At 33.0% G+C, this 144,179-nt stretch overlaps 8 protein-coding genes and 1 pseudogene across 9 annotated transcripts; 3 read left to right on the top strand and 6 right to left on the bottom strand.

The window, feature by feature from the left end:
- Window positions 1–54,867: 54,867 nt before the first annotated feature.
- Window positions 54,868–56,762, top strand: LOC125839979 (NAC domain-containing protein 6). Its single transcript, XM_049518941.1, has 3 exons — window positions 54,868–55,093; window positions 55,189–55,457; window positions 56,131–56,762. The coding sequence occupies exons 1-3, from the start codon at window positions 54,946–54,948 to the stop codon at window positions 56,581–56,583; spliced, it is 870 nt and encodes a 289-aa protein (XP_049374898.1). The 5' UTR covers window positions 54,868–54,945; the 3' UTR covers window positions 56,584–56,762.
- A 2,082-nt stretch (window positions 56,763–58,844) lies between these two features.
- Window positions 58,845–64,364, top strand: LOC125839989 (uncharacterized). The gene is made up of 14 exons (XM_049518970.1): window positions 58,845–59,060; window positions 59,149–59,260; window positions 59,333–59,445; window positions 59,517–59,639; window positions 59,747–59,946; window positions 62,390–62,465; window positions 62,565–62,651; window positions 62,897–62,977; window positions 63,064–63,096; window positions 63,214–63,267; window positions 63,362–63,403; window positions 63,502–63,580; window positions 63,894–63,964; window positions 64,208–64,364. The coding sequence occupies exons 1-14, from the start codon at window positions 58,890–58,892 to the stop codon at window positions 64,298–64,300; spliced, it is 1,335 nt and encodes a 444-aa protein (XP_049374927.1). The 5' UTR covers window positions 58,845–58,889; the 3' UTR covers window positions 64,301–64,364.
- Window positions 64,365–64,804: 440 nt separating this feature from the next.
- On the bottom strand, window positions 64,805–66,092 carry LOC125839995 (endochitinase 4-like). Its single transcript, XM_049518976.1, has 3 exons — window positions 65,645–66,092; window positions 65,364–65,517; window positions 64,805–65,285 (listed from the first exon to the last, which is right to left on the bottom strand). Exons 1-3 carry the CDS (start codon window positions 66,090–66,092, stop codon window positions 64,892–64,894), a joined length of 996 nt encoding a protein of 331 aa, XP_049374933.1. The 3' UTR covers window positions 64,805–64,891.
- Window positions 64,805–110,546, bottom strand: LOC125839994 (endochitinase 4). Of its 2 annotated transcripts, XM_049518975.1 has the most exons (5): window positions 110,103–110,546; window positions 109,841–109,994; window positions 109,387–109,715; window positions 75,537–75,647; window positions 64,805–64,845 (listed from the first exon to the last, which is right to left on the bottom strand). In XM_049518975.1, the coding sequence occupies exons 1-4, from the start codon at window positions 110,539–110,541 to the stop codon at window positions 75,583–75,585; spliced, it is 987 nt and encodes a 328-aa protein (XP_049374932.1). In that variant the 5' UTR covers window positions 110,542–110,546; the 3' UTR covers window positions 64,805–64,845; window positions 75,537–75,582. The 2 variants fall into 2 exon arrangements, with proteins under 2 accessions (XP_049374932.1, XP_049374931.1); XM_049518974.1 differs by lacking the exons at window positions 109,387–109,715; window positions 109,841–109,994; window positions 110,103–110,546 and adding exons at window positions 76,085–76,238; window positions 76,318–76,891 and having other exon boundaries at window positions 75,537–75,976.
- Window positions 72,869–74,522, top strand: LOC125839918 (uncharacterized). Its single transcript, XM_049518885.1, has 7 exons — window positions 72,869–72,922; window positions 73,114–73,245; window positions 73,461–73,517; window positions 73,586–73,627; window positions 73,728–73,806; window positions 74,117–74,187; window positions 74,430–74,522. Exons 1-7 carry the CDS (start codon window positions 72,869–72,871, stop codon window positions 74,520–74,522), a joined length of 528 nt encoding a protein of 175 aa, XP_049374842.1.
- On the bottom strand, window positions 79,190–80,564 carry LOC125839998 (endochitinase 1). The gene is made up of 3 exons (XM_049518980.1): window positions 80,113–80,564; window positions 79,867–80,020; window positions 79,190–79,728 (listed from the first exon to the last, which is right to left on the bottom strand). Exons 1-3 carry the CDS (start codon window positions 80,531–80,533, stop codon window positions 79,335–79,337), a joined length of 969 nt encoding a protein of 322 aa, XP_049374937.1. The 5' UTR covers window positions 80,534–80,564; the 3' UTR covers window positions 79,190–79,334.
- On the bottom strand, window positions 84,965–86,261 carry LOC125839996 (endochitinase 3-like). The gene is made up of 3 exons (XM_049518978.1): window positions 85,756–86,261; window positions 85,447–85,600; window positions 84,965–85,358 (listed from the first exon to the last, which is right to left on the bottom strand). The coding sequence occupies exons 1-3, from the start codon at window positions 86,198–86,200 to the stop codon at window positions 84,965–84,967; spliced, it is 993 nt and encodes a 330-aa protein (XP_049374935.1). The 5' UTR covers window positions 86,201–86,261.
- Window positions 89,607–92,097, bottom strand: LOC125839997 (endochitinase 4-like). Its single transcript, XM_049518979.1, has 3 exons — window positions 91,647–92,097; window positions 91,397–91,550; window positions 89,607–90,185 (listed from the first exon to the last, which is right to left on the bottom strand). The coding sequence occupies exons 1-3, from the start codon at window positions 92,095–92,097 to the stop codon at window positions 89,819–89,821; spliced, it is 972 nt and encodes a 323-aa protein (XP_049374936.1). The 3' UTR covers window positions 89,607–89,818.
- Window positions 96,262–97,694, bottom strand: LOC125839999 (endochitinase-like; annotated as a pseudogene).
- Window positions 110,547–144,179: the final 33,633 nt, after the last annotated feature.

Here is a 144,179-nt window from a genome sequence, read left to right as displayed (position 1 = left end):
AATGCTGTCTACAAGGTCATGATGAGCAAAATTGTTGCGCAATTCATGCTGAATTGTATGCTACTAAGAGTGAAAGGGACTTAGAAGGAAGAGGAAGGAAATATATCGAACATTATTGGCACATTGGCAGCCTGAAGGAAAACTCTCACAAGCGGTAAAGTAGTAGAAAACAAACAAAATAGACAAGAATGGATGGTAAGGAGAAGGAACAAATACAAGAGTGATAAATATGGACTTATAGAAAGGAAAATTGACTAGCAAGACAAAAACAATTTTGAAGCACTCAGGGAGGTAGAATAGGTTGATACAGGAGAAAACAAAGAAGACAAAATAGAAAGGGAAAGCACTAAAGATTGGGTGAACAAAAATTTTACCAACAAGGAGCAGAGAGACAATCAGGAAGTTAAGGAGAATGTCAACAAAGGCAATGGAGAGATTGCAGGGGCAGAACAAAGTGTGGATGATACAAGTTAAAGCATTCAAGAAAATCAAGAAGGTAGAATTGGAGATGAAGACATTGGAGCTGATAAAAATGAGGAAGAAGGGAATCATAAGATCAATAAAGGGGCTATAGTAGTGGTAGAAATGAATGATGAAGAACTCCTACCATTGACTATTAAGATGGATATAAGATGATTATTGATAGGGTAGAGAGGGGGTAGAATATAGAGAATGACAATTTATCCTAGAATATCAGTCGGGTGAGGGTGGTGATTTATCGCCAAAGCATACAAGGAACTCAAGGGTATATATACCAATCAAAGGGAACAAAGTGTAGAAGATCTTACAAAGGCTCAAGCATAATCCAGACAGTCATAGAGAACGATTGTCAAAAATTCCAAATATCAATGAAGGATTTGATATGAATTATTAGGTCAGTAAACACCCAAAAAGTGTTTACAAAACTTATTAATCTCCATAAAAGATGTCAATTCTAATTTATTGATTTAATGGAACCATTTGAAGATAATAAAAGACTAGAAGAGTTTAGTAGAAGACTAGGTATGAAACATGCAATAGCTAGTTCCAATGGGAAGCTTTGGCCTTTTATCGATGTTATTTTGGAGTATGGAGTAATAATATAGGCGGATCAGATGCTAACTATCAAAGTGCGGAATCAGAGTTTGGTATAAAAAAATTAATCTCTCTGGTATATGCTAAATGTACTCAAGGCGAAAGATTCCAGTTATAAGAGTCGATGTATGATTTGGCAAATACTAATATGATACCATTGGTAGTAGGAGGAGATTCCAATGTAATAAATAATGGGAAAGAAAAACTGGGGGGGATGACCAGTAACATACTAAGAAGTTAGAGAGTTTAACCATTGTATTAGTATATGTAATTTGGAGGATAAAGAATTCAAAGGAAGCAAATACACGCAGTGGAATGGTAGAAATGATGGAGAGTGCATTTTCAAAAGACTGGATAAAGTATTGTGTAAAGATACTTTACATAATATTTTTCCCGTCTTAGAGATGGAGCATCTTATAAGGAGCGGATCAAATCATACACCATTTTTTATCGCTTTCAAGGAGACCACTGAGAATGTGATCAAACTGTTCAGATTTCTGAACTTTTGGCTACAAGAAGAATCTTGTATGGGGGTAATCAAGAACCACTGGAAAGCGGATTTTTTAAGGGTACCGTTTTAGTGTGTTTCATCATAAACTAAAGTAGGTCAAGGGAGTTTTGACGCAATAGAGTAAAAATATATTTAGCAATATTTTTAGGAAATAGCCATGCTGGAGAAGGTAATTAGAGTTCAAGAGGTAGAATTTGAAGCAAATTCATCCTAATTTAACCGAGAAATGCTACAAAAGGCACAATCAGACTTAAAGAAACAATTGCATAGAGAAGAAGAATTTTGAAAACAAAAAGATGGCATGGAATGGTTTACAGACACATAGAGAAATACAACATTCTTCCACACCATAATGAAGGGGAGAAAAAACAGATTACGAGTTAACAAAATTCAGAATGAAGATGGGGAATGGTTAGAAGATCAAGAAGGAATTGCAGGTGCAACAATCAATTTCTACACCAAACAATTTACTATGCAAATGACCAAAAGAGATTGTTAAATGTTGAATGAGTTACCACAAGTTGTGAGTGTATATAAGAATGAGGAGCTTCAGGAGATGCCAATGAAAGAAGAACTTAGAAGTGCAGTTGAAGGGTTGAATCAACATAAGGCTAGTGGGCAAGATGGAATGACAATGGTGTTTTACCAAAGTGCATGGGAAATTATTGGAGATGACACCCATAAAATGGCTATGACCTTTTTCTGTGGTGCAGAACTCCCTAGATTCATCACACACACGAACTTTGTACTGGTTCTAAAAAAATGGTGGTTGGCACATTTTCATGTTTGAGGCTTATATCTCTAAGAAATTTTGTGAATAATATTTTTTCACGAATTATTCATGAGAGAATTAAAGGTGTGCTACCTCAACTAATCTCACCAGAATAAACAAGATTTGTACAGGAGAAAAGTATGTCTGAGAATGTCCTACTGGTTCAAGAAATAATCTCAAAAATAAGGAAAATAGGGAAACCACCTAACTTAGTCATCGAGGTGGATATGATGAAAGCTTATGATCGAGTGGAGTGGACTTTCCTAATTTTGGAGAGAGAATCATTGACATGATTTTTAGACTAATTAGTAACAATTGGTACTCGATTTTGTTAAATGGACAACCGAAAGGTTTTTTAAAATCCTCAAGAGGTTTAAATATCTTTTTTCACCCAATCTATTTATAATGACAGCTAAAGTGATGTCTAAAGCCTTAAATGCCTTAATGAGAAAGAAATAATTTAAAAGGTTTGGTATGCCGAGAGAAATTATAAAGCTTATTCACTTAGATTTTGTGGATGATATGAGCATATCATGCAAAGTGGAGATTGGTGTTATGAAGATGATCAATGATACGATGTAGAAGTATAAAGAGATTTCAGGACATAAAGTGAATAAGGATAAAAATGCAATCTATTACACCATAGTGTTCATGGTGGATAGTCAGTGGTGGCAGAAATAGCTACAAGAATCTTACGAAAAGATTTTCATTTTATGTAGTTGGGATTTCTTATTTTCTACAAGGATGGAAAGGTAAGTTATTATCTTATTGGGAAAGGCTTTTTTTTATTAAACATGTATTGCAAAGTACCCCTATACATTATTTATCAGCTATGAATCCTCCAAGCGACGTTCTGAATCAACTGCAAAAAATGTTAGCTCAATTCTTTTGAAGTAGTTGTGTAGGAAGTAGGTGCAAACATTGGAGTAAATGGAGTAACTTATGTCTACAAGAGGAGGAAGGGGGCTTAGGATTCAGGCTGATGCAGGATGTTTCGATGGCATTGTTTGGTAAGCTTTGGTGAAATTACATAACAAAGCAAACTCTATCGAGTGAGTACATGAGAAATAAATATTGCAGGACTACATATCAAAATACGGCCATGTGGAAAGTTGGAGGAGATGGATCTCAAGTGTGGAAAAAATATGTTATAGGCAAGAGATTTAGTTGAACACCAAATACTATGGCAAACTATGAATGGTTCAGCTTCTCTATGGCATGATAATTGGATAGGAATCAGAGACCTGTACACAATTACAGGAGATAACTTTGCCTGGGATGATAGATATGAAAACGACTATGGATCTTGCAAACCAACGGGCAACGGGAGTGAGATATGAGTATAATGAATGACATTTTGTTACCTGAACTGGTTGGACATATCATTAATCACATCAAACCTCCTAAAGGGGAAATTGAAGATAAATCGTGTTGGATTCTAGATACTAGAGGATCTTTTTCATACAAAACAACATGGAATTAAATAAGGCATAAACAGTTTCCTAATACAATCCATATATTGATATGAAATAAAGGGGTGCCTTTTAATATGACCTTGATAATGTGGAGGATGTGGAAGTTTAAGATTTCAGTGGATGCTAGTTTGAGAAGATAAATCTGATCAGGAAACACCATCTCATGTTTTTTCTAAAACCAGAAATTGCTAATAGGAACTTGGTCTTATTTTTATTCTTTTGCATGTCTAAATTTTACAGGGCTACAATTACGGGAAGTAATAATGTTGTGGTGGGGGACAAACATTAAAACACCTTTGAGACCTTATTATAGAGAAATCCCTGACTTTATAATTTGGAAATTCTGGAAAAGAAGAAACAAAAAAAGAAGCATGAAGGAAGAAATATTTCATTGCCAAAAATCATCCATTATGTGACCAAATACATAAGCATGTTCATAAAAATAAAGATACATGACATGAGAGGAGGAAGATGTTGGCTGAAAATCAAAGCAATTGGAGGACTATAGACCTAGAGTGAAGGTAATCCAAGTTAAGTGGAATATCCACCAACACGATGGATTAAATATAACATGGATGGAGCAACGAAGGGAAACTCAGGCAATAGTTTGTATGCATATTGTCTCAGGGATGAGAAAGGAGATCTTATAAATGCAAAAGGATCCACGATAAAAAATACAACAAACACAATGGATGAAGTAAGAGTTATTCTATAAGCAAGCAAACATTACAAAAACTCACAATTTAATCAAGTTATCATCCAAATTGATTCTATGTTAATGATTGAAGTGCCAAATGGAAATTGGGTCACCCCATGGGTAATTACAGATACAGTAGAGGAAATAAAATATGTTTGCAAAGCATACACCATACATTTCAACATATTTTGAGGAAGGAAATCAATTGACTATCTAGCAGATATGAATATTTCAATAGCCTTGAACCAGATGACAGAAGAATATTAAACAGTGATAAAATTTAGAGCTCATACTTAAGAATATCACCAACAGGGAGATAATGGGAAGGGAGGCAAAAACATAAAGTTTTTCACATTTACAACATTTATAAAAGTCGCAAAGGCAACAAAAAAGGTGAAATGCTAATTAGCCTACGCTATCTCACCCAATAACAATAACTTGGCAAATTGGAGATATCTTGATTCACGCACTTAAACCTAGAAGAGGCGCTTATCACTAGCTTGGAGTGGCAGATTAGAGCTACCCTTGCACACCAATCGAGCAAGAAAAGATGAAGAAAGTGAATACAGAGAACATGACAAGTGAGAAAGGTTAGAGTTGCAGTCTTACCTAGTGAATAAGTCGTTCACCATCAGATGGGTTCGAGGAGAAAAAGGTCATTATACTAAGGTGTGTATCGGTCGGTATAGTTCGATTTTAAGTATTATCAGTTCGTTTTATCTATTTTTTGGTTTTTAAATATGCTAAACCGATAGCCAAACTAATAAGAAATTTGTTATCAGATTTCAGTTTATCGATTTTTGGTCTTTAACGGTTCGGCTTTTGGTTTAACCACTAAGAAAATGCTTTCAAAATAAATATATGACTTATCTAACTATTTGACGCGAAATAAAAAAGAGAGAAATTAAATTACTCATTGAGTGCGAAAATTCCACTTAATGTAGTAAAAGTATATCAAATACTCACAATTCACAACCCTAGTTGTTGCCTAACCATTGTCGTCGTCGTTGCAAACCCTAACTGTCGTCGTTCTTAGATATATAGGTTTTGACGTTGTGAACCTAAAGACTAAAGTAATACTAAAAACTAAAGGGTAAATGCAGAGAGCAGATTTAAGTAGTGTTAATTGTGTAGGGTCCTTATAGTTATAGTTTAATATAGTGATTATATTAATATATTTTGTTTGATATTTATGGATGACTAAAAATTAAAATAGTAAATTATTATATTCTTAATGGGTTATCTGTTAACCAAATAACTCAATATTAAAGAGCCAATATCAAATCGATAACACAATAACAATAAAACAATAACACTTTTTTCGGATCGATTAATCGATCGGTTTGATTTTTGCACACCCCTACACTGTACCAGCGAACACAACTAAAGAGAAAAAGTTCAGGAACACTTACAATAGGAAGAAGAAAGGATAAGATGGGGAAATACTTACTATTGGTAGCTGATCCAAGCTTGCAAGACGATCCACACCCTCACGTTAATGATCCACTGAAAAAAGAAGGTGGAACTTCTTGTTCAACCACAGACGGAACGTCTCTCGGGTGTGAAGACAAGAAGAGGAGAGGCAGAATTAGGAAAGGAAGGGGATGAGGTGATATAATGGATCCCTAATTTTTAGGGTCAGGTCTTTTATAGAACAGGAGTTCTCGATTGGGCTGGACCCACTATCATTTTTTATCCGTGTATTTTGTGTTGAATTTGATTTGGGCCTTAGGACAAATAAGTTGTATTGTGTTTTCTTTACACTATGCAATAAAGTCATGGCCAAATTTCATTAAGAAAATATTAATATTTTCATTTTTCGTAATTTTACTCTTAAAAGTACTTTTCTAAAAAGTTAGTCAAACACAATCTGCTTATCAAAAACACTTTTCAAATGAATTGACCAAACACAAATTATTATTTTTCAAAGCACTTTCAAAAAAGCTATTTATTTTTAAAAAGAGATTTCTAAAAATAAAAAGTTTTTAGCAGCAATATGAAACCGGCTCATAGAACACATAATCATTCACTTTTATTTTAATTTTCTGAGATTGTTGTATCGAGTAGTTGGATTCTATTTATGGGTACGTAATTTCATCTCATAATTTCAAATTATGAGATGAAATCAACGTCTGGACGTGTGATTTTATCTCATAATTGAAGTTCTAAAATCTCCAGAAAGCTTGATTTGAAAATTTCATATCATGATTTCATATTTTTTGGATATAAAAATTGACCCGTAAGTTTATATTTTGTGAAAGAAACTCGTCATTTTTTGTCAAGACACAACCCACTGGGCCGTGTGGGCACCTATATACTACCACCTAAGTAAGAGAACCCTCATATCTCAATAGTTAAACCATGCGGAAAAGTAAATAAACAGAGATAAATAAAATAATCGGGTTTCATAATTAAGAACTTTTAAAATAATTTTGAGTTAAGGATTGCAAAGTAATGACCACCCCCAAGGATCTAGTCTAAAAAGGTACAAGAGCTACTAACTGGACATAATTAATAAAAGACACAACTTCCACCATGTGGAAGCAAATGTAGAAGCTACTGGAGAATTCTTCATTTTGTTCTAATGAAACATCACCAACCTGAATCCAGATTATGTCAAAAAGACATAGCAGGAGTAGTATCAGTACAAACCAAACGTACTAGTATGCATCATCGGTCAACCTGACGCTCACTATATAACATAAGAAAACAACTAGTAAGATCATGCAATGAAACCCCTCGCTTCTCCACTGTCACCCTCTCTCGAAATACCTTCAAATCATGTTAGTACTCTAACTACTAACCACTTTCTCGTTCAACCTACTTACTAGGTTCTTGATCATAGCCTAACCATTCTAACACATAGAGAAGTCCTTAAATACAACTACATGCATTCCAACTAACCTCTCACGTCACACCCTTACTCGGACATTAACAATTCTTGAACCGTTGACTCCCCACCTACCGTATCACATCCCGGTTTGGATTGCCCCTTCCGGTTCATTCAACATCAAGGTACATATCAAGTTTACTAAACATAGAAGAACAATCAAACATAAGTCTTCATAACCATATAACAATTCTGGGGAAATACAATATCAATTATCCTTACGAACAAGGTACAGTTTCACAATCCTCAAGATATACAATTATGACAAGTCATTGGTCCTCTTATGGAACCCAAACCCAAACTGTTAGCATATAGAAACATGGTACCCGATCGAATGTTTATGCTGGAATGTGGCAATCGATCCCATATTTATGTCGAAACGTGGCAATCGATCCAAGTTAATATGTCGGAACGCAACACCCGATCCATTCAACAAGCCACAATTACAATCACAGATAACATTCTCATAATCATACAATCAAGTCATGATTCATGGCATTCATCATTCATACATCCTCTTTTACAATTAATATGATCAACAATGCGATATTTGCATGCATACACGTATCATAATGAAGCAAGAACAACATATACCACGCAATCATGCAATCACCCCTATCACCACGAAATATTCAACAACATATATCACTTAACCAAAATTCGACCAAATTAGCCCTAGTTCATCATCTAAGGCTTTTTTCTATGAATAAATTATCTTTAGTTTGACGTATAAAGGCCTACACATAACTCATATCATTGAATTACATTATATTACGTAGTAAACACAGATTTATAACTACTCAATTTGTAAAACCTAGCCTACCTGAGCGCCAAGCAACTGCACAGAGGAATTGCAGATAATTTTCTGGTTTTCCTTATGACATGATGATGAATTTGGCCAAGAATCCGTAAGATATTGCCATCCTCACGCTAGAATCTTTTCCTTTTTCTTTCCCATGCTTGGAGCAGCTTTTTGGAGCGTTTCTGGGTGATTTACGTCTAATCTAGGTATTTTAGGAAGAAGGAGAAAAATAGGATTTCGCGTTATTTACATTCTGTCTCGCTTATCCCGCTCTGGTGCTAACTTACCCCGCCGTGGCGCCGCCGCCCTAGTGGCATCTAGCCCGCCCTGGCGGGACAGTAGCCCAGAATTTTCATGAATTTTTGTTTTCCTAAATAAGAATGGCTCAGGTCGTTACAATAGATACAATTTACCCCTCATTCGTCCCCGAACGACTAGCGAATTAGTCATTACACATTTTACTCCAAAGTATCTTCGACTAACAGCTCGGTCAATCACGAAATCACAGATGAAAAGGACTTTTCAAATACTATTCATGAAGGGTTCTATACTTTTAAGGACCGGTTAGGGAAATTGGGACAGGTTGCGTCCCAATAACACAACTTGACCCCACCAGGGCAAAAGCCCTCCCACTAGAGTGGGGCCGTTGTGGCAAGGATACTCCCACTAAAGTAGGAGATCGGAAAGCAGTAAAGGGGGAAATGAGGGATAGTTCCCTCATTTTCACCTTTTCCTCACTCACTTTTCTCAAAATCCTCTCAAACACCTTCATCAAACTCAAGATAAATTTCTTTCTCCTTACTTCATTACTTACTTATATCTGATTGCATACTGTTGAACAATCAATTAGGAATGGTTTTGGGGGGGTTGTTATTTGAAAATGAACATAGGTTGCTAGTGTGATAGAAAAACGTAGCATAGGCACTTCCCTTACGTCCCCAAAGTCTCCACAACGTTTTGGGCATAAGGATTTCATATAAATTCGATTGAATCGATTCCAAAAAGGTTTGGAGAAGTTGAAAAGTCTCTTCACTTAAAACTCAAATTTGATGGGTATTTTGGAGTTATTTTGCTAAAATAATTGCATAGTTAGGTTCTAGGGTAGTTAACACACTCTGATCTGCTGGAATTCTGTCGAAATGGGGAATTTGGGACGAAGAGGCGCCATTATCGTGCCTGGTGTTTGTCCCAGATAAAGGCCACTCTGGCGACCTTCATCCCGTTATGGCGGCCTTCATAATCGCGGGACTGGGGAAACAGTAGCCTGAGTTCCCCCCTCCTCCCTTTCTAGGTTTTTGAAATTTGTGTTCCCTAGCTAGTGTCCAGCCCCATGGAGCTCTAACGTATGGTTTCCAATCCTTGCAGGTTTTTCTAAATGGTAGGGCTAAATAAGGAAAACATATCTTTCGTTCGGTTCCTCGATGCCGCGAGTCTGGAAAGGCATCACGACAATAGAAATATCGGGTTCTGCTGCGAGAGAGGTTTTGTTTTGCTTGAGCTGGAGGAGAAGACACCTACCTCTTATGGTCGCCTGATGGAGTTCGGATGGACTCCACTGACTGAGGCTCCCCTGAATGCACGTTCCACTTGGGTGAGGGGGTTCTCGTCATCCTGCCCACTGTGCGATGGGACGATCCTCACCCCGTCATCCGTATCCGGGGAGTTGACATCCCCTTCAATGCCACAACTATTAATGAGGCGTTAGAGTTGCCCGAGGTTCTGAATGCTTAGTACGAGGCAAAGTTGTGGGAGATAGAGCTGGGTTGGTTGAGGGACACCTTGATTGAGCCTCAACGCCGGGATCATGTTTACTGGGCTACTGCCGTGGGTATTACTAGTTCGGTTTGCTCACCTGATGTTAAAAGGCAACTACACTTGGTGACTGGGAGGATCCGCCCATCGAGCAACCGCATCGATGTGATTTTTCCTTGGGCCTTGGTGGTGGCATGTGCTATACAGGTCATCGAGTTGAATGTGGGGGCACATATCATTTCAGAGTGGAAGATGTTCTATTGGGGTAATAAGAAGGCTTTCTTCCTACCGGGACTTATTATTGCATTATGCAAGTAGGCGGGAGTGCCACTTGTCGACACTGACGAGGTATTACCCATGGATCCCCCTTTCCACCCTCTTTTGACCAGGTCAGGTTCTACTTTCAGGAGCAAAAGGAGGAGAACGGGTAGGGCTAGCAGCAACAATGCGATCGTGGATTCAGACGACGAGGCCCCACTCTCAGGTACACAAATCGAGGAGGATTTGACGACCGTCCGAAAGAGGTTGGGAAGTGCCTTTGCTGACTTCACTCTGGTTCCACCCAACATTGCCCTAGAAGTCGAGATACTCCGCCATGAGCTACGCCAAGAGATGAGGAAGGTCTGGAGAGAGATTGTTTGATGGTCCGGATATGGAAGGCTGTGAGGATCATGTTCACTTGCGTTGCTCCACGACAGGAGGTTCCCCGAGTCGAATAGGGAGATTTCCAGCATTTCACTTTCATGGATGAGGCCGTTAATGGCCTTGTACCCTCGGAGGATCTAGACTTTGATTGGACACCTTCCGGTCCTAGAGTCCTTCATTTGGTTTTTCGCCCGCCTTGGGTTGTAATTTGGACAAAACTAATGTTCTATTTTATTTTTGTAAGCACATGGATGCTAGTTTTTGCTGTCTGATACAACCGATATTTATTTACTAAGGTTATGACTTGTTATTATACTGCTAAGTACTGATTGAATTGCAGGGATTAATCTGGATATGATTCGAGGTCTGAAGATGTACCTGGGGAAAAATAGGGGAGACAGACTGAGGTTTTGTCTCGTCCTATCCCACTCTAGCGGAAGAAATCCCACACTAGCGACCTCGCATTGGCGGGAAAATCCCGCCCCAGCAGCCCTGACAAAAACAGAACTCCTGCCAACTATTTTTCTGTGTTTTTCTCGTTTCTAAATCTCCCTTAGATTCCCCGACTATAACTAGGCATACTGAATAATCCCCATTAGCTAGGATAATTGTTGCCTACCTCGAATCTAACCAACGGTACACACTCCAAAATTCCTTTACGTTACTTCATCACTACAACACACTCGTCCCCAGGATATACCCAGACGTTCACACGATTATTAATTGGTCGCAATGCATATCCAGATTTTGTCCTACGAATCACTCGTAGATTATCTAGACCCTCGCACCAACTTAGTTATGACTTATTTCCCCCAACGGGGTTTTCATGATGCTCAAGTAGTTACCACTTGAAAATTTCAACAATTCAACCAGCATATTACACATATCAGATCCAAACACGCCATAATGTGCACTAAATCATGCCACACACATCAGCCATACTACTTTTCATATCATCAGTAAATTTAGACACCCGAAGAAGATCTTCACATTCACATTTATTTCAAATGACAAGAAGCACGCATTCACAGTTACAATTACGCATCACAACAAATTCACCTTATTAGTTAGTTCGTTCCATAGATGACCATTATGAATCATCTATGCCTTATACATCCCCTAAGGCCAAATACCAATTGTAACCTTCTTAGTTCCAATTATCCTTACTTGTGTCCCTTCAGTCGTAACCATGACATCTAGTTCACTTCGTTGAGATACCAATTGGACTCAACTCATATCACAAGCGCCACTCGCACAAAACAAGAGAAAAGATGTGAAAATTTCCTAGAATGCTTCATAGCTTCCTAAGGATTAGGTGTGGACGTCAACACACCAATCCACATGAGTTTCTTCCATATTTTGTTCTTATACTAGGAGACCAGTAATCTGGGCTCTGATACCAATTGTCTCGACCCAACCCATCGGGCCGTGTGGGGACCTACATACTACCACATAAGTAGGAGAATCCTCATATCTCAATAGTTAAAACATGCGGAAAAGTAAATAAACGGAGATAAATGAAATAACTGGGTTCATAATTAAGAACTTTTAAAACAATTTCGAGTTAAGGCTTGCAAAGTAATGAACACCTCAATGATCTAGTATAAACAGGTACAAGAGCTACTAACTGGACATAATTAATAAAAGACACAACTCCCACCATGCGAAAGAAAAGGTAGAAGCTGCTGGAGAATTCTTCATCTTCTTTTAATGAAACATCACCAACCTGCACCCAGATTATGTCAAAAAGACATAGCAAGAGTAGTATCAGTACAAACCACACGTACTAGTAGGCATCATCGGTCAACCCGACGCCCACTACATAACATAATAAAATAACTAGTAAGATCATGCAATGAAACCCCTCGATTCTCCACCTTTACCCTCTCTCGAAATACCTTAAAATCACACTAGTACTCTAATTACTAACCACTTTCTCAGTCAACCTACTTACTAGGTTCTTGATCATAGCCTAACCATTCTAACACATAGAAAAGTCCCCAAATACAACTTCAAGCATTCCAACTAACCGCTCACATCATACCTTTACTCAGACACTAACAATTATTGAACCGTTGACTCCCCACCTACCGTATCACATCCCGATTTAGGTTGCCCCTTCCGGTTCATTCAACATCAAGGTACATATCAAGTTTAATCAACATAGAAGAACAATCAAACATAAGTCTTCATAACAACATAACAACTCAGGGGAAATACAATATCAATTATCCTTACGAACAAGGTACAATTTCCCAATCCTTAAGACATACAATTATGACAAGTCATTGGTCCTCTTATGGAACCCAAACCCAAACCCAAACTGTTACCATACTGGAACGTGGTACCCGATCCAATGTTTATGACGGAACGTGGCAACCGATCTCATATTTATGCCAGAACGTGGCAACCGATCCAAGTTAGTGTGTCGGAACGCAACACCCGATCCATTCAATAGGCCACAATCACAATCACAAATCACATTCTCATAATCATACAATCAAGTCATGATTCATGGCATTCATCATTCGTATATCCTCTTTTACAATCAATGTGATCAACAATGCGACATTTGCATACATATTTATCATAATGAAGCAAGAACAACATATACCACACAATTGTGCAATCACCCCCATCACCATGAAGTATTCAACAACATATATCTCTTAACCATAATTCGACCAACTTAGCCCTATTTCATCACCTAAGGCTTTTTTCTATGAATAAATTATCTTTGGTTTGACGTATAAAGGCCTACACATAACTCCTACCATTGAATTCCATTATATTACGCAGAGAGTACATATTTATAACTACTCAATTAGTAAACCTAGAGTACCTGGGCGCCAAGCAGCTGCATGGAGGAATTGCAGATAATTTTATGGTTTTTCGGACAGCATGACGGTGAATTTGGCCAAGATTCTGCAAGATATCGCCATCCTCACACTAGAATCTCTTCCTCCTTCTTTCCCATGCTTGGAGCAACTTTTTGGAGGGTTTCTGGGTGATTTACGTCTAATTTAGGTATTTTAGGAAGAAGGAGAAAAATAGTATTTCGCGTTATTTACATTCTGTCTTGCCTATCCCGCTCTAGCGCCAACTTACCCCGCCATGGCGCCGCCACCCTAGAGGCATCTGGCCCGCCCTAGTGGGACAGTGGCCCAAACTTTTCACGAATTTTTGTTTTCCTAAATAACAACGGCTCGAGTTGTTACATTTTATATCTAACAACCATTTATTTCACATGCAAAATAAAATTTATAATTGTTATTCTTACTCTTACCAACCTTTAAATCATTTATATCGAATATAAGAATTACTCTCAGCAACATAAATATTATTTATATACACAAAGTTATCAATTTTGTCACAAGTCTCTTTAATAATTCTTTGTAAAAATATTGTTTTTATTTATAAAATATTATGTTGTTGATGTTGGCCTTCGAAATATGAAAGAATGTTTAGCTTCATACAAAGGATTATACATACCATCATTTGAATGATTATAGATAAAGTGGAAAAGAGCCTCAAGATACTAAAGAATGGTTTAACTTAAGGCATTCATTTATGTGCATGCAATGTAGTCGAATGAACTTTTGCAGCTTGAAAAATCATATTCATAATACTAAAACAAGGCATGAATCATTATGATGTTGACACATACGTGATAATTATCATAGCTTGTGCATTGCTATTGTCACGATCTGAGTCTACACCCTAATCAAAACACGACACTTGAAAACACAAGTGATTCCAAGCTAACCCTTGACATAGCATATCTAAGTATATCATATGAAAACTACAGAAGAAGGTGTAAAATAAAACCATAACTGAAAAAAATCTCAAGAATAAGTCTATTACAACTGAATCATGTCTGAAGCCCTCAGCTATATAAAACGATTTTCTTGGACAAAGGCCCCAGCTAGACATAAAACAAGTTTGGAATATGATAAAAATAACTAAACTATGTTCCCGAATGAAAAAAGACTCACCAACTGCTGCACTATGAATGACTATTCAATCCATGAGTATGATAATGACCACTTGTATCTACATCATATGAAAAATATAGCGGATAAGAGATATGCGATCAGTACAAGAAATGTACGGAATATGTAGGAACATGATCAAATAGCTAAAAATTTATATCTATCATAAGTTGTGAGTGAAATCATAATGAATCTTTAAATTATACGTAAATATCAATTGAGGAAGAATCCAGTGAAAGATCATAAATAAATATTTCTAAAACGAAAATGTATATCTGAGATCATGTTTTTCAAAGTCATATATGAAATGATGCATCTGTGAAATCATGATATCTGACATTATATAAATGACTATTTATGTGATTATATATTTTCAAACGATATATAATGTCTAAGTGAGAGTTTTCTTATAATCGTCATACACATGTGAACTCATGATGTACCAACTTACAATCCTAATTGGGAGGGTTTTCATATACCTTGTCAGAGTACATAACATATCTATCTATTGTAAAATTGCTAACTAAGCCTCAAAGGGCTAAAATAGTTGACCGGCAAAACGACATACTCAAATTTTATGGTAGCACATAGTTATGAGATTTGTATTTTCTAAACCCACATCTTCACAGTGCTAAATAATCTTCTCAGTATGATATACTCATATGATATGCTTATATTTAGATAAACTATCTATTTGTCTGAATAAGTGTGAGACAAAGCTCAAATCGGTAAAGTTCAAATATTTCTTTCTAAAATCACATATTGAAATTTCTTCTAAAACATATTTTTCACATCATGTTCATAGCTTAAATCATGAGAAAATTTCTAGAACATGCATAGTTTGCGATATCTCAAAATATCTTTCATATTAACATAAAAATTCTAAAATCATGCTTTAAAATATAATATTCATGAATCATAAACAATAACATGTCAAGAACTAATAGAAATGAGAATGAAAAATCTTACTAAGTATAAAAAAAGAAGTGCAATAGTCAAGAATTCATAATCATGAATAAATTTTAAAAAAAATCATGCAATTCGGGTCATAAATATGATGAATTTGAAAATTGGTTTAATAGCCGCCTACTATGGCCTACTAAAATTAATATTCTTGCCTACTATATTGCATTGCCTACTACTCTGTATTCGTCTACTAAAATTCAAATTTGGCACATTAAAAATTTGCGTTCTTTCAAACTGTATTGTGTTACCTACTATTTTTTATCTACCTATATAATATATTGCATTTGGCTTACTAAAGTTGCATTGCCTAGCTAAAATTTGCATGTTCCTATTGAAATAATAATTGTCCTACTAAAGTACATTTAAATTGCCTACTTAACTGCATTTTGGCCTACTAAAATTGCATTGCGTATCGAAAATTGTATTGCGTAGCAATTGCATTTGGCCCACTATAATGCATTGCTTAATAAATTACATTTGAACAATTTTAATGCATTGCCTACTAAAATTTGCATTGCCTACTGAAATTATATTTGGCCTACTAAATTGCATTTGAATTGCCTACTATATTGCATTTGACCTATTATATTGTATTGCCTACTGAAATTTGTATTGCCTACTAAATTGTGTTCGGCCTACTATATATATTGCATTGCCTACTAAAAATTATATTTTTATCAATTATAATGTTTTTTCTACTGAAATTGCATTTGGCCTATTCTATTGCATTGCCAACTAAAATTTATATTTGGCCTACTATATTGCATTATCTATTTAAAATTGTATTTTTTGCAATTCTATATTGTCTTTCCTACTGAAAATTTTATTTTTGTCTATTATATTGCACTGTCTACTGAAATTTTTATTGCCTACTAAATTGTATTTGACATATTATATTGTATTACCTACTGTAAATTATTTCCGCTTACTATACTGTCTTTCCTATTGAAATTGTATTCGTTCTGTTAAATTGCATTGCCTATTGAAATTTGTATTCGTTCTATTATATTGTGTTGCTTATTGAAAATTATATTATTGCCGACTATGTCGCATTACCTACTGAAATTCACATTACCTACTAAGTTGCATGGCCTACTAAGTTATGTTGCCAACTATCGAGCCCACTATATCAACCTACTATATTACATTGATCTACTATATTTACCTTTTAAAACGTGTTGTCTGCTATATTGCGTTGAACCTATTATATTTGCGTCCTAGATCGTATTGCCTATTATATTTGCTTACTAAGATTGCCGTACCTATCATATTAACTTTAATTATCATTTAATATTCCAAAGATGTCATAGTTTAAAGGCATCATTTTCATGTCCTACGGACATCATTTCACGGCCTAAAGGCTAACTTTATGCTCATCACACTCCAAAGGTGTCATAGTCTAAAGGAGTCATTTTTCTGGCCTATAGACATAATTTCATGGCCTAAAAATTTACTTTATGTTCATCATGATCCGAAGGCGTCATAGTCTAATGGCGTCTTCTTCATTGCCTGTAGACATCATTTCATGGCCTAAGGATTTACTTATGGTTGCTCCGAAGGTGTCATTTTCATGGCCTAAGGATTTACTTATGGTTGCTCCAAAGGCGTCATAGTCTAAAGGCGTCATTTTTCTGGCCTATAGACATAATTTCATGGCCTAAAAATTTACTTTATGTTCATCATGATCCTAAGGCATCATAGTCTAATGGTGTCTTCTTCATTGCCTGCAGACATCATTTCATTGCCTAAGGATTTACTTATGGCTGCTCTGAAGGTGTCATTTTCATGGTCTAAAGACTTAATATTTGTTTATCATGTCCCTAAGACATCATCACCTAAGACGTCATATGTCACGATTCAGACTGCCGTGAGTGATACTCATACTATCAGCCTAAGACGTCAGCCTCTGGGAGATGTCATGTACTCAATAAGAAAAGAACATGTGTTGTATCAGTACACAATAACAATGCACAGATAGAATCACACGACCAGTTCAAGATATAAATATAAATAGTTCACCATGAGCAGTAACATAAAATAATCTATATACCAACAATTATCAAATCACATAAATTCTCAATCACATATAATGAAACAACAATATCAGGATGTATGTCGCACATGATCACAAATGCAAATGTCTGGTCCTCTCATGAAACCATAATCACATATTTGATCCTCTCATGGAACTCAAACTATTAGTGAACCAGCATGGTACTCTCTATAGCGGAATATGCAAACTTCAGAGACTCTAAAATTCCTGAAAACCTTATTTTCACAACATACCTCCTTTCCTTGACATCTCAAACTATCTCTTTCAAGTTGAATTCGATTTCAGAAGTTACTCACCTTAATTCAATTTCGTGAAGTCCTACGAGTTCCTTTAGATACAAAAAATACAATGAAGCCTAGACATTCCATCCCACCCATTTCCGGATAGACCTAGACCGCGCCTAGCGCAAATTCTATTTGAGGTTGATCTAGCCTAAAAATTTTAAGTCACTACTCGAAATGTTTTCTGGCCCAATTTCTTTCACTATTAGCCTAGTCATAATGACCGGATCATATTGTTACATCATCCTTACCATCTTAAGACCAATATCATGGCCTAAACGAGAATTTGCATCATGCTTAACAATTCACTTCGCCATTTATTGGATATATATGGTCTAATCATTTTATTTAATCACTATAAGCTATAGATTGCAAAGACTCACAAGCTACGAGCAAATCAGTTTTCCGTATATTTTATATGTGCTTGTTAATGTGTCGTTAGTAATGCATGCATGATACATGATTAAGGAAGTTGAAAGGGTATAATGTGAAATGTACGATGTTGTCAATCGTATGCAATAAACGTGCTACATCAAATATATGTGTGATATTGATTCATTGTGATTGTGATTATTTTATGTGTTGATGATGGAGATCGGGTACCTCACTAGTACACTAACATCTAAAATAGGTATCATGTCGGTAAACTAATGTGAAAATAGGTACCACATCGATACACTAACTTGGGATCGAATACCGCGTTGGTACATTAACAGTTTGTATGAGTGGGTTCCATGAAAGAACCATATTGTCTTGATCTATTGTGATAATTTATATTGTTATGCATATAAATTACAGACTATATTATACTTGAATTGTAATTGTGTATTACGTGCTTACTGAGTTGTGGTTGTCTGTCCATATTTTTTTTATTGAAACTAGCCGATGATCCTACAGTATATTTTTGTTGTGTACTGAAATTGCACTTGTTCTCTATTTGTTGAGTACGTCACTTCTTTAGGCGGCTTCTTTGAAACCTCAACTGTGAGACCTTAACAATCTGAATCTAAGGGTAAACCACTTCCATCGGGTTGTTATGAATTCCTCTCTACTTTCTTCGTCCCTTTTTCAGACTCAAACATTCTAGATTTATGATTTCCTTCTTTGTTTTGAGGTTGCATCCTCTATCATAGACTATAAGATGTTTTGGTACGATGACTTTAAAGTTTTAGGGAGTTTATTTCGCATTGGCTTTTTTTGTTGAATTTGGAGTTTATGGGAACCAATCTTTTAATTGTTTTAAGGTTAGTTTCTTAGTATTTTATATCAGTGACTTGATTTTTTAAATGGGTTGATGAATTAAGTTTGAGTTAAAAGTTTGGTTCGCCCATCGAAGGGTTAGTGTGGGTGCCACTCACAACGGATCCAGACCGTCGTAATTGGCACCCCACACTAACCCTCCGGCGGGAGAACCATTACTACACCCCGACTAAACATTTTTAAGAAACTAAAGCATTTAAAGATATGGAAGCAGGATTAAATGACTAAATAAATACGAAGTTCCCATAAACTCTGAAGGTCTAACAAACAACTATCGCGGAAATTCAACCCCTAGAACTGAAAGTCATTGTACCAAAACTCTACCAATCAACAAGTCTGAGAAAGAGAGGGAGCAACCCCGGAAACTAAACATAAGCAAAAGTCTAAACTTGTAGTTCAAGTCCGAAAAGAATGGACTAAACTAACGATGGATCCATAGTAGCCTGAAAGAACTGGTTCGCTCTTGAATTCGATCTCGGTCAAAGATCTCCTAACTGAGGTCTGTCAATAGCCGCTTGAAGATGCCCTGTACTCAACAAAGAAAGAGCAAGTGCAGTATCAGTACACAAAACCACAGTGTACTGATAGGATCACGCGGCTACTTCAGTAGCGTAAAATAAGTAAGTCATTACAATACAATAAACACACATATACAGAATGCACAATTCAATAATCATTTTAGGGGAAACGTACAATTTCCCAATATTAATGACAGGTAGATATGAACGTAATAATCACAAGTGGTCCTCTCATGGAACCCACACCCAAACTGTTAGTGTGTCGAAACGTTACACCCGATTCAATATACGTGTGTCGGAACATGACACCCGGTCCAATATATGTGTCGGAACGTAACACCCGATTCAATATATGTGTCGGAACGTGACACCCGATCCAGTCAGCACAATCACAGTCACAATCACACCCATAATGAACAGTACTCATAGTCATACAATCAAGTAATAGGTTCATGTCATGTAATTATTCACACATAATCATTTCATTAGATTTGATTCACATTCCCTATTCACATACACGCACGCATACAATGAAGCAATTAACCGGCATATATCACACAATAAGAAATCGAATCATCACCTACCTTAAAACCAAGCCTGAATACTCTTAAGACAATTGAGCCTTCCATTTCCAAAGTCTTTTAGCTTGTTCTTAGTCTATAAACAAGTAATTAACGCAAGGATCAATAAACAATGCCTAATTTATTCGGATTATATCAAAATATCAACCCAAGGCCAAACCCATGATCCTGATGTTCAGTTAGGGCTTTTCTCCACCATTAACTTCAGGCCAAAACCCTCCCCTAACGATAATTACCCAAGATTCTAAGTTCTAAGAATCAAAATATGGATTAGGAGAGTAATTAACTTACCTTTAGCGCTAGAATTCGTGGAAATCTAATAAGAAAATGTCATGGGTCGTCCCTTAGCTCTTAAGAATGAAGTTATGCAGAAAATAATGATTTTGGGGTTTTTCCCCGATTTAAGTCACGACTCTCCCATCACAGCGGGACCCATCCCGCCATGGCGGCCCCACCCTAGCAGGAATAACCCCGCTCCAGCGGCTTGCACGGAGACATAAACTCAGAATTTGAGTTCCAAGCTCCCATTTCACAACACACCTTCAAACATGGACGTTCTAAAACTATCATTTCACGCCAAGATCAGTTTCAAGAGTTCTACTTGCTCGAATTCGATTCCGTAAAGCAGTACGGGCTCCTTAACGTCTTGGCTATCTACTCATGTGATCAAACTCGTAATTAAATCCCTCATTCATTACCAAATTGCCCTAGACCTCACCTGACTCAGATTTCGTCCAAGTCTGGCCTAGGCTAGAAATTTCCAAAGTTACTACTCAGAAGTTTTCTGGCCCAAATTCCTTCCCCATTGGCTTTTCCATAACGACGGGAACAAGTTGTTACAATAACAAACATATTCAAATATTATATAATAGTATTAAATATTGAAATGTCTATGATAATCATCCTCATGCACATTGTAAATCTTAAGTATAAATATCTAAAAAAAAAGGTATAATTAAATGGTTTCCATCATATTTGCTAATAACTTCTCAAGAAACAATAATTACCTTTTTCTAATATTCATATTCTTTCTAATTTTGCATATTTTTATTCATAATAATTAGATACAATCTATATGATTAATATTAGTAATATACATATATAATAATACCTCATTCTAGCATTTATGAAAATCTGAGACAAAGCACACATGTTTGACGGAAAGCACTTCGACTTGGACTTATATATAAGGAGCAAAATAAAGAGTAAATTTTAGGTTTAGCAAATATAAAAATCATATTTGTATGTTATAGCTATAGTTTACATAATTGCGCTCCATAACAAATTTTATGTATGCTATGGAGCATCAGATTTTGTATAAATCGCTGGCAGGCCTGTCGTTGTTTTAAAAGCGCAGCGATTGTATATGTATATCGGTTAGATAATTGTATATATGTAACTACTATGTATATGTATCAATGATTGTGTTTGTATATCTACATAAAATTTGAATTTGTATACAATTGAATCGAAATAAAACATTTGTCTATCAAATCTCTCTCTCGCTATAATTTATGTTTGTATAAAGTGAGAAAGAGATGTATTTGTATAATTATAAGTGTATAGGACGAAAATATATATTTTTGTATTTGCATAATTATAAGTTTATAGGACGAAAATATATGTATTTGTATTTGTATATACAGTTTTCTCTCGTTTTATACAAACAAAAACACAATTTATACATTTGTGTTTGTATAAAGTGAGAGAGGCGAGGGAGAGTGGCGAGCGAGATCTGGGAAAGTAGCGAGCGAGATTCTCTGGGGAGAGAGGCGAATGGCAAGTGTTTGCGACAAATTATAATTAAATGAAAGTGTGGTTATAACATTTAATTTGAATTTATAATTTGCTATTTTATATAATTTTTCCAAAAATAAATATTAAATACGTAGTCTTATAATGATCATGTTTGAATAATTACAAAAATACGAAAGCTCTCTTTAGTGGAATGTTGTCCGTTCTTATTCATATGGTATTACTGTTCATTATTAAAAAACAATACAAAAAAATATTAACTAGTTATATAGTGGCAAAGTTTGAATAATTACAAAAACACAAAAGCTTTCTCTAGTAGAATGTTGTCCGTTCTTATTTATATAATATAAATATATGTATTACTTTATATTATTAAAATAAAGACTAAACAAAAAATATTAAATAGTCTCATAGTGGCCAAGTTTGAATGATTACAAAAACATAAAACCTCTCTTTAGCAGAATATTGTCCGTTATTATTCATATGTTACCTATCATAATTAAAAAAAAATACAAAGATTGAAAAATATCGACATAAATAATACCAGTAAGAATACAAATATGCTTGCGTATATTAAACATAGACATACTTTCTTATGTATGAATCCTCATATTCTTAAAGGAGATTATTTGTATTAACGCTATTAATTAATATTTTTATTGCTTAATTTACTTATCCAACTATGCAACTTTTTTTTCGAAAAAAAGTTTAATTAATTTGATATCTCGGTAACATTTTTCTAAAGATATAGGGTTCTTTTGTGGGTTGGTGAATTAGTTTGGGGAATTAATTGGATTTGCGTCACCGTTGGCTAGGTAGTGGATTATATAGTCATAAATGGCATATAGAAAATAGCATTAATATAAAAAATTATTTCCTATAATCTATATTAATTGAATTATTGGGGTATGAGTTATGACATACCATTTAAGAAAATATTCAAGGATAAAAATTTAAGGCGACTTTGCTACTATTATCCTATTAATTATTCCTAAACTATTTCATCGAAAATATAAAATAGTTAAGAACCTAATTATTAAAAGAAAGGGTAAATATGAAGAAAAAAAGTTCCAACAATCTTTTTGAATTTGAAAAAAATCACTTATAACCATGGAAAAATTTCAACAATTCATCACTTAATATAGACCGGAGAGAGTAGCATCTAATAACCATTTTCATGTTTTAGACTATTGATTCTTGTATTGCATAATTGGTAAAGTGTTCATTAAAAATAAACGAGTTAGTGTCAAAAACCACATCTAAATTGTCATTTTATTTTTTTTGAGTTTCATGCCTAAAGTATGAGAAACACATCTAAATCATCACTCATTAGTTCAAGAAAAACACATCAATATTGATTGAATCAAATGTGTATATACAGACACTTAGGCGCTTCTAGCTTGAATTTTCGTTCACGTACTTTTTTGCTGACACGTTTTCAAAGAGTGAAGTGTCAAAAACACATTTTAAACTTTTTTTTTTTTTTGAATTTTACACCTAAACTATTGAGAGTGAAAAACACATGTAACCTATCATTTATAAATTTAAAAGATACACCTCAAATAATATATAATAATATGTATATTACACTTTTTTTTTTAAAAAAAAATATCATATGGGAAAAAATGCCATATGGTGAGTACTTATTTGACTTACAAAAAAAAATCTACACTTTCCCCTAAATTTTCACTTTATGAATTTTCAATTTCCCATCTTTGAAAAGGGATAAAAAAAGGAAAAAAAAATCCCATGTCCTCTCCAACTAACACGATACGACAGATTCTCAAATTCCTTCTTTATCTCAACGCCTTCTTGAAAATGAACAACAACCCACTACCCCTATCCCACCATATGACATACTGTTTGAGTGTGTGTGAAACTCAGAAAAAAAGATAGTTTAAGTGTATTTTTGATATTTCGCTCTTTTACTTAGAACTTTTTGCCGTGGTGATATTTTTTTCCATGTGGCAATCATTTTTTTTTTTAAAAAAAAACAATGTAAAATACACACCATCACATATTAATTAGTATAAATTTTAGGAATCACATAGTTTTACTATGAAATTACAATTTATTCCTATTTAGTTTGTAATTATATTAATCCCTGAAAAAGTAAAACAAACCGGATACATAATATGTAGCTCGGATACATTAAACTAGCTCGGATACATTATAAAATAAACCGGATATATAATATGTAGCTCGGATACATTAAAAACTAGTTCGAATACATTAAAAACTAGCTTGGATACATTATAAAATAATTTAGAATTAGGAGAGAAATAAGGGATTTTAGAGGTTTTTAGAAATAGAATGGAATATTAGAAATAAGGGAAACATAAGACGTGTATGTCAATAATTTTTCCTAAATATTTTAGATTTGATAGCCCTTTTATGTATTTTTTCCTATTTTTTTAGCCAAGAATTAAATTTAACACTTGAAGTCCAAAAAGATTGACATCATAACAAATCTCATATATAACAGTCGATTTATTAGAAAGGTAAATATTGTCTTCTATATTTTACACTCCATAAGATATATCCATTCATAACATTGCTAAGATACACATAATACATAGTATTCTTCTTCAAGATGATAGCCGACAATGATTTTGCTTCTTTTCTTTCATTGAAAAAACTCAAAATGGCTTTGCAGTATATGTATACTATGTTGTATATCATGTATACTAGGGGTGTACATGATCGGGTTGGTTCGGATTTTTCAAATATCAAACCAAATCATTTGTGTCGGATTTTTAAATCTATAAACCAAACCAAACCAAACCAATAAAACTCGGGTTTTTCAACCTCGGTTTTTTTTCGGGTTTTAGGGTTTTTTCGGATTTTTCCGCTAAAGTATTCATACAAACATATAATTTACTTGTAATTCAAATATTTCTTCAGTCCTACCAAAATACAACTATCTAAGGCGTTTCTTAAGAAAATAACACAAACAATGATATGATTAATGACACTAAAATATCTAAATAAATAAATAAATAAATAATGAAATAGCGTAAAACAATATTGCAAATTAACAAGTCATAATGAAAATGATCATAATTTAAAAGTACTAAATCATGCTAAAATAATTTTAATAAGTATTAGTTACATGACTAAATATTAAAGGAAATTAAAATTAGATTATGTACTTTAATTGTCTAAACCAATGTAAAATCAAAGAACAAATATTCAATATTATTGTCATTCTTAGTGTTAAATTGATTTTCTTTTTGCATTAGTATTAATTTGATTTTGATTTAAGTTTTATTATAATTACCAAGATCTATGGACTATAATCTTTATGGAACCATTCAAAATTCTAAGTTTCAAACTTGAAATAATATATTAAAAGATAAAAAACTATGAAAAAGTATAAGAAATATTTAAAAATTATATCAAAGTAAATATTTTTATGTATAAAATAAAATTTTAAAATTATATATATAATGTCGGGTTGGTTTGGTCTCGGGTTGGTTTTTTTTAGATAAAATCAAACCAACCCAAATATAGTCGGGTTTTTTTTTTCAACACCAAACCAAATCAAACCAACCACTAGTCGGGGTTATTTTTTAGGTTTGACTCGGTTTGCTGTTTGATTCGGTTTTCGGTTCGGTTTTGTACACCCCTAATGTATACTGTATATCACACACTGATTTTCATGAACTTCAATGTCATATGTATGTATATCATGTTGTATATTATGTATATTCGTATATATCATACACAAATTTTCTTGAATTTACATAGATATACACGATATACAAGAAATAAATGGGAATTTACATAGATATACATGATATACAAGAAAATGGATATACTATGTGATATGAAGTATGAACTGATATACATAAGATACAGTATACTCAAATCAAATTGTCTTCAACCTCATGTTTCAATATGAAATTCGGTTTAAATTCATCTCAAATCATCACTAAACACCTCCAAAATTGATATTGATGCCAACAAAATTCAATATCATCCAATTGAAACAAATCACAAATACGCAAATGGAAACAATTGAAATCAAAGTTTCATGCTTTTTAATTGTGTTTTCAAGTCCTTGTCTTAAATATTGATGGTGAGGATTATAGGTGCTCAAAATCAAATAATCGAAAAATCTCATTTTAGTAATTGCTCATTTTTCAAATTATTTTTGAGTGATACCAAATTAGTATGGCATATACTACTATAATATCATTTAGTAATTGCTCATTTTCTCCAGATTATTTCTTAATGATACCACAACAGTATGCCATATATTATTATGTCATCATTGAGTAATTGCTCCTTTTTTTCTTAATTATTTCTGAATCATACCAGATTAGTATGACATATACTACTATGGTAGCATTTAGGAATTGTTCATTTTTTGTTGATTATTTCTAAATGATACCAGAACAATATGCCATATACTACTATGGTATCATTTAGTAATTGGTTATTTCCTCCAGATTATGTTTGAATGATACCAAAATAGTATGTCATATACTATTATGACATCATTCAATAATTTCTCATTTTTCTTGATTAATTCTGAATGATACCAAAACAGTGTCATATACTATCATGGTATTATTCAGTAATTGCTCATTTTCTCCAGATTATTTCTGAATGATACCAGAACAGTATGTCATTTACTATTAAGCATCATTCAGTAATTGCTCATTTTTTCTTGATTATTTCTTAATGATACCAAAACAGTATGCTATATACTAATATGCTATCATTTAGTAATTGCTCATTTTCTCAACATTATTTCTGAATGATACTATAACAGTATGACATATACTACTATGGTATCTTTTGGTAATTGCTCATATTTTTCAGATTATTTTTGAATAATTTTCGAACTATACGGCCATATACTACTATGCCATTCAATAATTGGTCATTTTCTCCAGATTATTTCTGAATGATACCAGAACAGTATGCCATATACTATTACGATATCATTCAGTAATTGCTCCTCTTTTTTTGATTATTTCTGAATGATACTAGAACAATATGTCATAAACTACTCTCATATCATTTAGTAATTGCTCATTTTCTCCAAATTATTTCTGAATGATACCAAAACAACATGTCATATACTACTATCGTATCATTCAGTATTTCTGCAATTTTTCTTAATTGTTTCATCAATCTACAAAAAAACAGCATGTCATATACAAGATTATGTATAGGCATTATTCCTGTTTTTGCAAGATCTTGGAGTTCTACATTGAAAACCTTCATGAACTGAATGTCGTTTTACAGCTTGAGCTAGAGTGATTTTGTTTTGGTAGATTTGATAAACTTGAATTGGTTGTTTCGAGATGTCTACGATTATCTCTATGGAAATCATTTCCTTAGTAATATTATTAGCAGGAAGATCAATTTCATTACATGTATTTTTTTCATAAATCAGTAGTTCTATATTTTTTTGAGATATTTCTAGAGAATTGATCATTTTTTCCATTGTTTTGCAGTTGTAGGCAATGATTAACGGATAAGAAGCAATATCATGATTCTTCTTCTTCAAGTCAAGGTAAACTTTGATGGCCATAATCACTAGATACTTTCAATTGGGGAAATCCTTCCGCAATTGAATAGCTTATGTCAATACTTCCATTGATTTTGAGATGATCTGCTATTTATTTTACAAAATCTTCAAAATTTGTAATATTTTCTACGAGCAGTACATTAACTTTATTCTACGAATTCCGAACTCCATCATGCTGTAAAAGAATGGGTATTTTTTGAGTGTTGATTTGCTGGAAGAAGGAGAATCGTCGATGAAGAAAGAAGGAGTAATGAGGGAAGAATGAGAATTTCGGATAAAGATGGAAGGAGAATTGGGGTAGAACAGAGAATTGATAATATTGGGTTTTCTGATTAGTTGAAGTGACGGAAATTGTTGTTTTGAAAGTTTATTGTTAGGGCTTTTTAGTTTGTTATAGACAATTGTTTGAGGGGGTATAGAATGCAATTATTTAGGGGCTATGAAAGTAATGGGCTATAAGCTTGTAATTATTTTCATTCTAAGGGATATTTTGCTTAGTATTCCCAAAAAAAATTTCATTAATTGGATGATATTGAATTTTGTTGGCATCAATATCAATTTTGGAGGTGTTTAGCTATGATTTGAGATTTAAGCCAAATTTCATATTGAATGAGGTTGAAGACAACTTTATTTGGGTATCCTGCATTGCATCTTTTCTCTCTCTATATATACACATAATATACAACATGTGTGATACATATATGTCGCATTGAAGTTCATGAAATTTCTGTGTGATAAATACATTATACACAATATACAACATCATATACACATATCACATAGCCATTTTCTAGGAGTTTTTACTTGAAACAATTCCAAATCACTTCTAGACTTCCTCAAATTTTGTGTATAGCCTCATTTAGGTGATTCTAACAAATTTTAAGAATAACACATATTCAATCAAACTGTGAAGAAAAAGTCGGAGGAAGAAATTTATGTGATCTCGAATTGGGATTCAATCTACTGAAATGTGATTTATGTGATTCTAGAACTTGATTTCAATCCTTTAAATCGCATGATAAACTTTATTTTGAGATTTTACAATGAAAAAAAGAAGAAGCAAAATCATTATCCACAATTATCATGATTCATGAAGAAGAATAATACTATGTATCTTAGCAATGTTATGAATGAATATATACTATATAGTGTAAAATAAGGAAGATAATATTTACCTCCCTAATATAAATGGACTGCTATAAATGAAATTTGCTATAATATCAATCTTTTTGGACTTCAATTGTTAAACTTAATCTTAGTTAAAAAATATGAAAAGTTAAATAAATACACAACTAAAGATATCATAATCTCTAAAATTTCCTACCATTTAAAAAATTACAAAAATCCCCTCCTGGATACATTCCTATCCCCTCTCGAATACATGATCGATACATCCATCCTCTCTCAGATGCATCCCTGCCATTGAATACATCCATCATCTCTCATGCATCCCTCCCATTAAGTAATGTATCATTTGCAATGTATCGGACAATCAAGAAATATATCCGAGACAAATTAAAAATCCAGAATTTTTGTAAGAGAAAACTTCTGGGATAGGATGTAATTAGCTTCAGTTTTCCTTCTGGGATACGAAGTAATTCAGCTACCTGAACTTCCACCTTATTGGTGAGGATTCAATCAAATATATATTCATTTAGCTGTAGCTCCGATCCAACACTAAAAACCTTTGGAAAGAATTTGGTATATCCTTCGATAACAACATTGATATACATTAGTTAGATTACATTGATATACCAGCATTAATTAAAAACAATTTACTCTAACTTTTTGTAACGACCTGATTCCGTCGTTACGGAAAAGCCAACGGAGAAAGATTTTGGGCTGAAATTTTTTTTGGTAGTAACTTGGGATTTCCTAGCCTAGTCCAAATTTGAACGGAATCAAAATCATATGAGTCTAGGGAAATCTGGTAACAATTGGGTGATTTAATCAGGAATTTGATTGCATAAGTAGATAGCTAAGACGTTAAGGAGTTTGTACGACTTTACAGAATAGAATTCGGGCGAGTAGAACTCCCAAAACTGATCTTAGCGTGAACGAGTAGTTTCTGAGTGTCATGGGATGAAGGTGTGTTGTGAAATGAGGGTTTGGAACTCTTAATTCGACTCACTACTTCCGTGCAAGCCGTCAGGGTGGTATTATTCCCGCCAGGGTAGGGCCGCTATGGTGGGTTTGGGGCCGCCGTAGCGAGCCAGTCGCGGCTTAAGTCGGAAATAAACCCTAAAACGTCATTATTCTGCATGTTTCGACTTTCAGAGCTAAGGAACGACCCCAGGTGTTTACTTGACAGTTTTTTACCAAGGTTTTCACTCCCCGAATCATTTTTCGATCCATAAAACTTAGTTTCTTGGGTAATTAATGATGGGGGGAGGGTTTTGATCTGGAATTTATGATGGAAAAAGCCCTAATCTGGGAATAGGGATCAAGGGTTTGACCTAGGGTTGATGTCATTGATTATAATTCAGGTAATTAGGTCTTATTTATTGATCCTCACATTATTATGATTGTTTGTAGACCAAGAACAAACATAAAGAATCCGGAAAGGGAAGAATCAAGTTTCTTAGGGGACTTAAGCTTTGTTTGAGGTAGCTGATGATTGTGATTTCATATTTGTGTGATATATGTTTGTAATTTCTTCATTGTATTGCATGTATGTATACGAATGTTGCATCATTGATCACACCCTATGTAATTGAGTATGACGAATGCTTGTATGACATGAATCAACACTTGCTTGTATGATTATGAGAATGCACATTGTGATTGTGATTGTGGCTTATTGAATGAATCAGGTGTTACGTTCCAACACACTAACTAGGGTCGAATGTCACGTACTAACATACATATTGGATTGGGTGCCACGTTCTGGCGCATATATGGGATCGGGTGTCACGTCTGACACACTAACTTGGATCGGGTACCACGTACTGGTACACTAACAGTTTAGGTATGGGTTCTATGAGAGGACCATTGAATTGGGTTCCGTGAGAGGACATTGAATTGTGTTGTGTGTTTACTTGTGATGATTACGTTCATATCTAATGGTGATTGAGGTTGAAAGTCTATTTGTTGCTCTAAAATGATGACCAATGTGTATTATTGAGAACGTGAAATGCTACATTGATTCGAAAAGATGACTAATATTGTATATGTTCGGTATATGCCTGTTTTATAATGTTGTGGTTACTTCCATGTGTTTCACTTATTAGGATAGCCGTGTGATCCTACCAGTACATGTACTGTGGTTGTGTACTGATACTTCACTTGCTTGTTCTTTGTTGAGTACATGGCATCTTCAGACGGCTATTGATAGACCTCAGCTAGGTGATATTAAGCGTGTCCGGATTCAAGGGTGAGCCAGTTCTTTTAGGTTGTCAAGGATCTCCCTTATTTAAGTCCACTCTTTTCAGACTCAGACTATTTGTTTAAGGTATTGTTTAGTTTCGGGGTTGTACCCCTTGTTCTTAGACTTGTAGTTAGTAGAGTTTTGGTACAATGACTTTCAGGTTCTAGTGGTTAAGACTTCCGCATTAGTTTGGTTAAGTTAATTGTTTAAACTTTGGAGTTTATGTGAACTCTATATAATTTCTGCATTTAAACCTGCTTTCGTATCTTTAAATGCTTTAGTTTTTGATTTAGTGTTGTAGTTCTTGGTTAGCTAATTAGTATTAATGGTTCTCCCACCGGAGGGTTAGTGTGGGTGCCAATCACAACGGTCTGGGTCGTGACAAAAGTTGGTATCAGAGTCCTAGGTTCGTTGATCTCATTGTATCAAAACGAGTCTAGTAGAGTCTTGTGGAACGATACAAAGACGACTGTACTTTTCTTCGAGAGGCTATAAGATTTTAAGAAAAACTCACTTCTTTCTACTCATTCGTGCTATGACTTGAATCCAATTGGTATATGGGTTATACAAATTGGTATATTTCCTCCTTCACTCTATGGTCTGAACTAGAGCAACAAAAGTGGTAACACCATCACTAGCAAGAAATGATGTGTATAGACTATCGACAATTGAATAGGGTCACCATTCGGAACAAGTATCCACTGCCTCAGATAGATATCTTTTGACCAGTTACAGGGTGCATCAACTTTCTCTAAGATTAATCTAAGGTATGGCTATCATCAGTTAAAGAATAGGCCGAAAGATATACCAAAAATGACATTTAGGACCCGTTATGGGCACTATGAGTTTCTAGTTATGTCGTTTGGGTTGACAATATGCCTGCAGCTTTTGTGAGTTTGATGAATGGTGTGTTCAAACCATTTCTTGATTCGTTTGTTATAGTATTTATTGATGACAGTTTAGGTTTATTCAAAAAGCGAGGAAGAGCATGTCGACCATCTTCGTATTATTCTGGGTGTTCTTGGGAAACAAAAGTTGTATGCAAAATTTTCTAAGTGTGAATTTTGGTTGAGTTCAGTTGCTTTTTTTGGGCATGCAATTTTAAGGTAAGAAGTAATGGTAGATCCCAAAAAGATTGAAGCAGTTAGGAATTGGGTCCGACCTAGTTCTGTGATTGAAATTAAGAATTTTATGGGGCACGCTAGCTACTATCATCGCTTGTGAAGGGATTAAGGTCAAATTTGCAGATTCAAGTTGACAACATTCAAGAAGTTTTGGTAAGGGACAACTAGATAATGAACACCATTACTTTGGAAAATGCATTTAGTATTGTTGTCATAACATGTATGGGCTGTTTAGCTATTGATGAAATTAAGTTATGCCAATTGAGGTTAGAAGTTATCCTACGATTTCTTGGATTGAATGTATATCAAAGAGAGTCATGATACGACTACTACAATAGCAACAATATTTACTTGGTTAAGTTATTAAGTGTGTTACAATTGTGGAGAACCTAGGCATGTGAGGAGGGAATCAGCGAGGCCGTGGAGGTCGGGAAAATGGTAATGCATGTAGGAAAGCAGTGCCGCCAGGCAAGAAGGTTGCCCGTTAAGATGACAGGGATCAGTTTTATGCCTTTCCGGGCAAGACGGAGGTTTAGGGTCTGATGCAGTGATCACAAGTACTATTATTGTATGTGACTGGATGACTACTATTTGTTTGAATCCGAGTTCTACTTGTTCATATGTGTCAGTTCAGTTTGCTTTGGGATTTGATGCGGTTTGTGATGTACTTGATGCCCCATCCATGTTTCCACCCCAGTTGGAGAGTCTATCATAGTCACCCATGTGTATCGTGTTTGTCATGTGTGTTTATGGATTTTCAGACTTGGGTTGATTTGGTTATGCTGGATATGACTGACATTATATAATCTTAGACATGACTTGGTTGTACCCCTATTATACCGGGCTTAATTGTAATACTAATTCGGTAACTCTAGAGATCCCGGGTAGTGAAAGGTTAGAGCGGGAATGGGTGTACAAGCCTAAGCCAGCTAAGATCATATCTTTCGTGCAGGCTTGGAAACTGGTAGGGCAGGTTGTTTTGCTTATTTAGCTCATATTCGAGATATTGAGGTTGAGTCTCCCTCTATTGAGTCTATTCATGTGGTGTCAGAATTTAGAGAAGTGTTTATACTGATTTGCCTAGTATGCCTCCGGATAGAGAGATACATTTCTGCATTGATTTAGAAACTGGCACTCACCCCATCTCCATTCCTCTTTATTGCATGGCTCTAGCAGAATTGAGAGAGCTTAAAGCTCAAATCCAAGAGCTTCTTGATAAAGGTTTCATCTGTCCTAGTGCTTCCATGTGGGGTGCTCTTGTCTTATTTGTTAAGAAGAAGGAGAGTAGTACGAGGACCAGTGATTTTATCTTAGGCTATAAATGAGTGGATCGATACCGAAATGATAAGCTTATGGATAAAGAAAATCCCATTAAGTATACTTGGATGAAGGAAATTGAAGATTTTAGTAAGAAAGGGAGTATAAGAATTGGGTTAGTCCTTTGAATTTGATGAGTATACCTGAGATTGAGGTGGCATGTTGATGAAAATGTTGACTTCGTAGTGATAGTCAGGGTTGACTGAGCGTAATGGTAATAAGAGTTTGTGATGGATTGTGACGGGATGCAACTATATACTAAGATCGTTGGTTAAGCAAATTTTGTATAGTAATTACGACTTGTGAGTATCTAAGGTCGTGGTTTTCTAATATTTGGTGAGAAACGTGGTTGTAAGGGAAGTTTTAAGAGATGGTGGGACCCCACTCGAATAGAATTTTGATGAGCTAAAGTCATAATGAAGAAAAATAGTGGGATGTAGTACAACCTTTAGAGAGAGGCAAGAGCAAGAATATTCTATTTGATTGCAAAGCTAAAGAGATATCTTCAGAAGGGTAGATAATTGGGTTCAAAGACGCGTGATTTCATTCATTTTGTTATGGCTATGGTAATAGTGTCACAAGTCGTCAGATTGGTTAAAAACTATTGGAAAAGACTTGAGAAATGAGTGTACAGACATTAGCTCGAGTGTGATGATAAGTGCTTTAGTTTTGTTTTTGAGTTTAGTAATGAGTACTATGGAATTTTTAGCGAAGGATATTGTAAGATCGATGGAGATGCGAACAATGATAAGCGAAGATCTATGCTTATCATTGATCGCATCTCCATCGATCTTACAATATCCTTCAAGGTACAAGCTAATGTTGATAGATAAGGGGATTGTGTTATACAGTTGAATTTACAATTCAGATTTTTCATTGTATGTCTTCATTCGTGGTGATATATTTTGTTAAGATATGAATTGGCAATTTGGGAAACGATCAATTGTACCCAGTATTGAGCATTTAAAAGGACTTACACCTGGGTTGAGTCGTAAAGTTTATTACTATTGATTGTTAAGTACCTAAGAAAGGTTTCATTTAAAAAGTGGTGGTTTATAATAAGGTAAATGGTCGGAGTGTTATGATGGTTGTTAGTATTATGAGTATGATTCACTAGCTATGCTCTCGTGTGTTTTCACTTTTGTGGGTGGATCCCCAGTGGTGGATCAGGGGTACCGAATCCTGCGATGTTCTCTTGGTTAAGTGGGAAGATTGGAAAGATTTGGTTATTTTGAATGACATAATTGGTATTGTCTTGGAGTTGTTAAAGTATTTTAGTAGTTCTACATGTACCACCTTGCTTATGAGAATTTATAGAAGAGCTACCATGCGTATTTATGGTTGTCCGACAATCTAATATTTCATCTTATCGTTGATGTCATGTATCGATTATGTGTGGATGAATATGGGGATCATTGGTGTTTAATTGGTTGGTTTGAGGTTGAAGATGTGAAACCTTTGGGAGTTGATTTGGTGAAAGATGTTCAGGATAAGGTGATAAGTATCCAATCTAAGCTTCTAGCAGCCCAGAGTCGACAGAAAAAGTATGTGGGACAAGTATCCCCAATTATTTGACGATTCAAATTCTACTCTACTCTTTTTTAGCCATTTTCTCCTAGTTGTCACTCGGGGACGAGTGATTGATAAATTGGTATCTATTGTAACAACCCGATTTCGTCGTTACGAAAAAGTCAACGGGGAAAAATTTTGGTACGAAAAACTTTTTGGTATTAACTTGGAATTTTCTAGCCTAGTCTAGATTTGAATGAAATCGGAATCATTTGAGTCTAGGGAAATCTGGTAACGATTGGGTGATCTAATAAGGAATTTGATTGCATGAGTAGATAGCTAAGACGTTAAGGAATCCGTACGACTTTACGGAATCGAATTCGGGCAAGTAGAACTCCCAAAACTGATCTTTGCGTGAACGGGTAGTTTCTGAGTGTCATGGGATGAAGGTGTGTTGTGAAATGAGGGTTTGGAACTCTTAATTCGACTCACTGTTTTCGTTCAAGCCACCAGGGTGGGGTCGATGTGGCAGGTTGGGGGCCATCATAGCGGGCCAGTCGCGGCTTAAGTTAGAAATAAACCCCAAAACATCATTATTCTACAAGTTTTGACTTTGACAGCTAACGAACAACCCCAGGTGTTTTTTTTACAGTGTCCACCATTCTTGAGGATAAAGGTAAGGTTTTCACTCCCCGAATCCATTTTTCGATCCGTAGAACTTAGTTTCTTGGGTAATTATCAATGAGGGGAGGGTTTTGATCTAGAATTTATGGTGGAAAAAATCCTAATCTGAGTATGGGGATCAATGGTTTGACCTAGGGTTGATGTTATTGATTATAATTCGGGTAATTAGGTCTTGTTTATTGATCCTCACATTATTATGATTGTTTGTAGACCAAGAACAAGCGAAAAGAATTCGGAAAGGGAAGAATCAAGTTTTTTAGGGGATTCAAGTTTTGTTCGAGGTAGCTGATGGTTGTGATTTCATGTTTGTGTGATATATGTTTGTAATTTCTTCATTGTATTGCATGTATGTATACGAATGTTGCATTATTGATCACACCCTATGTAATTATGTATGAACGAATGATTGTATGTCATGAATCAACACTTGTTTGTATAATTATGAGAATGTACATTGTAATTGTGATTGTGGCTTGTTTAATGGATCAGGTGTTACGTTCCAACATACTAACTAGGATCGGATGTCACATATCGACATACATATTGGATCGAGTGCCATGTTCCGGCGCATATATGGGATCGGGTGTCACGTCCGACACACTAACTTGGATCGGGTACCACGTACTGGTACACTAACAGTTTGGGTATGGGTTCCATGAGAGGACCATTGAATTAGGTTCCGTGAGAGGACCATTGAATTGTGTTGTGTGTCTACTTGTGATGATTACGTTCATATCTAATGGTGATTGAGGTTGAAAAATTGTTTGTTGCTCTAAAATGATAACCAATGTGTATTATTGAGAACGTGAAATGTTACATTGATCTGAAAAGATGACTAATATTGTATATGTTCGGTATAAGTCTTGTTTTATAATGTTGTGGTTACTTGCATGTGTTTCACTTATTGGGATAACCGTGTGATCCTACATGTACACTGTGATTGTGTACTGATACTGCACTTGCTTGTTCTTTGTTGAGTACATGGCATCTTCAGGCGGCTATTGATAGACCTCAGCTAGGTGACTATTGAGCGTGATCGGATTCAAGGGTGAGCCAGTTCTTTCAGGCTGTCATGGATCTCTCTTGTTTAAGTTCACTCTTTTTGGACTCAGACTATTTATTTAAGGTGTTGTTTAGTTTCGAGATTGTACCCCTTGTTCTTAGACTTTTCGTTAGTAGAGTTTTGATACAATGACTTTCAGGTTCTAGGGGTTAAGACTTCCGCATTAGTTTGGTTAAGTTAATTGTTTAAACCTTGGAGTTTATGGGAACTCTATATAATTTTTGCATTTAAACTTGCTTCCGTATCTTTAAATGCCTTAGCTTTTATTTAGTTGTGTAGTTCTTGGTTAGCTAATTAGTATTAATGGTTCTTCCACCGGAGGGTTTGTGTGGGTGCCAATCACGACGGTCTAGGTCGTGACACTTTTAAATTCTCCTTTTGTCTTAATGAAATAAATTACAACCTCATAAGTATTTAAAATTTGTTTTAGACCACAAGTTTCAAAAGTCTTTTTTTTTTTTTCTTAAACAACATAATAAGTAAAAGAGTGGCACATAAAATAAGACGGAAGTAATAATATAATTATCCTCGGCTCTAAAAAAAACCGAAGGAAATCACTTTTTTCAACTTCTAATGTCATTTATTGTTTAATATTTAGTTACATAATTATTCTTGAAATTCAACATCCAGAACATGAAATCAGATGTGTAAAATAGTTGTAGTCAAATAGGAAAACTAATTAGGAATTTACAACTGAATGGACTTTGAATTGAAATCTAAATCATATGTTTGGACTCATTAGATATTTGATCTAAAAATTTGACCTAAAGACTTTGATTTTGACCAAGGTTTAAGTTAATTATGAAAGTAATAATTAAGTCCAATTGATTGGTTTGACACTGGGAGATTGTTCTGGAGTGTTAAGCTAATCTTTGATGTACTGTAAGACATTGAGGGGGGTGGGGGCTGACTGCAGGGCCGGAGCTTTGTATTAAGAAATTTAATAAATTTGTATAAATTATTTAGTCTAGAATCCAATATTGAACCTACAAATTTTAAATTCTAACTCCGTCTCTGAATGACTGATCAAGAGCATGCACACGGGAATTGAAATGTACTACTTGGTTGTATCGAGGATATGATTATGTGCATGATGTAATATACACTTTATTGGTTTAATGTACATATGGTATATATGCTAGTATAATGTTATATGTGTTTTGTATATGTTGGTGTAACATTATGAATTATATGTAAGTATGTCATGTGGACTCTTTATCAAGAATTTTGTCATATTCAAGACTTGACACCCGATATTTCTGATCAATGGAGGAGTAGCCTCATTCGCACCACATTCTTTGATGGTCACTTGATTATTAGATTTGTAAATATTTGTTTCAGTTTTGCACAAGTCTCATTATAACCCTTTGGTGAAACTTATTGAGGACGTTCGTGCTCATCTTTTCCTCTTCTCCTTTCAAGTAATTTTATAGATTCAGCTTCGAATTAATATCAGTAGAAAATTTCAATAGCTCAATTGGTTGATTGAATTTCAATTCTCACCTTGCGATTCTCTTCCCATTTCCCCTACATTTCTTTTTTTTTTAAAAAGGTTCAAATAGCAGTGGACTACATAGTTGATTGTGATCCCCCTACTTTATTGTTAGTTTTACTATTCGTGGAATTGAATTGTTGGATTTTCTAAAAGAATTCGATCAATAAGAAAATTTGAGGTCATTTGCACTTTTGAGTTTTGACCCTATTCTGTGCTAGTCTTCAGTTTTTACTTCTCAAGAAAAATAACTTTTTCTCGGGTACAAGTTTATATTTTCACATCATAATATTGCCACAAGTTGTGCCTTGGCCCCCGCGTCTTAAGAAACTTATATTTCATTAGGTATACGTTCGATTTATAAGGACAAAAATAAAAACCAGGCCATTTGAAGGATGTACAAACTAGGGGTGTTAAATGGGCAGGTTGAGTTGAAATTGGAGATATTAAAATGGGTTGAAACAGAAAATGGGTTGGAACCTGATTTTGCTCAAATTTACTTTGGGCTCAAATGAGCTAAAAACATGGGTTAAGTCTTGGCCCAATTAAAAACTAGGTCATTTGAAGGATGTACAAACTAGGGGTGTCAAATGGGTGGGTTGAGTTGAAATTGGAGATATTAAAATGGATTGGATCATGACCCGCCCAAATTTACTTTGAGCTTAAATGGGTTTAAACACGGGTTGGGCCTTGACACGCCTAATTTGACCCGTTTAATCTCAGTTATTTTAATATATTGTTATTTAAGTTTTATAACCACAATTTGAATTTCAACTCAAAAAAAATTACAAAGAGAAGTTTAAAATGGATATAGATAAATTCTAAAAGATATAAAATAGATAGTAATTCAGATCTTCAATATTGGAACATACATAACATCAATGCAAATAAAGAGTCTTAAAACGGTTGAAATTGAAGATTAAATTGGGCTCAATTGAGGATTCTCTTAAAATGGGTTAAGGCTTGAATGTGTTAAAATTGAACTCAATTCAAATAATCTCCGGTCAACCCTTAAAATTCTGAATAGATTGAGCGAATTATCTATAGTTAGGCTAGTTTTTTGACACCCCTAGTACAAACCATGCAATTAAATGAAATATTTTTGGATGTATGTTGATTATGAACATGAAAAACTTTGAATCTTGACAAGAAAAATGGAGATTTCTTAGCAGACAATTTGAATATTGAAAGTAGACATTGGACAATTTAAAACAATTGAAAGGACATACTATTTGCTTGTCAAGGCATTAACACCTCACCCTACCAACCTACAATGGACTTAAACCACATTCCATGAAGATGCCAAGAAGTTTCCAACCATGCTACTTCACAACATATTTTGTGTTATTTTTTTCCTTCAAGGGCTAAAAGAAAATTGGCCACTTCATTTAGGTGTGTGAGACATTAATACTGTTTGGTAAAATTGTCATACACATTAAGACTAAATGAACATTTCATAAAATTAATTTGTAAAATAGAAAAAAGTTTTTTTTTAGAATAGAACTTTGCTTTAAGAAAATAGAATAAGATCATAGTTTGTTTTTATCTAAATTTTAGTGCTCAATGATGGTTCGTAGCCCATATTGGAGCCTCGACTAAATTCAGATCGCATATTGCAGGGCCAATTCAGGAGTGACACTTCCAATAAGATTTTCTCCATATCCAGGCTCAAACATGAAACTTTTGATTAAGAGTGAAAAAGTCACATCACTGCACCATAACTCGTTGGTGAATAAATACTCCATATGTTCCTCTTTAGTTGTAATGTTGCATTTTTCGAGAGTCCATTTGACTAATTATCAAAGCTAAATTAGATTACATTTATTCGATATTTTAAAATAAAATTTTAGATATTCAAAAACTATACTTAAAGTACTATAAATTACTCTTTTTTTATATGATGAAAAAATATATCTTAAATGTTAGTCAAATTTTGTATCGTTTGACTCTTAAAGAGAAAATTATGACAATTAAAAAGAAACGAAGGAAGTATTTCAGAATGTACAATAGCAAGAAAATGAATGGAAATGGGAAGGAGAATATTAATGGGGAAAGTGTGGTTGCATCATAATGACAATAATCAATAGATTGTGGGCTCTCCAATTTTGTTAACTAAATTAAGGTAGTAATATAAGGGTAGACTTCCAAGTCAAGTATTTTCTAATAAAACATGGTGAAAATTTTTCTATATCAATATTCCTCTGCCATCTTCAACCCTTAGTAATTTAACGCGTTTGTACTTTTAAATTTACCAACATTGGAATGGGAAAACATTCATATTGTTTGTTCCAATTTCCTTCTATTGCTTAAATTGGAATATCATTTCTTTTTGTAAAATTTGTAGGAATTTTATAGTGTAAGGAGCAAATTATATTTTATTTCTATCCTATTTTAATTTACAAAAATCCTTTTAAATTTGTGTCATCCAGATATATAACAGTTGATACATTAGACAACTTGTCTGTTGATGAGAATTAACCGTAAAATTAAATGTCAGTTTCCCAAATCACGCAAATCAAATTGATGTCAATCTCTCCCAAATCGTAAAAACTTCAACAATTCAAATTTTTAATTTTCTTCTCTCAAATCTCTCTCAAATCGTAACAGATTCAAAAAAGTCGAAAACAATAGCTAATACATGATGAATATATCTATTTGGTTGAGACATTCAGGCATCTGGGAAAACGAGGTAAAGTATGAACGATACAAAAGTGATAGAATAGTTGTTGGACAAACAATTTCTTTTGTTCATCTCAAATTTGCCATTGCAACTAATTGGAGATCGATGAGATGAAGAAAAACATGAAAATCCGATATATATATAGTAGAAGGAAATCACGGGAAAACATTATTGGCAATGAGATTCAATCCTTGGCAAATTGTAATGATCTGATACAACATAAACATGTCGATCTTGTCGAACATTTTGGAATCTGGGAAAGTAGGGTGAGATATGAACGATACAAAAGTGATGAAATTATTATTGGTATAAATATTAATTTTGTGAATCTCAAATCAGCCATTGCAACTGAATTAGAGATCGATGAGTTGAGAAATTTTTTGGAGATCTGATACATCATTGAGGTGAAGAAACAAGAGCCAGAATTTTCAATGTATTTGCTATGCATTGATACAATAGACAAAACGGTTGAAGAGATATGTAGCTTTGATCGATGATCCATACCTTTTATAATGTTGTTGAAAATCGTTTTTTGAATTGTGTTTTTGAGATGGATAGATTTAACAGTTCATTACTATTTATGTATCTTGTTTAAATTGATAAATATTGTATTTCTACTAGATACAGTACATAAGTAATTATTGTCCATAAGATGTTAGGTTTGAGATCAATACATTATTGTGTGATAGTTGTTATGTATCAGATACATTTAGTATAAATTCAAATTTATGTATCATGTATAAAAAGTTAGTGCATGATACACTACTATTTATGTATCTTATTTTGTTTGAGAAATACTATATTTTATAAAAGATACATTATACATATAATTGTTTTATAGCATTTTTTGTGTGAAACATAACTCAGTAGTGAATTGATATGTATACAATACATGTAATAAAGTTTGAAAACTGTTGAATTTGATATATATTATGTATCATGTATATATCAATTAATGCTTTAACTATAGAACATTATGATTTATGTATCAAGTGTATTTATTAGGTAATATGTATAGACACATAACCTTCTAATTTGAATAAGTCTGAACAAAAATTAAAGATTGCAGATACACAATAAACAATTGATACATGATAGATTATACAATTTATAATAATTATGTATCAAATAAATAATTAAAGGCATGAGACACACAAGTTTAGATATTTCAATGGACCTGAACCATCAGAAAAAGATTAACAATCAAAAATAAAAAAAAAATCAACCAATTGTTCTATCATTGTTAATTCATAAACATAACTATGAATATGATACAAACTGATAATGTTGTAAAAACATTACTGTTTATGCTTCAATAATAATGTATAGATATACATAATCTTCTAGTTGAGTAAGTTCGGGTGTATGTAAGTGATAGTAAAAGATAACGAAATTTGTAATAGTTATATACCAAATACATAACTATGAATGTGCTACATATTAATGGGTGTTTCAATGTAACAAACCGAACCGTTGTTATTTAATAAAAGTAAAAATTTGGAAAATTACTGAGCCACTGTCCCACCTGGGGGGCCAGATGCCGCTAGGGCGGCGGCGGCGCCACATCGGGGTAAGCTGGCACCATAGCGGGATAAGCAAGACAGAATGTAAATAATGCGAAATCTTATTTTATACTTCTTCAGCTTGGGAAGGAAGGAGAAGGAGATTGCTAGCGTAAGGAGCGCGGGGGATAGAGGATTTTCGATCAAGATCACCGTCACAAAGTCAGAAAAACAAGAATCGAAGCCAAAACTCTGTGCAGTTGCTTGGCGCCCAAGTAGGCTAGGTTTTATTAATTGAGTAGTTATAATTATGTACCCATTGCGTAGTATAATGATAATCAATAGTAGGATTCATGCGTAGGCCTTCGTGCACCGAACAAAGGATGATTAAATCATAGGAAAAAGCCTTAGATGATGAACTAGGGTTGCGTATGGTCGAGTTATTATTAGGTGATATATGTCAATGAATACTTCTAGGTGATGGTTGTGATTTCATATTATGTGAGGTATGTTCGTTCTTGCTTCATTATAATACGTGTGTATGCGAATGTTGCACTATTGATCACACTACTTGTAAAACGAGGATAGATGAATGATAAATGTCATGAATCATGACTTGATTGTAGGATTTGAGAATATACTTGTACATTGTGATTGTGGCTTGTTGATTAGATCAGGTGTTGTGTTTCGATACACTAACATTAGATTGGTTGCCACGTTTCGGCATAACTAACTAAGATCGGTTGCCACGTTACGACATAAATATAGGAACGATTGCCACGTTCCGGCATAAACATTAGATCGAGTACCACGTTTTGGTATGCTAACAGTTTAGGTTTGGGTTCCATGAGAGGACTAATGACTTGACATAATTGTATCTTGAAATTATAAAGTTGTACATAGTTCATAATGGTATTGACAGTGCATTGTTCCTGAAGAGTAAATGATTATGATGACCTATTTATGTTTGTTCTATTATGTTGATTTAACCCGTTATGTATCTCATTGTTGAATGAAACGGGAAGGGCCAAGGGTTCAAGAGTTGTTAAGGTATGAGAGACAAAGGTTGTCCGTGTGTTGCAAGGGTGAGAAGAGGAGGTAGTGTACGTAATGTAAATACTTAGGTGAATTTCACCTTGGAGGTAGTGTACGTGATATAATGTACCATGTGGCAAAGACTGGGTAATATAAAAAAAAAAGTAAGGGTATGTCATTTGTGGTTAGTCGGAATGTTTGCAGTTGTATCCGTGGACTCTTCTATGCATTAGAATGGTTATGCTATGATAAAAACCCTAGTAAGTAGGTTGAATGGGAAGGTGGTTAGTACTAAGGGCACTAATGTAATTCTGAGGTATTCAAAAGAGGGTAAAGGTGGAGGAGCGAGTGGTTTATTGCATGTTCGTGCTAGTTGATTTCTTATGTTATGCGGTAGGCGTCGATTGACCGATGATGCCTCCCAGTACGTGTGGTTTGTACTGATACTACTCAGTCTGGATGCAGGTTGGTGATGTTTCATTAGATGAAAACGCAGAATTCTCCAGCAGCTTCTACTTTTCCTTCCGCATGGTGCTGTGTTTGTTCATTATTATGTCCCGTTGTACTCTTAGTAGCTCTTGTACCTGTTAGACTAGATCCTTGGGGGTGTTAATTACTTTGCAAGTCTTAACCCGAAATTGTTTAAGAAAGTTTCATTTATAAAACACTATGATTTCACTTATCTCCGATTTTTTTCGTTAATTTCCGCATGTTTTAACTATTGGGATATGAGGGTTCTCCTACGTGGGCGTTAGAGTGGGTGCCCGCACGACCTGGTGGGTTGGGTCGTGACATTCAATAAATTCAAGTTATGTATCAAAACTAATATATGAACACGATACATTGTGCTTGATGAAATTGTAATGTATCATAATGTTGAAAGGAAGACATTATACATTAATTTAAGGAAAAAAACAACAACTAGATACATTAAAAATCTGAACCCATATGTATCAACAAAAGATGAACAATAAAATATTTTTTTTAAAATTCAACAATCTGATCTGCTAAAATAAAAATAATGATGAAAAAAAATCTTTCTACACTTTCTATTTTGCTCTATATCAACTCCCGCAAAAAAAAAAATTCACTTTCAACAATGACGTCATCCATAAATCTCGACTCAAAGTCCTTACCGGAACCACCAACAACTCGATCTTTTCCCCTTTTTTTGGGCATTTTTCCACAGTTGATTTTGAAGTCAAAGATGCATCCTTCTTCGACTAAATGGGTAATCAATATCATGTTAGGTTAACTGGGTAATCTCAATACTAAAAGAAGGAGCATCAGCCATGTGTATCAGAACTTTGAAGATGAAAAATAAAATAAACAATTAGAACAAAAAATGATGAATTGTAAGTTGGAGAAGAAGAAAAGCTACATATTGAGAAAGTTGAAATCGATTGACTGGAGAGAGTGAAAAAATTGAAATTCAAAATTGTAATAAATGATGTAACTGCTCAGATTGAGGGAGTGAAAATAGAAAGAGAGAAACGTGTATTTGAGAGTTGAGAAGTTATGTATCCGAATGAGTGGAGTTTTGGAGAGAAAAAAAATGAATTTATGTAATATTTTAAAATTGTAGAGAATAATTAAAAATATGGTAAATAAAAATGTGTAGATAGATAATTTGTCCTTTCTAGTTTACCAATGTGGTCAAAGTATAGATTATATATATACTTTGGTTGTGTATATCTTCGAAGCTAAACATCTTAATAGTAAATTTTGATTTTTTCTGTTTGAATTAACATCACTTATTTTAGTTTATATTCAAACCAAAGTAAACCAAATGACTTATGAGTCGTGACCCTAATTATTAATAATTTGGTTGAAAGATCGCTTGCCCTTTTGAGTAATTTTACCAAAGCTTCAATCAACTAATTATTGGATATCCAACTGTGTTGCAAACTTGCAATTGATATCAATGAAAATAAATTGCTTTTGTGAATCTGCTTAATTTGATTAAAAGTTTTGTGTAAAAGCTGCATATGTTGTTCAATTATTCCCAAGTTATGATAGATGGACAAGATTTGATATTATTTATTCTATTTATCGTGTTAAATATGTCATAAGTTCTTTTGTGTTGGTAATAAAAATACTTGTATTAATCAATCACGCACAATTTTTTCTACCATTTTATAAAGAGTCGTCTTATAATCTACAAAATAGTATTTTAAACCTTTTAAACTAATAATACTATCTTGTTAAGTAATTATTGAAAAAATACAATTGAATTTTATCATCTTCATAAACAAAAATTAACTCATGCACACATTATAACACAATATAAGTTTTGCCTAGCAGATTTTTCAAAGTTGAGATCATTATTTTAAAAAATTGTTAACCCCTTCAAAAAAAATTAAGATCACTTCTTAGAGGTCATTTTATTGAAAATTGGAATATCTCAGAATTATAGAATTATAAGCTGGATAACTTATTCTCACATTATATATGAATATGTTATTCAGACTATAATCTTAATTTAGATACCTAATTGGACTAATAACTCAATTAAATTTAAAGCAAGATTTTCCACTCAATTTCTTGATCAGCCACACGACTTCTTATAATATATTCTATTTATGAAATATTTACGTAAAAAGAAGCTCCATATATATGACTTATGTCAGTTGCACGAGATACAAAATAAAAAAAATACAAAAATAGATACATGACAAGTTAGTAATGGAGGTGTACGTGGACGATTTGGTTCCATTTTTTAAAAAAAAAATCAAAATCAAACGACCAACCAAGTATATCCACTTGATCGGTTCAGTTTTTCCGATTTTTTCATCACATGAATATGATTTCAATATTATTTTCTTGGAGTTTTAAAAAGGTTTTAATAAATCAATAGATGTTTACTAGGAATTGACAAATATATGTACTACTAATATTAAACACACTATAGTTATTTTTGTTAGTCTAACAATAATTTTCCACTGATGTACTCGTTCAAACTTAACCAACTCTTAATAATTAACCTCAAAAATCAATATAAAATCTAAAAACATCACACTTTGTTTAATTTAAAAATTACCGGTAATACAACATCTCAAATTTAAAGAAAATAAGTTTTAATGGGATAATTTCGAAGACCTCCCTTTAAGTTTCACTATATGACACTCATCTCCCCTATAGTTTAGGATACTATACGTACCTCCCTTATTTTAATTTCTTATAATCATTCTTTAAACCTATTAAAATAAATATAAATTAATTATGATTCAATAAATTTGCCCTTCTTTATATTAATTTCTTCAAAATAAATATATTTTGAAATATGAACATGAAAGAATCAACTAATTGACCGTTTCAATAACACTTGGTATAGGATTATTTGAAGTATATAAAAATGGATGCAATATATGTTGGGTTTTAAAGGTGTGAACAGGAAATGAAGGGTTGTGACTCTCCTGAAGAGTTGTGACTACGCCGAAGGGTTGTGACCTTTATGAAAGGTTGTGTCCTTTCTAAAGGGCTGTGACCATTTGAAAGGTTGTGCCTTTTCCAAAGTGTTGTGACCTTTCTGAAAGATTGTCTTCTTTCTGAAAGGTTGTTTTCTTTCCAAAAGGATTGTGACCTTTACCCTTTGTTGGCTACAGTGGCGTAGCTAGGAATTTAATGAAGGGTGTCCAAACTTTTAATAGTAATTTTTTTTTTAAAATGATTTAAATTACCAAAACAAATAATCAAGTTAAGCAATATTTAATTAAATATAGGAATAATTTTAATAGAATTACAAGTGTATAATTCAAAACTAACATAAAGAAAATAAACTACTATTGAAAACATAATTTAAATATAGTATTACAATTGTACTCGACGAGGTTTCATATCCTGAAACGTTTTTATAATAGACTCATTAGAAATAGTACGAAATACTTTCTTTTCTACATAAGACACTATACAACCGTCTAAAAACTCATCATCCATTCGATTTCGCAAGTCATTTTTAGAGTATTTAAATCAATGCTTTGTTTTTGAGAAGAATGTGACAACATCTCTAATTGATCTACCGTTATTTCTTTATTTGGTTAACTTAGAGAAGTCGAACTTTTTTTTGATACTCTATTATAATAATTCCTCGTGTCTATTGAACTTGAAACTAAAATATTAAGTTGGTTATTTTTGTTATAAAATAAGAGAACGAGAAGAAAAAACATAGAGAGAATTATTGAGATTCTATTCTTAATAATATTGTGATATAATTTGGGTAAATGAGTCTCCTATTTATAGAGAAAGAAAACCTTATTCCATAAGGGAAAAGTATTAAAATTTAGGAAATCTTATTCCATAAGGAAAAGGTATTAAAATTTAAGGAAATAATTCAATTTTAATTGAAAGAAATCCACAAGAAAAAGTATTAAATTTAAGAAAATCTTATTCTACAATTAAAATTTGAGGAAATAATTCAATTTTAATTAAAAAAAAAATAGTTAGTAGAGGAGGGATTTGAACTTGGGTCTTGGAACCTTCATGATACTATTAACCACCAAGCTACTGAACTTTTATGTTAAAATTACGCATGTTTATTTACTTAATGGAATTCAAGAAGTCAAAATAATTACAGAAAAAGAAAACAACCCTACGGGGAATCGAACCGGGACAAAGAGTAGGATTGCACAGGCTATTGCCAACTCCACTATACATCACTTTGTTATTTCAGGGGGTCCAAATTCTATATATACCAATATAAAGTCAAAATTTTACGTGTATACATAGTATAATTTTTCGACGAAGGGTGTCCAATTGGACACCCTTGGAGCCTACGTGGCTCCGCCCTTGGTTGGCTATAAATAGAGAGATTTTCTCTCATTTTTCTGCATCGAATTCTTCCCTTCTCTTGCATACATTTCTTACAAAACAAAATCGATCGATCGTGTCCGTGTGTGATTCGTTGTTGTCATTTTGAGTTCGTTGAAATTATTGAAGTTTGAGGTACCACTACTTCTTTAATGTTTAATCCGTTTTATCTTGGGAGGAATTAATCTACAACCTCAGGTACTTGAGGGGATTAAATTTCTTAAGGACACATAGTGGGTTATGTGGACTCAGATAGTTCTTTTTTTTTTCTTTTCATCTTTTATTATTTCTTGTTTGTTAACCTGAATACAAGAGATAACAAGCTTAAGAAATTTAATGTTGGTATTTTCTGTAGTAAGAAAATTACTTCTATTTTCTGTGTTCTTTTTATTGAGGAAAGAAAAAGAAGACAAAGAGAATTATTTTATCATATGATAAAAGAGATTTGGGATGAATTAGTACTACTTTAATATGTTCGAGTATATTTTTTGTAGTAAGCTTTCCTTGGATGGGTAAGATTATTTTTATTTTCTTTCCAAGTGCATTCAAGCACTGCACCCCTTCAGTTTTCTTTTCAATGAGAAAAGCTGTTTTTTGCATTAAGGCTAAGATGAGCACTTTAATTTTTTTCCCTATATTCTTGGTTTTATATAACTATGAGAAGAAGTAAATGAACAAATGTTGTCTCCTAACAATATTTGAACATGAGTTTAGTTTCTTGTTGAAATTAAATGTCTTTTTGAGGAAAATAGGAATATGATGGAAACTGAGAAAAGGAAAAAAAAATAGCAAGAAAAGTGACTTGCATGGAATTATTGTTGACAGATAGCATATGATTCAATGAGAGTAAAAATCAGGTTCTATCTTTATTTCCCTTGATTATTATTTTCTTTTTCTATCCTTTATAAGTTATGAAATTTATTTCATAAATGTTAGGATAGAGTCATTATGTGATGATCTCAGAATATGTCTTTATTATTATTAATATGTATTCTGTTTAGAGGAGAAAAAAAATCTTTTGTAGTTTTCTACTCTATGTGAAATTTGATTGTGTTTGACTTTTGGAGATTTTTTTTTTACTCCTTTGGTTTGAAGAATATAAGAACTTCACGAACAAATCAGATTGTGCATTGGTTTGAAGAATATAGCAACTTCACCAATTTTTTAAATTCTTTGTTTGAATGAATATTCTGACTTGAAGAGTACAAAATCTTCGTCAGTAATATTAAGGCTAAATGATTGAAAAAGATAAAATCTTCATCGTTAGCTCGAAACAGTGTTGTATTTGAGGTTTCTGGAGATTAAAACCTTTTTGGTTTACAACTCTGTCTAAATGTGAAACCGATTCGAAGAATATTAAAACTTCATCAGAATTCAAGGTTCATTCGGTTAACGATTAGAAGAATATAAAAACTTCATCGTTAAACTAGAAACAAGTTGTATAAAGATTGAATCTTTATTGTTAGTATTCTAAATACTAAGTGGTTTGTCTAGTTGTGACAAAAAAGGGAAAAAAAACACTAGTGACATAAAATTAGTGGTTTTTGTGTCTGCAATGGGTGTTTATATGGATTAAATCTCCAAAAGAAGGCTTCGTGTTGCAAATGTGTAAGCATGGGAAAAAATATGTGAAAAATAATTTCAAATGCTTGAAAAATATTTTTGAGAACATATTTAAAATGTGGGGGGTTCTTTACTTGTGATAAAGACAAAATTAGACTTACTATCTAATTTAAATTTGAAAGTACAAGATATGAAATTAAATGGTAATCTTGTATTATGTTAGACCCACAAAATTCTTGGAGTATATTTGATATTGGTCGTTGAGTCTCTCTTTACTAGTATATGATATGGCTAGTATGAAACCACAAAATTATATTACTCATTGAAAATAATTGTATTCTTTGATGAAAAAGTTTCAATTTAAATATTGTGATTTTTCATGAAAAGATATGTCTATTAAAATAAAAAAAAATTCTATAGACATGAACATTGGTGAAAAATGATCTGTTATGTTTGTGTTGTAAAACAAACATTTGGGTCATATTGCGCTTATTGGACCGATGAGACTATGGTCATAGGTAATTCTATAACAAATTGATTGTTATGGAAATGTCCTTCTGAAAAGGACATATGGCAAGGTGTTGACTCTAAAACAATGTCTGTATTTGAGAAAGTTATAAAAAGTAAATAACAAAATATTTGTGGGAAAAAGTTACCTCACAGAAGGTCTTTTCAAACGTAGTATTTCTGTTTGTTCTTACTTGCTTGAATCAAATTGTTTGTGACATAAATGCTTGGGACATGTCGATTACAAAACCTTGCAAAAGCTGATCAACTTAGAAGTTTTGCTTAACTTCTAGTGCAATAAATCAAAATGTCAAGTATGTGTTATTGAAAGGAATTTTAATAACTTAGAATTGATATACACTGACATTTGTGATATGAAGTCAACACCATCTCGTGGTGGGAAAAAGTGTTTCATAAATTTTATTGACAATTGCACTAGATATTGTTATGTTTATTTGCTGAATGGTAACGATGAAGCAATAGAAACATATAGGCAATATAAAACTGAAGTTGAAAATCAGTTGGATAAAAAAAAAATTGTCATGATTAGAAGTGATAGTTGTGGAGAATATGAATCTTCTTTTGTAGAAATATATTTGGAAAATGGAATCATCCATCCAATTACTGCACATTCTCACCTCAATCTAATGAAATTGTTGACAGGAAAAAATCGAACTTTGAAGGAAATGTTGAATGTCCTATTTATAAGTTTAGGTTTACCACAAAATTTGTGGGGGTGCTATCATTATAACAAAAGAGAACAACAAAAAGTTTGTATGTTCAGAAAGAGAGAAACAAAAAGTTTTGTTTGTTAGTAAAGGGAGTAACAAATTTAAAAAAAACTTTTGTTTGTTAAGAAAGGGAGCAACAAAAAGTTGTGTTTGTTCAGGCTTTGTTGTATCCAATAGAGAATTGCTTGTCCTCCCTTAAAGTATATACAAGCAATAACTCTTGAAAGATAGTGATCTAACAATTTTCAATACAGTTTATTCCATATGAGAAATGGAAATGAGGGAACTATTCCCAAAAGGGTCAAAATAGGACCTAAGACTGTGGATTAAATATTATTGGATATGCTACAAATAGTAAAGCATGTCGATTTATGGTTCATAAGTCCGAACTATCGGATAGTCAAGTGAAGGGTCTAAATGACCTTGGAAAGAACCAAAGGAGAATGTACTTAATAAAGAGATTCAGAGGCGTAGTAAATGTCAATGGACAAATTACTTCCTACGAGTTTAATTTTGTAACATTTCTTCTTGAAAATGAGTCTCATATATTCTAAAAGTTATGTCCTTTGTGGACTCATTCTCTTTGAGAAAAGGCTGTCAATAGTAAGATAGATTCAATCTTGAGCAACCATACTTGAGAGTTGGTTGATCTTCCTCCAGGAAATAAATTTTTGGGTTCAAAGTGGATCTACAAAAGGAAAAGAAAGTTGATGAAACTATTGACAAATACAAAGACAGACTTGTTGTCATAAGCTTTAGACAATAAGAAAGCCTTGTTTGACAGATAATAACACTAACTAGGATTACATCATTTCAGATGTTAATTGCGCCAGTTGCGAAATATGGCCTTCAAATTCGTCAAAATGGATATGAAAACATTTTTTTTGAATGGAAAATTGGAAGAAGAAATTTACATGGAACAACCCAAGGGCTTTGTGGTTCTGGTAAAGAAAAGAAAGTCTGTAAACTTGTTACGTCACTCTGTGGACTAAAAACAAGCGCCCAAATAATGACATGTGAAGTTTGACCAAACTATGTTGGCAAATGAATTCAAGATTAAAGAATGTGATAAATGTTTTTACATTAAAGACACTCCAAATCACAAGGTCATTGTTTGTTTTTATGTTGATGACATGTTGATCATCAAAAGAGATATTTCTGACATAAATGCTACTAAGCATATGCTAGAAAGTAACTTCGATATGAAAGACATTGAAGTTACTGATGTGATTGAAAATGTACTTGACAAATTCAAGCATTTGGATTTCAATATTGTCAAGACTCCAATAAATGTGAGATTTGTACTTCAAAAGAATGAAGGCAAAAGTGACTCACAATTGAATTGTGCTAGAGTATTGAGAAGTATGATATATATATCATGAAGTGTATGCGATCAGATATAGCATGTGCTATTAATAAACTAAGTTGGTTCACAAGTAATCTCAATCAAACTCATTGGATGATAATGAAAAGAGCTTTGGAGTATTATTTAAAACATACTTAAAAACTATTGCTTTGCATTATAACTAATATTCAACAGTATTGGAAGAATATAGTGATGCAAATTGAATCACCTGGATATGTATTTACTCTTGGTGGAGGAGCAGTCTCTTGAAAATCTTCCAAACAGAGATGTATCGCTCACTCTACTATGAAATCTAAGTTTATCACTCTAGATAAGGCCCGTAAAGAAGTTGAATGACTCCAAAATTTCTTGAAAGATTTTTGGCCCAAACCTTTTAGCTCCAGTATGCGTACACTGTGAGAGTTAATTTGCAATAGGTAGGGCATGGAGCATGATGTATAACGGAAAGTCCCGTCATAAATGACCTAGACATAATATCGTTAGAGAACTACTCTCTAGTGAAATTATCATAATTGACTATGTAAAGTCAAAGGATAATGTGTTGGATCCACTTATAAAAGGCCTAACTAGAGAGGGAGTTGATAGATTATCAAAGGGAATGGGACTATGGCCGAGAACAAGTCATTGTGGCGGCAACTCTACCTAGAAGACTGGAGATTCCAAGATCTAGGTTCAAGGAGATCAAACAAAGTCATTGATGACGGTTCAATATTGTCAAAATATTTTTATGGTCCATTCTCATGATAAGACAATGTTCAGTAACAAGGATAAAGGCATTAGGACTTTTTAATGATTTCTAAGTTTGATACAGGGTATATCAAATGGTGTATCTACGGGATAACACATTTAGAAATCACTTATGTAAGTGTGAAGTGTAAGCCGCTTCAAGGAGAATCCGGTAAGGCCAGTTCTTTACGCACTTATAAACCAAGACGTGTTCATGGCTGAAACAAACAAAACAATGAGAACCAAAAACAGTTCAAGGGTTGATTGTGTGACTTATGTTGTCTAGGTATACACCAAAGCTCGACGATTCAAAGATATCAAATCTACCGATTGATCGAGTATATCCGATATATGTTCACTATGGAAAGTTCAAAGGGAAACCCACTTATCCAGAGGTAATCAATCCTTAATTACGAATCACACGATTTTTCATGCATATGTTTTAACAATAGTCATTCCCTATTCATGTGGGGGATTGTTGGGTTTTAAAGGAGTGAACAGGAAATGAAGGGTTGTGACTCTTCTGAAGAGTTGTGACTATGCCAAAGGGTTGTGACCTTTATGAAAAGTTGTGTCTTTTCTAAAGGGTTGTGACCGTTTGAAAGGTTGTGCCTTTTCCAAAGTATTGTGACCTTTCTGAAAGATTGTCTTCTTTCTGAAAGGTTGTTTTCTTTCCAAAAGGGTTGTGACCTTTACCCTTTGTTGGCTATAAATAGAGAGGCTTCCTCTCATTTTTCTGCATCGTCTCTTGCATACATTTCTTACTGTCATTTTGAGTTCGTTGAAATTATTGAAGTTTGAGGTACCACTATTTCTTTAATGGTTAATCCGTTTTATCTTGGGAGGAATTAATCTACAACCTCGGAGGTACTTGAGGGGATTAAATTTCTTAAGGACACATAGTGGGTTCTGTGGACTCGGATAGTTCTTTTGTTTTTTTTTCTTTTCATCTTTTATTATTTCTTGTTTGTTAATCTGAATACAGAAGATAACCATATATACTTCTATTCAACATCCAATGAGAGAATCACAAATAATTCGCCACATATATTTTTAACGCAAATCTTATGTAAAGTCTTAAAAAATTATATATTTTATTTGTGGATTTGGTTCGATTTTTTCTTAGTACAAAATTAATTCAAAGCGATGCTTTAATAGATTTGATTTTTCAATTTGATGTAATTTTTAGATTTAATTTGTCCTCAAGTTAGTAGTATGACCGATTCAACCTAAAGAAGTATAGGGTCACAGCTGATTGAAAATCTTGACCTTGACGGCTGCTAATGAAGGATCAAAGATTCTTATTTTCATATATAAATTAGTTACAGCGCCACGGAGTAACAATAAAATTATTTTTGTGTAATTTATACGTCATAGATTCAAATCGTAGAAACAATCATTGATATTTGTATTAGGATAAACAGTCTATATAATACAATATTCATACTCACAGAGTATAATTCTTTTTCGTACCTTGTGTAAATATGAGATAATTTGTACACCTGACGACCCGTGGTAGAAACACAACAACAGGTTTTCTCCATATCCAAGGTTCGAACCCAAAATTTCTTATTAAGGGTGAAACACTCCCACATGTGCACCAAAAGCCACGTTGGTATCCTTAGGATAATTAAACCAAAATATGTCAGTGTTGTGAATATGCCCCACAGGCATGACAGCACTACCCATAAACGCGTCATTCTAAGTCTAGGGAAAAGACTCGAAGACTTGTAAACTTTTACTCATAAGTCTTTTTAATAACAAAATTTAGTACCATTCTTTATGTTATAAATATATATCCCTTCGTGTTGTTATATGTTATCAATATACTTTACTATACTCATCACCAAACTTTGACATAAACAAAATATTTTATAACGAAAGGTGATCGATACATTCGAATAATGGAAGATCTACCAGGCTTCCGATTTCACCCAACGGAAGAAGAACTTCTTGAATTTTACCTAAAAAATAAGGTCCTTGGCAAAAAATCGCGATGCGATGTAATTGGTCTACTCAACATTTATCGTCATGATCCTTGGGACCTGCCAGGTATATTTCGATAACATTTATATATAATATAGTGGTACGTCTAATTTTTCGTTGTAGTGAATGTAATATAACTCTGTTTTATGTGAATTGAGCAGGGCTGGCAACAATTGGAGAAAGAGAATGGTATTTTTTTGTGCCAAGAGATAGAAAACATGGAAGTGGAGGGAGGCCTAATAGGACTACACAAAAGGGATTTTGGAAGGCAACTGGTTCTGATAAAAAAATTATTGGTTTATCAAATCCTAAAAATATAATTGGTCTTAAGAAGACTTTGGTTTTCTATACTGGAAGAGCACCTCGAGGCTCCAAGACAGATTGGGTCATGAATGAATTTCGATTACCGGATACCGTCTCTTCGCCTCAGGTATTTCATACTTCAGTATACTCCGTTCATTTCATTTTATATGATACTCTTGTTAAAAGATAATCTTTGACATGTATCAATTTGAACTCAGTAGCTTTGGGATTAGAGTTAGATAATATGTGTTTAAAAATCACTAAATAAGTACAAACGGTAGATTTTGAACTTAGTTAATTGGATGGGATATGGTAGAATTTTTGAGTTCGAACCCAAAAAAATCAAATTTTATATCCACCTTTGGTTAATTTTTCTCTTGAAACTTGTAATTTTGAACATTACATAACATTAGTATGGTTTATAAAAACATGTTATTGATAATAAAGTGAAAAGTTTGAAGTAAAGAGTTTTTAGATATATAAAAAGATGTTATTCTGTTTTGATCCGACTAAAGAAAGGAACATCGTATACAAGGGTGGAGCTAGGGTACCGGAAGGAGTTCATATGAACCCCTCGTCAAAAAATTAGTAGCACTATTTTTTTTAATGTACTATAGTTGATATGAGCCTCCTTGGCTTCTTCGTATGTTTACTTCTTTATATTTTGAATCTCTTAGTGAAAATCCTGATTCTATCATCGATAGCATAAGATGGAATATAGAGTTAACAACTATTCCAGTACTCATAAATTGTCCAAGTTACCCTATCAAAGATACTGAATTCAAAATTGTAAAATGCAGGACATAGTGTTGTGCAAAATATACAGAAAAGCGACATCATTGAAAGTGTTAGAACAGAGGGCTGCAATTGAAGAAGAAATGAACGGTACAAAGCACGTTCACAGCTCTCCTTGTTCGACAACCCTGCAGCCAATGGACACCATGCCATTTTGTAACGAACATCATGAACCAACTGATCAGAGCCCCAATTTCTTTATGTCAGTCAACAAGGATGAAGTAGAAGACGATATCTTATCAATTACTGAGAACAATCCGTTCGAAATTTCAGCAGAAACCAAAGACAAGAGTAATTGCTTTAAGCCAAAATTACTGAATGGACAAGATAACCTGGCTGAACTACAAGTACCCAAATTCAGCATGGACTTTAGTCAGGACCCTGTCTGGATGCAATTGCGTAGCCCTTGGCTTGATAATTTTATCTTGACACCTTCCGCGTTTGTGCATAACTTTTAGGCTATAAATTCAAATCGTTAAACCATCCATCCCAATTTCCTTGGATTTTTTTCAAGAATAATAGTAGTGATATGTTCACTGCTACAACCTAACCTGCTGACCACTTGGGGTGTTTGTTCATAGTATCCTTAATGGATCCATAAGTAATATATTGCAACTGCCTTAGTGTTTTCCTTTTAGTGGTTTGATGTCTTGGTTGATAAATTATGTGCATCGACTAATGTTGGACATAAGTCTGGATTTGTAACAGAAACATGGAGCATTAATGTAAATTTTCAAATGGTAAACTCTTATTTAATTGGAATAAATTAGTAATTTTGCCCAAGTATTATTGCAAAGAAATGGGAAGAAGAAGAAGTGTACGTATTTTAATAGAGGCAGAGCCATAATTTCAATTTTATAAGTTTTGAATTTTAAAATAGCTACTTCAAGTGTTAATTAACTTGGTTTATAAACTTAATATTTATACATATTTAATAAATTCCGTAACATAAATATAATAATTAAACAAATGCTACTGAGTTCAGTTGAAGTACTGAACATGATATAGCTCCGCCCTTGTATTTATCATTGACAACAAAATTTGTGGTCTCTAGATGGATCACCAGAATTTGTGGTCTCTTGACGGATCACCTAAATTATGACTGTGAGTTCTAATTTAGAATTGACCAAAAAATCCTGACGAGTCACTTTAACATGTTTATAGAAATATCTCCAACACTTGCTTTGCTTCAAACTTTGTCTAAATAAACTTCAAATTTGATATACAACCTTCTGATACTAATTTTAATAATTTTCAATGGTTAGATAAACTAGGGTAATCATGGTATGGTATGATACGATATTGAACTTCAATTTGATAATTTTGATTTTTCAAAATACTCTATAATTAATTCGTCTAACCAAATACACCCTTAGTGCGACTATAGTGGCAATGTGACATCAGAGCAATATCGTTCCGTTTAAAGAAAAGAACAATAAAACAAAACAATTTCTCCAAAAGAGAGTCTTTTTAGTTTAACCTCATTACAAGCGGGGTTCATTCCTTAATTAAGAAAACAATATCAAGACTATTAATTGCACACATTCTTCTTAAATTTTTGTAGTTTTACCTTAATTATTATACTTTGTAAAGATGTTATTGCTATGTTTTAGAAAGGATAAACTACATTATAAAAGAGATTTTAATCCTCAAATTGTCTACTTGTATCTTTTTTACTCAATTTTAATTTATATTATATATTTTTTTCTTTCTATTATATAACAATATCTTGAGCCACGTGGATGGGTGGGCCAAAATTTTCCTTGGGACAACGTGGGCTCCCCTACGAATGCATGATACACTAGCACCAGAAATACAGTAGAAAAAAGCAATAAAAATTGTCTACTAATATACAAGTATGAGAATATTTGTAGCAAGAAAATAATTATTAAAAAAAAAAGATGGAATGATTTAATTAGAAATTTTAGATTTGAGTCCGAAAACGAAGAAACCTTTTATAGGCAGAGGCGGACTGGACCATATGGAGTTGCAGGTGGACACGTTAATTTTGAAAAAAAAAAACATATGTATATATGTATATCTATTTTGAGAAAGAAATAAAAATATAATTAACAATGCACCTATAAGGAGCATAGGAATATACTTGTGTCGTTGGTACAAGCAAGAAGAATCACTTGTGAGACTACGGATCTAATTCAGTTAGAAACATATTTTATTATTTGTTTTTTAAGCTTGGAAATAATTTGTGTATCCAAAATATTCAAATCGAGAGTTTGCCTTAGCTTATGGGGCGTTCTTTCATCGTTAAAGTACTATATAAAAAAAAGACCAAGTCCTACACTTATCATTTATAAAATGAAGAATTATTCTATTCATGCGTCAGGACATAATTTTCTACTTTCAAAATCATGTTTAATAAAAATTCAGAAATAATATAAAATAATTAGACGTTTACTTACCATTTTTATCACGTGAGTGCTAGTGGAATCAAAATTTAAAGTTTATGGATTTTATATTTTAATTTTTTAAATTACTAAATTCTATAACAACAATCCCTTAAGTTTTATAGATTCTTAATACAAATAGAGAGTTTTGCTCAAAAACTATTTAGTTTAGCCGAACAAGTAAGCACACTCACCCTTCGTCCCTGTGGGGCTGCGGCCGGTCTGATTTTTGAAATACAACTGATTTTGAAACAAGAATTATTGTCTGCTTTCTTTGGAAATCATTGCCCAGCGTAAATTCAAAATACTGATTGATTTTGAAACCATTGTATTTGGTTTTTCAAAGGAAAGCAGGAACAATGAAGATGGATAAATTGAGCGACTTGAAGCACCTATTTGTTACTGTATTTCTTGCAAATTTTGCGTTGAATGTGATTCCTCCTGCCATAACTGATATCACAGTTGGCGCACTCTGCCCTTCTCAAGACGAATGCTCACTTGCCATTTATCTCTCTGGTTTCCAGCAAGCTGTGTGTAATCCAGATCTAACTTGTGAATCATTTTGACAAACAGTAGATATGCATTATCTGATTTCCAGTTTGCGTCTGCTAATTTCAGATCTTAGGGCTGGGATCAATGATGATGTTGCCATTGCTTGGACATCTATCTGATATATACGGAAGAAAAGCTTTGCTTACAGTTCCGATAGCTGCCTCCATTATTCCGTCAGGTAAAAATTGTTTTCCAGTCACTAAATCGAAAAACGCCCAAATCGGACCGCAAGTAACAAAAAGTTTTGCAGTAATATTGGCAATCGGCAGATCAACAAACTATTTCTACGTGTATTATGCTGTAAAAACCTTCACTGGTATGGTCAGTGACAGTGGAATTGAGTGCCTCTCCATTGCTTATGCGGTAACTATTGAGCCTAATTCAAATTCATAATACAATTTCCTTTTTGGTTTTTCTAATGCATACTTTTCTAGGCAGCTAATATATCAGAAGAAAAACGTGTTTCTGCAATTGGATTTGTTGCCGGCATAGGCTCTGCTGCATCTCTTTTGGGTACCATGGCTGCTCGTTTCCTCTCCACTGCACAGATCTTTCTGGTTCCCTTTTTCTCTCTAATTTTTTACTTCCTCGCAATCATTTTCATTTTTACTTGTTACAATTCATTTTGCTTAGCTGTGTTCGTTGTTTTCATTGTGTAATGAAGATAGCTGCCATTTCTTCAATGGTTGCAACAATTTACATGAGAATATTTGTAAAGGAGACGAGCGGCAGTATTGACAGTGAACCACTAAATCAACCTATATTGATCGATAATGGTGAAGAATGTTCTCAATCAAAAAGTGTGTCACAGAGCTTTAAGGAAGTGTTACCACTCAAGGATATTTTCTGCTTGCTGAAGAGTAGGTAAGATTTCAATTTCTCATAAAAGATTGTTGATTGACAATAATTATTGCTAACGATTGATTACTATTTTCCATTTTCTTATGGGACCAGTATGTCCGTTGAAATTATATGAAAAAGTATCCCATCCATAACATCAAATTTTAGCTAAAATATAGTTAATATTATTTTAATGTAAAGTGTAAACCAACTCCAATTCACTACACCAAATTTTATATTAAAAGAATATTCTCTTTACATTATTCTTTTTTTAATATTATATTATTATTATTATTTTCATTTATATTATCTTATTTCATAGAACAAATTCTTTTTTTTTTCCACATATTCACCTTATAATTCATATTCTTTTCCAATGTAATCATAAAATTATTTTAAACCGCAACTTTTTGAATAATATAAATTGCTAGCAAATATTATACATAATAATGAATAATACAAATAAAAGTGAAATCAAAGAAATACAATTAAATAAACATTACATAATTGTAACGTTTGTTTTAATTTCTATATAAATATTCAACGTTCAAGATTAGTATGTTGCTTCCAAAAATACTCTATTAATACATTACGAAGTTAAAAAAAATGAGCATATTTGTCCTTATATTTGTATTTTTAAAAAAATTTGTGTAGGTTATAATTGTATTTTATACACTTATTTAACTAGAATTTTATATTTAAAATGTATTATAAAAATATTACACAAAAAATAATTAAGTATATCAAGAATTTAATTAAAACATGCAATTAAACCATCATGAGGTCACATCTCATGAGTCTATCGTGCCAAAACTACTAATGCTAAGAATGCTTCGCCCTGACTAGCTAGTCTGGGAAGGTAGGTAAGTAAGAGGCGGATCTAGGGCTTCTTCGACTTCTTATTCATAGTTGAGATACTCCCAACCTCCACCAACAAGCAGCACCAGAGTTAATCGTAACGCTTCGATCTGGGGGTCAGGAGCAGAGGTTGTAGTATCGTAGCCAATGCTCTTTGATCACCGTCATGAGATTTGACTATAGCTAACCAATCTCCTGCTTTCATGGAGTTTGGAATCTTAATGATATACTTAGAGCAGATCTAGAAATCCCCAGGTAGTGGTAGTTGGCTTGGTGAAATCCGATAATCGATTGGCTTTAGAAAGTTTATAAAATGTTAAATTAAAAATTTATATAGTGAAAATAATAATAACATATTAAAAATTTATATAGCGAAAATAATAATAACATATTAAAATACCCCTGAACTATGCGAAATAGACCACTTATACCCTCTATTATATTTTGGGATAAAAAATACCCTCGCCGTTACCTAAGAGACCATAAAATACCCTCAAGAGTTAACTACCCAAATTTTTAGTGACGTGGCAAGCCACATGGGACTAATCCCTTCACTTAAGCATTGCCAACTTGATTCACTACAAAAGAACTAAACCTTTAGCGGCGATACAAGTCACCACAAAATCCCAAAATACTGCCACTAAAAGTTATGAGTGATTTTTAGTGACATCTAAGGCTGCAACAACCATTCCCTAGTATAACATATTTTTTCAACAAAAAAATATGATAATTAATTTTCAGTAGCAACCTAATTTTCTAAAATAAATAACATGCACTATCAATATTAAAAACATCCAATATTATTACGAAAATCATCAAAATTACTTCTCGATTCAAATCGCCTACTATATAATGAATCATTGTACATTTTATTCATTTACATATGACATAAAAATAAAACATATAGTGTCTTCAAACTCCTCCTTGATCGATATCATTTGTGATTTTTTAAAAACAATGAAGAAAAAAACACAAAATTAGAATTTAATGTTAAAATTTAAAAATCAGTTAAAACCTTTAGTGACGATATTCTGGGCTTTTGTGGCGACTTGTGTCGCTGCTAAAGGTCTAGTTCTTTTGTAGTGAATCCTAGTTGGCAACACTTAGGTGGAAGGATTGTTGACCATATCAGATGTGATTCCAAACCATATCAAATGTGATATGGTTTGGAATCACATATGATATGGTCAACCGGGATTAGTCCTACTTGGATTGCCTCGTCACTAAAAATTTGGGGTGCTAACTCTTGAGGGTACTTGTGGTCTCTTGGAATAACGGTGGGGGCATTTTTTATCCCAAAATGTAATGAAGGGTATAAGTAATCTATTTCGCATAGTTCAGGAGCAATTTTGACCTTTTTCCGTTAAAAAAATGATTTATTGTTGATGAATAGTACCACACCAAATCTATTCAAACACTAAAATGGTGTTGGTTTGGTGTACACTGTTCACACACTAAAATAGTGTTGGGTTGAAGCTCCAAAACATCAAGTTCACGATCAAAATTAAACTGTTTGACTTTCGAAATTCAAACTATGTCTTTAAATTAGAACATACTAAAGTACAAGTTCCAATCATATCGTCCTTTTTTTTTTCTTTTTTTGGTGCAGCGTGACGCTTTCGCTAGCAACAGTGGTTGCTATCTTGAATGGTCTAGGAGAAGGTGGACAACAAACTCCATATTTGGTACACAATTCTATAGCTCCCTTCAAGTGTCAATTGCAAGTATAAGTCATGATTATCTCATAGCTTCTAAATTTTATTGTTTCACTATATATTTTGTAGTACTTCTTAAAAGCTCGACTTCAATACAACAAAGATAACTTTGCTGTTTTAATGCTTATTGGCTACACTGGAGCAGCAATTGGCCAGGTTTGTTTTCAAGTCTAACTTCTCTTTACAGAGTATAGCTGGATTAAGTGGGCACATTCTCAGTCTGTTATATCTCAGATTCGATCTCAGCTCATAATTATTATGTAGTCTGTTTTTACTCTGGTTGTCAAACATGGTTTCGAATACATTTGGGTCAATCGGAAACAACCTCTCTATCTGCACTGGGTATGTTGTTATCGTTTAGTACTGTTCCAAGTGATACCTCTTGTTAAATTTTGGTGCAGTTATTCTTGATGCCTCGGTTGGCTCCTATTACAGGAGAGGAGGCAATTCTCTCCTTATCCTGCATCGCTGGATTTATAAGTGTATTTGCTTCTTCAAACTTCTCTATTTTTCTATTTTATGTATGCACTTATAATAACTTATTGAGAAAGTTCTTATTATTCTACAGATGCTAATTGTTAGCATTGCATGGGCAGTATGGGTAAGTTTAATCTTTCAAACAGCTAAACACATTGTCTGTTTTTTCAATAGTATATTTCAAATTTCAAGATATTTGATGTTTTTATTTCCCAAATACATTTCATGTCCGTCGTCTCAGGTTCCTTATGTTGCTAATTTGTTGCCTATCATTGCCTTCCTTACAAGACCTGCTGTGAGTTTTCTTTGTTATATACTTCTAGGAAGATTAAACACTTTTTTTTTTGGTTCTGTTGATTATTTGAGCTGATAGTGTTTATAAAATGTAGTTACAAAGCATTGTTTCAAAACAAGTTGGACCAAATGAGCAGGTGAACAATTTAGATGTTGCTGGTTTCTACCTTAATTTTGATGTACTATGTGTTGGATCAGTATTTTCTATTACATTAATTCTCTGTTAATGTGATAGGGAATTGCTCAAGGGTGCATTGCAGGCATAAGCTCATTTGGCAATATTCTTTCTCCATTAATATATACTCCTCTAACAGGTAAGTTGAACCTTCAAATATTTTTCATGGTCAAAGTTGTGTGGCTTAGCAAAAATAATTACATGGTATATGTATATTTTAAAAAAACATTCTGGTATATATAGATTTTAAACATCTTGAACATAAGATTAGATGTTGGCTTAGCGGTTGACGGGATTCAAAATTTACTTTGAGGTTCCAAATTCAAATCTCAAATACTACATTTTTTTTTTTCGAACCCTCTTAGTGAAAATCCTGGATGTGTCGGCAATAGCACACTGGCTTTGTAGGATCTGAATGTCAAATTAAATATATTTTATTTCCTTGTATGCAGATCTATTTTTATCTGAGAAGGCTCCATTCAATTATCCTGGATTCAACTTGTTCTGCGTCGGCCTTGCTTGGGTAAGCACTATACTAAAGATTTTTTATAGGTAGACAAATAAAGAGTTACCTTATTTCTATCAATGCCAAAATGCATATTAATTAACTATATTTCCCATTGCTGAAATAGTTTCTTAGGATGTCTAGTATGACTCAAATAATACCCAAATTCCGTGTTTTCTTATGATTCACAAGATGTACTTTAGTATATGATGATGCACTTGCACCACCTTAACAGTGATTTTCCATGTATATCTTATGCAGTTGATAGCTTTAATCCCTAGTATGATGATACAGTTTGGTACCAAAAATTCAAGACTCAAAATCAGAGACGGTGGCCGTACCTTGGATGCCTAATTTTTGAGGTTCAAAGTTCTTCTTTCTTTCAACTAATTTTAAAAAGTATGTATCATCTAGGAAGGTTTTCATTCACTTAAATCTCATAAAAGTTAGAAGAGAAGTTGTCTCATCAAATGACTGAGATTAACGAGTAATACGTGCAATTACAAGCTGTAGGAGGTTTGTTAAAGACAAAACATGTCATAATGCATTTTTCTTTCAAGACGAATTTGGATTAGTCGGGCCTTGGGCATGTTTGTTTTGGTATTCAACCAAATTGCCCGATTTGTATGTGATGAACTTCATCAATGATAGCAAATCTTGATTATTTGTAATTAAATGCCGAGTGGGTAGGTGAACCCATAATAACTTAAATCCTTTTCTAAATAATGAGATGGCTGGATTGACTAGTCAATATTTATCTGGTTTCGAATTGAACCAACTACCTGTCACAAGTGACAACTGTAGAAGTACAACTATCCACTGTCGTGGACAAAGTCTTTGTTTATTAAAATGAAAAACGATTACAACACAATTACATAAGTAAATTTATTCATAGCTGGGTCCTGCGTTGTTGCAAGAGACTACAACAAACAGATGATAAAGTTGTTACATAGAATCGACTAAGAGTCCATTTCCAAAAGACCTTTGGTTGCCACAATCAAGATTGTAGCCTGGGCTAACTCCAAGAATTTTGCAATATCTCCTGTAGAACCCAATTCGATTCTGGACCCTGCTGTCACTGCCACGACCACATTCTAGGCCACCATTGATGATGTTTGTGATGACACCGAATCCAGGGAGGCGATTGGCTGCTCTGTCAGCACCAGATGGTTGCCATCTTCCGGTGATGACATTGTGGCAAGAAGGCTTTGGTGATTGAGGGGTCATCCAGAACCAGATAGCTGATTTGAATGAGATAACTGGATCTGTGGCTACTAAATCAGGATTGTTTAAAAGGTCCACTCCAATGGCTCTTCCACATTGCCCATAGTTGTAGTTGCTGTGTTAATTAATGTCAAAATTCATGTAAGTAGACCCAACAAAATTCATAACAAATAATTAAATTATGGTAACTTACTATGAAATTTGGATGGGGCCTCGTCCGAAATATTTCCTTCCACGAGCACAAGGCCATTGACCACTTGGTGTACAGTAGTAACCCGGGTTACCTAGTTCTCTAAGGAAACAGTAACCCCATGCATATGGTCCATCTGGTGCTGACGGCCATCCTCCTATCAATTGGTACATAATCAATTATTAGTACTAAAATTTCAACAAATATTATTTTTAGATTCATAATTATGAAATTATAATTCTTCAATCTTAAATGTTGAATCCATCAACTTCAAATCGATGTACCAGTAGTTTCATGGGAGGTTTGGGCAAAGAAAGCAGCAATTTCCCTTTTTCGGGTAGTGGTATAACCAGTAGTGCCAAAGCCACGAAAAGACCTAGCAGCATTAATAAAGGCATTATAACTATAGAAATTATTCTTTCCTTGACAAGAATTTTCGTTGCGATGCTTAAGCATCTGATCAAACATGGAATGTGAGATGACGGCACCTATGTCTCCAACAGGAGGACTGGGGCCAGGTGTAGGTAGTTTCGGAGAAGGACACTGGCTCTGGCAATTGCTGGGAGTACAATGGGCATCAGTGTAACCACACCAGCCAAAATTGCTGCAACAGAGTCCCGCAGCACAACGCGCACCTCCACCTCCTGCCTGCCTACCACATTGTTCAGCCGAGACAGTTAACCATAAGAGAGAAAACAGTAAAGAAATAGCTGTGAATTCAGATAGTCTCATTTTAATAGTAGTAATAAGTGATGGGAAGAGAGTGGTGAAGTAGAAGGTATTTATAGGTAAGGAGGGTGACAAAGCAGATGTTGACTAAACAAGACACAATTCTCAATTTCTCATTAATAGTATCTGTTTTATTGGGGCCACCTCTGCTAACCGGCGGCTGTTATCTAAATTAAAGAAATATCCAATCTGTTCACTTTTACTTGTTATATTTGAATTTGATACATCTATCATGAAAATAGTTTATTTCTATTAATTGGTGTTTACTAGTATAAAATAACATGAAGAATTTTTATTTTTTTTTTTGTCTTTTGTTAAAGATTAAAAGTGAAAATCTATTTTTAAAATAGTTGGATCTCAGCTCATTTCTTATTCTGCTGCATTTGGACTTTTGAGTCCCCAAAATTCACTCTCTGCCCTTTAGCTTCCCTTGCATTTATGGGCTTCAGCCAATTTTTACCTGCCAACAGAGTTTAGGCCTTAAATTCTGTTGTTTGCACATCAAAATGCAAAGAGGGCATAGATTATTCATACTTATGACGATTAGCAAGAATAATACTTGGTGTAAAACAGAAAAAATTTGACATGGCTAAAGAAACTTCCAGCAGACATGAAAGGGACATAGAACATATATTCACAAATAAAAATGTTGACCAGTTAAAGGTATATGAACATGAATGGGGTATCAAATCATTCAACATAATCAAAAAATATAAGAAAATGAAAAGAGGTGTTGAGAGCTTTTCTCCAAGTCTGATCAGTTTTAAAGGTAGTTCCAACCAGGATTTTACATCTATGATAGAAAGAAAACAAACTGGTTATGAACTAGTACTATCAAACCATAAGCAAATGCAAAGTAAGCTAAACCATGATATTTTAATCCAATGAATGAGCTACTGTTGTATCATCCAAATACATAAATATCAATACCAAATAATAGTCTAACTTATATATATATCAAGTGATCGATTATTGACAAATGGTGTTGTTGAGCAGAAACCATATCTTGTTGATGATTATCATGTAGTCTGTTTTTACTGTCAAACACGGTTATGAATACATTTTTTCTTCAGCTGAGGGTCTATTGGAAACAACCTCTCTATCTCACACAAGATAGTGATAACCTCTACATACACCCTTCCTTTCCCTTACCTTAGTACTTGTGAATTCACACTGGGTATGTTGTTATCATTTAGTACTGCTCCAAGTGATACCTCTTGTCAAATTTTGGTGCAGTTATTCTTGATGCCTCGATTGGCTCCTATTACAGGAGAGGAGGCAATTCTCTCCTTATCCTGCATCGCTGGATTTATAAGTGTATGTGCTTCTTCAAACTTCTCTATTTTTCTATTTTCTGTATGCACTTGTAATAACTTACTGAGTAAGTTCTTATTATTCTATAGATGCTGATTGTTAGCATTGCATGGGCAGTATGGGTAAGTTTAATCTTTCAAACACTTGAACACAATGTCTGATTTTTCATTAGTATATTTCAAATTTAAAGATATTTGATGTTTTTATTTCCCAAATACATTTCACGTTCGTGTCTCAGGCTCCTTATGTTGCTAATTTGTTGCCTATTGTAACTTATATTATATGGAGAATGACTTGTTTCTCTTTATTCATCAAGACAAGATACTTATACAAATACATATGCTTCTATGAAAGGAAACTAATCAAAATCAAGGATATCAACTAAGAATCTGCTCCTATAATTAAGTTAGCTATATATGGGAGATATAATATTTACACCTATTATATTCTATAACACTCCCCCTCAAGCTGGAGCATAGATGTTGATTATGCCCAGCTTGTCACAAAGATAATTGACCCAAGCTCCATTTAATGTCTTTGTTAACAAATCAGCTAGTTGCTCTCCTGTCTTTACATAACCGGTGGAAATCAAGTTATCTTGGATCTTCTCACGAATTAAGTGACAATCTGCCTTGATATGCTTTGTTCTTTCGTGATACACATGATTTGAGGCAATATGAAGAGCAGCTTGATTATCACACCCGAGTTTTGCTGGTGTAAAATGTCTTATTCCAATTTATGTCACTATGTGATGTATCCACATGATCTCACATGTGGACTACGCCATAGCTCTATACTCATAGTTTGCACTGGATCGGGATTCAACACCTTGTTTCTTACTTCTCCATGACACCAAATTACCACCAACAAACACACAATAACCAGTAGTATATTGTCTATTGGTTTTACATCCAGCCCAATCAGCATCAGCAAAGCACTCAACGTAAGTATGTCAGTGGTTACCATATAAAATGCCAAGTCCAGGGGATCTTTTCAAGTAGCATAAGATCTGTTCCAAGACTTCCCAATGTTTGATTGTAGGTGCAGACATGAATTGGCTAACAACACTCACTGCAAAAGCAATATCTAGATGAGTTACAGTGAGATAGTTTAATTTCCCTACTAACCTCTTATATCTCTCTGGATCATCAAAGAGGTTGTCATCATCTCGGGTTAGATGCATATTAGGGACCATTGGAGTACTACAAGGTTTGGCTGGTTTCCACAAGTAGGTCAAGGATATACTTTCTCTGAGATAGAAAGATTCCCTTCTTGCTTCTAGTTACTTTTATTCCCAAAAAATATTTTAGCTGTCCCAAATCTTTTGTGTGGAATTTAGTATGCAAGAATGACTTAAGTGAAAAGATCCCCGAATAATCACTTCCTGTAACAATAATGTCATCAACATATACCACAAGAAGAATAATGTCAATTGTTGATTGTTTATAAAAGATGAAGTGATCACACATGCTCTTTTTCAGCCCAAATTCCTGAACTACTTCACTGAATTTGCCAAACCAAGCACGAAGGCTTTGTTTCAAACCATACAAGGATTTCTTTAGGTGACAAACTTTCCCATACTCCCTCTGAGCAATAAACCCAGGTGGTTGCTCCATATACACTTCTTCTTGGATATCACCATGAAAAAATGCATTCTTGATATCTAGCTGGTGCAACGACCAATTCTTAGATGCAGCTAAGGAAATAAATAAGCGAACAAAAGTGAGTTTAGCCACTGGAGAAAATGTGTTTGAATAATCCACCCCATAAAGTATAAGTATATCCTTTAGCCACTACTCGAGCCTTAAGTCTAGCCACAGAGCCTTCTGGATTAACTTTGACCGCAAAGACCCATTTGCATCCCACTGCCTTCTTTTCTTTTGGTAAATCCACCAAGTCCCAAGTGTGATTCTCATCTGGTGAATGTATCTCCTCAAGCATTGCATTATACCGTCCAGTGTGACTCAAGGCTTCCTTAACTGTCTTAGGAACAACGATAGAGTCTAGAGAAACAATCAAAGATCTAGACATAGAGGATAAATGACCATAGGAAACAAAATTAGCAATGTATTATGCAGATTTGCAACTATGTGTACCTTTGCGAATAGTAATAGGGAGATCAAGATTTTCTGGAAGATCAAACGAATGAGGATATGATGACAAAGGGACTGGTGTGGGACATGTATCATTGGCCTCTCGCCTCCTCGAGTAAACTTGTACAACCGGAGGTCTTACAATCGTAGATGGTGCAAGAGTTAACGGTACAGTACTCGATTGATCCTCAATAGATGATCTGAGAGATGGAGGGACGATATTTGATTCTTCTGTCAAAACACGGGTGACCTCATAGACTAACTACTCATCTTCCTCCCTTGACTTGTAGAAATGGGAGGTGCATAAAAGAAAGGTATAGTCTCTGAAAATACCACATCAGTTGATACCAAATATTTGCCAAGTTCAGCAGAATAACATTGATACCCCTTCTGAAGACGAGAATAGCCCCAAAAAACGTACTTCGATGCCTTTGGATCCAACTTAGTGACAGATGGTCGACCATCTCGAACATAACAAGTGCTTCCAAACACCTTAAGTTCTACTGGAAATAGTGACTTGTTTGGAAACAGAACACTATAAGGCACATTACCAGCAAGAACATTGGATGGCATACGATTAATCAGAAAATAAGTTGTAGAGACTGCATCTACCCAAAACTGTTTAGGAACCCTCATTTGGAACAAAAGTGCCCGAGTTATCTCAAGTAGATGCATATTCTTCCTCTAAGAAACTCCATTTTAAGAGGGTGTATCAACATATGAAGACTGGTGGAGAATGCCATGTTGTCTCACGTATGATTGAAATGATTCTGACATATATTCTTTAGCATTGTCACTCCTTAGAATACATACCAAAGCATTGAATTATGTTTTAAGTTCAACATAGAAGGCACAAAAGTCAGTAAACACTGCTGAGCGACTTTTCATAAAATAAATCCAAGTCATACGTGAAAAATCATCCACAAAAGTAATAAAATACTTATGCCCGGTTTTGGAAATGACAAGGCATGGTCCCCAAACATCATAATGAACCAACTCAAAAGCTGACTCAGCCCACTTATTAAACCTTGGATTTAATGAGTTGCGATGATGTTTTGCAAATCGACATGACTTACATTCTAATGAAGAAATATTCTAGAATTGCGGACAAAGCTTCTTTAGCAAGGGTAGAGAAGGATGCCTCAATCGACAATGTGCTTCAAATGGAGACACAACACTAGAGCAGGCAACAAACTGAGGCCCCCATTCATCCAAAATATAGAGATCGTCAGATACATGTCCTTTACCAATAATCTGATTCGTCTTAAGATCACGAAACAAACAATGATCCGAAAAGAACGAAATATAACAATTAAGTCTCTGGTAACTTTGCTAACAAAAATCAAATTGAAGGCAAACTTTGGTTGACTTAATATAATGACAAGGTAATAGTGGAGGTTGGTTTAACGGTCTTATATCCAACATTGTTACAAGTTCATCCATCGGCTACAATAACCGGAGAGGGAGATTTGTGTGACTGAAAACTAGTAAAAATGTTAGGATTACCGGTCATGTGATTTGAGGCACCTGAATCAATCACCCATTTATTTGAAGAGGTGATAAGACATGTTTTATCTAATTCAGTAAAGGCATTAACTGAAGTGGATTCCTTGAATAATTTCTGATATCGAGAGAATTCAGCAAACTCCTTTGCCAAAATCAAAATCATTTTATAAGGTTCCCTGATTTCAGTCAGTCATATTCCCAACAAAATGCTTTCGGTACCAAACTGAATTGGTGGAGAAACCAACAAGTCCCAAACAGACTATAATCATATATTACTATAAGTGGGAACAAAAAAAGTTGAAAGTTGAAATACCAAAATATCCCTATAAAATTGAGTTACTACAATAATGCCATTTAAAAAAGCTACTCTAAATTAAAATGTTATAAAATATTTATTTAATTATATTTAGATAGTAATTATATAATATTATAGTATACAACACTAGAAAACCCAAAAGTTGTAGTAATACTATTCATACAATTAATAAATCAGTTAATAGTAAGAGACTATATACATTTAACCGTATGTCATTAGTATATGAATAACTTGAATGTTTAGGCTTCTCCTTATAGTTCGTGAAACGTGTATATTGAATTTCCATAGACTTAATAATGTGTATTTACTATTTCTTGAACTTTGTATCACTTTTTTAGTACTTAATTATGTTTATTTAATGTCAATTTTGAATTGCTTCATCTTCCGATCTTTATTGCAATATTAACTTTTGAAATATCAATGTACATGTAATCAATCAAGGATTTATTTTCCTAATAAAATATACTCAACCTCTTCATTCATTTCTCCATACACGAAGAGTTTAGAAGTTATAATCATGATTTAGCATAATTGAGTTTTTGATGATTTAGTAGTGAACCGGCATGGAGATGTAATCATGGTTGCCTAATATATGCTGCTTCTTGAAAAGGTATTTGTTGTATGAAATGAAGTTTTTTGTTATTTTTTTGTTGCATATTTTAACCAAAATAAAATTACATACTTTTGAATAAACCTAAAGATTATGTATCACATTCTAAAGATATTGAAGTTACTGGACATGTATACTTGGGAATAACATGGTTGCCTCGAATGTGGTGCATCCTATGTGCCTTTTTTAGTTGGTAAAAAGTAAGTTAGTCCTATTTAGGTGTTTTAATCATTTTTTTAATATTATAAGTATCAACGCTAATTCTATGTCAGTAACTCCGATAATGTTAGATGTTATGCCATCTTAGTTAGTTTTACATAGTTCAACATTTCCTATTTCGTGAACTACTCCCTCCATTCTTTTGTAGCTGTTACTATTTTCTCTTTAATAGTCAAACGATATAAATTTTAACTAACATTTTCATATATATTTTTTAATCATATATATTGATATGAAAAAATTGCAATTTATAGTACTTTTTGTATAGTTTTTGAATATCTAAATTCTTATTTCAAAATATCAAATTAGTGTAATCTAAATTAACTTTAAAAATTAGTCAAATTGACTCTCAAAAAGCGCAATATGACAACTAAAAAAAAGAAATTGTGAGAGTAATAACTAAAATTGTGTTAAAATTAGATGATATTTTCGTGTTTGCAAAACACATACTTAGTAGAATAATACATTAAATTTGGCATGTTACAAATTTTATAAAAATAAAAGTCTTTGGAAACGTGAGTTTGAAGATATAAAATTAGGCATGTACAAAATTTATAGAAATAATAGGGGATAAACGTGCATCCCACGTTCCAAAAACTAGTCCTTCAAAAAAAAGACAATACAAACACCAAAATAAAATGACTAACCAGATCTGACCACTCCAAGACCACTCTGGCCGAAAAAATAGAAACGAAGGGGATGTTGACCGGAAAAGGCAGTAATGTCTGAGAAGCCAACATATTTTCTGGACAGCAACCCAAAAAATAGAAGGATGGTGATAGGTCGTCTTCTTTGATACTGCGTTTCAAGGTTTCGAGTTCCGACAAAATAACCTTATCGAAACAGCCAGATCTCCAACAAATATTCTTAGCACCCTTCTTGAATTTCTAGAATTTTGAAGCACCAGCTTCACTCGAGAAAGGCAGATAATTAGCATCAGATTTCAGAGTTTCAATCCGAACCCAGGTGCTACAAAATGGATTCAGTACACCTAGACAATCAATTTCTCTAACACAGAAATGGTGTCCAGATTCAAAGGTGAAAGATAGAGCTCTCAACTACTTCCCCGAAGCCACAATAGCTTCCAGCGAAGTCACAGTGACTTCTAGCAAAGCCAAAATCCCAGCTTAGACAGCTGCTCTAATACCATGTAACTTATATTATATGGAGAATGACTTGTTTCTCTTTTTTCATCAAGACAAGATACTTATACAAATACATATGCTTCTATGAAAGGAAACTAATCAAAGTAAATCAAGGATATCAACTAAGAATCTGCTCCTATAATTAAGTTAGCCATATGGAAGATATAGTATTTACACCTATTATATTCTATAACACCTATCATTGCCTTCCTTACAAGACCTGCTGTGGAAGATTAAACACTTTTTTTTGGTTCTGTTGATTATTTGATCTGATCATGTGTTGTAAAATGTAGTTACAAAGCATTGTTTCAAAACAAGTTGGGCCAAATGAACAGGTGAACAATTTAGATGTTGCTGATCTTCTACCTTAATTTTAATTTACTTATGTGTTGGATCAGTATTTTCTATTACATTAATTCTCTGTTAATGTGATAGGGAATTGCTCAAGGGTGCATTGCAGGCATAAGCTCATTTGGCAATATTCTTTCTCCATTAATATATACTCCTCTAACAGGTAAGTTGAACCTTCAAATATTTTTCATGGTCAAAGTTTTGTGTGGCTCAGCAAAAAAGATTACACGGTATATAAGGTATATATATATATATATATAGATTTCAAACATCTTGAACATAAGAGTAGATGTCATCTTAGTGGTTGATGGGATTCAAAATTTACCTTGAGCTTCCAAATTCAAATCTCAAATACTACATTTTATTTTATTTTCGGACCCCCTTAGTGAAAATCCTGGATTTGCTGGCAATAGCACACTGGCTTTGTAGGATCTGAATGTCAAATTAACTGTATTTTCTTTCCTGGTATGTAGATCTATTTTTATCTGAGAAGGCTCCATTCAATTATCCTGGATTCAACTTGTTCTGCGTCGGCCTTGCTTGGGTAAGCACTATACTAAAGAATTTTTGATAGGTAGACAAATAAAGAGCTACCTTATTTCTATCAATGCCAAAATGCACATTAATTAACTATATTTCACGTTGCTGAAATAGTTTCTTAGGATGTCTAGTATGACTCAAGCATTACTTGTAAATAATAGCAAATTCTGTGTCTTCTTATGATTCACAAGATGTATAAGCAATTGCACCACCTTAACAGTGATTTTCCATGTATATCTTTTGCAGTTGATAGCTTTAATCCCTAGTATGATGATACAGTTTGGTCCCAAAAATGCAATACTCAAAATCAGAGACGGTGGCTGTACCTTGGATGCCTAATTTTTGAGGTTCAAAGTTCTTTCTTTCCACTCATTTAAAAAATGAGGAACTTTCGCAAATAGTTACTCTAATAAATTTAATTATGTTCTATAGCTATAGTATGGGTTGTAGCTACAGTTTAAGCTGTCTCGTTTGTATGATTTGCGGATTCATATAATTCGCAAGTTTGTATAATTCGCGGGTACATTTGTATAATTTAGTTAATTTTATATAAACTCAAAATAACGAATTTATATAATTACAAACATCAGAAGTGTAAACAGTTATACAAATTATATTATACAAATTCCGAATTATACAAAAGTTATACAAATTATATTATACAAATTCTGAATTATATAAAAGTTATACAAATTCCGAATTATACAAAACTAAAAAGTTGAGCCGCGTAATTATAACTAAAAGTAGGTTGTGAATTGTAATTAAGACAAACTATAGTTATGTTAAGTAATTAACTTGTATATATTTGCTTTGTACGCGTAATTTTCCTTTTAAAAGAATATGTATCATCTAGAAAGGTTTTCATTCACTTAAATCTCATAAAACTTAGAAGAGAAGTTGTCTCATCAAATGACTGAGATTAACATGTAATACGTGCAATTAAAAGCTGTAGGAGGTCTGTTAAGGTCAAAATGTGTCGTAATCCATTTTTCTTTCAATACGAATTTGGATTAGTCAGACATGTTTGTTTGGTATTCAACCAATTTGCCCTATTTGTATGTGATGAACTTTGTCAATGATAGAAAATCTTGATTATTTGTAATTAAAAGTCGAGTGGGTAGGTGAGCCCATAGTAACTTAAATCCTTTTTCTAAATAATGAGATTGCTCGATTGACTAGTCAGTATTTATCTGGATTTGAATTGAACCAACTACCTGTCATAAGTCACAACTGTAGAAGTAGAACCATCCACTATCGTGGACAAAGTCTCTGTTTATTAAAATGAAAAACGATTATAAGTCGTGGTTCCATCATATTACAACACAATTACATAAGTAAATCTATTCATTCTAGGCCCTGCATTGTAACAAGAGAATACAACAAACAGATGATGAAGTCATTACATAGTATCGACTAAGAGTCCGTTTCCAAAAGACCTTTGGTTGCCACAATCAAGATTGTCACCTGGACTAACTCCAAGAATTCCGCAATACCTCCTGTAGAACCCAATTCGATCCTGGACCCTGCTGTCACTGCCACGACCACATTCTAGGCCACCATTGATGATGTTTGTGATGACACCAAATCCAGGGAGGCGATTGGCTGCTCTGTCAGCGCCAGATGGTTGCCATCTTCCAGTGATGACATCGTGGCAAGAAGGCTTTGGTGATTGAGGGGTCATCCAGAACCAGATAGCTGATTTGAATGAGATGACTGGATCTGTGGCTACTAAATCAGGATTGTTTAAAAGGTCCACTCCGATGGCTCTTCCACATGGCCCATAGTTGTAGTTGCTGTGTTAATTAATGTCAAAATTCACATAATTAGACCCAACAAAATTCATAACAAATAATTCCCCTTAAATTCTTTAACATGACTCTGCTAAAATTATTGTAACTTACTGTGAAATTTGGATGGGGCCTCGTCCGAAATATTTCCTTCCAGGAGCACAAGGCCATTGACCACTTGGTGTACAGTAATCGCCCGGGCTACCTTGTTCTCTAAGGAAGCAGTAACCCCATGCGTATGGTCCATCTGGTGCTGAAGGCCATCCTCCTATATATCAATAAGTACATAATCAATTATATTAGATCTCAATTGAAAAGTTGAATCCATCAAATTCAAATCGACATACCAGTAGTTTCATGGGAGGTTTGGGCAAAGAAAGCAGCAATTTCCCTTTTTCGGGCAGTGGTATCACCAGTAGTGCCAAAGCCACCGAAAGACCTGGCAGCATTAATAAAGGCATTGTAACTATAGAAATTGTTCTTTCCTTGACAAGCATTATCATTGCGATGCTTAAGCATCTGATCAAACATGGAATTTGAGATGACGCCGCCTATGTCTCCACCAGAAGGACCGGGGCCAGGGGTAGGTGGTTTGGGAGAAGGACCAGAAGGACACTGGCTTTGACACTTGCCAGGACCACAATAGTCATTAGTGTTACCACACCAACCGAAATTGCTGCAACAGAGTCCCGCGGCGCAACGGGCACCTCCTGCCTGCCTACCACATTGCTCTGCCGAGGCAGTTAGTAATAAGAGAGTAAACAGCAAAGAAAAAGCTGTGAATTCAGAAAGTCTCATTTTAATGGAAGTAGTAAAAAGTGATAGGAAGAAAGTGGTGAAGTAGAAGGTATTTATAGGTAAGGAAGGTGACAAAGCAGTTGTTGACTAAACAAGACACAATTCTCAATTTCTCATTGTTCTCTGTTTTATCCGTGTCATCACGTATACTAAGCGGCGGCTATTATCCGGATCAAAGAAATATCCGCTCAGTTTACTTTTATTTGTCATATTTAAACTCGATACATTCATCATTATAATATAACGATTGATATGATTATTTTAATATTTTGTTTTTATTAATTGATTTTTACTAGTAAAATAACATAAAGATTTTTTTAAATCTTTTCTTAATAAATTAAAAAAAAAAAAAAAGAGAAAATTTATTTTTAAGATAGTTTGATAAATAAAAATGAATAAATAAATAAGTGGCGGCTATTAGCTTCTTATTTTATTTTTATTAACTATTAATGTTTCAGTTTTTTGACAGTATATAATTTCCAGGGGAAAGCCAGAAAGGAAATTAAAAAATAGTGGCGGCTTTTGACTTTCCAGATTTTTCAAATGCTTTTATTTTGTAATAAATTTTACACGGCATGAGCAGATCTAATCGAGAAAATTAATAAATTTCATATGTTTTTAGTTTAATCCAATATTAAAAAGTTTTTAAGTAGCTTGTCTCTAGAGAAAGCAACACCAACATCATATGTTATTTATTTAATCCAATATTAAAAAGGCACTCTTTCATTCGCATCAAATTATAAAGAAGGATTATTGCGTGAGTTAATTAGTTAATTTTAAAATTACATTCAATTATATTAATTTAATATTTTAAGATTAAAACTTATTTGTTTAAAAAATTATATAAAAAATATTATAAGTTACAATTATTTTTATGTTAGTATGACAAAAAAAATATTTCAATATATTAATCAAAATTTACGTTATTTGATTCTCCAAAAAAACAAAAAAAATGTCATAAACATGGAACAGAGACTATTATATAGAGTTTATGACTTTCCTAAGATGCTTAAATAATTGGTTTGATCAATTCTCTCTCTCTATATATATATATTATAATTTGATCAATTCTATAGAAGTCCTTCACGTCTCTGTATTAAAATAATTGGCTAATGTTATTATTATAAGCTAGTTTAAATAGTGTATAAATACTTTTTGATTTATTTACGTGTTTGGTAATATTTAAAGTGCATAAACCAAAATCAGCCATAACCATCTTTGTGACTCATTTTAATTGAAAAAGTGTTTTATCATAATTCTTTTATCAAAACAAATCTAGTTCCTTTTAGTTTTAATATTTTTATCTAAACACATAACTTTTTATAAAATTAACCTCAACGTCTAAAAGTGCTTTTTCACTATTTATCAATTCCTTTGGCGTCATTTGAACCAACAAGAGTCTAATGATTATTGGTTTTCATAGTTACACATTAACTCAACTTCTAACCTCAAAACTCTTTCAATGAAATGATTTCCTTGATTGCCAAACCACATGAACTTAATAATATTCTTTGGACCCAAAAATATTGAGGTTCCAATAATTATTATTATTAGTAACAGGAGTTGCTCGGATAATAATAAACATTCTTTACGTTTTGTAGAAAATTCCCCACTACTGTCTCCCATAGGAGTCTTGGTCGTATCCCAGTCCCACTGTAGCTGGGTTCAAGTTATCAATAGAACAAAAGGCGCAGGTACTACTGAGAAAACAAACTATTTTGTCACAGCTACTTAGATATTGTGGAGATGATGATTCAAGGAATTAAAACACAAAATCATTTGCACAAATTTTATGTTACCAAATGTGTTGTAACCACATGCACACTGATTTGACTTTCAAAGTTGTAACTTCTTAAGGGAAAAAGTAATGCTTGTGGAAAAATTTGAGGTTGATTGATGGACTTCATTGAGATACATTGTATCTGTGTTGATTAAATGACTCAAGTGTAAAAGGAAAAATGGAAAGGCACTTAAGTAAATGAAAACCAGCATATGGACTAGCCCCTTCATATATGAGCTCACTTGATTAGGCATAATTCTTGGGTTATCTTTTACTCACTAATTGACTTGTCACATCTAAATCCATCCAATATATAGCATCAACACACCACCAATATTCAGCTCAATAGTTCTTTACTTAACAATTTACAAACATTATTAGAAAACTAAAGAGGAGCTAGGTTGTGGTGTGAATTAAAGATGTATAAAATATTTATACAATCAGATTACTATTTAACAGATAATGCCAGATAACTCTATTCAATGTTAAAATACTGATTGATAATCTTTTAGAAAATAATGTTAACTGACCTATTATAATAAGGTTAGATTATAACTTAAGTGCTTTCCTAAATAATGTAATGAAATGGCTCGATTGTTAACCTGTTTCCATAATGCTAATTAGCATGACCCGTCACAACATTAGAAGAAGAACAATAGTCTTTGTTTATTATAAAAACAAACAATTATAAGTCGTGGTCCCATCATATTACAATCACAATTCATACAATTTCGTACATACATAAATTTATTTATAGTTGGGGCCTTATATGATAGAAGTCGATCATTACATAGTATCGACTAAGAGTCCGTTTCCAAAAGACCTCTGATTGCCACAATCAAGATTGTCACCTGGGCTAACTCCAAGAATTCCGCAATACCTCCTGTAAAATCCAATTCGGTCCTGGACCCTGCTGTCACTGCCATGACCACATTCTAAGCCACCATTGATGATGTTTGTGATTACACCGAATCCAGGGACGCGATTAGCTGCTTGGTCAACACCAGATGGTTGCCATCTTCCGGTGATGACATCATGGCAAGAAGGCTTTGGCGATTGAGGGGTCATCCAGAACCAAATAGCTGATTTGAATGAGATGACTGAGTCTGTGGCTACTAAATCAGGATTGTTTAAAAGGTCCACTCCGATGGCTCTTCCACATGGCCCATAGTTGTAGTTGCTGATTGTATATGTCAAAATACACGTAATTAGACCTCATCACATTAATATATTTTAACTTGTTGTAACGGAAAAAAAGAGTTTTTTGTCTAGCTCTATAGTCAATGAAAATGATTGAGTATTATATATATAAGCTTACTGTGAAATTTGGATTGGGCCTCGTCCGAAATATTTCCTTCCAGGAGCACAAGGCCATTGACTACTTGGTGTACAGTAATCACCCGGGCTACCTTGTTCTCTAAGGAAACAGTAACCCCATGCGTATGGTCCATCTGGTGCCGTAGGCCATCCTCCTATATATATATAAACAGGTACATAATTAATCACAAGGATATTATAATTGTTCGATCTAAATATTGAATTTATCAAATTCAAATCGATGTACCAGTAGTTTCATGGGAAGTTTGGGCAAAGAAAGCAGCAATTTCCCTTTTACGGGCAGTGATATCACCGGTAGTACCAAATCCAGGAAAAGACCCAGCAGCACTGATGAAGGAATTGTAACTATAGAAATTACCCTTTCCTTGGCAAGCATTATCATTGCGATGATTAAGCATCTGATCAAACATGGAATTTGAGATGACACCGCCAAGGTCCCCTGAAGGACCGGGGCCGCCAGGACACTGACTCTGACAATTACCAGGACCACAATAATCATTAGTGTCACCACACCAGCCGAATTTGCTGCAACAGAGTCCCGAGGCACAAAGTGCGCCTCCAGCCTGTGAACCACATTGCTCTGCCGAGGCAGACAGCAAAAGCACAGAAAATAGTAAGAAAAGAGTAGTGAATTCAGAAAGCCTCATTTTGATGTAGTAATAACTAGTAAAATTAGTTGATGGGAAACAATTTGTAAAATGGAAGCTATTTATAGGTAAGAAGAAGGAAGATGCCGTGATGGAGACCTAAGGTGAATTGTCTATTAGTAGCTGTGACTTTTTTTTGTTTTCTAATTTAATATTCAGAGTTCACATTAGACTTTCGACTAAATTTGAATTACGCTTTGCAGGGTCCATTCAAAAATAATGCTCCCAACAAAAAAAATTTCATATTCAAAACTTAATCTAAAATCTCTAATTAAGAATGAAACACGTTTAATATTGATAGCTGTGACTTTGATTTGTGAAAAAAATGTAAGGTGTTGAATAAAGTAGGCACAAATCTCATAGTCCTCTGTCTTATCCAGAATTAAATTCAGTGGAGTACGCTGACAGGTAACATGTAAATATACTGGCGGCTTTTAGCTTCTTATTTTACTCCCTCAATCCCCGTTCGTTTTTAATTGTGCTTATATTTTTGAAAATTAATTTGACTATTATTTAAAGTAAAGTTAGATCATATTTATTTGATATTTTAAAAATAAAATTTTATATATTCAAAATATATATAAAAGTACAATAAATTGTACTAATTCTTTTCATTTTAATATTTTTAAAAAAATATTAATCAAAATTCATATTGTTTGATTCTCAAAATTATGACAACTAAAAAAAAGGGAGAAAATATTTTATTTTCATTAATTACTCTCTTCCCTCTGATGTATGCAATTATTGAGTATGAAATTTAAGAATAAAGATTATAAAATATATGATCTAAATTAAAATAGATATCTACGTCATTATAAATCATCTAATTGAATATAAAATAATAAAAATTAAATATAAAAAATATTACGTTAATTAATATAGAAGGATCATCTCAATTTGTCTTACTTTTTCTCTAGTATGTTGAAAAATGAATACCACTTTTTGAAAGTAATTCTTTCAATTAAATATTCTAAATAATATATCTATTTTAGTTTAAATTTTATTTAAAATCTTTTTAAAACTTTGTGCGTAATTAAATTGAAATACATAAATTAAAATTAAGAAAATATAATATTTTAAGGGGGTCAAATAAAAAAAAAAGTGGCGGCTCTTATAATTATTCCAGATTTTTTCTTGACGTTATTTCACTAGTATATAATATGATATATTTAAGACCTAGTTGCTGGTTTTTTTAGACAAAGTAATGTTAACGGCAGGTGTTTTTAAAATTATCTTACTCCCCATGTTAAGGTATCAATTGTCATTTTTAAATTGTTCAGATATTTTTGACAAATGACAATATACCTCGTTTGTTTTTATTTATTTATTTGTGTTTAATCTGATATAATATTTAATAAAGTAAAAAAAGATCCTTTAAATATTACTAACTTCAAATAAAAATTATATAAATATATTAAAATATGTTCTAGTTTTATGATTTTAAATATCCTATGCTATGTAAAAGTTGAAACAAAATAATTATTAAAAATAAAATTATTTTTTATAAACGAACTAAAAATAAAATCAAAATAGAGAAATATAAAGACTATGGACGGTGTGATATTGTATTCCCTCAGATGTAACGTGTCCTGTTGTCCTTTAACGACGGCGGAATTTGGACTGACTTTTCAAATAAATTTTTCTTATATTTTATACTCTCTCTCCCCTAATTTATTCGATTCATTTTTATTTTAATCATACATAAAAAAAATAAAAAAATAAAAAAAATAAAAAAAATAAAATAAAATATATATATATATATATATATATATATATATATATATATATATATATTATATTTACCTATTTAATAATAATTTATTAATATTAAAAACTCGTTTTATCATTTATAATATTATTCATAGTCAACATTTATCTCTTATTTAGACCATTTATTACCAAAAAAAAAAAAAATCCTTAAATTGTGTGTCAAATAAAATTATATGATATAAAATCGAATGGAGAGAGTATCAAGTTCTTTTAAATAGGGAAGCTTAAATTTAATGTCAAAATAAAATAAAATTAGAGTACAATAAGGGGTCGTTTGATTACGGTATAAGAGGACATATTATTCATGTATAAAACATTGTATTAGTTTTACAATGTTTGGTAAAAGTTTTTTATTAGGTTGAAAAGTCAACATGATTTGTACTATATTTGGTTGATAACTTCTAAATATTGTATAAAAGTTATTTATGTATTAATTTTATATGATGTTTGGTTGGGTTTTTTGTAATCCTACATAATTAATACCTACATAACTTATGAGGGAATCTAAGTATAAGTTATGCAGGATAGAAAGTGGAATAAGTTATGTAGGTATTAGTTATACATGTTTTAAAAAGATAAATTACACATTTATCCCTATTAATTTATTTTTAAATCTTTTTTTATTAAAAACTTTACATAACTATTCTATTTTCCCAACTATTTTTGTTTCATATTTCTTTTCTTTTCGTATACAAATGGCTTTTTATTTGTTTTCATTTAAAATATAAATATAAATATTTATTGATATTATGAATAGGAATGTATAATTTTGATAGCGCATATGCTTATTATATATTCGCATTATATATTACTAAATATATCCACATATTTAATTATCATGTATTAATTTTTTATTTAAAGTGTGAATTTATATATAATTTATATATTTGGTATACTAAAAATGTACAAACAACGCATGCATCATATTGATAGACATTTACATTATATAAAATAGGATAGTATAATGTACTATTTGAAATATATTAATAATATTTTATTTTTATTAGCTTTAAACATTAAAAAAACAAAGAAAGAAAAAACACAAAATTCCTAGTTAAGTATAGAGAAAATTCCTTTATTTTTTTTTTAAGGGAGAGTTTATACTATTTGCTTACTTATTTTATTTGTAAATAATATATATTAATTTATATTAAAATCAATATTCAATAGTTAATAATTCATGTAATGTAATCTCTACATAACTAAATAATACTCGCATAACTAATACTTACATAACTAAACATTGCATAACTAATACATGCATAACTAAACCATGCATAATTAAACCCTGCATAACTAACACTTACATAGTTAAACCCTGCATAACTAATACCTACATAGTTAAACCCTGCATAACTAATACCTACATAATTAAACCCTGCATAACTAATACTTACATAATTAACCCTGCATAACTAATACCTACATAATTAAACCCAGCATAACTAATACCTACATAATTAAACCCTGCATAACTCTAACCAGTAACCAAACGGCCCCTAAGAATATATTTGACTTCTTCCGTTCAATTGAGAGGAAAATTTGCAAATAGCCACTAAAATAAATTTAATTATGCTCTTTATATATAGTTTGGTAATTACAATTCGTAGCAATATATTAGAGAGAGAAGAGAGGCGAGTGAGACTGAGAGAGGGAGGAGAGAGGTGATCAAGAGAGGACAGAGAGTGGAGAGAGACGAATTGTATTTGTATATGTATCAGATAATTGTAAATATATGGTTAACGATTAATCACGAATTATAATCAATACAAACTATAATTATATTAAGTAATTAATTAGTATATACTTAACTATCCACGTAATTTTCCTTTTAATTAATCCGATAATAGAAACGTACTCTTCCTTTTAAAGAAAAGGATCATTAAGCCAAACTTCCACTTCTGACCAACTTTTATTATTTTGCAGAGTTTACACTTTCCAAAGATGCTTAAATAATTGATATGAGTAGTTGAAAAGAAAGTGTTTCACGTCTCTGTATTTGGAAAAATCAAGTCAAACATTTTTTAAAATTTTGTTTGTTAGTCAAACTTATTGATTTTTTGTTTTATCTAAGAAAAGTTTTAAGTATGTGAAAAACAATTTTGTTAGTGAGAGTAAAAGAATAAGTTTCACTACGTTGATCGTCTCCTCTCACTCTTTAAATGAATTTTACTTGGAATACGTATAAATATCTTTGAAATAATAAATTTTGCTTATATACCAAACACATAAAATAAGTAAGACACATTTGAAAGATAGAAAGGTTATTTTTGATAAATAATTGACTCAATCAAAATAAATAAATAAATAAATTAAAAAAGCAAGAGCGCGCGAGCTAAAAGCAGGCGTGCCTCTCTTATACATTTGTTGAACTACGACACCACTTTCGTTGAACAACATCTCCTTTGTTTTTTTTAAGTAGTTTGCATTCTTCAATTTGTTCTTATTTCATCATTTAACTCTATTTATAAATTTAACTGTTATTACAAAACAACGATTCCTACAATAAACAATTATTAAATGAGTTGTAAGCATATACACATTGATTTGATTTCGAAGATTGAACTTTTGGAGGTAAGTGTCTTTGTTTATTATTACAAGCAATTATAGCTGAGACATTATATGTTGCAAGAGAATACAACAAAACAGGCGATGAAGTTGTTACATAGTATCGACTAAGAGTCCGTTTCCAAAGGACCGCTGGTTGCCACAATCGAGATTGTTACCAGGACTAACTCCAAGAATTTCGCAATATCTCCTGTAAAATCCAATTCGATCTTGGACCCTATTATTATTCCCATGACCACATTCCATGCCACCATTGATGATGTTAGTGATGACACCGAATCCAGGGAGGCGATTAGCTGCTTGGTCAGCATTGGATGGTTGCCATTTTCCAGTGATGACATCATGACAAGAAGGCTTTGGTGATTGAGGGGTCATCCAGAACCAAATGGCTGATTTGAATGAGATGACTGAGTCCGTGGCTACTAAATCAGGATTGTTTAAAAGATCCACTCCAATGGCTCTTCCACATGGCCCATAGTTGTAGTTGCTATGATTATTAATGTCAAAATACACATAATTAGACATTACAAGTTCATCAAATTTTACCACAGGACAAATAGATTAATCTAGCTTACTGTGAAATTTGAATTGGGCCTCGTCCAAAATATTTCCTTCCAGGAGCACAAGGCCATTGACTACTTGGTGTACAGTAGTCGCCCGGGCTACCTTGTTCTCTAAGAAAGCAGTAACCCCATGCATATGGTCCATCTGGTGCCGTAGGCCACCCTCCTATATATATATATATATATATATATATATATATATATATATATATATATATAAACGGGTAAATAATCAATTATTATTACTGAAAAGTTTGACTCACAATAAAATTATAATTATTCGATTTAAATATTGAATTTATCAAATTCAAATTGACGTACCAGTAGTTTCATGGGAGGTTTGGGCAAAGAAAGCAGCAATTTCCCTTTTACGGGCAATAGTATCACCAGTGGTGCCAAAGCCAGGAAAAGACTTCGCAGCAGTGATAAAGGCATTGTAACTATAGAAATTATTCTTTCCTTGACAAGCATTATCGTTGCGATGATTAAGCATCTGATCAAACATGGAATTTGAGATGACACCGCCAAGGTCCCCAATAGGACCGGGGCTGTCACGACACTGGCTCTGACAATAGCCGGGAGCACAATGGGCATCAGTGTAACCACACCAGCCAAATTTGCTGCAACAGAGTCCCGCGGCACAAAGCGCACCTCCTGCCTGCACACCACATTGCTCTGCCGAGGCAGTCAGCAAAAGTAGAGAAAATAGTAAAGAAAAAATTATGAATTCAAAATGCCTCATTTTAGTGTTGTAGGAAAAGGTCATGATGGGGAACAAGTGGTAAAGTTAAAGGTATTTATAGCCAGAATATCTCAGATCGTCATTTCAACTTTTTTTTTCTCAAAAAATCACTCAATTTTAACGGAGCAGACATGACTGAATCGTTAGTGGTTGTGACGTATGACGACTTTAATTTGTGACAAAAATCAAATGTTGAGCACCATGACCGGAAACGTATAATTTGGTGGCGGCTCTTATCTTCTTTAAGTTTATTTTATTTATTTTCATTAATTATTATCTCAATTCTCAACTGGTGATGATATTTTATTAGTATGAAATTTTAGAATATTTTTTTTAAAAATAAAATATATTATCTAAAATAAGTTATAAAATTTATGTAGTTAAGAGCCTATTTAGATTGGTTTTTGATTTATGAGTCATAAGTTATTAATTTATGACTTTTGACTTATTTTTATAATTTTAATTTAAAATCAATTGTTTTCAACACTTAAAATAAACTAATCGAAACAGGCTCTGAAAATAGAATAAAAAATTTATAAACTAAAATTACTAGTAGGAGTATTAAATAAGTATATTTTTCTAAGGATGATTTTAATATATTTGTCTTACTTTTATATATACTCCTTCAGAAAAACAGATCACTTTTTATTTGATAAATTCCTTAAACACAGTATCGTAAATGATATTTTTAAGATGACACAATTTTAAAAACATTTTGTTTTAAAATCACAAATTATTTTTGAAAGATTTTCTTAAATCTCATGTTGAACAAAATTAAGACGCATAAATTAAAACGTAGAGCATAATATTTTCAAAAGGGGGTGGGGTTTGGGGTGGGGGTGGAGGGTGGGGCAGGTCTGGAATTATTTTTTTATAAAATAAGAGGCGGCTCTTAACGTCAAACATTACTTAAATTTTAAATATATATTTTAGACGTTTTGTGTTTGTTTGGTTATCCGCTAACATCACTACTTTGACAAGCCTTGAGGATAACATAAAATTTGGACTTTGATTTTTCAAATAAACTTTTACCTATTGAAAAGGGGAGAAATTACCTAATTAAATATATTTCACCATCATATATACTATTATTAAAACATTATGTATCTTACCACTGATTAAAAATTTTCTATCATATATTGAGGAAGATATACCCAAATACATGTATTTTTGCTACCAAATACAATAAAATAGGGAGAGAGGCAAGCGAGATGGAAACGAGGCGAACAAAATTTGTTATGTATCCCAGATACATGCAACAGACATGTATATAGTGTGATTCACATGTATCTAATGTTGAAGTGTGTGATCGTCTCATCTAATAGACACCGTGTATATAGTGTGATTTCCATGCATATGGTGTTGAAGTGTGTAACCATCTCAACTGTTAGAGAGAATATTAATTAATTATTTTCTCAACATATGGGATACTAGAGATATAGGAGAGTGACAAACGAGATGAGAGGGAAGCGAACGAGCTTTGTTATGTATCTAGATACATGTGAATCCACTTGGATATAATATATCTAAGTCTGGAGCCTAAAGGGCAAAAAAAATTGCCAAAAATTCCAAAGGGGTACGTACATCAATTTTTTTTAACCAAAAGGGCAAAAACGCTCCTCACGTAGTGATTTTCTTCTGACGCCGTTACTCCGTTAGAATCAAAACCACTGACCTACCAGCGATTTTGTCCAAAAAAATTTTCCTTTTTTTTAAGAACATCACTGCCAAAGCAGCGTTTTTCGCAATTTTTTTTTTTTTAAAAATAAAGTCGATGCTATAGTAGCGTTGTTATAAAAAAATATTTTTAATATTAAAATTAGCAACGATTTTCTATCAAAAATTAAAATAAAATAATTAGATATCGCTTCACCTTTAGCAATTTTAGTTAAAAAAAAAAATTAATAATCGCTGCCTGGCAGCGATTTCAGTAAAAAAAAAATTAATGTATGAATGACATATTTAAGTTTGCTAATGTATATAGTTTTTAGTATTATTCTTAGTTTTTAGTATTATTCTTTCATTCATATATTTATATTTTATTTTTGGTTCAATGATTTTGTGATATCCCTATGCGTTATGGACTTTAGGAAAAATTGCAGATATCCCACCTTTTAGTTTACTTACGACCATTATCTCCCATAAGTTTTACAAATCTTTAAAATTCCTTATTTTCGCACATCAATTAGTGTATCTCGCGCATCAAATTAGTGTATCTCGCGCATCAGATTAGTGTATCTCGCGCATCAGATAGTGTATCATGCATAAAATGAACAACAAATTAGTGTATCTCGCGCATCAGATAGTGTATCATGTATAAAATGTATATCAGATTAGTGTATCATGTATAAAATGTAATGTATCTTACTTAACGATTAATGTATCTCGTGAATCAGATTAATGTATCAACGCTTATATTATTGTATCCGTTTTGAGGAATTTCTGTAATTATAAACTTTTAAGGGATAAATTATAATTTTGCCTTAAAAGTATGCGATTTCTGTAATTTGCCCATTTTAGAATGACTATTAAAAAACTTTTTTTTAATAATCATGGCCTTGGCAGCGAAATTCCCTTCCAATTTCTTTTTAATTGTTCAAACATTCACATGATTTTTTAATTATTTTTTTTACTAAATCGCTGCCTTTATTAAAAAAAAAAATTAAAAACTAAAATCGCTACATGTGAAGCGATTTTCAATTTTATTTTTTTTAGTTTCTGATAGAAAATCGCTGCGAATTTTAATATTAATTTTTTTTTTTATAACAATCCTGCCATAGCAGCGACTTAATTTTTTTTAAAAAAAATTCGCGAAAAATGCTGCTCAGGCAGCGATATTCTTAAAAAAAAGGAAATTTTTTTTTGGACAAAATCGCTGACCTAACGGAGTAACGGTGTCAGAAGAAAATCGCTACGTTAGGAGCGCTTTTTCCCTTTTAGTTAAAAAAAAATTGATGTATCTTTTTGAAATTTTTGACAATTTTTTTTGCCCTTTAGGCTCCAGTCTCCTATCTATCTAGAACAAATTACACATAATTTTTATCTCATGTATCTAGATGTATCGAAACGTATATCTAGATGCACCTAAATGTGATAAGATTCGTAATATTGTAAATTAGAGTGTACCTAAAGCCTCATTTGCTTGCACTTAATGGATGTTTGGGTCATATGATCCAGACATTACTCATTAGGCAATTAAAGGGTTTTTTTTTTTAATTTAAGAATCTCTTAACGAATCTGAAAAGATCTGAATGAACCAAATTTGTGATAGTCTTATTCTCATTCAGACTCTTTTCAAAACACTTTTATTTTAAGAAAAAAAATTATTTCAAAAAATATTCAAGCCTGTCTCATTCTCCAATTTTATTAGTTATCAAATTATTTCCATCACACTTTTAATTTTTTTTTCTTGCTATTTGTTCATCAATAATTGATAAATTTATTGCAAAATTTTATTTGATTAAAGTGCCAAAATCACTTTTCATACATAATACTTGTGGAAATATCCGAGGTCGATATATGAAGGAGACTTCATTACGATATACGTATCCAAGACAAAAATCCTTATTTACTATTAAACGAGGTCTTAATTAATCAGACAACAAAACAGATGAGGTATGGTTACATAGAATCGGCTAAGAGTCAGAAATGCATCTGGTTGCCGCAATCAAGATTGTCACTTGGGCTAACTCCAAGCATTCCACAATACCTCATGTAAAACCCAATTCGATCCTGGACCTTATCATCATTACCATGACCACATTCCACACCACCATTGATGATGTTCGTGATGACACCGAATCCAGGGATGCGATTGGCTGCTTGGTCAGCGCTAGATGGTTGCCAACTTCCGATGATGACATTGTGGCAAGAAGGCTTTGGGTATTGAGGGGTCATCCAGAACCAGATAGCTGATTTGAATGAGATCACTGGGTCCGTGGCCACTAAATATGGATTGTTCAACAGGTCCTCATTGATGGCACGTCCAAATGGTCCATAGTTGAGGTTGCTGTGTTTGTTAATGTCAAAATACACATAATTAGACACTATGGGTGTGTTTGGTATGAAGGAAAACATTTTTCGAAAAATGTTTTTTCAATTTTCTCATGTTTAGTTGGGTTAAATGTTTTCCAAATCAACTCATTTTCTTCAAATTTAAGGGAAATGACTTCCCTTCAAAACTTAAAGAAAACATTTTCCAAATCTCTCATCCAACTTCAAATTACAATTTATTTATTTTTTTTGAAAAAATCAATTTATTTTGTCCCTACTCTCAAACCACCCCTCTCCAAAAAAATTTAAAGCTTGTTTTTAAAAAATATTTTTAACTTAAATTTTTTTACCCCACCCTCACCCCTACCCCAGCCACCTACCACCACCCAAAAAAATATTAAAAATTATTTTAAAAAGATTTTCTAATTTTTTTTTTAATTTTTTTTATCCCCCACCCCTACCCTCCCCCCCCCCCAAACAGCCCCCTACCAGCCGCCACTCCCTTCAAAAAATAAAATAAAATTAAGTTTGTTTTTAAAAAATATTTTCTATTTCAATTTTTTATATTTTCACCCCTACCCTCGACCCTCCCCCCGCCAGCCCCCCCACCCCACCTTAAAAAAAAATTAAGTTTATTTTAAAAAAAATATTTTCAACTTCAAAATTTCATTTTTTTCACCCGGATCCTCAACCCCCCCACCCTTCCCCTCCTACCAGCCCCCCACCCCCCAAAAAAACTTGAGTTTATTTTTACAAAATATTTTCAACTTCAAAATTTTATTTTTTCACCCCTACCCTCGACCCCACCTCCAAAAAGAAATTTTAAGTTTGTTTTTAAAAATTATTTTCAATTTCAAAATTTCATTTTTTCATCCCTATCCTCGACCCCCACCCACCCACCCCTAAAAAAAATTTAAGTTTGTTTTTAAAAAATATTTTCTACTCTAGTAAAAATAAAAGGTATTTCTCAAACATATTTTTATTCATAAATCAAACACTAAAAATCTTTTCTGAAAAATATTTGCTACTCACCAATCAAACATGATAAAATAAGTAAAAAATCTATTTGTTTTCCAGGAAAACATTTTCTAGGAAAACATTTTTCTTTGTACCAAATACACCCTACATATTAAAACATACGAATTATAATTCTCTTTTTGTTTGATTAGTTAAAAATTAGGATACCTCCGTATGATTAATCGTTAACCGATAAAACCAGAAGATTACCTTGTAAGTTGGATGGGGCCTCGTCCGAAATATTTCTTGCCAGGAGCACAAGGCCATTCACTACTTTGTATACAGTAATCGCCCCGGCTACCTTGTTCTCTAAGGAAGCAGTAACCCCATGCGTATGGTCCATCTGGTGCCATAGGCCATCCTCCTATCCATCAACGGGTACATAATCAATTGTATCTTTTTAGATTCACATAACTAAAAGTTGAATTCATCAAATTTAAATTTAAATTGATGTACATACCAGTAGTTTCATGGGAAGTTTGGGCAAAGAAAGCAGCAATTTCCCTTTTACGGGTAGTGATATCACCTGTGGTGCCAAAGCCAGGATAAGACCTGGCGGCAGTGATAAAGGCATTGTAACTGTAGAAATTATTCTTTCCTTTGCAGATATTATCGTTGCGATGCTTAAGCATCTGATCAAACATGGAATTTGAGATGATACTGCCGAGCTGGTCCCCAAGAGGACCAGGATCAGTGGTAGGTAGTTTCGGAGAGGGGCCAGAAGGACACTGGCTCTGGCAATTGCCAGGACCACAATAGGTATCAGTGTTACCACACCAGCCAAATTTGCTGCAACAGAGTCCTGAGGCACAAATTGCGCCTCCGGCCTGTGAACCACATTGCTCCGCCGAGGCAATCAGCAAAAGGAGAGAAAATAGTAAAGAAAGAGTAGTGAATATAGGAGTTCTCATTTTAATGTAGTAAAATGTGATAGGAAAGAAAGTGGCAAAGTTAAAGGAATTTATAGGCAAGAAGTGAGATGGCTGAATTCTCTATGAGTGGTTCTGAGGGATCAGTGACTTATAGTGACAAAAACGATGGTCCTCTGTCTTGTCCATAATTTAAGCCCGTAGAGCACGCTGAAAGGTAAATCAATATTTAGTGGCGGCTTTTATGTTTTTAATATTTTCACAGCCATAAATCATTTTATTAAAAATATAGAGAACTTTCAAAAATGACTATAGTTTAGACTTAATTCGAGATCTATAACTATAGTTTGCTTAATTATAAATTATAGCTACATGTTTGGGGAGGAGAGAGGTGAGCGAGACTAGGCGAGAGAGGTTGAATACTTGTTGTATTCGTTGTATCATGAATACAATTGATACAACTGATTTGTATCAAGATGATTAATATAATTGTATAAAAAATTATTGTATTTAGCTACATATTAGGAGGAGAGAGGTGAGAGAGAGAGAGAGGAGAGAGGATGAATACATGTTGTATTCATTATATCACGAATACAATTGATACAATATATATATATATATTGTGAAATTGTGAGTTGTTCCAGTTGGAGCTATAACTTTGAGCTTCAAATTCCTTTGAGTTTGTCCTCTATCACTAACTCCTTTCCTTTCCCCACAAACATAAGCTGTGAGACAGAGAAGAAAACGTCCTTCGATTTTCTTCAAAATAATTAATATGAAAAAAGTTTCAAACATCCTTCTTGAACTTTGAACAATTCAATTATTTTGAACTATGAAAAATGTAAGTAAAAATTAGGCAAATGACATAGTATAAGAAAGAAATTACTTCATTTCCCTACTCTTTCATTAATTACCAAAAATCCCTTTTTTTAGTATTTTTCAGATACATAATATAGCAGTGTGGATACTTAATATAGCAGCGCGGATACTTTAATTAATAACGGGCGGATACTTAAATTATTAAGTTATTAGCAACACGGATACTTAATTAACGGGCGGATGCATAATATAGCAGCGCGGATACTTTAATTAATAATGGGAGGATACTTAAATTATTAAGTTGTTAGCAACATGAATACTTAATTAACAGGCGGATGCATAATATAGCAGCGCATATACTTTAATTAATAACGGGCGGATACTTTAACTAATAAAGTATCCGGTTAAGTTGAATTGGGGAAAAATAAGGGATTTTTGTATTTTAGTAAAAGAGTAGGGAAATATTGAGAATAGGTAAAGAAGTGTTGTGTATTTAAGTAATTTTTCCAAAATGTGATGACCCAGAAGGTCATTTTTGAAAATTTTGAATATTCGTATAACCATAGTTAATTTATTGACGGTTATTTATTAAATAACTAATTTTAGTTAATGCTTAATGGGTCAAGTTTATAATTTAATTAATATCATATACCACTTGACCCATATATGAAAATAAATTATTAGGGTTGAGAATTTTTGGGTCATAATTTAAGAAAAGAAAAGGAGTCAGAAACTAACCTAAGCAGACGTACATGAGAGGAAAGGAAAAGTCGACGGAAATATTTGGAGCAGCGTCCAACGACCGCCAATAGGTACAAAGCTTTCCTATCAAATATAATAAATTATAAATGTTAGAAGATTAGGGGGAATACATTGATATCATTAATGCTAGATAGAGCAGAAAGAAATTGGGTTGAACAATTTTTGCTGATTCAACGTGAGTTTTTTTTAAATAATTGTTATGAATTTTCTTAATGACCAATGATTCCAATTTTAAGGCAATAGCAACTTTAAATCTTTAGAGAAATTATTGTTCTTGTGTTTGGCAGATGTTGATCAAGCTTGCTAGTGGGTTGTCGTTGCCCAATTAGGATAGTCATTAGATAATTGCATGCAGCCAATCATTGGAGTATAATTAGGATTAACCATTGACCAAAACAAGTAAGAAAATTGATGGTAATTGGAAATCGAAGCACTGTGGGGTGGAATTTTGTTGTGTTGTCACTCTCGGTTTCTCTGTTCTTTCCATGTGAAAGTTACAGATAGGGTATTGATTCTAATTAGGGATTTTTCTTAATATGATTATCAATATTAGGTGTATTATATACCTATGAACACCATTAAATTATGATATTGGAGGAAATTAAGATTGAATCCTAGGCTGGAAGTTTAGGAAATTGACTGTAAACTTGGGCGAGTTTTTGGGTCTAGACTAGACACAATAGTAATATGAGTGTTGTTATTTTGAAATCTTATTGTGATTATTTATTTGGAATAGATTATATTGATTTGGAAGTTCAACAAAAGGAAAGACTCAAGTCTGGGAGTGATTGTTCGACCATTTGAGGCAAGTGGATTTCTAAACCCTTGTTAAGTGTATGGAATTCGTGTATTTCTTTGTGATATGTGTTTGGGGGTAACGAGACTTGGTGATGGGTTGCCTTGTCTACATTGATTAATTTTAATGATGAAAAAGGGGTAATAAAGGGCAATGTGATTAATTGTTTGTGTGTGATGTGTTGAGAATGGTTTGAAAGGCTTATTGAATCATTGTTGATGTTGTATCATGATTGTGTTGTTGTGAATTGTGCAATGTTATGAAAATGGTCATCTCTTAATTATTTGTGTGAACATGTCATTTGCATTGTTCTGAGACATGGCTGTGACAAGTGTTATGTGAATTGAGAAAAAAATAAGAAATTAAAGAGGATGCACCATTTTGAGGGACGTATCGCGCGTTGCGATGGATACTATATTTCGAAGGACATATCGCGCGCCGCGATGGTTACCATTATCGAGGGTCGTATCGCTCGCCGCGATGGATGCATGGACAGATATGTCCCCATGGGTCCTGGACTGAGAGACAGCGGGTGTGTATCATTAGGTCAGACATGCATCACTATACTTGACATTGCATTTCATTGTATTGCACATTTTTATCATTGATGAACTTGATCTTGTGTGTTGCTGATATTGTGAGTGCCTTTTTGTGGAAGTTGAGATTGATGAATAATAAGCTTGTTGTTGAGGAAATGTAATTGTTAGAGTGTTGTTGTTGAGTTGTGTGCTTTGTAAATTGTGAATTGTAGGTTGAGCTGATTTTTATGCAGGTTGTAGTTGTGGAGGTTCGGTTGGGGTGTAAGGAGTACCCGTATTATATCCCCTTAGCTTGTGTTTAGAGGTTTACTTGTTGAGTACCGTGTGGTTTGGTACTCACCCCTTGCTTCTACAATTTTTGTAGGTTACTAGCCCGAACCTTTGTGATATTTTCTCTTCTTCTTGTCTGAGGCTTCTTGTGGAGGTTTGTGAGGTAGCTGCTTATCATTTCGGCGGACTTTCTTATTCCTATTTATGATCTTGTTCTATTATAGAAACAAGGTCATTTGAGACTTATGTTTTTCTTTTGAATCAATTGTAATACTTTAGAGGCTTGTACACGTGACAACCAGATTTTGGGGTATTTTTGAGTTGATTATAAAGTTTCTGCATTTTATTGTAATAGTTGAGGTTTAGGCTGACTTGTCTTGGTGGGATAAGACGAGTGCCATCACATCCATTTTTGAGTCGTGACAAAAAAAGTCTCAAAAATTCAGTTAATCTAGAATAGAGGGAGTATTAGAGTGTAGTAATAATATTCAGGCCTACCACAAAAAGCTAATTCTCCACATTAGACTTTTAATGAGGCAAGGACATATTCATGTTAATCACTGCTATAGAGAAGCTAGCTTTGTCACTGATAAACTAGCTAACATTAAAGAGGAGCTTTCTTGGAGGCTAAGGTTTATATCATCTTTTCTGCTATGATGTAGTATACATGAAGGGGTCGTGCAAAACCCCCACCATCACAAGTTAGTATAGCTAGCATTGATTTGGTTTTTGAAGTTGTACAAGTAATTATAAGACCGTTACCATATGAATTATAACTACGTGCACATTGATTTGAATTTTGAAGGGAAAGAGTAATGCTTGTGGAAAAATCCGAGGTTGATGGCGACTTCATTGAGATATATGCATCTTGGATAAAAGTCTTTATTTATTATTGAACGCGACTATATATAGTCGTGGTACTAATCAGACTACAATCATATTATTAAAACTTTATTTTATAGTTGATCCTTGCATTGTGCGAGAATACAACAAAACATATAATGAAGTTGTTACATAGAATCAGCTGCCAAAAGGCCTCTGGTTGCTGCAATCAAGATTGTCACCAGGACTAATTCCAAGAATTTCGCAATACCTCCTGTAAAACCCAATTCGATCTTGTACCGTGTTGTCATTACCACGACCACATTCTAAGCCACCATTGATGATGTTTGCGATGACACCAAATCCAGGAAGACGATTGGCTGCTCGGTCACCGGCCGATGGGTTCCACCTTCCAATGATGACATCGTGGCAAGAAGGTTTTGGTGATTGAGTGGTCATCCAGAATAAGAGAGATGTCTTGAATGAGATGACTGGGTCTGTGGCTACTAAATCTGGATTGTTTAAAAGGTCCGCTCCGATGGCTCTTGAACATGGCCCAACACTGTGTTTATTAATGTCAAAATACACGTAATTAGACACTACAAGTTCATCAAATTTAATCGTAGCATAAATAAATTTATCTAGCTCCATGACAATATCATGAAAATAATTGTTACTCCCTCTATCCCAATTTATGTGACACATTTCAAATTTCGAGATTCAAACAAGTTTATCTTTGACAGTAAATTCTTCATATATCTTCTAAATATTTTGAATTATCAATTATTGAGACTTAGAGTACTTTTTATGTAGTTTACAAATATATAAATTTCATTTTAAAAAAATTGAAGATTCCATGAGCAAATTCTTGGTCAAACTTAAATTATTTGACTCTCAAAAAGCGAAATGTGTCACATAAATTGAAATGGAGGGAGTAATATATAGGAGCTTACTGTGTAATTGGGAATGGGCATCGTCCGGAATATTTCTTTCCAGGTGGACATCAAGGCCATTGACCACTTGCTGAATAGTAGTCACCCGGGTTACCTTGTTTTCTAAGGAAACAGTAACCCCATGCGAATGGTCCATCAGATCCTCCTATATATAAAAAAACGGGTACATAATCAATTATTATTACTAAAATTTTGACTCACAATGAAATTATAATTGTTCGATCTAAATATTAACATACCAGTAGTGTTTTGGGAGGTTTGGGCAAAGAAAGCCGCAATATCCCTTTTACGGGTATTGGAATCACCAGTTGTACCAAAGCCAGGAAAAGACCTAGCAGCAGTGATAAAGGCATTGTAACTGTAGACATTATTCTTTCCTTGACAAGAATTTTCGTTGCGAAGCTTAAGCATCTCATCAAACATGGAATTTGAGATGACGCTTCCAAGGTCCCCACCAGTAACAGGACCAGGACCAGGGCCGCCACCAGGACACTGGCTTTGACAATTGCCAGAACCACAATGGTCATTAGTGTTACCACACCAGCCGAATTTGCTGCAACAGAGTCCCGAGGCACAAAGTGTGCCTCCGGCCTGTGAACCACAATTCTGCGCCGAGGCAGCAGTCAGCAAAAGGAGAGAAAATAGTAAAGAAAAAGTAGTGAATTTAGAAGGCCTCATTATGAATGTAGTAGTAAAATGTGATGGGAAACAAAGTGGTAAAGTGAAACGTATTTATAGGCAAGGAGGAAGATGACTGAATTCTCTATTTGTGGTTATGAGGCATCACTGACTTTGTTGTGTTATAAAATATATTTCATTTTTTTAGAAAAATATGATTTATATCCATAAATTTTAAAAATTATGAAAACTAACCATAAATTTGTATTACAAGTCAATTGGATCTTCGTTGCAACAAATAACAAGTAGTGTCCATGACAATAGAGCAATGTGATAGTTTGGAGTGAGTGCAACAAGCATCATTCCATACATCGTGAAGTAGACAAAACACATGACTTTGTTACCATGACCCGATTGTTCATCATTTTCATCAATAACCATATCATCACTGTCATATTCACTGAATATTTTATCACTACTTTGGTGTTCACGTAAAAAAATATGTAATACAACGTAAACATTACTATGGAGGGTGTTTTTGTAAAAGATAAAAGTTTGGTGTAAAATTTCAATTTTCAAAAGATCCCAATCAATGAGATTTGGCCCAAATACTAGAAAAAACTAGTATTTGGAAATTTGGAATATTTGCCAAATAATGACAATTTGTATGGACAAACACTATTTACCAAATTTTTTCCCAAATATTATTTGGGAAATCTATGGCCAAACAGGCCCTAAAAGAGCCAGGGCGGCTTTGGACGTTATTCCAGACTTTTGTCTACATAATTTAGACTGGAGACTTTCATTAGCAAAAAATACATATAATACAGAAAAGATAGCGGAATTTGAGTATGATAAATTGATGATCATAAAAACTGGATTTTGATTTTTTAAATATTAAACTTGCCTATTCAATAAAAACTGTACTACAAATTGTAATTTTCATAGTTAGAGTAAATTAAATTTGTAGTGGAAAACTATGTAACTCGTTGAATAGCAATATAAAAGGGAAAAAAAAGAACGTGAACAAAATTCTTGTGATTAAAAATAAATCTGTAAGCATATTTGAACGAAAGCATTTTAATATGCATTTTCTTGGTTGTCAGAATTCCAAATACTACCAAAATTTGTGACGAAATGAATAAAATTTGTGGTGGACGTAAAATTTACAGATAATGCGTTTTACTGATTTAGTATAAATTTCATATTTAACATAAAAACCAAATATTACCAAATTTTATATCCTTTCAAATTGATTGATCTTTAATTTTTATCCTTTAAATGGGTTGATATTTAATTTTTGCCCTTAAACAGTTAAATTTATGCCTAGTAGAACATAATTTTTTTAGAAATTAAAGTCATGTCGGCCATATCTTATGTTCTTTATCGACACTCGATGGTCTATGGGGTGTCGAATTGGGGGACTGATTGAAACTGGACATGCCAAAATAAGCTGTGTTAATAAATAAGCAGATTATTGATCAAATTAAAAGTTACTTGGCCTGAAACTGATTGGGATGCAATGACTTAAAAGATCGAGTCATAAGCCAATCCATCCAATTCTTACTAAGTTTTAAATTTGTTGTAGGTTTTTCTTATATGTTTTTTTTGAGTACCTAATAATTTTTTAATATATATTTTGATTATATAATCTATCAAATATAAAAAAATAAAAAATATGTAGACAAAGTTTCTCATGAGTTAATAAGAGTTGTATATCAATAGTTTGAGCCTAATTAGTAAATACAATTATGATAGTTTAGATATTACTATACGTAACAACAGTTTCTAAAATTCGCTTTATACTAGTAACAATTTTCGAAACTCGCTTTGTATTATGGAATCAACAATTCATTTTGTATCAGTGATACATCAACATATATATACAAGTAAATTATTGTATCACATATACATGATAAATTTAAGAATTCTGAATTACTATGTATTTTTTTTTGAATTCTCATTAAATTTGATAAATATAATGTATAAAATTAACTGATTAATAGTTATTCCTAAAATAAATAAATTATTAACTCATTCAAATTTTAATGAATTTAAAATATCATTATTTTATAGACTAATTTTATCATGTCTATCGAATGTCATTCTTTAATAAATGTCCAACTTCAAGAAGAAAATATCTATGTGAAAATTTCTAATATGACATAAATTATACTAATATTTTCGAGTTATAGCAGTAGATTTAGACTTTCAAGTTATAACATTAAAAATTTCAGGTTGTAACATATTATTAAAAAAAATACTAATTTTTAGTAATTAAAAACATTTGATTTAAAAAGAATAAAAAGACAAAAAGAAATTAAAATAAAACGTTTTTGAAGGAAAAAATGAAAAAAACAGAAATAGGGATTATCTTAAATTTGAATTAATTTAAGATAATTATTAATTAGCATGAATTAAGGAATTTCAAACTAATTAAGAATATTTAGTTTCCTTAATTCACTCCAATTTGTTAAAATTAATTTAAAAATCAGATTTTATCCATTTTTCTTTCACGTTTCTCTCTCTTCGTTTTTCTTCCAGAAATTGTCACTGGCGACAAATTGAATTTTTTTTTTGTTGAAAAAACGTGTTTTTTTTGTGATGGACAACTACGTATCAATATTAATTAAACATGGCGGAAGATGGGTTGCTTCAAGTGAGTATTTTTAATTGTTTACTATTTTTATTTGGATTTCAATGAAATAGAAAAAAAAAATGAAACTGTAAATCGCCACTATATTGAATGTGATATTTTTTTTTGTATAAACAATACGTTTTGTTCATAATACTTATTAGTTGTTGTGAAATTGTAATATTAGTGATTTTCTTGGTAAGTTTCTGTTTTTTGGTAGTGGTTTAGTGTCACCATATTATTGATAACTGGTTTTTTTCTTGGTAAGTTTCTGTAATATTATTGATTACTGGTTTTTTTCGTGAAAAAATGAATTAAAATGTATAGTTTTGAATGAATTTGTTAGTGTAATTGTAATTAATTTGGTACGAAAGTGTATTGAAGAATTGTATGACAATTGTTTTAAGTTGGTATGAAAGTGTGTTAACTAGTTAGTAAAAAAAGTTATTTTGAAGTTTGAATAAGTGTATTAAAAATGTTTTAAGTTGGTATGAAATGTGAAATGTTATTGTTTATATAAGTTTTGTCAATTATATATAAATTTGTGTGAAAGGAATGAACTATTTGGTATGAGAAATGTATAAATTTGGTATAAATGATGATTGTATGTATGAAATTTGTATTAAGTGGGTATGAAATCTGAAATTTTATTTTTTAATGATATATGTTTGTAGTTTACTGTTTGAATGATTTTTGTATGAAAAAATAATGACAAGTGTGTATAATTTTGTTTTTTTTTGTATTATGTAAGACTAATTGTTATTTTTTTTTGGGAAAAGGGACAAATATACCCCCGAACTTTGATAAATGGTACGTCTATACCCTCCATTATACTTTTCGTCCGTCTCAATCCTTGCCGTCCAATAATCGGTGCACATTTGCCCCTCCCACCAACGGCACCCTCTTTGTGTACACGTGGCGAAATCCTAAGCCACTACCCGGTTGACCAACTTTTTTAACCAAAATTCTAAGAACCCGCCCCATAACCCAATAAACCCACCCAATTTGTGGGTAAAATATACCTTCTAAAATTTAAAATTTGGGTCTTTTCTTTAGATGTTAAACTCAATAATTAGTAAAATTTACACTCAATAATTAGGAAAATTAAACTCAATAATTAGTAAAATTTGCCGAAAAAGACTCCAATTCATTAACATCTTCCCTAACAAAAGCAACAAAAACAGGCATCAACTTTCGCATCTGGGCGCCACAAGCAGCAACAGCAGACATCCAACTTTAGCTTATGAATCCTCTAACCCTTTGACTGCATTTAAGGACGAGGCTGGACAAAATGATACATTGATGTGTGTTTCTAAGAATTCGCCGGCATTTGAGGCAACAATTGCACCGATGAACTCTCTAAAATCTGATGAACTAGGTTAGGGTTTGTGAGATGAACGAAAATGATTTAGGATTTGAGTCTTTTCTTTAGATTTTAGAGAGTATATTTTACCCACAAATCGGGTGATTTATTGGGTTATGGGGTAGGTTCTTCAGATTTGGATTAAAAGAATTGGTCAATCGGGTAGTGGCTTAGGTTTTCGCCACGTGTACACAAAGAGGGTGCCGTTAGTGGGAGGGGCAAATGTGCACCGATCATTGGACGGCAAGGGTTGAGACGGACGAAAAGTATAACGGAGGGTATAGACGTACCATTTATAAAAGTTCGGGGGTATATTTGTCCTTTTTCCTTTTTTTTTAATGAAACAGGGAAATATGTTGATTTTCAGATGGGGGGGATTATATATGAGTATTCTAGTCTTTATAGTGGTCTAGTAAGTGCGATAACATCGCAACTAATGATAGATGTTAATATTCACAATATAGAGATGAAATATATAGTTAGTGATAGATGTCCCCCTGTTAGTATCCACAATGATGTTGGTGTGCGGGTTTTTTTAGATCAAAAGAAAGCTAATGTAGATTTCTTTACGATTTCATATACTTGGAAATAAAATTTATTCCAAATTAATATATAAGATAGTGTAACTATTTGTACAGGTTTCCGATTTCAGATTTCATATACATGATTCATTAATTATTCATACAGATTTCATATACTAGAAAATAAAATTTATTTCAGATTAATATATAAGATAGTGTAAATATTTGTACAAATTTCAGATTTTAGATTCCAGATTTCATATACGCGATTCATAAATTATTTATACAGATTTAATATACTTGGAAATAAAATTTATTCCAAATTAATATATAAGATAGTGTAAATATAGTGTAATATATAACAAACTTTATACCAATCTTATTCAAGTTTCATTTCAACACGAACTTCAGTTTATATCACACATATTATACTAACAATAAATCAATTTCATATAATCACACAATGTATATCATTTGTATAACAATATTATATCACAATTAATACAATATCCAACCATCAAACGTTAAATTCAGTGTCATACACATATTAATCAAATTTCACACACGTTTCATCCATTAATTGTACAATTTGAATTCACACTGATATTTTAAAATAGTGAATCCAAATGGTATAAAGTCTGTATATTACTAGTATCCTGAAATTATAATAGCCAAACAGTAAGTCATATGTAGATGGTATCTGATTGGAAGAAAACATATGATATTATATATCATCAAATACTTAAATACAAAAAAGTTGTTCAAAAGTAAAAAAAAAACATGTAATTCTAAAAAAGTAGAAGGTGCAATCAACTATTTCAAATTTCTTGTACGTGGTCTTGGTGTAGGATAATTGGTGGTATCCGGAACATGTTCTTTTGCTATGCGAGGTCCACCAAATTTGCTAGCAATCGTACCAATAACTTCACTCTCACTGATCGCGCCATTCTCACTCTTTGTATATACAGTTAATAGACAATCACACTACTGTTAAAACACAATTCATACCATTTGTATACCACTATTGTATCACAAATCATATAATATCCAACAATCAACTGTTTAATCAGAATCATACACATATTAATCAGATTTCATACACGTTTCATTCAAACAACTATTTCGAAAATAATAGAAGAATAATGTGATATTTTTAGGAAAAAACCAGTAGTTTTAATAATGTGAAAATAAATTGAATATAATATTTACCCTAACAATTTTTTTTTGTCTTTTTTAGGTGTTGGGACTTCTGTCCTTTTTTTTTTTTTTGGATCTTCTTGTAGATGGTTTTGACGACTGAACAACTTCAACATTCATTATTTTTTTTCTTTTTTTCTTTTTTGATTCAGTAACAAAATCAGAATCAGAATCGGAATCAAAAGGGCTTTCAACATTTTTCCCCTTTCATTTGAGTCATTTTTTGCTGTTTTTGATCTTTCAATAGAGATGAATCACCCCTAGCCGGAGTTTCAACAATGTTTGGCAGCGGTGTTTGAGTCAAAATGTTGAAAGATGGAGCATGAACTTCATCCGTAGAAGTTCCTTCGACTAATCGAGGGATCTTTCGAGGAGTTACAACCGTTTTCTTCGACATGGTTTTGTTGAAAAAACTAAATTGAATGGAGGATTGTAAAGTTAGTGTAGTTTGGTGGTGAGAAAGATGTGATAGATGAAGGTAAAATTGGGCTAGTGTGTTAATGGCATGTAGAATTGGATGAGCGTGGGGGGAGGGGGGAGGGATTGACGTATGGGCGGTTTGGAGGGGGTGGGATTGACGTATGGGAGGTGGTAACGGTAAAGAAGGAAACTTGTTGTAGGTGAATCCCTATATCTATGTAATTGATAATTTCAGATTTAAAAAAGGAACAAAAATCAATTTAATTACATATTATTAATTAATAATAAAAAACCATAAATAGATTAATCATTTATTAAATAAATGGAAATTAATTTTTAAATAAAATTAACTTTAAATGATATGTCATAACTCGTAAATAAACTGTTATAAGTAAGAATTTTTTAAAAGTATGTTTAAAACCCATAAAATTGATTCTTAAATGTGTATAGGGCGTGATTTTTCTAATATCTATACACATGTGTACTTTTACCAAGTGACCAAGTGTCACGCCACCCGCACTAACATACAGAGATCTGCCTCTATGTATATTTAGGGCTGCTAATTCTGCTTCCCACTTTGACTCCGTACTGAATTAGGGTGCATTTATTATGAACTTTTAGATTTTCTCATGTTTGATCTTAAAATATCTTTGTGGAAAATAAATTACGAGAAAAATAATTCATAATGAAATGAGGATAAATAAGTATTAAAAGTTACATTTCAATTTCATTCTTTTATAGGTAATGAGTTCAATTATTTCACTTGATTGATATTAATGAATAAAAAAGGGATTAATCAAAAGACAACATTTTGATCACAATACTTTGTGAATTTACCTTATTGTGAACCATAATGTGATGATTGATGAAATGCTTTGATGACATTAATTGTAATTGATTTGCTTGAGTTATTATATGTTCCTTGTGGTATGAAATTGCTTATTTGCATTGATTTTCTGAGCACCGTGAAAAACATGTGATGGTTATCGATGTGGAGGTAGTTTCCGACAGTAACATTGATGCCGAAGTCATTCCGACAAGTGATATTGATGTCGAGGTCATTTCCAGCGAGTGTTATGGATGCTGAGGTCATTACCGGCGATTGATATTGATGCTGAGGTCATTATCGGGTAGTTCATGAATTATGGGTGGGAATTCCCATGAGTTCTGATTGATATTGTCCATGATAAATCTTGAAATTTTATATTCAGTGTACTTGATTAATGTGCTTTGATGAACTTGATAGTTGTGATTGATCTAGTTGACATCTGTGATTGTCATACTTGATACATGTTGGTTGTTGAACCGTGACTGTTAAGCCTTGTGAGCTGTGTATTGTGAAAAAGTTAGGTTGGACTGGTTTTTATATTGGTTGTAGTTAGTTCGGTTGGGTTGGAAGGAGTACTCGTTTTCTAGCTAGTTTTGCTTTGTTTCTTTAGTTGCTTGTTGAGTACCGTATTGTCTGGTACTCACTCCTTGCTTCTACACTTGCGTAGGTTTCGAGTCCGAGTCTGGTTCCGTGTGATTGCTCTTCTTCTTCTATACCCGAGGCTTGTTGAAGGACTTTGAGAGGTAGCTGCTTGTCGTCCCGACAGATCCTCTTTTTTCTTTATATTTATGCTTTGTTCTATTTGAGAAACAAAGACATCGAGACTTGTAATTATCTTTTATTTTCGCACTTTATGTAACAGTGACTTGTACACGTGACAACCAAGTTTTGGAGTTATAATAGAATGAATATGTTTTCCGCTCTCATATTATTATTCTTGCTTTACTTTCCGTATTTCTTTCGTTTCATTGGATTAAGACTGACTTGTATTGGTGAAAATAAACTAGTGTCATCACGTCCATTTTTGTATTGTGACACCTATCAAATGGAAGTTTTGACCAAAATAAGCTATTTTAAAAATCAATTCACCAAACTAATACGATTTTTAATTTTTTTACAAAAGTAGTATAAACGTACTTCATGGTAACGTTTTAGGTTATTTTTATTTTAAAAAATTCAACGGACAAAAACTGACGGAGCTGACGACGTTAAATGAATAAACGTTATTGTGAGTAACGTTTTAGGTGTAAAACGTTACTCACAATAACGTTTATTGAGAATCCAAGCACGTCAATCCTGCAAATGCAGAATCAAATCCTGCAAATTTAAAACGTTACTCAGAGTAACGTTTTACACCTAAAACGTTACTCACAGTAACGTTGTGAGTAACGTTTTAGGAGTAAAACGTTACTATTTTACTAAGAATCCAATCACGGGTCTTCGACTCTTGCAAATTTAGCTATAAAACGTTACTATGAGTAACGTTTTACCTCAAAAATGTGACTGTCAGTTACAACACTCTGTTAAAGTCATATTCCTCCATTTTTTAAACTGACCACATGTGATTATAAAATAAATGTTGTTGTAAGGAATGTTTTGCATATTCCAACAATATTCAACAAAACTTTTACTTGTGTTGCCCATTGTTAAAATAATATTCACAAAACTTCATCAGGTATGAATTAAATAAGTCAAGTTTATCATATTATTAAGAGATTTTTTAAAATAATATTAATAAATTAGAAAAATAATTTTAAAGCCATAGAACTTAACATAATATGAATAACATTTTATAGCTAAATTTGCAGGAGTCGAAGACCCGTGATTGGATTCTTAGTAAAATAGTAACGTTTTACACCTAAAATGTTACTGTGAGTAACGTTTTACACTTAAAACGTTACTGTGAGTAATGTTTTAAATTTGCAGGATTTGATTCAGGATTGACGTGATTGGATTCTCAATAAACGTTATTGTGAGTAATGTTTTACACCTAAAACGTTACTCATAGTAACGTTTATTCATTTAACGTCGTCAGCTCCGTCAGTTTTTATCCATTGAATTTTTAAAATAAAAATAACCTAAAACGTTACCATGAAGTACGTTTATACTACTTTTGTAAAATATTTAAAAAGCGTATTAATTTGGTGAATTGGTTTTTAAAATAGCTTATTTTGGTCAATGCTTCTATCAAATGTCATTCTTTTATATATGTCTAACTTAAGAAGAAAATACCTATAAATATATGTACTTTCTACCAAGTGTCCGAGTGTCACACCACCCACACTAATATACATAGATCTGACCCTGTGAACATATTCAAAGATAAATACTTTGAATAAATACTTTGAATAATATTGATGACGTTTTCAAATTAAAGTAATTATCTAAGGTAGTAGGGCTAGAAGAAATAGGGCCGGCTGGGTCAAAGTTACATAATTTGAAAATGTCTATACTTAGGGCTGCTAATTCTACTCTTCCCCTTTAACTCCGTACTTAATTTGATAAGGTTTCCTTACAACAAAGCTAGGCAAGAAGGCGAAGATCAAATATCGCAACTCAAGTTATTACGCGTTGATAGTATGGTGTCAAAGTTAGTTCATGTAATAGGAGTATTTACTGAGTTGTAATAGCTTCTATTCATTACTGAGATTGTAGTTGATGATGTTCTAGAGTTATTACTGAGTTGTAATAATTTCTAGATTGAAGAAAGTAGTTGTATGGGTGAGGTTTGTAACAAGAAGCGAGTTTGACTTTTTGGAGAGCGTAATTAGAACAGTTTGAGTGAACGATTGAGTTGAAGTACTAGAGTTAGTCTTTTAGATCACTGACTTGTAAAAACGTTGCTCATGAGAAGTTATTGGAGATTGGTGGTCGAAAGCTTATACGCTATAGGCCGTGATTTTTTACTCAATTGAGCAAAGAGTTTTCCACGATAAATTTATGTCTTACAAATTCCGCTGTTTATTGCGTTTTTGGGTAAAGTAGTTCTTTCACATTTGAAAATGTGAATGCTGTATATCAACTTTCTCATAAAGCCATTGAACACTTTTTTATGAGGGTGATATGAGAGAACATTAGAACTATTTTGCTTACTATCTCAGTATATATGCAGGTTTATTCAGTCAGAGACATACTTATAAAATGGTGAATGACCATACCTAATCGGCAGGGTTGAAATTGGAGATATTAAAATGAATTGAAATAAAAATCAGGTTGAGTCATGACCCGTGCAAGTTTACTTTGAGCTCAAATAAGTAGGGCTCAAATGGGCTAAAAATGGGTTGGGTCATGACCTGCCTAATTTGATCTACGAGTTAATAACTTTGATGGTTACTCAACTATCAATTCTTTTCATAGAAAGTCACTCAACTTTCATTTTCAACTTAAAAGTCACTCAACTATGACTTCTTTGCACAGAAAATCACTCAACCTATTTAATTATTTTTTTCATTAAAATTTGTTGACATGAAATTTTTATTTTAACCAAATTTTAAGAACCAAATATATATTCATTTAAACCATTTAATGACCCGCCCCATTCAACCCGACCCGCTAAAAATATAATATTAAATTTTTTATTTTACCATTAATTCCCTAAATTATTATTATTATCTTTTTTTAAAAGAAAAAAGTTAATCAATCAATACAACTGGAACAATCTTACCTAACAGGCAACACATTACATTATTTTAAATTTGTGCAACTTAATTTAATGTCACAAACTCATGTATCAGTAGTAAATTAACAACTATAGAGTAATGCTTGATATTTATTTTTTTTGGTTCGATAGTTAATGGTAAAATAAAAAGTTTGATATTATATTTTTAGCAGGTCGAATTGAATGGGGTGGGTCATTAAATGATTTAAATGGATATATATTTGGTTCTTAAAATTTTGACTAAAATAAAAATTTCATGTCAGCAAATTTTAGTGAAAAAAAATATTTAAATAGGTTGAATGACTTTATGTGCAAAGAAGTCATAGTTGAATGACTTTTAAGTTGAAAATGAAAGCTAAGTGACTTTGTGTGAAAATAGTGATAGTTGAGTGACCATCAAAGTTATTAACTCTTTGATCTACTTAATCTCAATAAACAGTCTTAACAGATTAAAATTGGAGATTGAATTGGGCTCAATTGAAGATCCTTTTAAAATAGGTTAAGACTAGAACAAATTGAGATTGAACCCAATTCAACTTATTTTGAGCTCAACCCCTAACTCCTTTTATTAATTATATGTTTGGAAATTTAGAAGAAAAGATGTAACAAAAGATTTGAGCATTTCAATATTTCCATACACAACATTATCTATTTAATTTTGTCAATGTAGATCTACGTTTGATTCTAATTGGTTGGTTACCTCCACATTTAACATTAGAGAGGAGCCTTCTTGGAGGCTAAAGTTTCTTTTGGGTTATGATATATCCATGTAGTGTCGTGCCAACCCCCACCATCACAGGTTAGTACAAGTTATGCTACCAAATGCGTTATAATTATGCGCACATTGGTTTGGTTTTTGAAGATAAAGAGTAATGCATGCTGAACAATCCGAGCGTGATGGCGACTTTTTCATTGAGATATATATATGTATCTTCGACAAAAGTCTTTATTTATTATTGAACACGATTGTAGTCGTGGTCCTAATAATACTACAATCATATTATTAAAACTTCATTTCTTAGTTGATCCTTGCGTTACCAGAGAATACAACAAAATATATGATGAAGTTGTTACTCGACTAAGAATCAGCTGCCAAAAGGCCTCTGGTTGCCGCAATCAAGATTGTCACCAGGACTAACTCCAAGAATTCCGCAATACCTCCTGTAAAACCCAATTCGATCTTGTACCCTATTGTCATTACCACGACCACATTCTAAGCCACCATTGATGATGTTTGTGATCACACCAAATCCAGGAAGACGATTGGCTGCTCGGTCACCGGCAGATGGGTTCCATCTTCCAATGATGACATCGTGGCAAGAAGGCTTTGGTAATTGAGTGGTCATCCAGAACCAGATAGCTGTCTTGAATGAGATGACTGGATCTGTGGCTACTAAATCGGGATTATTTAAAAGGTCCGCTCCGATGGCTCTTCCACATGGCCCGTAGTTGTAGTTGCTGTGTTTATTAATGTCAAAATACACATAATTAGACTCTACAAGTTCATCAAGTTAATTGTAGGATAAATCTAGTTCTATGACAATATAATAAATTAAAATGATTGTTAGTATATAGGAGCTTACTGTGAAATTTGGATTGGGCCTCGTCCGAAATATTTCCTTCCAGGTGCACAAGGCCATTGACTACTTGGTGAACAGTAGTCACCCGGGTTACCTTGTTCTCTAAGGAAACAGTAACCCCATGCGAATGGTCCATCAGGTGCCGAAGGCCATCCTCCTATATACATAAAAAACATGTACATAATCAATTATTATTACTTAAATTTTGATTCACAATGAAATTATAATTGTTCGATCTAAATATTGAATTTATCAATCGACATACCAGTAGTTTCATGGGAGGTTTGGGCAAAGAAAGCAGCAATTTCCCTTTTACGGGCATTGATATCACCAGTTGTACCAAAGCCAGGAAAAGACCTAGCAGCAGTGATAAAGGCATTGTAACTGTAGAAATTATTCTTTCCTTGACAAGAATTTTCGTTGCGATGCTTAAGCATCTCATCAAACATGGAATTTGAGATGACGCTTCCAAGGTCCCCACCAGTAACAGGACCAGGACCAGGGCCGCCACCAGGACACTGACTTTGACAATTGCCAGAACCACAATGATCATTAGTGTTACCACACCAGCCGAATTTGCTGCAACAGAGACCCGAGGTACAAAGTGCGCCTCCGCCCTGTGAACCACAATTCTGCGCTGAGGCAGCGCTCAGCAAAAGGAGAGAAAATAGTAAAGAAAAAGTAGTGAATTTAGAAGGCCTCATTTTGAATGTAGTAGTAGTAAAATGTGATGTGAAACAAATGGTGAAGTGGAAGGTATTTATAGGCACTGAATTCTCTATTAGTGGTTGTGAGGGATCACTGACTTTGTTGTGTTACAAAAACAAAAAATACAGTTCTCTGTCTTATCCAGAATTTAATTCAGTAGAGTACGTTGAACGGTAAACGGCAGCTCTTACTTTGGTTATAAATTTATTTTATTAAAAATAATATTTAAAAAATTAAAATTGAATTGTTACTCTTTTCCTCCTAAATTAACTTCTCTCTTCGTTTTAATTTATATGACACATTTTAGATTTCGTGGTTCAAACAAATCTTCTTTGACCGTAAATTTTTCATATATTTTTTAAATATTTTGGATTGTCAATTATTGTGACTTATAGAACATTTTACGTAGTTTACAAATATATAAATTTTATTTCAAAAAACATTGAACATTTCATGCGTAAATATTCAATTAAGCTTAAATTATTTGACTCTCGAAAAATGAAACGTGTCACATAAATTGGGACAGATAGAGTATTGATCTCTTAAGCTTATTAAAGTCATCTTAAAATAATTTAGTTGATAATTATTTTCCACCATATCCTTAGTGGCACGATATAAAAGGGAAAAAAAGGAAAATAAATATACTTTTATTAAATTGAGTTTAACTTAATAAACTCTATTTTAAATTATTATATATTATATTTCTTAATAGTCATGAAAATATTAAAATGACAATGAAATAGAACAGAGGCGATATTGGTCATAAAAGATATTGTTATTTGTACCCTTCGAGTGGGCCAGTGGTTTGGACTTTGAATTTTCACGTTCAAGGTTTCAAGTTTGAAATCTCTTATCAGCGAAAGCAAGAAGTTTGTCTTTTGGGTCGAGCTCGTCGCACCGGGCTTGTCTAGTGTGGATTACCTCTCCTATATCGTTTGCGAGCTATTACATAGGAGCGGGGGTTTTACCCTGCGCGTACCCAAAGAATTTCCCTTCTTATAAAAAAAGAAGAAGATAGTGTTATTTGTAGAACACATTGAAAATAAATTTTCTCTTACGGTATAAGAGAGAATTGAGCAATTGGGTATTTTTGTAAAAGAATATTAGTTTTTTATTTTAATTTAGTTAGTGTATAAATTTTTTTAAAAAAATTATGGGACTCATTTAAGCTATACTCCCCCTCGCCGTCTACTTTTAATTGTCATGGTTTATCTATTTAGAGTCAAATTATAAGAACTTTGACTAACATTTTACGATATATTTTTCATTATATTGATATGGAAAATATTGCAATTTATAGTACTTTTCTTATAGTTTTTGAATATCTAAATTTTTTATTTAAAATATCAAATTAATGTAATCTAATTTAACTTTAAAAATTAATTAAATTAACTTTAAAAAGCATAACTTGACGGATTGGGTCATTACAATTTATATAACTTATTATAAAATATAAGTTTTAAATTATCAGATATTCGTATTATTCTTAATGAGGTGATTTACTATCACATTATTTATTTTAAATAAAAACTTTAAACTTATTTAATTAACATCTCTCTCTCTATATATTAACAAATATTAAACTCATACGTAACATGAATTTTTCCTCACTAGTCCTTGCATAGATGTGGCAGCTTTGAACGTTATTCTAGACTTTTCTCGACATTGTATTTACTTAATAATTTAGACCAGAGACTATAGACTATAGTTTCTGGGTGTTTTTCTCTTATTATCTATCTCCAATTCTCCATGAAACCATGAAATGGTATCAATTAGCAACGATACACTTAATTTAGATAACTTTTACTACATAGGATATGCTATAGACTTGTAGATATGATATAGTTTTTATTTCCTCATGATATGTAACATTTTCTAGAATGCAGCATAAAAAATATCACTTTTTAAAATTAAAATACATAAAAAGCCACTTATTTTTTCATTTAATCAAAATGGATATATCGTTTCGCTTTCAACAACTTGTCCTTAATATTATTGGGTGGTCAAATAATTGTTTATCCATTTTTTAACTTCTTTTTTTTTTTGTAAAGTAAGTCGCTGAAAGCCAAATCATTTACCCATTGTGGCACCACAAGTTCACAATGGGGTCATTTGATAGAGTGTATCAATAAAAATAATGCATCTATTAACTCTGTATATTAATTATATTTTATTTAATACATTTTTTTTATGTTATCTATAATCAATGCAAGTATTAATTATATATTTTATCTTGTATTAAGGTGTATATTACTAATATCATTCTAGTTATTAAGGTGTAAGGAATTTTAATGTATGCATTAGCATGGTCAAACGCCCAATTGCCCATTAAATTCTCTTTTACATAACTTCAGTATTATAATTGTGAAGGGTTTGTAATAATGATTTTGATCCAATACATACTATTTTTAATACTCCAAATCAAATGTATAAGAAATAATCTATTTATTATTAATGCAAGCATTACTAATACATTCTATATAACATTATTCTTACATACTCTACTATACGATCCGTAAAAGTACTCAAAGTCGATGCAAAAGTACCCACAAAACAAGTCAATCAACAACTGAGATAGCTAAACTTTGTTAACCATGACTATACATAAGATATCAAATAAAAAAATCTCTTTTAAAAATATTTACACAATTTCTCATGAATCAATATGAGTTGCATATTAGGTAAATGAGTTGAATTAAGCGAGTTAAAAAGGATGAATTTAATAAAATAAAGAAAACTTTTCAAAAATATTGATCATTTGAGCCTAATTAGGAAATACAATGATAGTTTGAATAATTACCAAATATAACAATATATTATAAATTCGCTATGTACTAGCGATACAACAATTTTTGAAATTTGTTTTGTATTACAGATTAATCAATTCACTCAATATCAGTAATACATCAACAGTTACAAAGCAAGTTGTTATATCAGAGCGAATTGTTATATTACTAATAGATCATAGATACATGATGAATTTCAGAAACTCTCACTATACTTAGTAATTTTTTTTAAACTCTCGCTATATTTGATAAATATAATGTAAAAACCTACATGATTAGACAATCATTTATAATATAAATAGATCATTAACTAAGCCAATTTTAAACGATTCAAACATATCATTATTTTATAGGCTGATTTTGTCACCCTTATCAAATGTCTTTTTTTTTTTATCTATGTCTAGTGTACTTTTAACCAAGTGTCCGAGTGTCACACCACGTACCCACACTAATATACATGGATCTGCCTCTATATACATATTCAAAGATGAGGACTTGATGGTTTAGATATTTTCAAATTAAAGTTATTATCTAAGGTAGTAGTCTAGAAGAAATAGGGTTGGCTGGGTTAATTATTCCATGTCAAAGATATATAATTTGAAAATGTCTATACTTAGGGCTGCTAATTCTACTCTTCCCCTTTAACTCCATACTAAATTTAGGGTGCCTTTATTATGAATTTTTCAATTTTTTCATGTTTGATTGATCAAATATTTTGTAAATTATCTTTATAGAAAATAAGTTTGGAGGAAAATAACTTTCATGATAAAATTAGAATAAACAAGTATTATAAGTGCTTTTAAACATTCCACAACCGCCACTCCCAAATTCCCCCACACTCCACCCCATCCCAGCCATACATAATTTTGCTCAATTATATATAAATACTGTTACAATAATGTTTTGTTTTACTTATTTATCACACTGAAAATAACTAAGAAATCAACTTGTTATAGTGAAACACATTTTCCTTCATACCAAACGCACCTACTTTACCCTCGCTTGCTCATCTCCTTTAACATTTTCCTTATTTTTGTTGTCATAATAAGTTGTTTTTCTGATGCACTTGTAAGTAAGAGAAAAAATCTGATTAGTATCAACTTGTTATAACTATATAATGTTTGAAGTTACATATGTGAGACCCCTTTACGACTAATTAATAAGTCTCAATTATTGCTTAATAGTATTTCACTTTATTGTTGCAATAAGCTTAGAATACAATGCTTTAGTTTCATTATTGCAATTAACTTTAAACATGACTTGTAAGGAATTTTAATGTATGCATTAGCATGGTCAAACACTTCATTTCCCATTAAATTCTCTTTTACATATTTTTCACTATAATTGTGAAGGTTTGTAAATAAAGATTTTTATCCAATACATACTATTTTTAATACTCTAAACCAAATATATAAAAAATAATCTATGTATTATTAATGAAAGCATTACTAATACATTCTATATAGCATTATTCTTATATACTCTACCATACGATCCGTAAAAGTACTTAAAGTCGATTCAAAAGTACCCACACAACAAGTCAATCAACAACATTATTGCTTAATAGTAATTCACTTTATTGTTGCAATAAGCTTAGAATACAATGCTTTAGTTTCATTATTGCAATTAACTTTAAACATGACTTGTAAGGAATTTTAATGTATGCATTAGCATGGTCAAACACCCCATTTTTCATTAAATTCTCTTTTACTTATTTTTCACTATAATTGTGAAAGGTTTGTAAATAAAGATTTTTATTCAATACATACTATTTTTAATACTCCAAACCAAATGTATAAAAAATAATCTATGTATTATTAATGCAAGCATTACTAATACATTCTATATAGCATTATTCTTATATACTCTACTATACGATCCGTAAAAGTACTTAAAGTCGATTCAAAAGTACCCACACAACAAGTCAATCAACAACTGACACTAGCTTAAGTTTGTTAGCTATGACTATATATAAGATATCAAATTAAAAAAAAAATCTCTTTTTAAAAATATTTACACAATTTCTCATGGGTCAATGTGAGCTACATATCATGTCAATTGTTAAATGAATTGAATTAAGCGAGTTAAAAAGGAATGAATTTTAATAAAATAAAGGAAACTTTTCAAAAATATCGATAATTTGAGGACTAATTAGGAAATACAGTGATAGTTTGAATAATTACCAAATATAATAATATATTCTGAATTCGCTATGTACTAGTGATACAATAATTTTTTAAATTCGCTTTGTATTGTGAATTCACCAATTCACTCTATATCAATATTACATCAACAGATACAAAGCAAGTTGTTATATCAAAACAAATTGTACGTGAATAATTTTAGAAACTCCTGACTATACTTAGTATTTTTTTTTTGAACTCTCACTATATTTGATAAATATAATATAAAACTATCTGATTAGACAATCATTTTTAATATAAATGGATCATTAACTCAGTCAATTTTAAACGATTCAAATATATCATTATTTTATAGGCTAATTTTTTCACTCTTATCAAATGTCATTCTTTTATCTATGTCTAGTGTACTTTTAACCAAGTGTCCGAGTGTCACACCCCGTACCCACACTAATATACATGGATCTGCCTCTATATACATATTCAAAGATGAGGACTTGATGATTTAGCAGCCTAGTTATAGATATTTTCAAATTAAAGTTATTATCTAAGGTAGTAGGCTAGAAGAAATAGGGTTGGCTGGGTTAATTATTCCATGTCAAAGTTATATAATTTGAAAATGTCTATATTTAGGGCTGCTAATTTTACTCTTCCCCTTTAACTCCATACTAAATTTAGGGTGCCTTTAATATGAATTTTTCAATTTTTTCATGTTTGATTGATCAAATATTTTGTAAATTATCTTTATAGAAAATAAGTTTGAAGGAAAATAACTTTCATGATAAAATTAGAATAAACAAGTATTATAAGTGCTTTTAAACATTCCACCACTGCCACTCCCAAATTCCCCCACACTCCACCCCATCCCAGCCATACATAATTTTGCTCAATTATATATAAATATTGTTACAATAATATTTTGTTTTACTTATTTATCACACTGAAAATAACTAAGAAATTAACTTGTTATAGTGAAACACATTTTCCTTCGTACCAAACGCACCTACTTTACCCTCGCTTGCTCATCTCCTTTAACATTTTCCTTATTTTTGTTGTCATAATAAGTTGTTTTTCTGATGCACTTGTAAGTAAGAGAAAAAATCTGATTAGTATCAACTTGTTATAACTATATAATGTTTGAAGTTACATATGTGAGACCCCTTTACGACTAATTAATAAGTCTCAATTATTGCTTAATAGTAATTCACTTTATTGTTGCAATAAGCTTAGAATACAGTGCTTTAGTTTCATTATTGCAATTAACTTTAAACATGACTTGAAACATTCTAACTGAAATAAATATGGTATTAAGTATTAACAAGCAGTAACATACATGGTCAACAATAACAATAACATATTCAGTGTAGTCTTACAAAGAAATTAGATTTGGAACAAATAGGATATATGCATACCTTGGAGAAAATTTAGGAATTTGATTGAATGAGGGAGTTGGAGAATTTTCCAAGGGTATAGGGTAGTTATAGGGCTTAGAATTTGGGTCAAAACGATGTAGTATATGTATTAAATGTATAGGAAAAGATCCAAATACCCTTTAAAAATAACTGCCGCAGGGGTCCTACTGTCCGTATAAATTTGTATGGACCGTACTGGTCATCCGTAGAACTGGCTACTGGGGATCAAATTTCTGAATCGATTTCCACGAGGGAACTTTATGGTTCGTCTAACATGCTACAGACCATAGACGCAACCGTAGAACCCATGAACCAAAAATCCTTTCCAAGTCTGAGACCATTTCCACGGACCACTATACGACCTGTCAACATTTTCATAGCCCGTCAAAACCTCTTTAGACCCAAAAGTCAAAATTTCCAATTAAGTCTGGAACCTCTTCTACGGTCACATCCAACGGACCGTCCTAGTGGTTCATAGGAAAACTTCAGAGACCCAAAAATCAAGAAATCCTTAAGGCCAATTTCTAAGACTCCCTTCTATGGACTATATAACCTTTTACAATCCGTAAATAAGATACGTAGACTTGGACCTGTAGTCAACTATGCAATCTCCCTTTTTTTGAGGTGTTACATTTTATTTACTTCCTCCATTTTATATTAATTGTCATATTTTGCTTTATGAGATTTTTGAAAAGATAAATTGTAATGACCCAATCTGTCATTACTTAAATGCATTCGTGCGGAATCTCAAAGATTTTCAAATTTTGGTGCCCAATTGAAATTTTGAGGCACACAATGGAATTACTTAAATTTGAACTGATCTGAGCTGACGTCAGTCCATCATAACGGGATGTCTCGCGCTATGGCGACACCACTATAGCACCGCAGGGACGCTATAACGAGGTTGACGGAAATAGACCCAAAATAAAATGAAGTCTTTTGATTTTCTTCCCACTTTTATGGGACAAAATAGGCGAGGGTTACTCTAAAAACCCCTCCAAGCTACTTTAAGCTCGAAGTCAATGGAGGGAGGGATTTTCATGTGAGCAAGAGTAAGTCCCGTTGATTCTCGACTAACACTTGTCAGGATTCGCCCCAAGGAGCCGAAAGCTCACATTTAGAATTCTTAAGCAGCTGCTTGGTGCCCAAGTAGGCTAGAATTTCTAAACTGAATAGTTAGACTCGTATTTATCCATGTAGTATCTTGTAGGTTGTCGGGTGATTTCATGCATACGTCTTAGGACACAAAGTTTGGATGATTCTTATGTTTAGTTGTGGTTAGGCTGATGCTGTAACTGATTAATTATGGTTGGCTTATGATATTTTCTAGGTGTCATTATGGGAGGATAGTTGAGGGTGATCAGTCTGTGATCAAGATTTGGGGGAGGAAGTCTCTCGGGTAGGTGACGAATGTGGTTTTTACCATGTATGATATATATGTTTGTTAACTGCTTCGTTGGTAATGCATGCATGATACATGATTAAAGAAGTTGAAAATTCATACCACGACGGGTAAGATATTGTCAATCTACATGCAATGTGTGCATTTCATGAATGTACATGTGTGATTACGATTCTTTGTAGTTGTGTTTCCTTGTGTGTGTAGTATTAGGAGATTACGTGCCACACCGACACATGATATATATATATATATATTATTATTGGATCAGATGCCATGATGGCGAGCTTGCACACCCACATAGAGTTATGTAATTTATTGAATCGGGTACCATGTCGTTACAAGTGTAGTTGTGTGTGTTAGTCTCTAAAGGACCACGTTGGTATGTTTAAAGGCTGGGGTGGCTTCTTGTATGGACCGGGAAGACATGCTAAATGTTGTGGGTGGTAATTGGAAATTTCTGGAAGTTTGGGGCTACTTGTTTACATGTCGTATAATGGAGGTGTGTAAGGCAATGAGTGGCAAGGGTTAGTAGTCTTGTATTTGGGGGAAATCTTTATGTGATAGAAGGGCTAGACTATGATTAGTATGAGAGTGATGAGAGGGATGAATGTTTGAATCTTACAATAGGCAACAGAAGGAGGCGATGTGACTTGGGCTAAAGTATAGGGGGTCTTAATCTAACCCTCAAGTTGCATGTTTCTTTGATTATTCTATATGATATTATGTGGTAGGGGTCGACTGATGATGCCTACCAGTACATGTTGTTTGTACTGATACTACTCTTGCTATGCCACTTGGCATAGTTTGGTTGCAGGATTCAATGATGTTTCATAGGTGAAGGCAATGATGATCTCTGAAAGCTTCTACTCGCCTTTCCTTATTGTGGAGCTACGACATATTTTCTTTAGTAGCTTGTATCTCCTTAGTTGCTCTTGTACCTGTTTTAGACTAGTTTCTTATGAGGGTTTTTTTAGTCATTTGTAAACGATGATCGAGTTTCATGGTGATTTTAAAATAATAAAGAGTTTTTCCTATGCATTATTTAATTTCCGTATTATCCGTTTTAAATTTGGGTGATAAGGGTTCTCCAGCTATCTAGGTGTTAGAGTAGGTGCCCGCACGACCCGGTAGGTTGGGTCATGCCATTAATTTAATATTTTAAAATTGTAATTTAGTTAATGAAAAATTATAGAAAAATATAATAAGTTGTAATTCTTCTCATATATCAATTAGAGAGAGATTTGTTTTTCTTCGACAAATTTTAGAAAGTGATTGCGCTTCGATGTGATTAGTAGTTTTTCTAAGAGTATTGAATGGGGCTTTATCCTTAGGGTTTACAATAAATGTTTTGTGTTAATTTATCACTTAAGAAAATTAAGTAATTTGTCCCCACACCGATAGACTACTAACTATAAAATTTTAATATGTTCACCAATCTTTAATTCGATATCCTAAAACCAATATGGTGAGGTGTCAATGATTTCTAGATCGACTTAAGGATCATACTATTACCAACTCAGAATCAATTAGAATAAATCAAGTTAAGCATGTCACTCTCCTTTTGAGTTTCTAACTAATTAATTTGCTAAGTTGAAGTCGAGTGAAAAACATCGACTCTATTAAGAGTTTTATAGGCCTAAATGATCACATGAAAGTTAAAATGAATTCACGAGGAGATTTTAAGCACGAAAGTTTTACTATCGTATACTATATGCATCCAGAGTTCATATAATGACATATTATTTGCATCCACTCGGAGCTATAATCAAAATGAATGAGTCCTATCTAGAAATATATACATATACTATTGCTAGCAGTTGGTTTGATTAGCATTTATGCATATGCACCTATACAAAGTTGAGTGTTTTGAGTTCAGTTGTTTGCCCGTTGTGGCTAGTAGGATTTTAGTTTAAGATAGTATCTCTATTATCCATTTTACTGTAACTACGAATAATTTTACTTTCTGCATTACATATCAATACATTTTTATTCGTATTGACGTACTGTCAATTATGGACACTGCATTTCGTGTGTGAAGGTTCACACATGGGTATGGATACATCTTTATGCCAGGATTGTTGTTTAGCTAAGGGTTGATAAGCTCCACTGTTTTTGAGCTATTGGTCGTCTATATGTTCAGTACTTGAGTTCTATTTGTACAATTTTTTTTGGTTTTGTTGGGGCCTTGTCCCAATTACTTGATGTATAGTACTCATAGAGGCTTTGTGGAAATATTACTTTGGATTATTTTATGACTTCTAGTTTCAAACCTTGTCAGCTTAGTATGTATATGTGTCTCCTAATGCATTGGATAGGCAGTTTTACCAATTGATTTTTGTCTTGCTAGCCCTTTTATTGTATTATTCTTACTTTGGTTGTGACATTGCCATTCCGAACATAGTATTTTAGTCGTTAAGTTATATGGCCTTGTTGGTCCTCGTTGTCTCCTTTTAGTTATGTTTCAATGGCTAGCTCTGTTGAATAAGTTATTAAGTGTCAATTGCACATCCCATAGATTGGAACGTGACAAATTTATAACTACACCGAATTATTTGGTAGGTTTTAAATTTTACAAAAATGAATAAAAAAATATCAAACCATACAAAAGAAATTTATATATAGAAAATATATTTTAATATTAAGTTTAAATAATGACACATTTAGATATATCTCTTAGGCCTGGATTCATTAAAAAGACTACAAATCAATGATTTTTCTTACTTAGTGTATAGTACTAGCTCCTAGAGGCTTTAAGGATATATTATTTTAGATTATTTTCGGCTTTTAACTTCCCAACTTTGTCAGCTTAGTATGTATATATTTCTCTAGATGCGTTGGATTGCCAGTTTTACCAATTGGTTTTTCTTATTGTCCTTTTCATTATATAGTTCCTACTTTGGTTGTGACCTCGCTGCTCCAAACATAGTATTTTAATCATTATGCTACATGGCCTAGAGGTCGGCCCTCATTGTCTCATTTTAGTTATATTTCTACGACTAGCTCTGTTGAATAGGTTATCGAGTGCCAATTGTGCATCCCCTAGATTAGGACGTGACAAGTTTATAACTATACCGAATTATTTTGTAAGTTTTAAATTTTACAAAAATAAATAAAGATAATCACCCATACCAAATAAATTTATTTATTGTAATTACCGGGTTCCTTCATTATAGAAAAGCCAACGGGAAAATTTTTTGGGTCGGAAAAACTTTTTCGTAGTAACTTGGAATTTCTCAACCTAGTCCAGATTTAGACGAAATTGAAGTCATTAAAGTCTAGGGAATCTGGTAGCAATTGGGTGATCTAATTATGATTTTGATTTCATGAGTAGTTAGATAAGTCGTTAAGGAATCCGTACGACTTTACGGAACTGAATTCGGGTGAGTAGAACTCTCAAAATTGATCTTAGCGTGAACGGGTAGTTTTTGAATGTCGTTGGTTGAAGACGTGTTGTGAAATGAGTGTTTTGGAATTCTTTAATTTGCTCACTGTTTTGTGCAAGCCGCTTTAGCGGTGGTTTTGGTCACTAGGGCCGGGCCGTTGTAGCAGGGTGGTGCCGCTGTGGCGGGCCAGACGCGACTTAAAGTCGTAAATAAACCCCAAAACATCTTTATTCTGCACTTTTTGGTTTTTAGAGCTAAGGAACGAACCCTAGACAATTCTTGACAGTTTTTCACTATTCTTAAGGCAAAATGGAAGGTTTTAACTCCTCGAATCTGTTTTTCGATCCGTAGAACGTAACTAATGGGTAATTATCGATGGGGGAAGGTTTTGATCTAGAATCTATGGTGGAATAAGCCCAAGTATCCGTGATTCTCGTATTATATTGATTGTTTGTAGACCAAGAACAAGCGGAACAAATCCGAAAAGGGAAGGATCAAGTTTCTTAGGGTTTCAAGCTTGTTTCGAGGTAAGTGATGGTTGTGATTCTATGATTGTGTGATGTATGTTTGATAATTATGTATTGAACATTTGATCTTGTTTGTTAAATGAAGCATGTTTATCCTTCCCTTCCCCTCTCTAGTGAAGTTGTAAGTGTAAAAATCCCTCTCTCATTCGTGCCTAAAATTTCATCAAAAACAGTAGCATCTTTTACTGATTTTGTCTACTGCTTTGCTCCTATTAAACATGCTTAAGTTTATTCCATATATGGATTTATTATTCCCTTTGCTAAGTTTCATATTGCATTTTTAATGACATCAACTTTAATGGTCTGCCCCATTTGTTATTGATAATTGTTTTCCTTGTCCTCATCTTTGTCTAAGTGATTATGCTTAAATCAATACTGTTAGTTTAATAGTTTAGCTACCACTGCTATTTGGTGTCTTAATTCATCATATGGTGATTAGTTTAATGTTAAGTGAAAGTTCATTAAGTATTGTATGCATTTCTTTGTCACCTTGCATTAACATGGGCAGTGAACTAATCGCATGCATACTTTGCCTTATTTCATTTTTATATGTCTTAGTTGTATTATATAGATTTAAGGTGTGCTCTATTTCTAATTTATATCTTTGTTTTGTTCTTTTCTTCGTATAAATCGGCTTCTCCTGAGTCTTTGAAGACTCTTTCTCCTTTCATCTCGTTGATTGGGCCATAAAGGCCCAATATCCTCTCTTCATCGAGTCAGCCGACAAGAAGTTGAAATACAGGTTCCCGGAGTGTAAATATGGGCTGAAAATCGAGTTTTCATGTTCTAAAAAATTGGAAAAAGAGCTGATATATTTGCTGTATACAGTGATATATAGGTGGAAAATCGTAATTGCAGGCTGGAATATGCAAAAAATACAAGCGTATAGGTCTAAATATGAATATACATGAATAAATGTAGAGACTCGGATTGAAAATCATTTTGTATACACTGATATACACTCAGTGTATATAGTTTGCTTAAAGTTGAAAAATAGGCACAAAGCCTTTAACAATTTTTCCAGCAGGCCTAAGTGGCAGGAAAATGGGCCAAAACCCAATGAGACAAATCAGGAAATTGAAGGAGACAAGTGGGCCAGAACCCATTATTTTGGCAATTTTAGACTTAGGACATGTTATCAAGGTTTGGAATTTGGGCCAAGGGCTCAAATTTGATATTTTCTTCCCTTTTATATGATTTGTTATTGTATTGACTAACCCTTTATGTGAATTGGTATTTGCTTAATTAATTCCCAAAGATAGTCATTTCTCTTTATATTCAAATTAAACATTTATTTTTTACTTAGTCTTATCTTACTAACTTGTCTTGCAGCATATAATTTATTTCCCTTAGGAAGTTCCCTTTAGTTTTTCCCCTTTTAATAATATTAATAAAAAATGAATCTCTTTTTTTTTTTACTTAGTTAAAATTTGGAAAGTTAGTTGAAAAGTCATTTTAGTCAAATCGCCGGTCAACCATAAATTAGCGGACATTTCGAGGGTCTAACACCTTCTCGGAATGTACATTGAACTCGAATCCTTTTTATTTCAATTGATTTTATTTGTTTAAGTCTTTTGAAAACCTTAAGTAAGTTTTCTTAATTTCTTTTAAAAAAATTAAGTGGTGACTCTATTTCTTTTGGGAAATCGATTTCTCTTCCAATAATGAGTTTAGTCGATTTTTCGGAACAAGTCATTTTTCTTTTATTTTTTCGAGTAAAACATTCGTTGTTCATAAATGTTGATAGTATTGTATATGTTCGATATATGCATGTGATTATATTGTTGTATTGACTTATGTATGTTACACTTAGTGGGATATTCGCGTGATCCTATCAGTACACTGTGGTTGTGTACTGATACTGCACTTGCTCTTTCTTTGTTGAGTACTGGGCATCTTCAAGCGATTATTAATAGACCTCGCTTAGAAGATCAGTGATTATCATTTCGAATTTAAGGGTGAGCAAGTTCTTCCAGGCTACCATGAGTTTTCTTTCATTTATGTCCACCATTTCATACTTAGACTATTGCATTAGGATTTCTTATGTTTAGTATGGGGTTGGAACCTTCTTGTTTAGACTTATGGTTGAACTTTAGATGTTTTGGTACATTAATTTTCAGGTTCTAGGTGTATTTTTCACATTGTTTAGTTGTTAGATATTTTTGAAGTTTATGGGAAATTCAGTCTTTAGCTATTTAACTTGCTTCCGTAACTTAAATGCTTTAGTTTTTTGTTTGGGTTGTAGTAGTAGTTCTCCCACCGGAGGGTTAGTGTGGGTGCCAATCACGACGGTCTGGGTCGTTACAAAGTTGGTATCAGAGCGTAGGTTCGTTGATCTTGATGTACCAAACGAGTCTAGTAGAGTTTTACGGAACGGTATGGGGACACTTTTACAATTTTTCGAGAGGCTATAGGACTTTAGGAAATCTCTCTATTTTCTCGTTGCTTTTCGTGCTATAACTTGATTCCAATTGGTATCTGGTGATTCAAATTGGTATCTAACATCCTTCACTCTTCTGTCCGCAGATGGTTAATACTAGATTCAACGGCATCAGACCCGTAGCTCCCGTCAATGCTCCAGCTGAGGAATCTGTAGCGAGAGGTCGCGATCGATGAAGGGGTAGAAAAAAAGCTAGGGGTAGAGGCCGAGGAAAAGTGGTGCCTACTAAAGATGGGGTATCGATCGAAAATGCTCTCCAAAATGAGGACCCTCATGTGCATCATGAAGAGGTAGAAGATGATATTGAGGTTGAAAATATTGAGGAGGTTGGACAAAAAGAAGAGGTGCAGGCTGAGACTACCGGTGCTCCTCCCCTATACCCAGTGTTAACTCAACATATCATGTCATTCTTGAAAGGGTTGGATGGTCCTGGAGTTCTTCCTTCTAGTCAACTAACTCAAGCTCTTACTAATCCCCATGTTTCTAGCACTGCGCCCAAGGTGGGTGGGACTGGAGGTAATGATGTTTTCTTTCGTCCTTTGTTATGTTCTGTTATGACTGGTAATGAGCATGAAATGTTGACTATGTTTTTGAAGCTGAAGCCTTCTGTATTTCTTGGTTTCATGCTTTGTCTAGATATGCTACTCAATTGGTGGCTACTGAGGAGGAGAGGATTCGTTTATTTATTAGGGGATTAAACTATGAGTTGCAAGTATTATTTGTTCATATGACATCTGCAGAGAGAAGCTTTAATGAGGTAACAGACTTTGTAAAGAAAGTGGAGGGGGTGAGGCGAGACGGTCAGGCTAAGGCATTGGCAAAAAGGGCCAAGAACTCGGGTAACTTTCAAGGTTCTTACTCCAGGGGGTCCGGAAGGCCAACGCTTGCAGCCAAGACAATTCAGTCTGCTATGCCCACATCTATAGCTAATCACTCGGGAACTCCACCTCATAATTTGATTCAGGATAGCCAGGGAGTCGCGCCTTCAGCAGGTAGTAGGTCGTCCTTTAATTGTGCATGTTACAACTGTGGAGAGCCTGGGCATATGAGGAGAGATTTTCCCCACCCACGTGTGTTGGATTTCATGCAGCAGCAGACTAGAGCAGTGGTACCCGTGGGAAATAGTAATTATGGTCGAGGGCGTCCACAAGGTGGGCGATGAGGTAATCAGCGAGGCCATAGAGGTAGATGAAATGGCAATGCAAGCAGGGGTAACGTGCAACCAGGCAGGGAAATGGTTCGTCAAAATGATAAGGCTCAGTGTTATGCCTTTTCGGGAAAGAATGAGGCAGAGGCGTCTGATGCAGTGATCACATGTACTATTCTTGTCTGTGACCGAATGACTAATGTTCTATTTGATTCGGGTTCTACTTATTCATATGTATCCGTGTGATTTGCCTCCGAATTTGCTATGATTTGTGATATACTTGATGCCCCTATCCATGTTTCTACTCTAGTTGGAGAGTTAGTCATAGTCACCCATGTCTATCGTGCTTGTCCTATTTTGTTTATGGGTTTTCAGACTTGGGCTGATTTGGTGATTTTGGATGTGATTGATTTTGATATAATCTTAGGCATGACTTGGTTGTCCCCCTAAGTCTGTAACTCTAGAAATTCTAGAAAGGGAAAAATTAGAGTGGGAAGGGGTGTACAAGCCTAAGCAAGCTAAGATCATATCCTCTATTTGGGTTAGTAAATTGGTAGGGCAGGGTTGTTTGGCTCATATTAGAGATGTTGAGGTTGAGACTCCATCTATTGAGTCTATTCTGTGGTATCAGAATTTAGAGAAGTGTTTCCTAATGACTTGTTTGGTATGCCTCCTGATAGAGATATAGACTTCTGCATTGATTTAAAACTTAGTACGCGTCCCATTTATATCCCTCCATATCGCATGGCTCCAATAGAATTAAATGAGCTTAAGGCTCAAATCCAAGAGCTTCTTGATAAGGGATTTATTCGTCCTAGTGCTTCCCCGTGGGGTGCCCCAGTTTTATTTGTTAAGAAAAAGTATACTAGTATGAGAATGTGTATAGATTACCGGCAATTGAATAGGGTCACTATTCGAAACAAGTATCCTTTGCCTCGAATAAATGATTTTTTTGACCAATTGCAAGGTGCATCAATTTTCTCTAAGATTGATTTAAGGTCTGGTTACCATCAGTTGAAAATTAGGCCCGAGAATGTGCCCAAGACCACATTTAGAACCCGCTATGGGCACTATGAGTTCCTAGTTATGTCTTTTGGTTTGACTATTGCGTTTGCATTTATAATGAGTTTGATGAATGGGGTGTTCAAGCCGTTTCTTGATTCTTTCGTCATAGTCTTTATTGATGATTTTTTGGTCTATTCGAAAAATGAGAAAGAGCATGCCGACCATCTTCGCATTGCTCTTAATGTTCTTGGGAAACAAAGGTTATATGCTAAGTTTTCTAAGTGTGAATTTTGGTTGACTTCTGTTGCATTTTTGGGATATATAGTTTCAAAAAAAGGGGTAATGGTAGATCCCCAAAAGATTGAGGCAGTTAAGAATTGGGTTCGGCCTAGCTTTGTGACGAAAGTTAGGAGTTTTGTTGGGCTCGCTAGCTATTATTGTCGATTTGTGAAGAACTTTGCTTCTATTGCCACTCACTTGACCAATTTGACCAAAAATGAGATATCGTTTGAATGGACTGAAAAATAGGAGGAGAGATTCCAAAAGATCAAGACTTTCTTAACCACTGCGCCTATTCTAGCATTACCGGTTGAAGGTAAATATTTTATTGTTTATTGTGATGCTTCACATTCTGGCTAGGGTGCTGTGTTGATACATGATAAGAATTGTATATCTTATGCCTCGCGTCAATTGAAGGTGTATGAGAGAATTATCCAACGCATGATTTGGAGTTGGCAACGGTAGTGTTTACTCTTAAGATCTAGCGACATTACCTTTATGATGTTAAGTGTGAGGTATTTACTAACCATCGTAGTTTGCAGCACGTGTTTACTCAAAAGGATATGAATTTGAGACAACGAAGGTGGATGAAATTACTCAAGGATTATGATGTGACCATTCAATACCATTCAAGTAAGACTAATATAGTGGCAGACGCTTTGAGTTAGAAAATGGTGTGTATGGGTAGTTTAGCTTACTTAAGTGTAACCAAGCGACCTTTGGCTAAGGAAATTCAGACCTTAGAGTCTAAGTTCATGCATGTGGGCATCTCATAGAGAGGTGGGGTGTTAGCTAGCATTGAAGTGAGGGCCACACTCATTGAGGAGATCAAGGCCAAACAATTTAAAGATGAGAATTTGGAGGAGCTTAGAAAGAAGACTGTGATTGGTAAGGCACAAGAGACCACTCTTGATGCGGAATGTGTGCTCTGTTTTAAAGAAAGAATTTGTGTTTCTCGAGTTGATGACTTGATTCAGAAATTGTTGGCAGAATCTCATTTTTCATGATATTCTATTCATTCGGGTGTGACGAAAATATACCGAGACTTGAAGCGAATTTATTGGTGACCGGGCATGAAGAAAGATATAGCGGAGTTTGTGGCCAAGTGTCAAAAGTGCCAACAAGTGAAGTATGAACATCAAAGGCCTGGAGGTTTGCTTCAAAGAATGTCAATTCCGAAAAGGAAGTGGGAAATGATAGCCATTGATTTTATGGTTGGTCTTCCCAAGACTTTGGGGAAGTTTGATTTTATTTGGGTAGTGGTTGATAGATTGACTAACTCAACCCATTTTATTCTGATAAGAATAGATTATAATGATGAACAATTGGCTAAGATTTATGTGAAAGAGATAGCGAGGTTGCATGAGGTTCCCCTTTCTATCATCTCGATCGTGATACCTAATTCACATCCAAGTTTTGGAGGAAATTACATGATGAATTGGGCACGCAACTCACTTTTAGTACAACCTTCCATCCACAGACAGACGGGCAGTCAGAGAGGACTATTCAAGTGTTAGAAGACATGTTGAGGGCATGTGTGATTGATTTTGGAAGGCATTGGGATAAGTTCTTACCTTTGTGTGAATTAACTTATAATAATAGTTATCACTCCAGCATAGATATGGCCCCATTTGAGGCACTCTATGGGAGGGGATGTAGATCACCCATAAGATGGTTCGAGGTTGGAGATGTGTAACCATTGGGGGTTGATTTGGTGAAGGATGCTCAAGATAAGGTGATGAGTACTCAAGCTAAGCTTCTAGTAGCCCAAAGTAGACAAAAGAAGTATGCGGATCATAAGGTAAGGGACATGGCGTTTCAAACCGATGAGAATGTTCTTCTTAAGGTATCACCCATGAAAAGGGTGATGAGATTTGGCAAGAAGGGCAAGCTTAGTCCTCATTACATTGGTCCCTTTGAGGTTCTTGAATATGTAGGACTAGTAGCGTATAGGTTAGCTCTACCTCTTAATATATCGAGTGTTCATCCGGTATTTCATGTGTCCATGTTAAAGAGATATCATGGTGACGGGGATTACATCATTAAGTGGGACTCAATTGTGTTAGACAAAGACATCCAATATGAGGAGAAACCGATTGTAATTCTTGATTGTGATGTGCGTAAGTTGAGGACCAATGAGATTAAGTCTGTGAAAGTTTAATGGAAGCATCGTCCAGTTGAAGAATCTGCTTGGGAGACCGAGAGGGACATGAAAGATAAGTATCCTCAATTGTTTGTCGATTCAGGTACTACGTCATTCCTTCTTTAGCCTATATCTCATAAGTTTGTCACTCGGGGATGAGTGATGGGTAAATTAGTATCTATTGTAACGACCGGGTTCCGTCATTATAGAAAAGCCAATGGGAAAATTTTTTGGGTCAGAAAATCTTTTTCGTAGTAACTTGGAATTTCTCAATCTAGTCCAGATTTGGAAGAAATCAGAGTCATTAAAGTCTAGGGAAAGCTAGTAGCAATTGGGTGATCTAATTATGATTTTGATTTCATAAGTAGTTAGATAAGTCGTTAAGGAATCCGTACGACTTTACGAAACTGAATTCGGGTGAGTAGAACTCACGAAATTGATCTTAGCATGAATGGGTAGGTTATGAATGTCGTTGGTTGAAGACGTGTTGTGAAATGAGGGTTTTGTAATTCTTTAATTTGCTCACTATTTTGTGCAAACTGCTTTGGCGGTGGTTTTGTTCGCCAGGGCGGGGCCACTGTAGCGGGGTGGTGCCGCTGTGGCAGGTCAGACGCGACTTAAAGTCGTAAATAAATCCAAAACATCTTTATTATGTACTTTTCTATTTTTAGATCTAAGTAACGAACCCCAGACGATTCTTGACAGTTTTCCACCATTTTTAAGGCTAAAGGTAAGGTTTTAACTCCTCGAATCCATTTTTCGATCCGTGGAACGTAATTTAATAGGTAATTATCAATTGGGGAAGGTTTTGATCTAGAAACTATGGTGGAAAAATCCCTAATTTAGATACTTGGGATCATGAGTATGATCTAGGGTTGTTATAATTGTTAGTCATTCGGGTAATTAGTGATTGTTTATTGATTCCCGTATTATATTGATTGATTATATTGATTGTTTGTAGACCAAGAACAAGCGGAACAAATTCCAAAAGGGAAGGATCAAGTTTCTTAGGGTTTCAAGCTTGTTTCGAGGTAGGCGATGATTGTGATTCTATGATTGTGTGATGTATGTTTGTCTTGCTTCATTATGATACATGTATGTATGCGGATGTTACATTATTGATCACACTTGTTGTAAATGAGGATATATGATTGATGAATGCCATGAAATCATGACTTGATTCTATGATTATAAGAATGTACTTGTGATTGTGATTGTGATTGTGGCTTGTTGAATGGATCGGGTGTTGCGTTTCGACACACTAACTTGGATCGATTGCCATGTTTCAGCATAATTATGGTATCGGTTGCCACGTTCCGTCATAAACATTAGATCGGGTACCACGTTTTAGTATGTTAACTATTTGGGTTTGGGTTTCATGAGAGAACCAATGATTTGACATAATTGTGTATCTTGAGAAATGTGAAGTTGTTCGTTATTCGTAAATGTTGATAATATTGTATATGTTTGATATATGCATGTGATTATATTGTTGTATTGACTTATGTATGTTACACTTAGTGGGATAGCCGCGTGATCCTACCTGTACACTGTGGTTGTGTACTGATATTGCACTTGCTCTTTCTTTGTTGAGTACAATGCATCTTCAAGCGGCTATTGACAGACCTCGCTTAGAAGATCAGTGAGCGTCGTTTCGAATTCAAGGGTGAGCTAGTTCTTCCAGGCTGTCATGAGTTCTCTTTCGTCTATGTCCACCATTTCAGACTTAGACTATTGCATTAGGATATCTTATGTTTAGTATGGGGTTGTGACTCTTCTTGTTTAGACTTATGGTTGAACTTTAGATGTTTTGGTACATTGACTTTCAGGTTCTAGGTGTATTTTCCGCATTGTTTAGTTGTTAGATCTTTTGGAAGTTTATGGGAAATTCAGTCTTTAGCTATTTAACTTGCTTCCGTAACTTAAATGCTTTAGTTTTTCGTTTAGTTGCTTGGTTTGGGTTGTAGTAGTGGTTCTCTCACCGGAGGATTAGTGGGGTGCCAATCACGACGGTCTGGGTCGTGACATTTATGTAGTAAACTATATTTTAATATTAAGTTTAAATAAAGATACATTTAGATATTTCTCTTAGGCCTGGGTTCTTGAAAAAGACTACAAGCCAATTTTGGATTTCGAAACTAATTTTATATAACAATTTAGTGAATTTTCATATACACTCATCAGAAACTTTAGAAGAAAAGTTGGAGTTCGATAGTCTTTTCAAAGAAGGATACATCTTGAGGAGTCTCACAAAGTTTGATGGAAATGTGTCTCACAATAGTCAAGATTCTATTTTCGAATAATGGTTTAGGAAAGGGAAAAAACTTGATCCTCATATATTAGACACCACTTCGACATAAAACACTTACACAATTTGAACAAAAGTTACTTAAGTTCAAATAAATCTACAACTAATGTATTAGATTTGCCTTTGATTTGAAGATTCTTTATGTGGAAAGTACATGTTTTGCTCCTTTGATGATTCTACATGGTATGAATTCAGTTTGGTTGCATTATTAGGTTTCATATTCAGATGGTTAAATAAAAACATAAGAAAATAATTGTTAGAAAAGGATTAAAAAAATAATTCTCTTATATAAAGAACAACCTTCAAATAGACCACTTGTAAATCATTTATGTGTTTGAAATAGAAATTAATTTTGAGAATTTAATTCATCAAGGTTACAATTGTAAACACATGTACAAACATATTGTCCAATAGTACCACCACTTGAGCAAAGACCATTTCCATTGTATTTCTCAAAGCATTCCTTTTTGCAATCATAAAGAACACATCCTTTTGGATTTAGAATTTTGGTACATCTGTGTTGTGCATTCACTTGACTAATATCCAATGCAGCTGCAATCAAATTCATGAAAAACAACATTTCATTACATACATGCAAAAAAAGAAAGACTGGAATTGTTTTTTCCATCATAAGTTTATGACACTACTATCTATATGTGCATTTTCATGCAAAATTAATTGAGGGACATATACATAGTCGGTCAGAGTAGCAACATAGATAATTTTTATATATTCAAGTGAAGTTGACCTATAATATTAGGTAATTACCTCTCTATATAAACTCAAAGATGGTTACTTGGAAAACAAAGAAACAACCGATTACAACTAATAAAATTACACATATATATCATAAAACATTCCTCACATTATCAGTACATAAATTTATATCAAAAGTTATTTAAATATCATATATGTCATAAAAAATGAAGAGGCTAAATCTCAAATCTAAAAATTACTAAAGAATATAAAAGACAAACCTGAAATAATGAGAAGGAAACAAAGAGCAAAGTTCAAGAACTTGGTCATTCTTAATCAAAATTAGTCTCAAGTTAATTTCAATGGTATACTTTGGTGCAAAGTGCAAGAGGCTATATATAGTGTGTTTTTGCCAGATTTTGATAAATTAAATGGAGAGTAAAGTCAAACTCATTTATATTTTGTCCATTTATAATTTGTTTCCTTGTTGAAAAGTTGTTCAAAAGTTTGACTAGGATGAAATCTTTGAAAATTTATAAGGTAACATAATTATTATATTCTAATTCTGAATCATATATATGTTCTATATATAATATGTTAGAATAATAAGGTAAATGTATATATATTTTTCCTAAACTGATTAAAAGATCAAACATAAAAGAATTGATGATTTTTCAATCTTAAAATTATTATTTTTCCATTTTTATACAACTAGTAGTTAGTACCTAAAAAATATTGAGAAATAGATAAATTGTATATCATAAGTATTGTAAACAAAGATAAATAATTAATATTGTAGTATTATTTTCTGAAATCTAAATTGCATTCACATTTAGAGGTTACAACAACAATAACATACCAAATGTAATCCACAAGTGCGATCTTGAGAGAGTAGAAAGTACACATTCTTTATTCTTACCTTAATGGGGTAAAAAGGTCATTTTTTAGACAGCACGGCTTAAAATAAAAGTATTCGATGAATAATAAAGGCAAATAAATAATTAAAATATCAACCTACAAAATAAATAAGCAATTGATCATATTAATCATCATATCATATTTTATTAAAGGTGAGAAAGTTTGATAAGGAAAATTCCCTTCACTAATATTTTTAATTCAAAAATGTCTTTTACTAACTTTTAAAATTAAATCAATAAATATAATTAAACTACACTTAATACATGGTTAGATGTTACAACTTACCATTTTCCATTTCTCAATGAGCTTTATTGTTAATCCAAAATACCCTTTAAAAGTTGAACAACAAAATTGTCCTTTATTTTAAAGTAAAATTTCTACATATTTTCCCTGGATGAATTAAGTAAGAATCTTTTCTTAGTGTAGACTACCACGGTCACTTTAAATTTGTGCTTAGGAAAATATTTCAATGGTTGTGGATATTGAGTTGATGAATTTCTATTAAAATGTCAAATAAATGGTTGTACTAATGATGAGTTTTATTGAAAGGCTTTTTAAATTCTATGTTGCAAAATTAGACTATTTGCTTTCACATGAATTATAGATACTGAATATTGAATATCAATAGTGTACCAAATTTAATGGAGTTCTTATTAAATGCTAAATAAATGTTGATGTAAACAATTATGCCTTTTTACTTCCTGTGGACTTTGCAATTTTTTTGGTTTTTGTTAAATTATCAAATTAAATAGACAATAAATTATCTTATCTGATACATTTAATTTAGTATGCACCATAATTATCTTATATAAATGGACTTATACGCCAAAAATATGATCATCACTAGAAAATATAATAGAGGAACAATGAAAATGAACAAGGTATGTTCATTTTTCTGCTAAACTATTTTTAATACAAGTTTATTAATAGACTTATAATATTAAAAAATAAAAATATATTATAAGATTCTCCAAATACATTAGAATGGATTGAAATTATAATCATTCGTTTCCCTCTCTGGAACAACATTTGATGTGTTGTGTATGTGTAATGTATATGTGGGTTTCTTATTGGTAAGTTTTTATTTTGCGTTTCATCATCTTATAAAATTATGTAATTTTGTTTTATTTATCATTTTTTAAATTAATATATTGATTTGTTTAATTTTTTTTTTTCATTTCGTATGATATGATGACATGTAAATTTTATTACTTTTCATGTTAATTGATTTGATATAACAAATATTTCTTCTTTAACTTTCATTCTATACATTTTCTTTTTATAATTTGTTTTTAGTTTGTAATTCTGATAAAATAATACATATAAAGAGCATGTAATGGTGGATGGAGATCCTTATTGTATTGTCCAATTGTTGATTGGCCTATACCAACTCGAAAGATGAATTTGATGGACACAATAAGAAAAAAGTACTAGCGTAGTATCAACATGAGTTTGATTTATAAATTTTATATAATAGTAGGGGCAAAACGTGCAATGCACGTTCCCATAACTAGTATACATATAATGATGAGAAACTATGCAATAACTAACTAATATAACTAAATAGTGAAGAAGAGAGGAGGAGGCTAGCCCCCCAACTTCTATCATAGAACGAGCATATAACTCTATATTATTCACTAACCTACTATCCCAATCATCAAGCTTCATTAACATAAAGGGTTAATTGGTAATTTTGGAGTCAATTAGTGGATAGGTTTTATTCCCTCAAAAGGATTTATAAATTATTTACTAGAATTGATGTCAATTAAGACCTTAAAAAACGCCATATGCATTGATAAATGATATGGTATGCATGCATTAGTTTTAATTAATTATCACTCATTTTAATCTTGTAACAATCTATTCCGTCGTTATGGGTATTTAGGACCATACTTGAGACCCTTCTACATGGAGAGCCATTTGATTACTATGGTAAACCTCACAAACTTGGAATCCCATGCTATAGCGAATCCATGACTAGATTTCACAACTCCATTCCCAATTTTAGATTTTCACCAACTCTTAACCCACAAAAACCTATATCATGATGTTTACCATAGTAAACAATTGGTTCTCCATGGAGAAGGGTCTCAAGTCACAGAATGTCACGACACATTTCATCATGAGTGGCACCCGCACTAACCATTCGATGGAAAAATCAATTACTAACCTAACATAAATGATCAAACCATTTTAAGAAGGCAAATAATAAATAAAACTACTAAGGATTTTAAAATAAAAAAAGGATCGAGTTCCCATAAACTCAATCTCTTGTCAAAAATCATTTTGAAATTAAAACTTATTAGAATGTGAAAGTCATTGTACCATCACTCTAAACAGTCATGAATGGGATGCAACCCTAAAAACTAGAAAGCAGAAATCTACTAGTCTAAAGTGTATCTGTTCGAAAAGATGGACAAAGAAAAAGAGATAAATTCATGCTTGTCCGGAAGAGTAGCTCCTCCTTGGATTCAAGGACAAGGAAAGAATAAGTGCAATATTTGTACACAAACACCGCGTACTATAGAATCATACGATCAATTCCAAAACGCGAATGTAAACAAGTAACTACAACATAGTACTACAGGCCAACACATGCATATATATATATATATATATAATATCAAGAGGCACAACATGTTACAGCCTACAGGTTAACAATTACAATCATTGAATTACAAATGCATTAAACATGTCCCATATGATCACAAATACACTTACCCAGTTCTCTCATTAACTCACACACAAATTGTTAGTGTACCGGAGCGGGACCTTGTCCGGACTACTTGACAGTACACCTAGATGATTTGTGAAAATATTATTTTGGATTATTTTAACTTTCAATTCCCAACCTTGTCGGCTTAGTATGTATATATGTCTCTAGATGTGTTGGATTGCCAGTTTTACCAATTGATTTTGTCTTAATGTCTCTTTCATTATATTATTCTTACTTTGGTTATGATCTCGCCACTCCAAACGTAGTATTTTAGTCATTATGCTATATGTCCTTGTCAGCTCGAATATTGCCTTTTGTTCTCCTCCTTCACTCTACATCGTAGAGACAATAGGTTAAACTCCTTCATGTACTTTGTCGTCCCTCGTTGTTTTCTTTTAGTTATGTTTCAATGGCTAGCTCTATTGAATAAGGTATCGAGTGTCAGTTGTGGGTCCCCTCGATTAGTGCGTGACAAGTTATAACTACACCGAATTATTTGGTACGCTTTAAATTTTACAAAAATGAATATAAAAAATATCAAAACATACCAAATAAATTTATATATGTAAAATATATTTTTATTTTTATTTTAAATAAGGACACATTTAGATATTTCTCTTAGGTATGGGTTGGTGAAAAAGATTACAAGCCAATATTAGGTTTCGAAAATAATTTTATATAGAAATTTAGTGAACTTGCATACACACTCATCATAGACTTTAAATGAAAACTTGGAATTTGATAGTATTTTCAAAGTCGGATACATCCTGAGGAGATTCACAAAGTTTGAAGGAAATGTGTCTCACAATAGTCGAGGGTCTACATTCGTATAAGGGTTTAACAAAGGAGAAAAATTTGGTCCTCATAGATTAGACCATACATCGTAGTACAACACTTGTAAAATTTGAACCAAAGTTACTAAAGTTCAAATAAATCCGCAACTAATGTACTAGATCTCCCTTTGAAATGAAGATTCTTTATGTGAAAAGTATATGTTTTGCTCCTTTGATGAGTCTACATGGTATGAATTTAGTTTGGTTGCATTATTAGGTTTCATATTCAGATGGTTAAATAAAAACATAAGAAAATAATTGTTAGAAAAGGATTAAAAAAATAATTCTCTTATGTAAAGAACAACCTTCAAATAGACCACTTGTAAATCATTTATGTGTTTGAAATAAAAATTAATTTTGAGAATTTAATTCATCAAGGTTACAATTGTAAACACAAGTACAAACATATTGTCCAATAGTACCACCACTTGAGCAAAGACCATTTCCATTGTATTTCTCGAAGCATTCTTTTTTGCAATCATAAAGAACACATCCTTTTGGATTTAGAATTTCGGTACATCTGTGTTGTGCATTCACTTGACTAATATCCAATGCAACTGCAATCAAATTCATGAAAAACAACATTTCATTACATACATGCAAAATAAGAAAGACTGGAATTGTTTTTTTCCATCATAAGTTTATGACACTACTATCTATATGTGCATTTTCATGCAAAATTAACTGAGGGACATATACATAGTCGGTTAGAGTAGTAGCCTATTGATTGTGTCTTCTGTGAACATAGAGAATTTTTATATATTCAGGTGAAGTTGATCTATAATATTAGGTAATTAACTCTCTATATAAACTCAAAGATGGTTACTTGAAAAACAAAGAAACAACCTATTACAACCGATGAAATTATACATATATATCATGAAATATTCCTCACATTATCAGTATATAAAATATATACCTCAGATGTTTAAATAGCATATATGTCACAAAAATGAACATGCTAAATCTCAATTTTTTTTAAAAAAAAACTAAAGAATATAAAAGACAAACCTGAAATAATGAGAAGGAAACAAACAGCAAAGTTCAAAAACTTGGTCATTCTTAATCAAAATTAATCTCAAGTTAATTTCAATGTTATACTTTGGTGCAATGTGAAAAAGACTATTTATAGTGTGTTTTTGCCAGATTTTGATAAATAAAAATGGAGAGTAAAATCAAACTCATTTATTTTTTGTCCATTTATAATTTGTTTCCTTGTTGAAAAGTTATGGATAATTGTTCAAATGTTTGACTAGGATGAGATCTTTGAAAACTTATAAGGTAACATAATTATTATATTCTAATTCAGAATCATCTATATGTTCTATAAATAATAAGTTAGAATAATATGACAAATATATATATATATATATATATATATATATATATATATATATATATATATATATATATATATATATATTTCCTAAACTGATTAGAAGATCCAACTTAAAAGAATTGATGATTTGTCAATCTTAAAAAAATATTTTTTTCCATTTTAAAAGTTTTGGAAAATTATTCAAATGTTTGACTAGAATGAGATCTTTGAAAACTTATAAGGTAACATAATTATTATATTCTAATTCAGAATCATATATATGTTCTATAAATAATATGTTAGAATAATATGAAAAATGTATATATATTTTTCCTAAACTGATTAGAAGATCCAACTTAAATGAATTGATGATTTGTCAATCTTAAAAAATTATTTTTTTCCCAGTTTTATACAACTAGTTGTTAGTACCTAAAAAATATTGAGAAAGAGATAAATTGTATATCATAAGTGTTTTAAGCAATATAAATAATTAATATTATAGTATTGTTTTATAAAAATTAAAATTGCATTCACATTAGAGGTTACAACAACAATAACATACCAAGTGTAATTCACAAGTGAGATCTTGAGAGAGTAAAAAGTAGTCAAGTATTCATGCTTTATCTTTACCTTTATGGGATAAAGAGGTCATTTTCTAAAAAACTCGGCACAAAATATAGGTATTCGATGTAGGATTAAAGAAAATAAATCAATAAAATAGCAAAATACAAAATAAATGAGCAATTAATCATAGTAATACACATATAGTGATGATAAACTAACTAATATCACCAAAATGGAGAAGAAGAGAGGAGGAGGCTAGCCCCTACTTCTCTCATAGAACGAGCATAAGAGTATATTATTCACTAACCTTCTGTCCATATCATCAAGCTTCATTCACATAAAGGGTTAATTGGTAATTTTTTAGTCAATTAGTGGATAAGTTTTATTCCCTCAAAAGGATTTATAAATTATTTATTAGAATATATTTCAATTAAAACCTTGAAAACCGTTGTATGCATTGAGAAATGAAATGATATGCATTCATTAGTTTTAATTAATTATTACTCCCTTTAATCCTATAACAACCTATTTTGTCGTAATGGTTGTTTAGGACCATAGTACCCTTATATAGGTTATCGTGGTTTAAGAGTTGATCAAAATCTAAAATTGGGAATACAGTTCTAAAATCTTGTTAGGGCTTCACTATAGCAAAGGATTCTGAGTTTGTGGGGTTTACCATAGCAAACAAATGGTTTGCTATGACGTAGGGTCATATGTTAAAGAGTGTCATGACCCAGATCATCATAAGTGGCATCCATAGTTACCCTCCGGTTGGAGAACCAATTACTAACCCAACTTAACCCACCAAACTATTTTAAGAAGACAAATCATAAAGTAAAACAACTAAGAAGCGGTTTAAAATAAATATTGGATCGAGTACTCATAAACTCAATCTCTTATCAAAAAATATTTCAGAATTAAAATCCCCTAGAATCTGAAAGTCATTGTACCAAAACTTTAAACAATCATTAATGGAGATGCAACCCTAAAAATATTAAGCATAAATCTAATAGTCTAAAGTGTATGTATTTGAAAAGTTTGACAGACAAACAAAGATGAATCCATGGTAGCGCACAAGAGTAGCTCACCCTTGGATTCGAACATTCAAGTGTTATCAACTGAGGCCTCGAACAAGCTGCCTTGATATGTCTTGTACTCAACAAGGAAAGAATAAGTGCAATTTCGTTACATATACATCCTGTATCAATAGAAACATACAGTCAATTCCAAAACGCAAATGTGAACAAGTAACTACAACGTAGTACTGTATGCCAACACATGCATGCATATATATCAACATTCACAAAATGTTGCAGATTACCAATTACAATCCTTGAATTACCAATGCATGAAACATGCATGTCCCACATGATCACAAATGCACATATCCGGTCCTCTCATGGAATCCACACACAAACTGTTAGTGTATCGGCACGAGACCTTGTCCCGACTACTTGATGTATAGTTCTCCTAGAGGCTTGGTGGAAATATTAATTTGGATTATTTCGACTTTCAGTTCCCAATCTTGTCAGCTTAGTATGTATATATGTCTTCAGATGCGTTGGATTACCAGTTTTACCCATTGATTTTGTCTTGATGTCCCTTTCATTATATTATTCTTACTTTATTTTTTTCATTTTTATACAACTAATTGTTATTACCTAAAAATATTGAGAAATAGATAAATTGTACATCATAAATGTCATAAACAAAGATAAATAATGAGTAAAGACATAAATACACCATCAAAGTTGTCCCGTATTTTCATAAAGACACCTTAACTCTCAAAGTGTCCTATCACCCCACAGAACTATTTAATATCTTTGTAAATGGGCCATTTTGACCCATTCCCTCGTCTATTTAGTGGCGCGTGTTGCTCACTCCCTATGATGAGAAAAGACCCGACCCGACCCGACCCGACCCGACCCTGTTCTTTGAAGAAAGTCGTTTCTCCTTTTCTTTTCTTATTTCTCAACTTTCCCTAAAATCTAAAGAAATAGAAAAGTTTTCTCGTCGTGTTGTTGTTGATAATCTTGTTGTTTATGTGTCTTGGAGAAGATTCTTGGAGATTGAAGGTCTAACATGTTAGGGCTCTACATTATATGATAAAAATCTTCTCTTTTTTCGATTATTATGATTTTAGGGATTATTAAAATCTTCTTGTAAAAGTGTTGGAATCGACCTCCTATTGTTGCGATTGTTAAGATATTGTTAGGATATTATAGTTTTTCGTTGTTACAGGTTGATCTTGCTATGGAAAAAACCATGAAATCAAAAAATTAGGGCTATTTTGGGTTTAAAATTGGGGAAGATGACATAAATTGATTATATAATTAATAATAAAGAAAGAAAATGACACGTGGCACTTTTAAATTGGTCCATGGCAGTGAAAACACGGAATGACGCGCCTCATGTGCGTGGTAACAACCCAGACGGGGGAATGGGTCAAAATGGTCCATTTACAACGATATTAAATAGTTCTGTGGGGTGATAGGACACTTTGAAAGTTAAGGTGTCTTTATGCAAATACGGGACAACTTTGATTGTGTCTTTATGTCTTTTTCTCATAAATAATTAATATTGTAGTATTATGTTATGAAAATTAAAATTGCATTCACATTAGAGGTTACAACAACAATAATATAGCAAGTGTAATCCACTAGTGATCTTGAGAGAGTAGAAAGTACACATGCTTTATCCTTACCATTATAGGGTAACGAGACCATTTTCAAAAAAAAAATCTCTGCTTAAAATATGAGTATTCAATGAAGGATTAAAGAAAATAAATAATTAAAATAGCAATATACAAAACTAATAATTAATTTATCATAGTAATACACATATAATTAATGATGAGAAACTATGCAATAACTAACTAATATCAGTAAATGGAGAAGAGAGGAGGAGGATAGCCCCCTACTTATCTCATAGAACAAGCATAACACTACATTATTCACTAACCTTCTATCAATATCAGCTAGCTTAGTGTTATTTCCTTAAAAGGATTTGTAAATTAATTTTAAGAATAGATGTCAATTAAGACCTTGAAAAACGACGTATGCATTGAGAAATGAAATGGTATACATGCATTAGTTTTAATTATTTATTATTCCTTTTAATCATGTAACAACTTATCTTGTTGTTATGGGTGTTTAGGACCACATACCTTCATATAGGTTTTCGTGGATTAAGAGTAGGTGAAAATCTAAAATTAGAAAGAGTTATGAAATCTTGACAGGGCTTCGCAATTGCAAAGGATTCCAAGTTTGCAAGGTTTATCATAGCTAACAAATGGTTCGCCATGGCGAAGGGTCTCGAGTCACAGAGTGTCATGACCCATATCGTCGTGAGTGGCACCCACACTAAATTCTCCAGTGGAAGAACTAATATCTAACCCATCAAACCATTTTAAGAAGCCAAATCATTAAGTAAAACAACTAAGAAGGAGTTTAATATAAATAAAGGATCAAGTTTCCATAAACTCAATGTCTTGTCAAAATCATTTTGGAATTAAAAATCCCTTAGAATCTGAAAGTCATCGTACCAAAACTATAATGCATAAATATAATAGTCTAAAGTGTTTGTGTCTAAAAAGATGGCCAAAGAAACAGAGATGAACCCATGGTAGCCTGGAAGAATAGCTTACGCTTGGATTCGAACATTCAAGTGTCTCTCAACTGACATCTTGAAGCAGCCGCCTGAATATGTCGTATACTCAACCAGGAAAGAGCAAGTGTAGTTTTAGTACACAAATATTGTATAATGGTAGGATAATACGGCCAATTCCAAAACACGAATGTAAACAAGTAACTGCAACATAGTACTATAGGCCAACACATGCATATATATCAAAAGTCACAACATGTTACAAATTACCAATTACAATCCTTGTATTGTCAATGCATGAAACATGGCCCATATGATGACAAATGCACATATCCGGCCCTCCCAAGGAACCCACACACAAACTATAAGTGTACTAGTGTGGTATCTGAGCTAACCAATGTTAGTGTTCATACCAGGCATGGTACTCGACCCAACCGTTAGTATTCCTTTATCGACGTGGTACCCTAGCCAACCATCAATCATAAACAAAATGTGTAATCACAATCATATGAATCACATGTTTGTAACTACAAGTAAGTAAATAGGTTTGTTGCATCATATTACTACACAAGATCATTTCACATTAACCTTTCATTTTCCTCCACATGCATTGCATAATAATACCAATAAGCAGTTAACATACACACATTACATACTTTGAAAAATAATAACCATCACCTACCTTGAGTCAAGTCTTGGAAACTCTAAAGAACTTGAGCTTTCCCTTTTTGAAGTACTTTGACTTGTTCTTCGTCTAAACAATAATGGAAACACAATAATAAATCAATATTAGCTTAAAATACCTCGATTATAACCAAATCCTAAACACCGGGCCAATTCATGATTATTCAACCCAAACCAGTGTTTTTACCAACATTAAATCTAGTCAAAACCCTCCTTCAAGAGTAATACCCTAGATTCTAAGGATTAAGAAATAAATTACAAGAAACGAGAGTAATGAACTTATCTTTATAAAAGAATTTGGTGGAAAAGCGGGTGAAAACTACCCTAAATCGCCTTTCTTGCTCCCAAGAACAATATTGTAGAAAATAAGAAGTTCTAGGGACTTTTCTGCATAAAACCTTGACTTACTGTCACAGCCCAATTCAATACGCCAGCCAAGAGACAGTGCCTAGAACCATGAGTGATCTCAAGTTAATAATTGACGTATATATCAAAGCATGACATAAAGAAACTAAGAGGAAGTTGAATTACATAACTAAATAATATAATTAATAAAAAAATTGAAACTATATTTCTACTATTCAAAATAAGTCTCTACTAGTTAAACTGAAAATATAAGTCTGCAGGGACATGTCCCCCAACTACCTAACCAAAGACAACATGAAAAAAAATTCTAGTGACCTAAATTAATGGAGTCCCCAAGTGAGGAGAGGTGTTAACTGGAAATACTGCAACCTTACTAGCCACAAGCCTGAGAATGAACGCTGAAATCTACATCATTAAAGGATGCAATGTAGAGAAAAGATACGCTTCTATATGTGGAATGTACTGAGTATGTAAGAGCACCAGCATACTCATATAAAGTTACATATGGATGAAACAATGGAATAAAGTTTCTAAAATGTAAAGTCATAATCGCGATAGAGGGGCTAAAATGAAACATTTGAAATGCATACATAAATATCAGTTTTAAGACCTTCTTTCATAATGCATATACATCTTTGAGTCTAAGCAATAGTCCTGCATAATCATAACATAAAATAGCATAATTAATATACCTCAAATAGAGTTAAGGACATATCATAAAAGACACATAAATTAAAAGTTTCTTATAACCGACATATGTCATTTGAGCTCATAATGCCCAACTAATAGTCTCAGTTGGATGGATTGTCCTATACTTTTCGGGGGTATAGAACCTTATTCTATCTTATGTGGATCCACTAACATGAGCCTCAGAGGGATGAAGGTCAACCATCAAAGCGGTGAAACTTAATACTATGTTGGCGTGTAGTTATGGAACTTGGGTTTCTAAAATCGCGTCCT

The sequence above is a fragment of the Solanum verrucosum genome, unplaced genomic scaffold, assembly GCF_900185275.1.
Source record: "Solanum verrucosum unplaced genomic scaffold, falcon-dt-bn FXZP01000177.1, whole genome shotgun sequence".
NCBI lineage: Eukaryota > Viridiplantae > Streptophyta > Magnoliopsida > Solanales > Solanaceae > Solanum > Solanum verrucosum.
This window is presented reverse-complemented; position numbering and strand designations above follow the sequence as displayed.

Bases quoted from the DNA above. Each gene is read 5' to 3' on its own strand.
- LOC125839994 (XM_049518974.1), bottom strand. From the start codon at position 76,768: ATGAGACTTTCTGAATTCACAGCTTTTTCTTTGCTGTTTACTCTCTTA. The intron at 76,239-76,317 runs GTATGTCGATTT...ATTGATATATAG, and splicing joins AACCTCCCATGAAACTACTG to GAGGATGGCCTTCAGCACCA. The intron at 75,977-76,084 runs GTAAGTTACAAT...TAATTAACACAG, and splicing joins GGCCCCATCCAAATTTCACA to CAACTACAACTATGGGCCAT.
- LOC125839918 (XM_049518885.1), top strand. From the start codon at position 72,869: ATGTCTGAGAAGCCAACATATTTTCTGGACAGCAACCCAAAAAATAGA. The intron at 73,246-73,460 runs GTGACTTCTAGC...TGGAAGATATAG, and splicing joins TAGCTTCCAGCGAAGTCACA to TATTTACACCTATTATATTC. The intron at 73,628-73,727 runs GTGAACAATTTA...TTAATGTGATAG, and splicing joins AAGTTGGGCCAAATGAACAG to GGAATTGCTCAAGGGTGCAT.
- LOC125839996 (XM_049518978.1), bottom strand. From the start codon at position 86,200: ATGACCTTTTCCTACAACACTAAAATGAGGCATTTTGAATTCATAATT. The intron at 85,601-85,755 runs GTACGTCAATTT...ATATATATATAG, and splicing joins AACCTCCCATGAAACTACTG to GAGGGTGGCCTACGGCACCA. The intron at 85,359-85,446 runs GTAAGCTAGATT...TAATAATCATAG, and splicing joins GGCCCAATTCAAATTTCACA to CAACTACAACTATGGGCCAT.
- LOC125839997 (XM_049518979.1), bottom strand. From the start codon at position 92,097: ATGAGAACTCCTATATTCACTACTCTTTCTTTACTATTTTCTCTCCTT. The intron at 91,551-91,646 runs GTATGTACATCA...GTTGATGGATAG, and splicing joins AACTTCCCATGAAACTACTG to GAGGATGGCCTATGGCACCA. The intron at 90,186-91,396 runs GTAATCTTCTGG...TAACAAACACAG, and splicing joins GGCCCCATCCAACTTACAAG to CAACCTCAACTATGGACCAT.
- LOC125839995 (XM_049518976.1), bottom strand. From the start codon at position 66,092: ATGAGACTATCTGAATTCACAGCTATTTCTTTACTGTTTTCTCTCTTA. The intron at 65,518-65,644 runs GTACATCGATTT...ACCAATTGATAG, and splicing joins AACCTCCCATGAAACTACTG to GAGGATGGCCGTCAGCACCA. The intron at 65,286-65,363 runs GTAAGTTACCAT...TAATTAACACAG, and splicing joins GGCCCCATCCAAATTTCATA to CAACTACAACTATGGGCAAT.
- LOC125839989 (XM_049518970.1), top strand. From the start codon at position 58,890: ATGAAGATGGATAAATTGAGCGACTTGAAGCACCTATTTGTTACTGTA. The intron at 63,097-63,213 runs GTAAGTTTAATC...CCGTCGTCTCAG, and splicing joins GCATTGCATGGGCAGTATGG to GTTCCTTATGTTGCTAATTT. The intron at 63,965-64,207 runs GTAAGCACTATA...TATCTTATGCAG, and splicing joins TCTGCGTCGGCCTTGCTTGG to TTGATAGCTTTAATCCCTAG.
- LOC125839998 (XM_049518980.1), bottom strand. From the start codon at position 80,533: ATGAGGCTTTCTGAATTCACTACTCTTTTCTTACTATTTTCTGTGCTT. The intron at 80,021-80,112 runs GTACATCGATTT...ATATATATATAG, and splicing joins AACTTCCCATGAAACTACTG to GAGGATGGCCTACGGCACCA. The intron at 79,729-79,866 runs GTAAGCTTATAT...ATATACAATCAG, and splicing joins GGCCCAATCCAAATTTCACA to CAACTACAACTATGGGCCAT.
- LOC125839979 (XM_049518941.1), top strand. From the start codon at position 54,946: ATGGAAGATCTACCAGGCTTCCGATTTCACCCAACGGAAGAAGAACTT. The intron at 55,094-55,188 runs GTATATTTCGAT...TGAATTGAGCAG, and splicing joins TGATCCTTGGGACCTGCCAG to GGCTGGCAACAATTGGAGAA. The intron at 55,458-56,130 runs GTATTTCATACT...TGTAAAATGCAG, and splicing joins ATACCGTCTCTTCGCCTCAG to GACATAGTGTTGTGCAAAAT.